General features: G+C 41.9%; 3 protein-coding genes and 3 long non-coding RNA genes across 14 annotated transcripts; 4 read left to right on the forward strand and 2 right to left on the reverse strand.

Moving 5' to 3' along the window:
• Nucleotides 1–1,370: 1,370 nt before the first annotated feature.
• Nucleotides 1,371–2,977, forward strand: LOC117594118. Its single transcript, XR_004575497.1, has 3 exons — nt 1,371–1,442; nt 2,173–2,265; nt 2,745–2,977. It is a non-coding gene; the product is annotated as an uncharacterized LOC117594118 (long non-coding RNA).
• A 2,013-nt stretch (nt 2,978–4,990) lies between these two features.
• On the forward strand, nt 4,991–28,332 carry cspp1b (centrosome and spindle pole associated protein 1b). Of its 7 annotated transcripts, none has more exons than XR_003777793.2 (27): nt 4,991–5,184; nt 5,985–6,108; nt 6,230–6,308; nt 6,419–6,522; nt 8,183–8,589; nt 8,696–8,854; nt 13,624–13,715; nt 13,806–13,902; nt 15,053–15,379; nt 15,576–15,694; nt 19,069–19,192; nt 19,825–19,936; nt 21,452–21,599; nt 21,776–21,907; nt 23,298–23,404; nt 23,595–23,744; nt 23,879–24,022; nt 24,209–24,325; nt 24,437–24,503; nt 24,596–24,719; nt 24,861–25,000; nt 25,567–25,710; nt 26,048–26,065; nt 26,149–26,219; nt 26,441–26,544; nt 27,195–27,315; nt 27,599–27,710. XR_003777793.2 is itself a non-coding variant. In XM_029116738.2 (27 exons), the coding sequence occupies exons 2-27, from the start codon at nt 6,007–6,009 to the stop codon at nt 27,781–27,783; spliced, it is 3,510 nt and encodes a 1,169-aa protein (XP_028972571.2). In that variant the 5' UTR covers nt 4,992–5,184; nt 5,985–6,006; the 3' UTR covers nt 27,784–28,332. The 7 variants fall into 7 exon arrangements, 5 of the variants coding, with proteins under 5 accessions (XP_028972575.2, XP_034146855.1, XP_028972576.2 ...); XR_004575470.1 differs by having other exon boundaries at nt 26,161–26,219; XM_029116738.2 differs by having other exon boundaries at nt 4,992–5,184; nt 26,022–26,065; nt 26,159–26,219; nt 27,599–28,332.
• A 156-nt stretch (nt 28,333–28,488) lies between these two features.
• On the reverse strand, nt 28,489–61,252 carry LOC105018391 (brefeldin A-inhibited guanine nucleotide-exchange protein 1). Its single transcript, XM_010883770.5, has 38 exons — nt 60,944–61,252; nt 52,582–52,612; nt 51,361–51,517; nt 50,798–50,944; nt 50,455–50,634; nt 48,786–49,290; nt 45,222–45,338; nt 44,851–45,047; nt 44,490–44,623; nt 41,767–42,001; nt 41,371–41,470; nt 40,880–41,019; nt 40,691–40,799; nt 39,622–39,826; nt 39,323–39,434; nt 38,688–38,893; nt 38,458–38,542; nt 38,207–38,372; nt 37,601–37,752; nt 36,882–37,169; nt 36,019–36,169; nt 35,618–35,708; nt 35,442–35,482; nt 35,079–35,248; nt 34,802–34,953; nt 34,450–34,622; nt 34,154–34,314; nt 33,766–33,896; nt 33,251–33,380; nt 32,998–33,133; nt 32,452–32,590; nt 32,271–32,337; nt 31,957–32,116; nt 31,689–31,828; nt 31,355–31,523; nt 30,563–30,701; nt 30,358–30,475; nt 28,489–30,090 (listed from the first exon to the last, which is right to left on the reverse strand). Exons 1-38 carry the CDS (start codon nt 61,062–61,064, stop codon nt 29,917–29,919), a joined length of 5,829 nt encoding a protein of 1,942 aa, XP_010882072.2. The 5' UTR covers nt 61,065–61,252; the 3' UTR covers nt 28,489–29,916.
• A 616-nt stretch (nt 61,253–61,868) lies between these two features.
• On the reverse strand, nt 61,869–89,331 carry LOC105018377 (solute carrier organic anion transporter family member 5A1). Of its 3 annotated transcripts, XM_029118284.2 has the most exons (10): nt 89,099–89,331; nt 88,572–88,670; nt 78,045–78,177; nt 77,480–77,706; nt 75,968–76,132; nt 73,071–73,269; nt 72,292–72,451; nt 70,464–70,705; nt 66,669–66,733; nt 61,869–65,110 (listed from the first exon to the last, which is right to left on the reverse strand). In XM_029118284.2, the coding sequence occupies exons 1-10, from the start codon at nt 89,103–89,105 to the stop codon at nt 64,638–64,640; spliced, it is 1,770 nt and encodes a 589-aa protein (XP_028974117.1). In that variant the 5' UTR covers nt 89,106–89,331; the 3' UTR covers nt 61,869–64,637. The 3 variants fall into 3 exon arrangements, with proteins under 3 accessions (XP_028974117.1, XP_028974119.1, XP_010882051.1); XM_029118286.2 differs by lacking the exon at nt 88,572–88,670 and having other exon boundaries at nt 89,099–89,329; XM_010883749.4 differs by lacking the exon at nt 89,099–89,331 and having other exon boundaries at nt 87,252–88,663.
• LOC109615632 lies at nt 89,332–110,873 on the forward strand. Its single transcript, XR_002196630.3, has 3 exons — nt 89,332–89,438; nt 104,159–104,251; nt 110,515–110,873. It is a non-coding gene; the product is annotated as an uncharacterized LOC109615632 (long non-coding RNA).
• On the forward strand, nt 97,885–99,673 carry LOC109615631. Its single transcript, XR_002196629.2, has 3 exons — nt 97,885–98,003; nt 98,354–98,427; nt 99,096–99,673. It is a non-coding gene; the product is annotated as an uncharacterized LOC109615631 (long non-coding RNA).
• Nucleotides 110,874–116,291: the final 5,418 nt, after the last annotated feature.

Below are 116,291 nucleotides of genomic sequence, written 5' to 3' on the forward strand. Positions count from 1 at the left end.
TATAAAGAAAAGATGGGCAAAAGAATATAGACACTGGACAAAGGGAGTTTGGGGAAAAAAGGCCAGCATCCCCTCACACTTGAATCTAACTGTTGATTTTCAGCAGTTGATTAAAGGTCAGTGTGGTAGATTACATATTTCTTTTCAGGCTATACATTTTATTGTTTTTTATGTTGTTAAATTAAGCACACTAAAAATGTGTTACAATAATGTCTAATCTTGCTTTACCATTAAAAAAACGATTAAAACAGAGAATAGCTTAATGCTTTCGAAAATATTAATAATGGATAGCCACCAGGATCTCTGTATGTGGTTTTGAACTTGTTTTTGAACAACATATTTAGGTAAGCCAACATTCTTGGATCTCAACACAGTGTTGCTTTTATAGGGAAAGATTGTTATTAGTACATTTTGTGTGTTTGGGTATGTTAATTTATTAGTTCTACATGAGTTGGAGTCAGTCAATCCATGATGTAATTTTCTTTTTCTTTTGAAACCAGACTTAAATAACTTGATATCGTTGTGTTATTTATTCAGAGGTACAGTAAAATGCAGTAGTTGTTAATAGTATTTTTACTCCTAAAACAGGCAAAAATACAGCTAAATAATTTAAGGTGCTTTCTGGTTGTGTTTATTTTGGTTGCTGCTGCATAGAAAACATGGAAAGTACAAAAAAAAATCTGTTTTGTGTTTAATTAACAGGCAATATATTTTTTCATGCTCTGTACTACGAATTGACATAGCTAATATAATTTTAGGTAATGTACTTTTTTGAATAATGTGAAAATCCCCATATAGCGTCAACACTGAAATAAAGTTGTGCTCATATAATCAAGTGTTTTTTTAAATGTGTGGACAGAAAATATATATTTTGTACGTTTTCTTTGGTCATTATGTCGACTGTACAATGTATATTTATTATTTTTAAGATGTCCAATTTCCCCTAATTTGGTTTCTTAAACAAGACATTTTAGGAGCCAACTTTAAACATAATGCTCTGGTCAAAAGTAGTGCACTTAGCAAATATTCTGGATAAATGACAAATTCAAGACTATTATCAATTGGAACGTGTTATTTAGTTGTATTTATTATAAACCTAGATTTCCGGTCCAACCAGGGGGGTATTTCACCAACGCTGCTAATGAAATCCGCGCTTAATTGAAAAAGCCCGGTTTGAATGAACGCCAAATTCCACTTAAGGCCCAAACCGTTCCATTAACACAATCTAGCCGGGTCTTGTCAACGTTAACTCAAACCAAGCTTGAACAAGCTGGCATTGTGCACGCGCACGGAGTACATAAGCAGCCCAGAACAAGCGATCATCGAAATGTCGCAAAAAAGCGGTGATCATCTGAACTTCGGAACAAACACTGCTGATGGGACTTAATGAAAAATGTAAAGGAGTCATCACCAAAGAGGGCAATACTGCCGCAATTGACAAGGTGAGGGAGATAGATTCGCAAAAAATTGCTGACATATTAAATACATAAGTCATACTAGCCTACATTCAGATCACTAGATCAGTAAGACCGGCTATATTAGCAGGCTAGGTGATATCCGATTTATGATCAATAAAAATTATGTTGTAGGCTCACTTATGTGAACTGACATAACTAAAGTGCATTTACTGTTAATTAACCTAAATTCTCGTCAATTACATCTCAACAGGGGCCAACTGAATAGCCAAAAACGAATGTGGCAACAGCTTCGATATTAGATATCAGGCAAGATCATCTGACAGCATAGAGGGTGACCAAAGATGTGGCATACTTTGCTTGGCAGAGCCTTAATTTTAAATTGCTCAGCATGACTAAGAGTTGATACAGTGGTGTAGTTCAAAATGTAAATTCTAGTTCCGAATTATTTCAACAATGCTCACATTCCAGAATAATATTTTTAACTTTGGGTCTGACATTGTGTGAGGTTTCAAATCTGGTTTTGCATAGGCCTTCTGCAACTACACTATGACGTAATTGGTTAGGAAAGGAAATGCCAGATGTTTTATGATTGATCTGTGCTGATAAGGTAAAGTGGAACATTATCTCTGTACAGTACAGTTACTACTTTGAGTGAGGCAGACACTGAAATTGACATTTCTGTGAACAACTGCCAGGGTAACAGGATTTAAATTTCAAGTGTTGACATCCAAACTTATTTGATCTATTTTCACAGATGTGCACCTTTCATCCAAATCCAATTACTACTATTCTTCCTGACAGTTTGTGGACAGATGCCCCCAGTAGATGCCTGTATGTTTAGGCTATGGTAAGATTTCCGATTGACATAGTCTGCCTCCACAGGTCCAGATGGGGACTAGCATGCACAAGGGTACAGTCTATTGTGCCTATAACATTGGGGAAGCCTGAAAACAAGGATTACATTAATACAGAGGCTTGTCAACCTGTAAGCTACTTTACATTTATTTTAACGGCCACAAAGCTGCAACTGAATAAAATGCCTCCTTGATTCTTTGTGTTTCAAGATGACCAGGGAAAGTGATGAAAATATTCAGGTACTGCTTTAGAGCAAGGCATACCCTTATTTCCTGGCATGCAGTTGCCTTCACAATACCTTCTGCATCACCACCACTGTACAAGAATTTCCCACATGCAAAGAAATGCTATACAGACAGACTGCAAACAGTGGTCAAGGCTAGGCTACGTTGAGTGTCCTTCCTTGTGTGGTTCCAGCAGACTGCATAGGTAAACGTTGCTGGGCCTACTGAACCTGTACCTCTCCCACAGATACTCATCAGGGAAGCTCAGTGAAGAACTTCTGTCTCTGAAGACCCTTGGGGCTGGTGGTGTAAACGCTTTGTGGAGAATCTGAGCACATTCATCCACAGGGTTGTTGAGGAATGAACATGCCATATTTGGTTGCAACTGGCTGGTCTTTAGATGCACTGCTTATATAGTCTGAATCTCAAATCGCGTGCTTGTATACTATATAGTATGTGAGAAGATTAGTATGTCTCAAACCATTGTACGGTGAAAATAGTACGCCAAATGTTCCCGGATGATTTGAAGTATGCATCCATGCATGCTTTTTGGGGTAATTTATGCTTATACTACATTATTACTGTATTAGATTGCATTATGAGTACATGTATAATGTGTTATGCATATGGCCTTTAAATAAAGTGTTAACAGAAAATGTATCTAAATCATGTTACAAAACCCCATTTCTAAGGAAATACTGTTAAATGCAGTAGTTAAATATTCTGAATCTCAGCCAAGTTAACATGTATTATCTAGAAACACCTCTTCTCCTCTTCATGCTGGCTCAGAAGCGTCATCTTTTCTCTTTCCAAAGCCTCTATCACTCTCTCCTTCCTTCAGCTCACTCATCCACTCCTCTTCAGCCTGTGTGCCCTTCTGCTTCATCTTGCTCTTTCTCCTCCATCCAGGTTATTAGGGTCTGATTCTTCTACTGGTCTGCAGTGGTCAAAACTGTCTCCAAACTATTTCTGATAGAGTTCCATCTATTCCTCTCTCTGGCCCACTCCTTCTCCACTCTTTCATTGTCAGCTGACAGTCTGTTGATGTCCACTGTCAGCTTCCCTACCTTGTCCATAAACACCATCTGCTATCTTGTCCAGCAACATTTGTCTGTCTGCTGCTGTGTTTTATTTCTGTTTCTCTAACACATCTCTAACCTATCCATTCTCAGTTAAAAGTCTTGTGTTCTTAACTGTCAACTTTCCTATTTTGCCCAACTGCAGTATGTTCTGCATGTTCAACTTTGTAATTTGGATTTCTATCTTTTCTTTGTCTGTCACTAAGCTTTTTCTCTGTTTCTTTAACATATGTCTCTCCCTTTCATTTTCAGTTAACGTCCTTGTGAACTCCACTGTCACCTTCTCTTATTTGGCCAAGTTCACTAAGTTCTGTTGTTTCATCTTAACCATCTTGGCATCTATCTTATGTCTGCTGACACATCTCTTTCTTTCTGTTCCTTGAACACCTCTATCTAGCTTCCATTTGTTGCTTTGTACATTGACTGTATCCTGTGTCTGCTTGCTCAGAACCTCTTCTATTTGCTGATTTTCTATTTCTATCTGTCTTTCTGGCTCTTGTTCCTCCCTCATCTTGATAACTTTGTCCAACAAGTCACTCTCTAGTTTCCATCGTTGGTGGCATACCTTGTTACAAGTCTCAATCTCCTTTTTCATTCCAGCCCCTCCATTTCTTTGTCATTCTTTCTCTCGTTCCTCGATCTCGTTGCTGTTCTTCCTTTCCTCACTTTCAGTCATCTCCCTCTCATTGACCACTGTCTACTCCATGAGAGGATAAATATTTATTTATTCAGTGCATTTTATCTCTTTGACAGTATGACAGTAAGTTAGATGACAAACTTAAGTTAAACTTACTCTCAGGGAAATTGCTATGACCTAGGAATGTTTAATGAGTTAAAGCATTCTAGCTACTAATTTCTAATGAATGTGTGAAATGATTTCTGTCTCACTTTTTGTGTGGATTCAGTCTTTTATCTATTCTATGCAATTTCTGACCAGTTACAGAAAGTTTAAGATGTATAATGTATTGAATGGGTGTTGTGATTTCTTCTCTTTGGTTCTTTAACTTGTTGTAAACGAGCCTAAACATAATGTCATAATGAGTTTGGAATTCTGTATGTATTTTTTATTAAATGAACACCGTGATTGCATGTGTTTGGTTTGCTTGACCTATGGTTTGTACTATGCTATGATGTCAAACGTAAATCGATCTGTAAATCTACCTGGATATTCCATGTTTTGTTTGCTGGAGGCCTGTGCTCAAATCTGTATGAAAATGAATCGATCATACTTTACATTTAATTTAATGTCACCGCATGCTACCTTATGGAAATGGTCTGGTAGAGCAGAAGACCAAGTGAATAATTATTTCAATATACTGGAGAATCAATCAATAAATTGTTCAAATTTTTTTAAAATAATATTTAAGATTGTATACGATATAACCACTACTGGTCGTGAAGACTTCCACACAACTGGAGTTGGGTGGAAGATTGCGTACCGGGTGAGCACTATATACACGGTAGACCGCAGGGAGAGCAAGGTAGCTAATAGCTACATACGACGCTAATTTGCTATGTAGCTATTAGCTAGCTATCTGTTTCCACTACTGCAGCTGGTGCCATGGAGCTTGCTATCTATGATAGCTAGCAAATTTGATTGCACAAATGGTAAGCTTTGTTTTAGTTATTTCAAATTCGAGCTTGCGCCTTGGGCTGTTAGAAAACCAAACTACGTAAAGTGACTGTTAGTTAGCTATAACACATAGCTAACGCTGAGATAACACGTAGCTAACGCGGCTGAAGCAAGGTACTGTAGCGGGTTAGGTAGCTACTACTAATTGCGTTATTGCATGTAAGTCGAAGAAAGTATTTGACTGCTGTTCATGGGATGGCCACTTGTTTGTTGGTTAGATAGCTAGCAATGGTTAATACCAGCTACCTAACGTGATTTTTGTGTTCATTCGTTGCTTGACAACGGCAGTTAAAGAGACAGTTGGTATTTTCTGGCTAGCTATGCTAGTTTATCTAGCAGGAAAGCTAGCTAGCTACGTTTTATAATTGAGTAAATACGATAATCAGAGCCAAAGCAAATGATGTAACAACAGCAGAAAGCGTTTATTTAGCGACAGTAAGGTTCAGGTGTCACTGAACTATGACCCACGTTTCTGTGTATGCAACATTACGTTTGACTCATTGAGGCTGTATTGAGCTTGAAACATACCTGACTACAGACAGGAGAGCGTTAGCTAACGTTAAAGTCGTTAGCTAACGTGACTGTGCTAAGTTATCTACTACATTATAATAATTATTTTAACAATTTCATCGAACATTAATTGAAGTATCTACAGTACAAGTTTTTACTTGCTACATACGGTTGCGGGCAAGTTGTTAACGTTTATCATCAGAATTATAGCTGCGATTCTTATTTTTTTTTTTTTATGTTCACTGTTGCTAACTGTCTTTCGTAGTGATTCTTTACTATGAATAGAGATGGATGATGAACTTGATCATTTCATCCAGCAACATAAGGCCAGAGTGGCAGAGGATAAAACCAGTTTGGAGAAGGATCCACCACCTTACCTGGAAATAAGGGTGACATTTCAGAGCTCCTTTTTACTGTGTGGTGCTAAATTTGGTACAATGAATGTTTGTGTTTGGGGTCAGCTGAGCAAATTATAGCAATTTTCTGACCAGTGAATTTAACTATTAACAGAAAAATGACCACAAGGCTTATGATTCCGTACTCAAGGAAAATATCCCTCCAATCAACTCATCCACAGCTCAAGAGAAAGGTACAGTACAGGTTTGAAGTTATAAATCCAATTTGTAGGCACTTTGTGGTAGCGCTATTGTAGGTCCGGTCAGTTGGAGATCTTTTTATGTGTGCCTTCCTGTCTTTTAGAGGAGGGCTGTTGCCTAAATTTACCTTTGGGGAAAGACTATGAGAGGAAAAAACAAAAGTTACAGCAGGAGCTCCGTCTGGACTACAGACGCTACATGGCTCAGGTAAGGATATCTGCAATGCCGAAAGTATTGCCACGGTTTTATGTGCTTAGTTGGTACTGCTTTGCAACCTGTTAACCATCCGTATCAATTAACTGTTTATTATGTAGTACTTTGCATTATGTCATTGCAAAAATTTAGCACACTTGAATGGTGCTGTCACATAGGTAAGGTCTTTTACAAAATACAGTTTCTGTATTCATTTCTAACAATCTCTGCTATGGGGTGATTTGGTACATTTTGTCCCTTCAATCTAGAAAAAACATCTCTATTCTACTGAATCAGGCCAATTGATTTCCCTTGGTGAGAGGAGAGTGGCTAAGTTAATCTTTAGACAGAGCTGTATGTTTACTCAGTTTGTATAATACCAAAATACAGTAAAGAGGCCACTTACCGTTCATCCCAAACAGTGAAAATCAGATGGCTAGGTGCTACTGTGTTTGTGTTCAGTACAAATTAGTACATCCCCTGAAACAGAAAGGGAATTTCCTTATGCTGAAAATGTTTGTGCACCGCTTGCCTTACAATTACGGGTGCAAATTAATGGAAAATGAATAGAGAGTTACTCTATGGAGGGTCCACTCTTCTATAATGGCTAGACACTTGGTCTGGTTTGGTCTTAAGAATATGGGTGTGTGGTAACACATTACGCAGAAATCAAAAGACCTATCTGAACCCCTCCGATGAAAGATGTTTGATGCCCATGCATCTGGGTCGGGTTACAAAGCTATTTCCCAGCAATTCAACTATGTCTTTACACAGTCTGCCGGATATATGCAAATTGAGAAAATTCCACCATCTACAGACTACTAGGACAGGTGGTCCCTCCTAATTTAAGTGTAGAGGTGACTAAAAGATGCTCATTGAAGTCTCTAAGGACCTTCGGGTAATGTAAAGTGATCTTCCGGCCTTTCTTGCCACGATCCGCGTTGAAGGGCATGAGCCAACCTGATAATTCTTGAGGAGAATGTGAGGGCATCTGTGAAAAAGTGAACTGAACATGGATTTTGCAACCGGACAGTGACCCAAAACGTTAGCAAAGCTACAACTCAAAGGAAGGCATGGAGGGTTATAGAATGGCCTAGTCAAAGCCCAGATCTAAATCTTATCAAAATTATTTGGTGGACTTGAAGCTTGTAAGATATTCCATCGAACATGAGACATTTGAAGCAGTACTCTAAAGATGAGTGAACAAAAAATCATCCCAGTTGATGTTAGAGACTGATTGAGAGTTAAACAAAACGGCTACATGAAATTATTATTGCTAAAGGGGGCAATGCTAGCTATTGAAGCATGGTTTTAACTTATTATGTTTGCACAGTAAAGCAAAATGTTCTTGTGATTTGTCTTTAAATTAATAATTGATTGTTATATGAAGTATACTGATTGTTATATGAAGTTTAATATTTCATTTTCATTTAAGTTTTATCCATCAATAGTGTTGAAGTAACATCACATATCTATATGTCCTAATAAGGGGGGGGGCCCAGGTTGTGCACTTTTTCACATAACTGATTTAAAGTAGACCTTGTTCTTCTTAGAGGTTGTTTCTTAAACTATAACTAATGTAGTGCCCTACTTTTCATTAAGCCTCTGGTTGTACACTATCAAGAGAATAGTGTGAAATTTGGGATATGAACATGATCTTTTCCACCTCATGCAGGAGTATCTACACTCTCTCAGAAATCCCCCAGACATCACAGATGCCCACTGCAGCCCAAGACCTCCAGCGGCTGTGCATTCCGAGCGGGACCCCTTAAGAAGAGACACAGCCATGCCGACCCAGGGTTGGAGGGGGCTGCACAGGGTGGGCCGCCGCTTAGTAGACAGCAGAAGGGTGGAGGATCTGGAGCCTGAGGATGAGCTGCCGCTCCCCAGAGAGAGAGCCAGGCCTGGGAGAGCAGACTTGGACTCTGAGGAGGACCCTACAGAGGAAGAGCGGGAGATGACTGAGGAGAGAAGGCTCAGACAGACGGGGCTGGAGATGGGAGAGGAGAGAAGGCTCAGACAGACGGGGCTGGAGATGGGAGAGGAGAGAAGGTGTCAACGACACAATAAAACTGACTTCAGGTACTTTGAAAACACTTCCTCTGTGATGCTAAAACAGATTTTGAGGGTTTTAAAAAAAATAAAAATAATACCTCTGTGATAATATTCACCTGTCTGTTTTGCCCAGGGACATACCGAGGCACAGGAACAAGAGACCTGAACTGCATGATGACTACATAGACATGGATCGTCACGCAGACAGGAAAGAGGCCAGCGGGTCGATTATTCATGATGTGGATTATCTGGAGGCGCACCTGGGGACATCGTCTTTAACGCCCAAACCAAAGTATGTCCAACTAATATGGTATTGACAAACTATATTGTTAATGTGTAGTGGTAATGTTGATTTAAATGTGATTAGATTTTCACATATCTTTAGATTTTTAGATTCTGATTATTGGTCTGGTTTTGCCTACAGAGATTAAGCTTATTCTATAATTAAGAAATCAAGATCAATTAAAGCTGCAAGCAGCATTTCAGGGGTCCAATTGGGGCACAGGAAGCATCTCACTGCATGCTCTCACTAGAGAAATGTTTTGCTATTTAAAAATGCCCAATGCCGCTAGTAGTCAGGATGTCCAATCGACGAAGAGGAAATCAAAACAAAACAAAAAGATCTTGAAACTAGAAAAGGAACCAGGCAATCTTAGTTCAGCCGATTAGAAGGGATGAATATTGTTGTCGCTGGCAGGTTTCAATCCCTGGTTTTCTATGTGGCAGACTCTTTAATTATTACGCTATTTAAACAGGAGAATCTAGCTTTTACCTCAGCCATTACATTTTTGCTGAAATAAAGTGGACAACAAAACATTTATTAACGGAACTAAAGAGTAGTCTTGCACAAAGACTGTATAGATAATAGCTATACAGCCTACTTATAATGAAAACAATGACTCCAATCATTTCATGGCTGATTCGTCACAATAACAGTATATAAGGCTCATGTAAAACAATTCTTCATGGTATTACAGAGGGGATATATATTGTTGTGTGAAGGCTGAAAAGTACAGAGTGGATATACATTTCTGAAATATACACAGGGGCTACTGGTTGTCCCTACTGCTCTCTATCCTCTCCAAATGTAAATTTTACTCTAGCCATTACAATTTTGCTGAGATAAAGTGGGCAACAAAACGTTTGTTAACGGAACTAAAGTGTGCTGTTGTACAAAGATTACTATAGATGGCTAGCTAATAGCTATACAGACTAGCCTACGAAGTCAATGACTCCAATCACTCCATGCCTGGTTCCTTTCTTTGGAAAACAATAACAGTATAAAAGGGTCATATAATACAGTTATTCTCCCAAATATATGAAAATCATGGTATTACAGATATGTATTGTTGTGTGACGGCTAAAAAGCACATAGTGGATAAACATTTGAGATACAGAATTTGGAATGTCTGAGAAGGAAATCGAACTCTGGTCACAATATTGAAGGACCGGGATGTGCCCACTACACCACAGGGCCTGCTGGCAGTCTGAATAGTCTCAACGGGTTGTGATCTATAATACCCTAAATAGCATACACAGAAAATCCACCAGAAACATTTACAATATAACCATAAACAGTATTGTTTTAGGCATACTATAACACAGCTACTGAAGGTTGCAGCCAGCAAGGTTTTTGTCTATTCTGAACAAATCCTAATATGTAATTCTTGTCTGCAGCGAGCCTGGAATAGCGGTCAGCTGCATGGCAGTCTGTGTCTCTGACCACTACGCTTTTTAACAAGGCATAGCTTATCATTCCCTCACTTACTCAGTAAGAGACATTCGCTCTTCTTGGCCAGCTTTGCTTACGTGGTCTGGCAAAAACCATGTGTGTATATAGTGGAGAATGTGTGAATGTGTTATGTGTAGAGATATGGGACATTGTGCTTGTGGGGGAGGAGTTGGGTTTCTTGGATGAAAATAATTATGTCTGTATGCTGAGTGACAGGAGATTTAATGTGGAGATATGAGTGTGTAAAGAGATGAGAGACAGTGTATTTGGAGGGAGGGAGTGGAGGAGAGGGTAGGAATACAGTCATGGCCAAAAGTGTTGGCACCCCTGACATTTGTCCAGAAAATCAAGTATTTCTCACAGAAAAGTATTGCATTAACACATTTTGCTATACACATGTTTATTCCCTTTGTGTGTATTGGAACAAAAAAAAAAGGGGGGGGGAAGGAAATTGGACATAATTTCACACAAAACCCCAAAAATGGGCTGGACAAAATTCTTGGCACCCTTTCAAAATTGTGGATAAATAAGATTGTTTCAAGCATGTGATGCTCCTTTAAACTCACCTGGGGCAAGTAACAGGTGTGGGCAATATAAAAATCACACCTGAAAGCAGATAAAAAGGAGAGAAGTTGACTTAGTCTGTGCATTGGGTGTCTGTGTGTACCACACTAAGCATGGACAACAGAAAGACGGTTCTCTTCTCCTCTGAGGACTTGAGAACCAAAATTGTGGAAAAACATCAAGAATCTCAAGGTTACAAGTCCATCTCCAGAGATCTAGATGTTCCTTTGTCCACAGTGCGCAGCATTATCAAGAAGTTTGCAACCCATGGCACTGTTGCTCCCTGGACGTGGACGGAATATAAAAACTGAGGAAAGGTTGCAACGCAGGATAGTCCGGATGGTGGATAAGCAGCCCCAAACAAGTTCCAAAGAAATTCAAGCTGTCCTGCAGGCTCAGGGTGCATCAGTGTCAGCACGAACTGTTGACATTTGAATGAAATGAAACGATATGATATCTGAGGATTGCCAAAGGATTTTGGGTCGCAATGTAGGGCCCAGTGTCAAAAAGCTGGGTTAGCGTCCGAGATCGTGGGTCTTCCAGCAGGACAATGACCCCAAACATACTTCAAAAAGCACAGAAATGGATGGCAACAAAGCGCTGGAGAGTTCTGAAGTGGCCAGCAATGAGTCCAGATCTAAATCCCATTGAACACCTATGGAGAGATCTTGAAATTGCTGTTGGGAAAAGGCGCCCTTCCATTATGAGAGACTTGGAGCAGTCTGCAAAGGAAGATTGGTCCAAAATTCCAGGTGAGAGGTGTAAGAAGCTTTTTGATGGTTATAGGAAGAGATTGATTTCAGTAATTTTTTCCAAAGGGTGTGCAAACAAATATTAAGTTAAGGGTGCCAAGAATTTCGTTCAGCCCATTTTTGGGGTTTTGTGTGCAATCATATCCAATGAGCTTTTTTTCCTTCTTTTTTTGGTTTTGTTCCAATACACACAAAGGGAATAAACATGTGTATAGCAAAACATGTGTTAATGCAATGTTTTTCTGTGAGAAATACTTGATTTTCTGAAAAAATTTCAGGGGTGCCAACACTTTTGGCCATGTATGTGTGTGGAGCAAATAATGTATCTTGGTGAGGTGTGGGGGGAGGAGAGTGTGGATTGTGTATGTGAAGAGAGAATATAATGTGTGTGTGTGTGTGTGTGTGTGTTCGTTCGTGTGGAGGGAGAAGTGCATGTATAGCCACCCTGCATTAGCCACACAGCTGAGTGACTAAAATCCTCTTCTTCTAACGTCACATGCACATGCAGTGGGCAAAATATGTCACCCTGGTTGAATTCCTAATACCATTGACTTTGAATGGGAAAGGGTTTAGCTTGTTAAGCTGAAGAATGTTTTTGGTGAATTTCTTAAAATCAGTGAGGTTTGTAGCACCACTATGAGAGCTAGCTGTTCATACCTTTCAGGTTTCATTCCTGGCCTTGGTGTTTATCTGTAAAGCAAGTAGCATTTTTCTTGGATAATCCTTTTAGGATTTATAGCCTTATATATGATTTGCCACAACTATGTCAAATTCAGTTGCGGATTGCGGCCATATCGTTTGAGTTATCAACTTTTTTACACTTTTAGAGATAATGCTCCACAGATCCTTCACAGCAAACAGCCTGCCAATCCATTCAACGGTCTCAGAGATGTCATTTAAGATGTCAAAATAACGCAAAACACTGGTGAGGTTTATAGCGCCCCCATAAGGTCATTCTATACTTGACTTCTGCTGTCCATTTGTGGCAGAGATGTTAATGGGCATGATTTGTTTGGCTGCTGTTGGATATTCCCATGTGGATTTATGGCCTTATATAGTCATAGACCCGCAAGCATCAATTTCAGTCGCTGATTTCAGCCATATTGTTTGAGATATCAACTTTCCTTATATTACTTGAAAAGATAATGGTTCAAAGGTCCATCACACCCAATAGCATGCAAATCCGTTCAGCAGTCTCAGAGGAGATGTTGTTAACGAGTTTTTCACAGAAGTCAAAATGGAGGCCATATTGTTTGAGATATCAACTTTTCTTATTTAACTTTTGAAGACAATGGTCCAGTGGTCCTTTACACCAATTGTCAACCAAATCAGTTCAGCGGTCTCGGAGGAGATGTTGTTAACGTGTTTTTCACCAAATTCAAAATGAAGGAAAATCCAAGGGGCAAATTTGAAAGACCCCAGAGGCTTTTTTGGTCAGCTCGAGAAGGGGTATATCTGGAACTTGTTTGTGTGTCTACGACATTTGGTTCATGAGATCTGAGCTTCACTTTTAAATTTTCGACTGAGTGCTACAGCGCCACCATGAGGAGTATGGGTACCATGTCTACAATCAGGCAAAGTTTGGACCATTTTGATCCAGAGGGGACTGAGCTATGGACCTCTAAAAATGGCCCTGGAGAATAATAATAATAAAACGTACAAACATAAGAGGGTTCCAGCCCCCTAATTACCGTTTTAGTCCTAGACTAGGCTTGATCTGTGTCTGCTAAACTGCCCTGTAGTGTACATATCTGTGAAAAAAGTATTAAATATAATCTGGAATCATGTTTTTTTTCATCGTCAGTGTAATTGGATGGAAAGTTATGTCAATATCAACTACTGAAATTCTCATACAATAAAATAATATCAAGTTCCCAAGCAAGAAATTTATCTGTTTAGAGTTGTACTCATAAAATGTAGCAGTCACACAATTCACTGAAGAATCAAACATGAAACAGTTCTAAGTTTCAGCCAGTGCAGTACGTGAGGGCTGATTGACATCTTGCCCAATAGGCTGCAAATACCTGCAGAAATCCACCCCAGTGGAAGATTCTGGTCCTCCACCAATAAGGACAAGCCTGAATTTGCTACAGGACTCATGATTGGTAAGACCAATTCCTTACAGAAATTCAATTGTAGTTAATTATTTAATTTCATGATATTTCTCTAAACTAATGATGTGACATGACTGACAGGGGCGTCAGATGCTGAGGCTGCCTCGCAGAGAAGGAAGGAGAGATACAGACAGGAGTTGCTGGAGCAAATAGCTGAACAGCAGAGGAATAGGAAGAGGTGGGTGTTCATGTCTGATTCTAATCTCTGTGTTGAAAGAACTGTTAAAGATGCAGTGTGGGACTTTGGCAGTAAACGGTTATATTGTTTTTGAACTCTCATTTTGGGCTGGGTGTGTAATGTGATATATATATATATACATATACATATACATATACATACATACATACACATATATATACATATATATATATATATATATATATATATATACATACACATACATACATACATACACATATATATACATATATATATATATACATACACATATACATACACATATATACATATATACATATACATACATACATACACATATATATGTGTGTGTGTGTGTATGTATATTTGTGTATGTATGTGTGTATGTATATTTGTGTGTGTGTGTATATATGTATGTGTATGTATGTATGTGTATATATGTATATGTATATACATGTATATGTGTGTGTGTGTGTGTGTGTGTGTGTGTGTGTGTATATATATATGTGTATGTGTATATATATATATATATATATATATATATATATATATATATATATATATATATATACACATATACACATATACACATATACACATATACACATATACACATATACACATACATACATATACACATATACACATATACACATATACACATACATACATACATACATACACATATATGTGTGTGTGTGTATGTATATATTTGTGTATATATATGTATATATGTGTGTGTGTGTGTGTGTGTGTGTGTGTGTGTGTGTGTCCATCATCTATAAGTAGAATCACTGTCATATCTCAGTTAGTCATGAATTTCCCTGTTTGAAAGCGAGTGGTTTTGATGACCACTCAAAATTAGCACATACATAATAAACACTTTACAGACCCTTTTTGGCTCGACAGCGCCATTCTTAAACCAGTGGCCAAATATCACAGACTGCATCTTTGAACTCTTTCATCTTAGTTATAGTCTGCATGCACACATTTTAGCATTATGGGAGTCTCAGATTTGTATATAAGATGTCACTGCTGCTTACTTGTTGGGAGAACCTAAGTGATTTATTTGCTGGTATTTTACCAGGTTATTTAATGAAAACTGATCTAATCAAGTTGTTCTTGATTAGGCCAGATTTGCCATACAAACTGTCTTTTCTCATATTAGGGAGAAGGATTTGGAGCTTGGAGTTGCTGCAACGGGCGTGACCGACCCGGAGAAACGGGCCAATCGGATCAGACCGCTAGGGGGATTACCTGGTGGGGACCACGCAAGAAAGGGAGACGGCTCCTACCGACCAGGCCAAGCTGTGGACCTATCAGGGGATGCGTTGCAGGGGAGATCCAGCCAGGGGAACCAAGAGAGGCTTCCGCCTGAGAAACCCCGCATGGCCTTCCAGTCCCCACTGTTGGAGTACAGCCACGCCCTGGGCCTCGGCAGCGGAGGCATCTCCCCTTACAGCCAGGCCAATTCCAGGAGCTCGCACATCCCCAGGTAGCTATAGGCAGTAATCCTGGTCTACATGGCCAAAACCTACCCGGTCTTCTACCTCCTATCTCCAAAGTTGTCCACTAGCTACATAGAAACCAGGGTGCTGTTATAGGATACACGCCTGTCCTATTCAGATCTGATACTCAATTCAGTTTGTTGTTTCGTCTGACCTGCTGAACCTATTGAACGTGGGTTTCAGGTTTCCAGGTGTTGTCCCCCATCCACCATCCACACTGGCAGATGTGTACCGAACTCCCTATGAGGATGCTTATGTTTACTATGGTGTGCGGAATCCCCTGGACCCTGGCCTGGCCTACTGTAAGAACAACATACCAGTCTGTTTTCTGTAGTAGACAACGGGTACAGTAACACACAAATAGGCTTCTTATCACAATACACTTAAAAAGAGGTAATGGATGTTTTAAGTTGGAATTTAAGCATTGTCCCAATGTTTGTACTAGCATACTAGTACTTACTGTACATAGCCACTCAATCACTTTTTGCTACAGGGCACTCAAAGTATTCAGACTTGGGTTTAATGGGAGAACCAGGATACCAAGGTAACCTGGATTTCTCCCCACTAAACTCACTCACTTTTCCCGGTACAGAAACTGTTGAGAAATCAGTAAATTCTAATAGATTATTTATATGAACAGCGTGATGTAAAATGGAATTGAGTATATGGAAATGCTTTATCTAAATGTCTTCCCATTGCTATCTCTGCTCCTCTATCTGCTTGATCGGTTATAAATGCTGAAAGCTGTGAGCTGTATCAAGGACAATATTTACTTGTACCAAGTCTCCCTAAATTCGGAGCACTCACATTATTTGTACTGAAACTACATGTGAATAAAAATACACTAATACGGTAACAAAACTGTATTTATTGTCCTTTTGAGTGACCTGTATTCCTAGTAAAAAAATGTAATCAGTGTTTCAAAACTTTTATAAACATGTATACCACAGAAGCATAATGCAAAACATTAAATGTGTAGCAAGCAGACCAATGCTCCCCAAAAAGCAAGGCGAGTGCAGAAGGGTGTTCTTGGTTATTTTTTATTATTTTTCTAAACTGATAGCTCAGGTTTGTGTTACCAGAAGGCTCATGTTTCGTATACTTTATGCTGTTACATTAATAAAAACATAAGACCTTGAGCGATGATCAGTGCCTTGAATAGAAGTATTGATTTTTAGACTACAGAATATTGACAGATGTAAGAATGAAAAGTATTGATAAAGACCCACTGGTGAGTCCTGGGTGCAGTTGAAAACATGCAATGCTACTTATGGTGTTGAACCTCCATTAGATATTATTAAGGCCTGACCAAATGCTTCCCTCTCAGAATATCACCACTTTAAATGGTTATCATAAGGTATAGACATCTACAACTTTGTAAGAGAAAAGGACAAAGCTGCATCTTTCAAAGATAGGCTGAAAATAATATCATTTTTCCAACCAGATCCAAGATCAGTTGTATTTTTTCTGGTATAATGCTTTTTAATGCACTGAATGGAAATATCAGGAAGATTCATGCAAAAATTCAGACCCCTGCATTTATTCCGCAGCCTTATTCTAAAATGGATTAGGTTGGATTTTTCCTCACATATTTTAAAAAAGAACGTTCACCTTCCAACAGGACAACTACCCTAAGCACATAATAAAGACAACGTAGGAGTGGCTTAGGGACAAGTCTGTGAATGACTGAGTGCTCCAGCCAGAGCCTGGACTTGAACTCGATTGAACATCTCTGGAGATTCCTGAAAATTCCTGTGCTTCGATGTTCCCCATCCAACCTCACAGAGCTTTAGAAGATCTGCATAGATTAATCCCAAATCCAGCTTGTAGTGTCATACCGAAGAACGCTCAAGGTTGCAATTGCTGCCAAAGGAGCTTCAACAAGTAACTGAGTAAAAGAATCTGAACACTTGTGATATGTCTGTATTTTTTTAAACATTAGCAAAAATTATGGGTCATTATGGGAAATTGTGTGTAGGTAGATAAGGAAAGTAATCAATTTAAACCATTTTACAATAACGCTGTAACAAAACAATATGTGGAAAAGGCAAAGGGGTCTGAATACAGAATCCAAATGCTCTGTAAGTTGTGTGTAAATTTGGATGTACAGTGGATATAAAGTCTACACACCCCTGTGAAAATGCCAGGTTTTTGTGATGTAAAAGAATGAGACAAAGATAAATCATGTCAGAACTTTTAATGTGACCTATAATGTGAACAATTCAATTGAAAAATAACTGAAATCTTCGAGGGGGAAAAATAAAAACCTTACAATAACCTGGTTGCATAAGTGTGCACACCCTCTTATAACTGGGGATGTGGCTGTGTTCAGAATTAACCAATCACATTCAAACTCATGTTAAATAGAAGTCATTACACACCTGTCATCATTTAAAGTGACTGATTAATCACAAACTTCAGCTGTTCTAGTAGGATTTTCCTGACATTTTCTTAGTTGCATCTCAGAGCAAAAGCCATGGTCATCAGAGGGATCTCATTGTTGAAAGATATAAGTCAGGAGAAGGGTACAAAAGAATTTCCAAAGCATTAGATATACCATGGAACACAGTGAAGACGGTCATCATCAAGTGGATAAAATATGGCACCACAGAGACATTACCAAGAATTGGAAAATTTATGAAAAGACGAGAAGAAAACTGGTCAGGGAGGCTTCCAAGAGCCCTACAGCAACATTAAAGGAACTGCAGAAATTTCTGTCAAGTACTGGCTGTGTGCTACATGTGACAGCAATCTCCTGTATTTTTCATATGGATGGGCTATGGGATAGGGTGGCAAGACAGAAGCCTTTTCTTACAAAGAAAAACATCCAAGCATCCCCCAAAAGTGTGTGGGGAAATGTGTTATGGTCTGATGAAACCAAGGTTGACATTTTTGGCCATAATTCCGAAAGGTATGTTTGGTGCAAAAACAACACTGCACCTCACCCAGAGAACACCATACCCACAGTGAAGCATGGTGGTGGCAGCATCATGCTTTGGGGCTGTTTTTCTTCAGCTGGAACCAGGGCCTTAGTCAGGGTGGGGGGAATTATGAACAGTTCCAAATACCAGGCAATTTTGGCACAAAACCTTCAGGCATCCGTTAGAAAGCTGAAGATGAAGTTCCCCTTTCAGCACAACAGCGACCCAAAGCACGCATTCAAATCCACAAAAGCATGACTTCACCAGAAGAAAATTTACGTTTTGGAATGGCCCAGCCAGAGCCCAGACCTGAATCCAATTGAACATATGTGGGGTGATCTGAAGAGGGCTGTGCACAGGAGATGTCCTCGCAATCTGACAGATTTGGAGCGCTTTTACAAAGAAGAGTGGGCAAATATTGCCACGTCAAGAAGTGCCATGCTAATAGACTCCTACCCAAAAAGAATGAGTGCTGTAATAAAATCAAAAGGTGCTTCAACAAAGTATTAGTTTAAGGGTGTGCACAGTCTTTTTTTAACATTTTCCCCCCTCAAAGATTTCACTTTGTTTTTCTTTTGAATTGTTCACGTTATAGGTCACATTAAAGGTGGAAAATTTCTGACATGATTTATCTTTGTCTCATTATTTTACATCACAAGAACCTGGCATTTTAGCTGGGGTGTGTAGACTTATTATATCCACTGTAGGTGTCCAGGATGTGTTCTCCAGCCAGGTGTTCTGTGTTGGTTTGTTAGATGGTCAGACCCCGCTGATAGGAGGGATACAGCCCATGTCCTACCGGAGCCTACCCACGGCAGGGCTGCATCCCAGTCAGAGTGGTCCTCACAGCCAGCACAGTGGGACCAGCCCTCCAGAACTGTAAGTAACTAATCCAGTTTCTTCATTTTAAAACCCACTCTTAATTCAAACAAACTTGGTCCATGCCATAATGTCACATAGGGCCAGAGCCTATGTCCTGTTTTGGTAGCATGATGCGGCTTGATGTATTGAAACACGAACCGTCTTGCCTCTTCAGAAATAATGAGTAGGATCCTGTGTCTTCGAGTATGGAGAACCTTCTACAAGCAGATTTTCTATCCTATTGCTTCCCTGTGTTAGGTTGTCTGAGAAGCTCATGCTCACTGGGTATCTGAACAGACAGTGTTGGTCCCTTCCTACTGAATCACGGCCAGTGCTTCAGTGTGCACTGGTCTGACCTGGACAGCAGAATCCTTACTCCTCCACTCATACGCCCTCTTTCTCTCTAGCCCACCATTTAGTACAATTCAATAACCCTCTCCCACTACACTGTTGATTAAAGAAATGAAAAACTGGTCAGTGCGATGGCAATTTCTGTTGTTTTCAAAGTCCTATCCAGTGGAACTATCGCCGGACCTGCCCTTGATTTAAACCATAGGGCATGTGCATAGTATTGGTAATTTAAATTTCATTGCACTGGTAAACACAAAGGAATACACAAGTGAATTAATATTACATTTGTCTTTCAACAGACCTGCCAGTAGTGCGGTTACCATAAGGTCAGGGATTGGAGTATTTCCTGCAGAGCAGGTCAAGCCATCTAAAGAGAGTGCGGTGAGGTACAAGGAGGCACTACGACAACAGGTACATTTTTAATGGGGTTTTTGAAAGGCCATAGTGTCCCTCTGCTCCAAATCTGCACATACATTAAGACATTTAGGAGACACTCATTTCCAGGGAGACTTAAAGTAGTTAATGCACATATTTTCATACTTTCTTTGTACTGGGCCCATTGTGTGCTATATTTGGCAGAGAGGCACCAAGAATTGGGAAAGCCAACTTTTTTTTTGCCAGGCAACATGGATCAATGGTAGCTTTATGTACAGTGCTGCTATATGAACACTTCAGGTATGGTCATTATTTAAATAAACTCCAAATCCTTATCTAAACCCAAATTCTTAATTAAGACATTTCAGAAAGGAAAGACACAAACAAAAACGTATTACATTTTTATTTAACAAAAACTCAGATTTCATGTGTGCAAAAATATGGGACTCCTTGTGACTCCTCCATTTAGTGGCAATAACCGAGTAAACATCTCCTATAGCCACTAAGCAGTCTCTGACATGTTTATTGAGGGATTGTTGCCCACTCCTCCTTACAGAATTCAGCCAACTGAGTGGGGTTTAGGGTTCCCTTGATGATTTTCCGTCGACCATGTCGAGAGGAGGAAAAGCAGCCCCAGATCTTGAGATTCCCACCACTATAGTTGGCTGTTGGGATAAGGCTTTTTTGATGGTAGGCAGTGTTAGGTTTGCGAACAAACATAGCTGATTTGGTTGTGACCAAAAGGGTACATTTTGGACTCCTCTCTCTAGGGAATGGACTTGTCCAGATGGGCACTGGCAAAGTTAAGACTGGTAGTTTGGTTATTTCTTGACTGCGGAGTGTTCTTCCTTACAACCCTCCGATGAATGCCATTTAAATTCAGTGTTGTTGGTGGTGTTGAAGCATGCACAGTAACCTGACATGCAGCAAGTGAGGTTTGAAAATCTCCAGTTTAATTATTTGGGTTGGCATTTACCTGATTTATAATTTTTCCTGTGGCTTTTGCAGATATTTTGGAAAGGCATTCAGTTTTAGTTAATGGAATAGAAAAATAATATTTGTACATGTATACCATTACACTTGCATTTCTCCTTTTGTTGCCTGTGAGAACAAATGGCATATTTTATTTGACTATAACAAATCATGTTCGACAGACATGAATTTCAAGTATGAAATGTTTGGATTGGTATGTCTGTACTAATAGATTGCTAAACAACATTTTATAAATAAATAAGTCTAATCTGTTTTTGTCAGGTGAAATGGAGTAAAGTGCATTCTTATCACTAATCTGCAAATGTGCACCATTTTAATGCCAATTCTCATAACTGGTCAAGATGTAGAACATCCTGGTTATGAACAAGCACATTGACAACTTTTGTTTTTATTGGTAGCCTATAAAAGCTTTAGGTAGCCTATTAAAATATGTATTACATTAATTCAATTTCACATTCATTAGTGTGTCGAAAATGTCTTAACTGTCTGCCCTTTTAAGAGCCACTTGCGTCTGCAGGGAATAATAATTGGTATTTCTATACCAAAACCCACCTGCAGATCCATGATCAACAAGAGCGGCGGAGGCTGGAGAGAGAGGAGAGAGACCGCTATGAGGCCAGGCTGGAGGCGGACATGAAAAACCATGACCCCTGGGGGAGGGGGGGAGGGGGGGCGCCCCTCCGGGACAGTGGAGGCAACCTTATCAGTACGACCACACACACTCCCCGACTTCCACGTCTGCTGTTGTTTCTGTTGACAGAACATGGCGAGAGATCTGCTGAGCTAACAACTTGTGTAATACCTACGTGAGAAAACCACAGTGTGGCGAAGGTGACATTTTCCTTTACAAGTATTTCTCTTTCATTTGTGTTTCACCGTTAGCTGATCTACACCAGATGCACAAACACAACGCAGAAGCCTACATCAACCCTGAGACCTGGCAAAAGAGGGCGACATCCACCATGGACGTACTCAGGGAGGACACTAGACCTCCCTCCACCCACAGAGTCTCAGGTAGACAACACACTCTGGGAGGACACTAGACCTCCCTCCACCCACAGAATCTCAGGTAGAAAACACACTCTGGGAGGACACTAGACCTCCCTCCACCCACAGAGTCTCAGGTAGACAACACGCTCTGGGAGGACACTAGACCTCCCTCCACCCACAGAGTCTCAGGTAGACAACACACTCTGGGAGGACACTAGACCTCCCTCCACCCACAGAGTCTCAGGTAGACAACACACTCTGGGAGGACACTAGACCTCCCTCCACCCACAGTCTCAGGTAGACAACACACTCTGGGAGGACACTAGACCTCCCTCCACCCACAGAGTCTCAGGTAGACAACACACTCTGTGAGGACACTAGACCTCCCTCCACCCACAGTCTCAGGTAGACAACACACTCTGGGAGGACACTAGACCTCCCTCCACCCACAGAGTCTCAGGTAGACAACACACTCTGGGAGGACACTAGACCTCCCTCCACCCACAGTCTCAGGTAGACAACACACTCTGGGAGGACACTAGACCTCCCTCCACCCACAGAGTCTCAGGTAGACAACACACTCTGTGAGGACACTAGACCTCCCTCCACCCACAGTCTCAGGTAGACAACACACTCTGGGAGGACACTAGACCTCCCTCCACCCACAGTCTCAGGTAGACAACACACTCTGGGAGGACACTAGACCTCCCTCCACCCACAGTCTCAGGTAGACAACACACTCTGGGAGGACACTAGACCTCCCTCCACCCACAGTCTCAGGTAGACAACACACTCTGGGAGGACACTAGACCTCCCTCCACCCACAGAGTCTCAGGTAGACAACACGCTCTGGGAGGACACTAGACCTCCCTCCACCCACAGAGTCTCAGGTAGAAAACACACTCTGGGAGGACACTAGACCTCCCTCCACCCACAGTCTCAGGTAGACAACACACTCTGGGAGGACACTAGACCTCCCTCCACCCACAGAGTCTCAGTTAGACAACACACTCTGGGAGGACACTAGACCTCCCTCCACCCACAGAGTCTCAGGTAGACAACACACTCGGGTTAAAAAAGAATGCAGTAAAGTATTCCTTGTTTCATGCACTACTGGGAAACTGGTAAAAATTTGTGAGCGCTAGAGGATAGGTTGCTATTTAAGACACATTCACACATTATAATCTGGTTCACTCAAGCCGTACCAACAAACCTTCTCTTGTCAATGCATATGTCAAATTGGACCAAATCTTTGGGTACTATCATAATTGCAGCCAAAAACACATGGATCAATAACCACCTTAGAATCCCAGAGGGACTGTAAGGCACAAGAGGAACAAAAGGGTAAGGTCTTAGCACCTTCCCCAGCCCACCCCTGTTCCAACTCAGTGTCCGCTAACGTCTTCTTCTGCAGGTTTTGTCCAGGCACCTTCGTTTGCCAGAGGCAGTGTTTTTGGAAACCTACCCACACCGCAGCAGGTCAATGAACAGGACAAATACAAGGCCTACCTCAAACAACAGGTATTTGATTTACTTGGGTGTGGTGTGAATGATCTACAATAGCCATTTTATATCAGCTGAAATTTTAATTCCCCTAATCTTGATCAAACATCACATGGGAACCCGATTGAATGCACTAATGCGCATCAATCGATTTAGTTGCTGGAGTTGGACTCTCTGATGACCCTGGAGGTCCGTTCTGCTGTCTTAGATTGAAGAGAAGCGGAGAAAGGAGGCAGAGGAAAAAGAGCGTCAGCGTCTGGAGGAGGAGAGGGAGGAGAGGAGGCTGGCTGAGCAGAGGGAAAGCATCCAGAGGGAGTATGAAGATGAACAGGAGAGGAAGAAACGCAAGGAGATGGAGGTCAGCAGAAACTAATTTTAGCGTTTGGTTACTCCGTACTAGGCATGTCATAAAGCGGCCAGCACTGATGTCAGCTGATGCCTGACAAGTCATCCATTTAATTATATCTATGTGTAACATGTTTCTCTCTCCAGCAAAAAGCCAAGAATGAGGAGCTGATCCGTCTGGCTGAGGAGCGAAAGAAAGAGGTGGAGAGCAAGAAGAAAGAGGCAGAGGAGAAAGAGAACGCCGCCCTACGGAAACAGTATGAGGAAGAGAGACAGGCACGCCTAGAGCAGGTGATCAAACTAGAAAATGCACCGTTTGACTCGCTCAAAATGATGGGCCAGTTCACCGTAAACAAACCAGTCCTGAACTTCAGAGCATGCTCAGTGGCAAATCTCGATCTAAAGGACTGTTCATCTGCGTCCGGTGAAACTAAGAGATTCTGATAATTGCTGACGTTTTAGTGGTTGCACCTGCAGGTACCAAGGGAGCCATCTCCCCCCATCCCAACCCTCCAGAAGAGGCGCCCTGCTCCCCAATACACCCCCAGACCTCCGTCCACGGACAGCCATCGTTCCACAGCCGCCCCCCTGACGGTGAGATGAGACCTCCAGAGCCCTCAGCATTGTGTCCTCTTTAAGTCTCTTCTCAGAGCTCCTGTTTGTCTTGTCAAGTGAGTGTCTTTTGTCTTTCCACTTCCCCCACAGGAGCGTTCTCTGTCAGGCCTCCAGTCCCCTCCAGTCCCTGCCCGCAGGAACCAACTGAGAGCTGCCGGTAACACAGCCCCACTCATAACACAGTACACAATAGAAACCCTGTTTGGTGTCAACTTGAACCGTGACGCGATGCTTGTGTTTGCTCGCCAGAGGACAGACGGGGTGTGATCAGTGAACTGTCGGCTCTGCGCAGGCAGCTGCGTATGGAGCAAAAACGTCTGGAGGGCCAGCTTCTGCAGTCTGAGTGGGAGCTGGACTCACCCGGCAGTGAGAGGTAAGGCTGCGGTGGCCCATGCCATTTCCGAAAACCGCTTGTTCAAAGGGCTACGGCGTTAGCTGCCTCCTCCGTAGGCCGTGTGGTTGTCATGGCGCTGTGTGCCCAGGCTGACCCATGCCGCTGTGTGCTGGTATCCAGGGACAGGGAGCGGCCCCAGGTGGATGTGTTCGACCTGGCCAGACTGCGGCTGCAGGCCCCCGTCAGGAGACCCTCCTCCAGGACCGCGGAGCCCAACCACCCACACAGGATGCATGACTCGCTACATTTCAGACAAAGAGGTAAAGGAACGAGACTGTTGTCTGAATGCTGTCCCAAAATTGCCCCCTATTCCCTATTGAATACCCTACTGTTGACTACAGCAAATAGTGTCTGATTTAGTGCGCTACATAGAGGCGAGGCTACATTCGACTAACAAAAGGGCTGGATTGTTATATGTATGTCATTTTAACAGCACACACCAAGCTGTGAACAGTTGGGGGTTAAGAAGCAAGCATTCATAAATAATAGTGAGAATGGTGAATAAAATCTGAGTCAAGACACAACAACAAGGCTGTGTTTCGAATCTTTCATTTATCTTGAGTCCAAAAGTTACACAACACACAGGGACTCTTTATGAAAAAAGATGCAACAAGACGACCTCAGGGATTACAATATCATACAGATTCCTGCTCTGTTACTGAAGGACTCTGTAGCATGAATAAAGTAGCATGAACTAAAGTCGCCTGGCAGCCCAAAAGTTTACTGAGCAAATATTTCAACCAGGGCTAAGCCCCATCTCACTGGTTTGCCAGGGTAATTAGTGTAGTCGTTGAGATTTGAAATTTGATTTGTGCTTGTGCTGCAGACATGGACTCCAGAGAGGATGGGTACTATGAGTCCCCTAGGGAACGGGACAGGGATGGCCAAGGTGTGGACATCCACCCACATGCTGCTAACAGGGAGCAGCAACAACACACAGTTAACAGCCTGATGAGAACACCAGCCCACGGTCAGGAACACATACTGGCAATGTCTGCTCACTGTCCACAGACTGAATATAAACTCACCTGTCCACAGACTGAATATAAACCCACCTGTCTACAGACTGAATATAAACCCACCTGTCCACAGACTGAATATAAACCCACCTGTCCGCAGACCTGAATATAAACCCACCTGTCTACAGACCGAATATTAAGCCACCTGTCTCCAGAACGAATATAAACCCACCTGACTACAGACTATTTCAACTACTTACTACCAATCTCTTAGTTATGCATCATTTGAAAGGCTTGAAAATAATGTCTTTATATTTAACAGATCATTTTGACCTGTCATCACTCCAGCAACAGAACCATTATTTGGTGAGTTTCTAAATTAGGGAGTGCACTGAACCATCGAGTGGTTGATTTGCCGTCTACGTGTTTGTCTGTGACATAACTCCCAGTTGTCCCCAGAGGAATGCAGAAGGAGATCCAATTAGAAGCTCCCTGTTGGACTCAGAGAGTGCCTTCATTGGTAAGCCCCTTGTGATTCACCAGTGTGCCTTGAGAATCCAACACTACATCTGCTCCCAAAAAGCAGCCTGCTTCCTACATAGTGCACTAGTTTTGTCCAGAGGGCCCTTGCAAAGTGGCATGCTATATAGATAATAGGGTGCCATATGGGATGAACAAAAGGTGTTGTACGAGGAGTGCCTCAATTAAACCATTAACTGTTTATCTGTGGTTTGCCCCAAGATCCCACAGGTGAAGTCTTCCCAGTTCCCCCCACACCTGAGAATAAGCCCCAGCTGTCAGCCAGGGAACGGAGGAGACTTGCCAGGAGGACAGACCTGCAAAATGTAAGACCCCTCTGCATCAGCACACAGTTCTCTGATGTCTTAGACTGTGAGTGATGGTCTACTGTAGGATCCTCCTTGTCCATGTGATTTTAAAGCTGACCACCTAGCAGCATTCCTACTCCAATGCTCGGTAAAGAGGGTTCCAGAACATACTTGCCGGGGTAGGCTGGTCAACAATTAAAAAATATTATTTAACTGTTTTGACAGACCGGTGGCCCATTGAATTGTTTTAAATGTGTGTTTACATTTTTTTCCTCATAATAAAAATTAAGCGTTTGGTCAGTGGGCAATGGGTTTTCCAACCGACTTTCCAACTAAGATGATACCTTACAGAAATGTCATTATTTTTAATACTAAATTATAGTTTGGCTTCTGTTTTTTATTCTGTGATTTTCCTGAATGATCAAATGCAGATTTTATAAATGTAGTGTATTTTGATACAAATATCCAAATAAATATTTACTTAGTTTTACTTTTCCCCCTAGTCTCCCCTTCTCCATGTATATATTAAATCAATCAACTTTGGCTGAATTTCTGTCCCAGTCTGCATGTGAATATATATGGCCTCACTTGTTAAGGGACGATGCCAGTAGTAATCCCCTATTTAGACGTTATATTCCTGTACCATAATTATACTGTGACTTGTTTAGGAGCGTGGGAGCCCCAGAGAACCCATTTGCCGGTCAGAGGCCAGTCTGAACGTCGAGCAGCACGAGCGAAATCAAAACCACCTCAGGACCAGAAAGCTGAACCGCCACAGCCTCAGAACTGGTGAGTGATGACCTAGACCCCAGAACCATGTTGATGCCAACCAGACAGGTTGATGTCATGAGGGCCTCAATGCCCCAGAATGGGAAAAATAGTCAGCCATCTTACCTGGAAGATCCATTTGTCATTTAGCAGATGCTCCAATGAAGCGCAGTGACAGATTATTCATAAGGTCAGGGATTCAAAACCAGCAACCTTTCGCTCACTGGCCTAATGCTGTAACCATGAGGCTTTCTGTGTAGTGTGACGGGTTAGAGGAAACTTCACGGCTTCTTTCTTCCGGCAGACCTGTCTGGAGATGAAGACGAGCCTGCGCAGATGTCCCCGAGCGCCACAGAGCCATGGATAAGACCAGGCACCTCGGAAAAGATGAAACGCTTAATGCCCGGTCAGACCCTTCGCAAGGAGAGGCTGGCCAGCAGAGAGACTGTGGTCCAGGACTGGGAAGGCCCCTCTACCTATCATGGCTAACCCAACACCTACCCCCCGCCCACCCCCCTGGGCAGTGTCGGTTAAAGCACTTTGGTCCCCTAAACACTCAGGCCACCGTAGGGGAGTGGGTTTGGACGTGAAAGTCAAACACCCCACCCCCACGCTTCTTTTTATTTGTACACAGCTGATTCAATTTCAATATTACTTTGTTGGAAAGAGGGAGTTGCCATCCCCTTTACCAAATGGGACGATTTTCATTAGAAACTAATTCTGGGTGGCAAATTAGAAAGCAGCATTAGTGGTAGCCCACAATACACAAGCAAGGACCACAAAGGTAGTTAACACATCTAGGACGTGAGGCAGAACAGACTGCTCATCTTCATGCACAGCCTGTCATAAATGAAGAGTTGAATTAGGTGTTTAAGAATGGCTACATGCCATCTATGATATTTAATTTTAATTCAGTCCATTGTATAATAATGTAAATGTTATCAAATAGCATGTTTGAAATATTTTCATATGTTGCATACGGGGTGGAAGTGTTTGGCCTCTTTTTCAACTTAACTGAATAAATTATATTTTAAATAAGGTTGTTTTTGATATTGTTTGTTACCTTGCTGATGGTTTAATTTGCATTGTGCAGGATATTTTTTGACATAATCCTAAAACAATTAGCCTGAAATCCCTAAAAGTAATTCCTTAAGGAATAGAGAACTGCACAGTGACAGAACTGAAAACTGTCCATTAAGCTTACTTCTATTGCATGTCATTGCAAAGATTTTATTGACTGAGCGTTCCAGATGATTACCGCGTACAGAGTTGTACAGCACTGAATTGCCATAAAAAAACATTCACTTACATCTCATTTCCCAATGTAACAGAGGGCTCAATTCAATCAAACCCGCATTGCAGTATTTACCAAGTAACACATTTTTCCCCATGGTCAAATTAATTCACAGACTGGTCTTGAGTACTGTAAAAAGAACTACTCCCATGGTAACTCTCCCATTTTCTGCTGTTACATTTCATAATTATAAGTGTGTGGGCACGGAATGAATATTGTCAAAAAAGACGCTGCGTAAACATTGCTATAGCAGGTTTGAATGAATCCCAGCTCCAAGAAACACTTTAACCCAAACATTATTAGTACAGCATTAGTACACCACAGTATGTGTATCTTGAATTTCATAACATCAACTTCTAACCCAAGCAGACATGTTTTCTGTGCAAAAATGACAGTACATCTAACATGAGGTGACGTTTCAGGTGAAATGATTTAGCAAATTCAAATTTGTTTTTAATTTAAATAAAATACTACAGTATATACATATAAAATGGAATAGTGTTTACTTGTTTTAATACATTAGTTTCATATGTCAACAGACAAATTAGAGCCATGGAAAGTAGTGAGAAAATCCCAGTGCGCTGCCAGGAGTGCAATGCTGATAGTGCTGTTAGATTTCAAATGAAAACAAACAGGTTTTAGTACCTTAAAATACTACAACGCTACTTTTGATTTGTCTAGTTGTATTTGAGGGCTGCTGATGCTTTTGATACCTAGTGGCTGTGCAAAAGAAAATCACTGCTAATGTTAATCGTCCTTCCCACTAAACTTTTCATATCTCAGTTTCATAAAAGATACATCAAAAGCTCACCTCAAACCCTCGATGATATTAGTTAGCCCTCCGGTCAGTTGGGGAAAAACATTACCGGAATAATTGCATTATTATATTCATCATCAGTATGAGCTTATGGAATTTTCTACACGTTGTAAAACAAAGCTTTCCAGCAGCCATTCATTCAGTGCTTTTGTGGGCCACACTTCACTGCTGTCAATAGTTTACCTCACAGACGAGGGCTAGACTGTGTACAGCCTGGGGGATTCTTGGAAGAGCTTCCGGGTCCACCACCTCCAATTTCCTGCAGTCCCTTTTAAGGATTGCCTTGTGGCCCTCAAAGGGTCAGAGTTCACAGTAAGAGGGTTTAAGACATTACACCTCTTCACCTGTCCCAAATGGCACCCTATGCCCGACATGGTGCACTTTGACCAGAGCCCTAAAGGTAAAGCACTAAGTAGGGAATAGGGGTGCCATTTGGGATGCAGTCCTCCAATCCCACCCCATACAGGGACTGTAAGAGGAGCTTTTTTCCTGTGCTGGTCCCCAAGTTATGTCACTGGCTCCCAGCAGGCCCTAGCTCCTCTCTGGGACTGGTCAGCAGCGAGATGTCGAAGGCGTTGCCGATTCGGAGGAGGAACTTACGGAGCGCCACTCGCAGTTCTGGGATCAGGTCAAACTGCATGATGTCACATAAGAGCGGGTAGTACCTGGACGCATGGGCCTTGAACTGGAGATTAGAGGGGTACAGCAGGCACCAGATTAGCTCATTCTCATACAACAAATGTTGGTGCAGTTGAGGGTTGTACATGGGGTTGAGGGTGAAGTGCTTGTGTTTGGCCTGTATCACATACAAACGGGTAACCTGGAGGGGTCTGTGGTGTGATTTGGAAATGGGGTTTTTCAATTTAAATTCAGTTTATTTCAGTTCATACTACAGCCAGGGAATAACTTCACCTCAGTGGCTGTGGCTCTACTTGGGACCAACCGGACTCACCCGGTCATCGCTGATCTTCACCACCTTTGTGAGGAAGAGTAGGAGCAGATTGGTCCAGGCTTCTCTGTGGCTCTCTGATGTCAGCGTGAGGAAGTAGGCCAGGGCCTCGCCACACACACTGTCAGAGACATAAAGGAAGATTGAGAGTCTAAAAGGCCTCTCAACGTTGATAAATAGCACCATTTTACTCTGGCCAAGTTCTTACTTAAGCAGTCGTCTCTGTGCCTCCTCCCAGGCTGCCTTGCGGCTGTTGTCGGTGTACATGCGGAACAGGATTCGGAGGCCACAAGCCAGGCTGTTTGTCTCCTGCTTTAACAGGTTGGGTTTGGACTTCCCTTTGAAACCTTCGGAAACAAACGTGTCGTGAGACAACTATTAGTAGTGATGGCCATTCGAGACTTCATTACCATTCTTCCAGCAGCGGGATATTATGCTAGCAGTGCTAACTCAGATTTAATTTTTCAAAATAAAAGCCATAATTGAAATATATAAGGCAATATAGTTAGCGATCTAGTCTGTACATTTTATGTTTAATGTCTGTTCCAATGTTGTTTGTGTCTGGTCTTTTTTTACAGGCTATATTGTTAATTATTTTGCTGTATACATTTCAATGATGGCTTTTATTCTGATAAAGAAAATCTGAGTGCTGCCAGCATTATATCCTGCTGCTAAAATAACGCTAATGAAGCCTCATTTGGCCATCACTAACCAGGTGTGGGGCCCTCTAGAGGATGGTTACAGAATCAGGACATAAGGATAATACAACACTTAGAGGGCTGGTAGCCACATATAACATGGGTGCATTGATTACTTGTTTATTGGACAGGTTCTGAATTGCTCTCTGAGGCTTGTCAGTGAAAATGAGAAAAAAAGTAAAAATGTACTACATATTCTCCTATAACAACTATCAACTAGTGACGTTTTACAATCTGACATATGATTTAGTGACCCCATTCTGGGACCTGTCCTGAGGTACACAAAGGGTCAAGGTACCCACCTGCTTTCCAAAGGATTGTTCTCTGCTCGTTGTTGGAGTTGAAGGCCTTGGCGAAGTGGTGGGACTCTAAAAGACAGTCCAGCAGCTTGAAGAGCTGCTCTGAGGTCAGATAGCGGTACATTCCCTGATCTTGGGCCTCCAGGTGTACACTGGCATCCACCGTGTCTCTCTTGACAGGTTGACAAACACAACAAACTCCGTTATAACCAATTTGTAGTGTAACATTGATCCGCAACTGCTTTCAGTTGTAATACCGTTAAAAACATCTCTTAAAAATAACATTTGCTTTGTTTCGGTTTAAAACCATACACCTCAGGACAAGCTCTGTTGTTACCTGTGCGGCGGCCATGTTTTCCGCATCCTCCTTCCGACTGGTGGCCGGGAAGAAGACAATGTTGTCGATGGTCTGGATGAGCTCCAGCTGAACCACGCACTTAATGCGCAGCGCTGAGAATAACCTCTGCTCCTGCACCTCTGCAAACACAGCGACAGACGCAGGACAGGCAGAGTGAGACAGGAGAACAATGTGTGACGGGTGGAGGGACACTCCAGAGGAGGAGTGGGTGACTTTCCATCTGGATTCAATCTGTAGGGAAACTCACTGGCCGGGGTCCTTGCTCTGAGGCTGTCCTCATGTGTGTCTGACGGTCCGTTGTATGTCCTCTGCCTCTGGTTCTCCAGGGAGATCCAGTCCACACTGCATACCGACTGCTGGTCCTCTGTGTGAGTCTGGATGTCCACTGACTTCTGGGATATAGAGTCCTGAGAATACAACCGAGGTCAAACGTATATATAAATGTAATTTTATGTGCTCCACATGTTGGTCCCAATCTGATGAGAGCACAGTAAATCTGTCAAGTAGAAGAAAAAAGAAAAAGAAAAGAGTTGTGCTAAAACAGATGAGCAGTAAACCTACCAGGTTTGAGGGGTCATACTGAGGAATGGCCTCCCCTTCTGCTCCTGCTGGTTTCCATGTCAACAACCTGAGGAGAGGAGATTCAAAACAGAACCGTCAATCAGCTGTGAACAGCTGTTGATAGGTCACAGAACAAACCCTGATGTAATGAAACACATTCTCTGATAACAAAAGGTCTCACGCATGAGGGATGGTGGTTTTGAAGATGTCCAGCATACAGTTGCAGGTTTTGTCCCATGTCTCCGGGCTGAACTTCTCTCCGTTCAGAATGACCACATTCTCCAGACAGTTGGTTCCTGAGCGCGCCAACTGCTCATTGTCTGGGGGAGACCGAGCCGGTCAGAGGGAGGCTCTTTGTTTTCATTTAAATCAGCATAGACATTCAATGGCATTCCTTTTACATTGAAAACATAGCATTTTCAAGGCTTATGGACAAAAAAAACCCGGAATGTTCCTAGTATATAAATATTTTTTTACATTTTATTTGACCTACAAGGCCACATTATATTTTGAGGCACCACAAGACAGATTATGAAAGACTAAAATGCGGGATTATTTAGGTACAATTACATTTTTCCTACAGTTATGGGTTTATAAGCAATGTGTTGACTTCTGTACTGTGAAATGTCTACGTTCTGATCTCCTCCTATTATAGTGAACAGGACGGGGAAAGAGAGAGAAGGAAGACCTAAACTGGTGCTTAAGTGGAGATGGGAGTTCCTGTCACCTTGCTGCACACACCAGTACAGTTGGGACAGGATATCGTCCAGGAGAATATCGCTGAGGGACTCAAAGTACTGAGTGAAGACATCGCAGATGGCGTAAAGTGCATGGTTGCAGGTGGTGGTCATCCATTCAGCTTTCTAAGATTGGAGGGGAACATAAAGCCTGTTAGTTCAAAGCAGTTGTGACTAGATTCCCTAAAGAGTGCCAGCCCCCAACCGTTAGATGGCGCGAAGTTCCCGATAAATGCATGTCACCTCGGTCTGCTGCTCGGGCAGTTTCATATTGTCAAAGATCCTGAAGATGATCCTGAAGAGGTCCTGCCACCAGTGTTTCTTGTAGGTGTGACCGTATGTCTTCATGATCTCGAACATCACGGTCAATCCCCTAGAGCAATGGAAAGGAAACGGGGGGGATCATTAGTATAGGATCCAGCCCAAAAAGAAATTCTTTTTTTTATGTTATTTCTTGCTATATATAGGCAACAAAAGTCTGGATGATCACATCACATGTTAATGCCTCAAGTCAGGTTGAAAATGGATGTAAAAAATGATGCTGCTGCTAGTTCATTGTACATACTTGGACTTCATTCACTAGCCTTTTTTCAGGATAGGGAAGAGAGGTTCTGGTAGTCAAATCAACACTTCTCTTAACATCAGTAGTTGTTTATAGATACATTATTTTTAAGGAACAAGCACTGAAGCCAAGGGTACAAGGGTCCAGGAACCACCCTGTAGGAGGGTGTAAGGGGTAGAGTGAATAGGGCCCTTACCTAGTCCTGACATCCAGTTTACACCTGTTGATGACACAGGACAGCTCAAACAGGATGGGGAACCACCCCCGCACCCAAACCCGGTCCTCCGGGGCTACATTCATGTCGTCGCTGGTGTAGTCCTTGAAAGCCTAGCAAGATAGGGAGGGAAGGGTTATTGGATAGTCAGAATCCTGCCATTCAGCAAGTTGGATTGTCCTAAATAAATTCTACCTTCATCTGTATTTTCAGTGTAGGTTAACAGCCGGTCTCCATTCCATTATTAATGATATATCCTTGCCACTGTTGTGTTAGTTTGTTTGAATATTTAAATATTTATGCCCACCTACAGCAGCGAGAAACCAAAACCATCCAGGCCTTGTAAAGCCTTGTAGTGCTCACTGCTCACCTGTGGCCTCTCAGATACATATTTGGCACAGTGGCGTATGAGGCGGATGGACTCCATGCTGGTGTCCGGGAAGGAAGCGTTGCAGGCAAACTCAGACAGACACTTAACAGCATCCTGGAAGGAGTCGATTGTGGCCGGGAAGTGCTTCTCAAATACATTCGCTGAAAGAAAAAAACAAACAAATGAGAATACATCTGTTTGCCGTCTTTGAACATCTCTATGCATGGTGATCGTTTGCAACTCTTATTGTTGGCCTCACCAACGAGCTAATGTTAGTCAGACAATCCAACACTTACTGACTATGTAGCCGGTGGTCTGGAAGGCCAGCTCCACGATGCTCTCATCCTGGTCCGAGGCGGCCAGGTGGAACACTGAGAAGATGTTCTTCCACCCCGACCGGATGTTCCCAGCCTGGGAGTTGACCATCTGAGCTATACACCTAACCACCATGTCTCGAATGGTAGGAGACCTGTGGGCAAAATTCTAGGTCTGAATTGCTGAATCGTTTAAAGGTTGAATCTTTGAAATTATTTTGGATTATTTCATGATATGAGGTTTCCACAAAGGATCCATTTACAGCAGTTGTTACAAGCATTGATTATCATTTCACAAACTTGAGTGCAGGTTGGGTAAAGAAACAAAGTTGACCTGTTCTTTTTCATGATATGTTCAAAAGGCCTTAAGAAATCCTTCTGGAATCGGAAGTTGGCTAGCTCTCCTTTTTCTAAGAATTTCATAGACAGCTGCCTCAGGGAATCCACAGCAAATATAGCCACATCCTCATTGGAGTTACATCCAACCTGCACAGAAAAACATGAATCTCAACCACGTGAATCAAAAACATGCATCTTTACTACTGCATCTCAAATCAGCATAACAACATTAAAAGTACACCATAATTACAGATTTTAAAAAACAATTGAACCTTGTTAAAATGGTCCCCAATGACTTCCCAAATTCTGGACCATTGAAGCCTGATGCGGCCCATGTTGTAGTAGGAAATCTCCACAATCTTCTGAAGGCTAAACATGCGTGGATGTGTTGGGGAGCCAAGCTCGTCCATTGATACAGCGCACAGCCATCGGACAAAATCCACTGCAAACCGAAAACAAATGGATGTTAATGAATATTCCAGCAATAATTGAATATATCATACACCCTGTATAAGTTTTGGGTAAAATAAAGAAAGTAATTCAAACTCGCAAACCTCCCTTTATTCAAACCAATGTATTTACTTTCACCATTATTATGCTAAATTTGGGAGTGAGAAATGTAAATCAACACTGACCTATTGCATTGCCATCGAGTCTGGTAGAACCAGTAAATATCCTGAAAGAAATCCAGCATACTCTTACTTCTTTCATATGTAACAGTGACTTCATTGAGATTTATCCGTAATAAAAGAGGAAAAAGGAAACAACATATTGAATTCATGTCACCATAGGAACCATTCCCTCAGCCTACCTGTCAACAGCAACCACTACACTCTGGGAGCTCGTCTCTCCAATGGACTCCTGGATACAGGCTATTTGTTTACGGTCCACATTACCGCCAACTGTCAGACACACCAGAGGAAACACATTTTAACAAAACCACGACAGTTTTTACCTTAGATCAGTCCTATTACATGTGATGAATATACTATTAAAGCAATGAACATTAACAAAGAACATTTCTTCACAAGATTAAACAGTGATATATATGACAAACAGCCCAGAGGGTATCTAATCCAGAAGCCAGATGGGTCCCACACTGTGGCTGTGTTCTCTATAGTGTACTATTCCTGACAGGGCCTGCGGAGTAGAAAAGGGAACAGTTTGCTGTTCAGGAGGCACTGGCGCTGCTGTGGAAGAGAAAGGACTGACCCAGTCCGAGGTACTCTGAGCTGTCCGAGGCCTGTTCTCTCAGGCTGGCAAGAAGGCCACCTCTGGCCGGGACCGTCCCTGAGATGTAGCGAGCCTTCACCCCAGTCCCGATCAGCTGGGCCAGTTCCAACTGACTGATACACTTCAGGATCTGATGAGGACACGACAAAAGGGGGTAATACCAGGTGCTGCGATTCAAAATGATTCAGACAGCTGACTAAATCAAAAAAGATAAACCCTCCTTTGCGATGCCTAGGAGATATGTGAGGGTTACTGATATTACATTTTTCTTTAGCCTAGTAAGTTCTTGAGAATTAATGTCTTTACTGACAATGACCAAGCAGGTCAAACATTAACAAATAGTGATAATACCCAGGGGGGGTAAATCTTGACGTTACAGATCAGTGTAAATATAAATTTTCAAGTTGATATTCTGCTAACCCACACCTAAACATTGTTGACACAACACAAAACGCCTAACTTGCTACTTATGTCATGCAATAAAATGCTAATTAATAACTTAAAAATCATACAATGTGATTTTCTGGACTTTTGTTTTAGACTCCGTCACTCACAGTTGAAGAGTACCTATGATAAAAATTATAGACTTCTACATGCTTTGTAAGTGGGAAAACCTGCAAAATTGGCAGTGTATCAAATACTTGTTATCCCCACTGTGAGTGTGTTCAGACTATTTGTAATTACTGGTATATGCCCACACAATTCTAACACAGAAACATGACTCATACTTAAAACATCTCATATTGTAAGTCATATCTCATAGGAATCTAAGATATCTGAATATTGGGGTTGATCAAAAGGAGATCCACTAGATCCAGTGACAGACAGAGAGTCAGGCCAACCTCATGCCAGGAGTTGCCCAGGTAGTTCCCATCAGTATGGGCCACCGTGATGAGAGTCTTGATGGTGTTGATGTTCTTCTGCTTCATCTCCGAGATCCCAGAGCTGGCTGTGAGCAGGGTGAACCGGGCCAGGGCCTGAACATACGCGTCCCGCTCCAGCTGGATGGTGAAGATGCAGGCGATCCGGATGGCACAGCGAATCCCCTCCAGACACAGGGAGGCAACTTCGGTGTCGTCGCAGTCCTGAAGACCCACGCTGAACGCGGCCAAGAATGGGGTCCAGGCCAACTAGGGGGGAAACCAAGTCAGTATGCAGGAAAATATTTCATGAGGTTGTCCAGACTAAGAAGGTTGTTGCAAGAAAAAATGTGTCTTCAAAAAGTATTTTTCACACCTTCACACTTTTTACATTTGTTGTGTAACAGACTAAATTTATATTTCTTTTTTGTGTGCGATCCTTCTACACACAATACCCCATAAAGACAAAGCAAAAAACTATTTTTAGAAATGTACTGAAAACCCCCCTAAAATGTCACATTTACATACGAATTTCCGATCCATTATTTAGTACTTTGTAGAAGCTTGTTCAGCAAGCTCTTTTGGGTAGTACGTCTACCAGCTTTACCCACCTGGATCTAGATTTGAGTAGTTCCTCCCATTTCATAATGTAAAACTTTATATTGGAATGTTACTCTGGATTAATGAACAGATGTTGTCACCTTGAACATGGGTCTGACATGATCCAGATGCGTGGCGCTGGTGAAGGGAGCCTGGACGTGGCTGACTGCTTCCATCAGGGCCTTGGCCGTCTTGGCCATCTGCTCCATCTCTACGTTATACAGCAGACGTCTCTGCTTCTCACTGGCCACACCTGGGGAGGAAGAATCGGTCGATAGCCCTCACAAACACATATACTAGCAATGAACCAAATGAAGTTGATTCAACATAAAACAGGCAACAAGCTGTGAACACATAACCAAATGTTTTTGTGTGAAAAGTATGTCGAGCACACTCGGCTGACTACCTTAATGCAGTGTTTCCCAATCCTGGTCCAAACAAATCTTTAATTTGAACCAAATGTGTAAGTGCTAGGGCAAAAACAAAAACACGCACCACTTGGGGTCCGCAGGACCAGGATTGGGAAACACTGCCTTAATGTTGACACAACTGGATTTTTGGTATTAAATCAACATCTTGTGTTTCTTTTACAGTCTCAACAGTTAACCAAACAATACGCTATTCTGATTGCTACTGACTAGTGACAGACTAGCTTTGAGTCCTCTTGACTTGTCATTTTGGCACAGTAAAAACACAAAAAAACTCACTTTGCTTGTTCGATTTCAGGGTTAATTTTTTTGTTTCATTCATGGCTATCTTCTTCCCAGCGATTTCATCATAAATGGCTGACAGGTACTCCTCGGGTAAATCTTTGCTGTCGTTAATTCCTCGATTCATTTTGATATATTGCTCTTTAGTCATCTTATTCTTCACCTGGGCAACGACAAAAAATCATTATAAACGAACACATTGTGAAATTAAACTGAGGCCAAAGAAGCAGTGTGGCCAAGTGACTCACTTGTGGGCTGTGAAGGTCTGTTGTCAGCATAATGATTGAATAAGCCAGAACGTAGGCCGTATCTGCACTGGCGAACTCGGTTTGCCTGAAGGATTGAAAAGTTCAAGGTGAGACTATTTGCTGTGTAATAACCTTACAACAACTACACAATCTATTAACCCACACCTTGCAATCTGTCTACCGAGATGGAAGCCCAAGAAAAAAAGAGCGAGACAGAGAGAGAGACTAACCCTTGATTACATTCCAAATATCTGGCCGCAAATTTCTCCATGAGCCGATCAATTTTCTGGGCCTCCCCGGGCAGTCGGAAGCCCTCCAGGAAGAGACGCAGAGCCGAGACAAAGTCCTTGCCTTGGAAATCCATCTGGTCCACATAAGCGTACATCACCTCTTTATTAAGGCGCTCGTTATCTCCGATGAACTCGCCCACCTGAGTCTAACATGCAAAAAAGACATTCATAAAAACTGATATTTTCCTTTTGTTTTTTTTATTCCAAAAGTGTGTGCACTGACTTTCCTAACACATGTATTGTTTTTCAAGGCTTATCTAGACAGATGGAATCAAAGGAAGACAGATGAAGAGGAGAAATTGCGGTGAAGTGTAGAGCCGGGTATTGAATCCTGGTTTCCGGCAGGGAGCCTCATATGTGCACAGAGTGTTACCACAGGGGATTTTAAAACACAAACAAAGAAAATGCGAATTAAGACGCATGTTCCACATATGTACTGTACATACAGCACAGAGAAACATCATGTTAAGAGAACTCCTTTAGGGGCAGCTGCCCAGACATTTAATCCAGGACCAAGGTCAATTTGTCTGGGAAACTGGCCACCTAAGGAATGGCATGTTTTCTAATTTACTTACAGAATCAAGCCTCTCTTCCTGGTGCAGAAACTGAGCCAGATCCTCCGGTGTGGTACCCAGCATGCCTTGCTCCTGTAGGTACTGGATGCCCCTCTTCGGCTTCTTGTTGAACCTACACAGAAGAACCAAGGGGCAACTGAAACGTGCATAATGCACAAGTTCTAGAGCGTAAATTTCACACTTGAGATTGTGGGAGCATCAAGGGTGATCTGCAGATCAGTCGGTCTGCTCAAACTGGTCCACCACAACCATCTAGAGCTTCTCCGGCTAACCTCCCGGTCGTTGACCAAAGCACTTACAGGTCGATGCCTTGCTCGATGATCTCCTTCTGCTGCTTGAGCACCTCAAACTGCTCGGCGTTGTCCGTCCCTGACATCAGGGTGCTGTAGGAGCCGATGCCGGACGAGGCCGTTGAGTCCAGGGAGTTCAGGCTGCCGTAGCGGTTGATGGTCTCTGGGGTCTTGGTGCTCTCGCTGGGATCCTGCTCCACAGGTTTCTCCTGGCCTACAGGGCATCCCAGAATATGAACAAGAACCCTTCAAAAACACAACCTGGGTCATCCGGGGCTCAATGATGTGGCAGGTCATTGCTGTTAGACCAAACGCCAAACTGATAAAGACCAACTGCAAGCTCTGCTAATAACTAATTGCAAATGTTGTGATTTACCTGCTCTTCCTTAAAAGATTAAAACACTGACAGCAAAATAAGTCAGTCTGTGACGGTTTGCATTTATGTACTGATAAACCAAAACATAGTTCCGTGTGCGCTGGGGACATGTCTCGGATGTGTAGTTGAAGGTGTGGCTCGGCGGAGGGCCGTCGTGTCTCAGTAGGTTTGTTTGTCAGTAAGAAAGCCCTGGGCTGTTGTACAAGCTCTGGTTATGACCATGGCTTGGTCTCAGGGGGGAAATGCATTTGCTCTTAGCCTCGTGGAAAACCAGGCTTTCACTCTACAGGAAGCCACTGTAAATGACAAATCATGAAACTAATGTAATACATTTCTTTGGCAGAACTCAAATAGGGTTCATTCAATCAGAATCAGAATATGGGTTATTGGCTAAGAGAAATGTCCACACAACCAGCGTTTGACATGGAATGTTGCAGTTGGTAGACAACAGAGTAGATCAAGTCTCTTTACCCTTAATGAAAATGCAGCAATGTAAAGGCTGAAATCAAGACCAATCATGTAAGACCTTTTCTCATCCTTAGTAATATGCAGGTCGGACATATTCTGTCAAGATTTTAGCCTTTACATGAACAAAACTGTCATTTTCAATAAGGATGTATACTTTTTATATCCACTGTATGCAGACTGCGTACACAAAATTGACAATGTACATACTTAGTGCAAGATGATATACGGTCATACCTAGGCTGGTCTGAGAGTTGGGGTTCACATACTGATCATTGCTCCATTCCACCATACACTTCAGGATTGACACTAGGCACTCCAGACCCTTTTTCCGTAAGCTGAGCTCCTAAAAAACCAAAAACAATATGGTCATACAGCAGGACGAAGGTCTGGCGATGGTAAGTGTCCGACCGAACGATGTCTTACCTGAGCAGGTGTGGTGCCAAGCTCATGTCCCACTCTGCCCTGGGCTATCTTCGACAGGTAATTGACCAGCCTCTCAAATATGTTAGCAGCATTCAGGTCACAGTCATAATTGACATAGATGTCCACCACACTCTGGGCGTCTGCGAAGACACGGGGGAAACAGAGGTGGGTATTGGTCTATTGAAAGGCTCAAGCGTGAGGCAGCATGTAGCTGACGAAGACAGAATGACCAAAGAAATGGATTACAGCTGCTGCCTAACTCTCCAAACTGAAGGAGGGACATTTTCCAATGTTTGGTGGATAATGAAACTTAAATACATTATCTTAATACTAAACAACTTCTGTAATCCCTTAACAAGTAAAAATAAAAACGTAGTCATTAGCCAATGCTATTCTTCAGAGTATAGTGAAAATGACAATTAACCATTTAACTGCAGCACTGAAAGCCCACTGCTCTACCGACCGAGCCACATGGTCAACAAACTACCAACCTGCACAGATTCTAGTAAGGCTCTGGATGACCATCCATTTATGATCAAAGGAACTGGTCGACGTCTCCAGGATATAGAGGAAAATCTCCTTGAAAAACACCTGAGGGGAAAAGAAAAAATAAGTTACACTCTCAGTGGTACATTGTTTCCGATAGTAAACATCCTGTATGCTTTTGTGAAGGGTTAGTTCTTACACAGCACAGGCAATCAAACACAGAGCAATGTAAAAACAAAATAATGTTCTGTTATATGCATTGTGTATTCATTCATGGGTTTGTTCCAAAAGTCACCCTATTCCCTGTTTAGTGTAACAGCTTAATCCAGATGCATCACAAGGAAAATAAGGTGTCATCTTGGGCAGGGTGGTCATTCTGAAGGAAGCAAGCCAAACAGTACCTCAATTTGCATCTTGAGGTGGGTCTTGAAGTGGGAGAGGAGGGTGAGGAAGATGGAGAGCGAGAGCTCAAACACCTCAGGGACGGAGGAAACGCCGTTCTTGGACAGCGCCACACACAGGTACTGCTTGATGGCGTTGATGAACATCTCGTTAGTTTTGAAGATAGGCCCGGCGTTCTGGAGGATGGACAGCAGAAGCTGGAGGGAGAGCACCTTGGAACGCAGCTCGTGGGACCTACAGTGACAGATGGACAGTTATTTATTGTGGCTGGTAACTACCAGAATACCAGCCATTTAGGGACTGAGGATGAAAATACAGCGCAAGCTAAAGCAGGATGGCACAATTCATCAGACTGTTGATGATATTATAAATACTGTACAAAATATATGATATTATATTTACATGTTTTATTAGTGAATTTATGCTTTTTTATGTTTAGGTTGCAAAAGACGCAATCAAATAGTTTGTTCGATCGGTTCAATATTTATGGATGGTACCCAGTCATCAGTTTTATCACTATGCAGAATTGATTGTTAATCTTATCTTTATATTACACATGCGCAATAGTTTGATCGATTTATAGGCTTAAAAAGGCACAAACAACAACATGAGCAAATATTTACTTGTAGAAATGTGTCATTGGTGAATATGCTTACTGTCTTGGAAACCTGATCTTTGCTAGGTAGACAAGCCCTTCAATGTATATATCAGCTTGTAACCAGCATTACAGTGAGAAGAGATGAGATTGAGTGAGAAGAGCTCAAGTCTAAAATCGAGTACCGAGCCTGTAACATCATGAACAACAGACTATCAAATACTGCAATAAATAATTGAATTACTCTCTCCCCTTGACGACCAGGTATGTGATCATCAGGGCTTGACATTAGCACCCGCCAAATACGGGTAGAATTTGGCTGTGGTGTGTAACGCAATCACTCTTACTAGCCACTTTGGCGGTTGGCATTCTAAACTATATCTTTCAAAGCTCAAAGGCAACAGCCTTCCCAAATTCTCACACCGCCTCTGTGTGTTGGCATGGTAAAACATGATTTTGAGCTCATATACAAAATTCCAGCAAAACACTGCAGCTAAATTGACGATAGGAGGAAACTTTTTACATATTGAGTGTTGCCACACGGGGTATGTTTCCTACAAATTGGGGTATTTTTCATGGGCTTGGGCTGGTTTGCAGCAGAATACAGTTTATGGTAAATGAAATCTGGCAACCTTGCATGAAGGACCACACGGGTCCAGACATCGGGAGATGAGTAATGTCGGGAAAACAGGTGGATCCTAGTTGTTTTCTTTTACACCCAAGCATGTCAAAATATTCCATTAAAACTTAATAACCACAAACTACATCTAATCCAAAACTTGAGAAAACTTGACAAGGCTGTAATAAATACAGCTCTGTTTCATTTTTTTATGCAAGTCTATATTAACAACTTAGCATAACAAAAATAAAGTCAATAATATTGACTGCGATTAATTATAAAGCTGATTTTTAAATAACATGTTAATAGTTCTAGGTTATGTTAAGAATAAATATATTGCTTGCATATTTTGGTTGATATTAGGGAGGACATTGTAGTGTGCATTAGCTGCTCAAGTGGACATGGACAACAGGTCAGATTAATAGTATTTTTTGAAAAATAATAGTATTTTTCAAAAGTGTAGCCACATTATATAAAGTATTTCACAGAGGGGTGTTTGGTAGAGTGGGGTACCACCTTTGCCTAATAGTGACTGAACCAGTGAACAAGACAGGCTACGATGTAGCACATCACAGTAAAATTTTATCAAATAAAACGTAATTCCTCAACAGCAAAATGGTGGCTAGTGAAAATGCTGAGTGGCTAGTAACTCTGGAAAACCACTAGCCACAGTGGCTGGTGAGCAAAATAGTAATTGTCAAGCGCTGGTGATCATTATTTCAACCACTGATTTCTAAAAACAGTGTAAAGTTAATCTTCAGTCTCACTAGCAATTGCTCAATTCTTACAACAAGCCCAATAGTAAGTAGACACTAGTAAGCCTGTTACTGGCTAATAAAAGCCATATAGTTCATTGATGCTATTTGTGGTGGAAGTAAACTTAAGAAACGTTATTCAGTTTAGCAAAATTATTAATGGTGTCTAGCTAAATATTCAAACTTGGTGTGATGTTAATGCAAGACAAAATGATCTAAGGACGAGACACAATTTTCTGACGAGGTAGTATGTCCCAATCGGTCCTAATACTGGCATATTAACTTACAACACACAAAACAGTACGTACTTCACAATCATCCGTGAAGTACGTACTTGTAATACATAGTATGGGATTTGAGATTCAGCCAATGCTTTTGATTTCCTTGTAATTCACACCATAGTGGTTAGCTATTCAATTGTTTTTATATGGACGACCATCTACTGTACAGTAATCTTTGTACAAGAGTACACTTTAGTTCCGTTAATAAACGTTCTGTTGCCAGGGACAACAACGTTCATCCCATCTAATTGCGGCCTGGCTGAACTAGGCTTGTCTGATTCCTTTTCTGGTTATACAGAACTTTAGAACTAATAAATAAACAACATGTCATTTCTAATAGTAAATGTTTGCTTATGTTGTTATTTGTGTACTGTGGTATGTTTTGTCCATTACTTAAAAGAACCGTGGTGTTGCGTCATCCATTATTTCCAAGGTAATGTACAGAACGGAGGTGTTAGACAGGAGAGCTTACTTAGGATCAGGTGGGCCATCTGACAGTGGCTTCATGGACAGCTTGCAGAGGGAGCGGAACACTAAAAAGGCATCCTTCTGGAGGATATGGGAGAACTTAGCAACAGGGGAGGAGCCACTTGTTGCTCCGGATTCCTACAAAAAAAATTTAACACAAAAAGTAATACAGATTCAACGTTCATGAATCAATTAAAAACCCATGCCACTTTATGACCTGGAATCAATCGGTTGTACTACAAAGACAGTAGCTGGGACTATTAAGGCAAACTACTCCCTATATAATGGCAACCTACTCCCTATACCCACTGCATTTGGAGGTGAAGAGATGTTGTTCAGTGTAGTAGAGCAGTATGGGTAGTCACCTGAGTGTCGTTGGAAGAGAGTGAGAGCCGGTCGTCGGTCAGGGAGGGCGTGAAGCCCGTGGATATGGGCGTCCCAGGGATGCCGTTGGCATGGACGTTCTCGGTGTCGCTGCCCAGCCCACCCTCCTCTTCCAGCACCACTGGGACCGGCGTATCATCTATGCTCTCTGTAGTGCTGCACACACTCTCCCTGCATTCTGCACAGACACAAGCACACTTCAGCGAAAACAGAGCTAGACTCTTTTTTTAGAGGGGTTACAAAAACTATCCTTGGCTTCTATTGCGATACAACATAAGGTCCAACAATGACTCTAATCTGTTACAGGCAGGAAGAAATGTAAGTAGAAGAGGTGAAGAAAATGGCCCATTACCTCCAACCACTGTGTTGACAACTTCCTGCAGTATGGTTTGGACAACCTCCTGAGTTTCCTCCTCATAGTCAACTGAAACTTCCTCACCAGGCCCTTCAGCATCATGCTGGGACAAACCTAGAGAGTTGGGAATATGCTTACTTTCTGTAGTCAGATTAGCATGGATTGAGGTCCAGCGCAATTATTTTAAAAGCATCATTTACAGGAAAATGTCCTGGGGATTGAAAGGAAATAACAGTTTAATTGATCCCACTGCCACTGTTACCACGCTACAGCTACAAAACACATTAAACTGCCATGGTCTCAGAAGACCAGTTCATTACGAATACCAATAAAGGACCTCTGCTTTAGTTTTAACTGTCTGGGATCAGAAATCTAGATTAGACGCCATATTGAGACAATGCACCATACCAGGGCCATAAGTACAGGACCATAAACGGAATAGGGTGACATGTGGGAGGTTGCCCTTGACTTCGGCTGAAAGCTTTATTACCACATTCCCTCAACAGAACAGCTGACCTCAGACACATGGATTCACACACAAGGATGCTAGGCTAGTGATAGAGAAGGTATGTGGGAAGCATGGCTATTCAAATACACTGACTAAGCTTGACGGATTTCCTGAGAGACGTACACATAAAAACATTAGAGAGCAAGAGAAAAAGAGGGGAAGAATGAGAAAAGGCGAGAGGGACAGAGGGAGTCTGGACACCTTAATAAAGCACTGCAATTTTAAAAACAAATATTGAAATACCTATTAAAAAGTGCTTTAAATAGTCGTGTGTCAACTAATGCAGAATTCCATCCATTTCTCCAACATGCTCAGAGGAAAACTACACACAATATATCAAGGGCAGATCTGGCATATCCATTAATAATAATAATAATAAAAAGATTACATCAATTCAATATTTTTGCCCTTAAGTTTTGTAAACTTCTCAAAAACATTCTCACCCTCACCATATGATTATCAAACTATGCAATGCCAACATTTCTGCTACAAATCCCATCATCCAAATGTTCTATAAAACCCGCTAAAGCCTTGGGGTCAGAACATCCAATCGATCACAATAACTCACAGCATAGTCAAAACAAGACTACATTACGCATTGGGAAACACCAACAACAGAAAAGCAAACTGCTGCAGTACCTGACCCTAAACTGACAGTATGGCGCAGCAACTATCTTTAAAACACGCATTTTTGAGAGAAACGCCCACACATACACAGTGCCTTTGTGCCATCAATCTACACACCATAACGCAAAATGATAAAGTGAAGACATGGTTTTCCAACTTCATGCCAATTTATTGAAAAATCGCTTTGGCAGCGATCACAGCTTTGAGTCTTCTTGGGTATGCATCTACCAGCAACGAACACCCAGATTTGGACAGTTTGTTGTATCAGTCTTTGCAGATCCTCTTAACTCTATCAGAATGGATAGGGAGAATATTTCTCGTCATGCTTTCTGAGTCCTTCAGACAGCATGTCATACGCCTTTGATTTAGGTGTGGTTTCAGTCTATCTATTCCACCATGAAGACCAGATTGATGGAATGCTACAGAGACCGTTGTCTTTCTGGTATATACTCCAAATGTCTGTTGAGATATTTTAAAGGTCTGACACGCAGTGTTGACGTGTGGGACCTAACAAAGACAGGCCTTTCTAAATCACATCAAATCAATTGAATCTGCCACAGGTGGACACCAATCAAGTTTTAATGACATCAAACAAATGATGATCAAAGGACAGGAAACAAACAGGAAAGATGCAAGCATAATGATAATGCCGGATAATGCTGGCTTTGCAGTCAAGGGCACTGTATGCTGCTTTGTTTAGAGCTGTAGATTTGCTAGTACCTTCTTTCCCACAAATGACCATACTGCTGGACAGCAGTTGAGAACGGACAAGGCCAGGACCTAAATAAATAAAGCTGATTTGAAACACAAGATTTTTAGAAAAGACACATCTCTGCAAACATTTGAATCACAGGCTCAGTGAGCACTAGGGCTGTCAAAGAATATTCTAAATTCGAATATATTCGAATAGTTTTTAAAAAACGAATTTCGAAGGTGAAAATTAATATTAGAATAAAAAAGAAAAAATGTGGAAAAAGCATTCGCGGTAGCAGAGGTTGTCTGGCTGTCTGCTTTGCGAGTGGGCGACGGTACAGATCCATATGTCCGACACAACTGAAGCGTGGTGTCGCGACGTCATACAGCCATGGTTGATGCTCCACGACCCTGACCAGCAGCTGATTGGATGAACGCGTGATGTGGGTCTGGCTACTTGAGAATTTCAAAAGTGGCATGGCGGCTCGTTGAGAATACGATCTCGTATTTTACAAAAATAGTTCACTGAAACGTGTTTCTGAAAACATTTTAAGCGAGAAATAGGCCATGCAGTTGCTGAATCTGTCTTCATTACAGCTCAACAAAGGTTAGTTTGAAAGATATTTGTCTACTTCTACTGGATACTCTACAACTGTGAAACTTCAATTAATGTTAATATTTGTTTCAATCACTGAATGAAGCCTGCTATATTTGGGACAATAGTCGCAACCTTATATTGCTTGCACAAAACTCTTGATCAGCATTCAAAATGTGTTTATTGTTGTTCATTTTAAACCAATATTGCGCAGAGAGCGTGAGGGCGAGAGATAGAAAGTGCTTGAGCGAGCAGGTGTGAGGTCTGCGGTCTTGGTCATCATTTGATTTACTTGTTTTTGTGTAGGTAATACGTTGTCAAATATGTTTAAACTTAACTACTTGTATAGGTAGTCTATTTATGTCTCTTTGTATTAATTTGTCCTGTTATTGAAGTAATGCGCGTCATTGACAAAAAGCGCATGTGCAACCAGATGTTTGAATAGTTATTTTTTAGTCATTTTTGAGGAATTTTTGAGGAATCCCTAGTGAGCACAGCCTTGCCCACGAGAAGGGCAGGCACGGGAAAACGTGTCCCGGTGGAGGAACAGCTGTGCCGTCAGTGCACCAAAGCAGAACCTGAGATGGAGCTGCATTTCAGGATTTCTTATTATATAAACCCTGTATAAAACAATTAGTGATTTTTTTTTTTTACGTTTCAAAGACTGGTTTCAAAGCTGCGTACTAGCATCCCTTTGTTAAGACAACGGTTTCTCCACAATTTATAGATAATGCATGTAGGATCTCTTTTCTGGTCACATTTCTAAGCTGACATTTTAAGAAGACAGCATTCTTTACAGTTCTCTATTCAATTTGCTAAGTTTTCTTTGATGAATGAAATCTTTGAAGTATTTGTCGAGAAAGTTTTGTCAGTTATTTCATTATTGTACTACTGATTGTCCTGTTGACAATACAGAGACATATTTGACCAAGAATGTTACATTGTAAATTAACATTTATTTCCAAAGAAAACTATTATTAAAGTAATGTTATACAGTAAATTTAAAGGTATCCATCAAAGAACTCTATTATTAGTACTTTGTTATTCCCAAAGTATGCCACGGAAATATGGTAATGTTCCTCTCAGGTCAACAAACCGGTATGAATTGAATTGAGAGAGGAGAAAGACAGAGACGTACCTTTGGCAGCAGCTGCAGTAGCTTGGTCTGCTTCAGTCTGATCGTTCTCAGCGCTGCAGAACACTGAGCCGTTCTCTGCCTCCGGGTCCTCGAGGGCGTTCGGCTCACGCACCCGGGTGGCCTCCCTCCGAGGTAGGTGTGAGGGGGTGCACTGCTCATGTTCAGGTGAGGCGCAGGGCTCCAGGTGAGGGGAAGTAGGGGTCTGTGGCGAGGAGGCGTGCTGCCTGCAAAGAGGAGAGGCAGGGGGTTTCTGATGAGGCGAGGCAGGGGTCTCCTGGTTCTGATGAGGCGAGGCGGGTGTCTCCTGGTCCTGATGAGGCGAGGCGGGGGTCTCCTGGTCCTGATGAGGCGAGGCGGGGGTCTCCTGGTCCTGATGAGGCGAGGCGGGGGTCTCCTGGTTCTGGTGAGGGGACACCGGAGGCTCCTGACTTGACTGGCTGACCGGCGACTGCTGCAGGTGCTGCTGTCTCAGACGCTCCTTCTCCATCTGTCTGGCCTCCTGGAGCTGGAGACACAAGGACACAAACCAATGTTTTTTTCTGTTGATGGTACAAAACAACACCATAGGCCAAACAACTTTTGGACCATGCAAAGTCAAGCCAAGCACATGTCCACTACAACACGGGGCATCATGACATTTTCTATTATGGTATTTCTTGGGTATTCTGACAATAAAAGAAAATGCATCACTATGAACCTGTTTCTTGAACTCATACATGAGAATCAATGCAGCATTCTTGATTACAGACTTAATTTTTGTGCTTTAGTTGACATGATGATACCCATTTGTTTGAACTTAGCTGGCTGCAAGTCAAAGGCCAAGGCATTCAGGGCAGGACAATGCAAACAACACCATTGCAACTTTTTTGAGGGGAAGGCTACACGGCACCTCATCTCCATAGTGCCAGTGATCTTGCACAGGACTGGTTTATCGTCAGATGGGCAGCCAAGCTTATAGGCAGACCAGCAAGTTTTCACTGGACAGAAAACCCTGCATGGCAAAGCTAGCAGAGTGACAAGTCATGCAAAGATGCACACGCAAAACCAGAGTAGAGTCCCAATATCATCAGCCAATATCACATCACCGAGCAGAGTCACACAGCGCACTTCCCTGCTACAACCTTTACCTGACGCGCTTGCTTTCTGGACGACCCAGACCAACTTATCCTGCGATTTGAATGCTAGATATCGTTGAAGGGTTAAAATGAACTTTAAAAATTCAAATCATTAGGATACATCTTATTTTCCAACTGATGTCATAGAAATAGAAGTACTAGACAGGCGGGCACTGCAATTTGACTGGAACTCTCATAGAAACATTCACTTTGTCTGCCAGTCCAATCACCATGGCACAAACTTGAATGAGGATTTCTGTTCTAGTAATTCTGTATATATGCATGTCCCACATATGACTCACAGAGAATGAATGAAGGATAAAGCTAAGAGATAGACAGTGCCTCGTCATATTCTCGATGCCGTTGTCCATTTTATATTTACTCCCCCCTACAACCCTATTAGAGTGCCCCTTGACAATATCGATTATTACTATTTCAGTCATATTAATATTTAAACTCACCGATGTAATTAAAGCACCCGTTTGGCCATATGCACATCGGGACATCATGCCGATAAAGCCATTGGAATGAAACTGAATTGAGCAACGGCTTACCACTTGATTCTCCATGCGGGCGAAGATGACATTGAGCATCTGAGTGAGGGTGGCCTTGGCCGTGGTCTGGTTGATGAGGTTCTTGCTGGCCAGGTAGATGTTGTAGCATGTCCTGACGGCCTGCAGAACCGTGCCCTCGTGGATCTCAATGTGCTGGGAGGTCACCGCTGTCAGCAAGGCCTACCAGGGGGGGCAGCACCCAGAGGAAAATTACTACACTCAAATTGGCTGACCACGGACCCATCACGGCATCGGCGACTTGGAAGGGGACACCCGTTCTGCTCGTTTTATTTCTACGGCGCCAGGAGAAGAGGGGACACAGGGGCGATGGGACAATATATACCTTAATAATCTGCAGCTGAACCCCTTCGTCCGTCTGGGGGCCTTGAAAGCAGCCACAGATGGTCTCAATGATTCGATCGATCAGCCTTTTCCCAGGTGTAGTGTTGTCTGGAGCGTTCCCGGTGAGGTGGCCATAAGCGATGAGTTTCTGGATTGAAGAAAGTGACGTTGAACATGCAATTCAGTGTGTGAGACAACATTTACAATTAAGTCTGTTGAGTTGACCATGTCATTTGCATTTGTTTACTGAAGCCATATCTGTGTGGGGGTGTGTGTGTGTGTGTGGGTTAAGTCTTACTGAACTCATGGGGACCGAATGTCCCAATGAGTGTAGTAAAACCAGAAGAAATTGGACTCATTGGGACCTTTTGCCGGTCCCCATGAGGCAAAAGTCAGGGTTTAGGGTCATACTTTATTGAGGTTAAGGTTATATTAGGGTTAGGTTAAGATTAGGGTTAGTTTTAGGGTTAGGATTAAGGGTTAGGCAAGGGAGCATGCAATTTCTATTTTCTGGTCCCCATGAGGGTAGCTGTACAAACTTGTGTGTGTGTGGAACATACTAACCTGTAAACAATCTAAAGATGTGATAACGATGCGGGGACATTTGGACTGGCAGGCTAATTCGAAAGGCAGGAAATACTTGTCCGCTTCTATGACGGTACCTTTGGACTTGATGGGCGGTAGGGCACAGCAGTCGGACTGGTCATCCCCAGAGGGGGAACTGAGGAAGAAACAAAAGTATCGCAAACCAAATGGTGATCGCTTCAGCTAGATGAAACGAACATTGCGTCATGTTTGTTAGACCATCTGACAGGAGACGTTTGTCCCTGGGAGAGATGTGGCCTCAGCGAGGCCAACGTTCCCCGGTGGAAGTAGCTAGTGCAGGGACACTCCTGAGGTCACGGTAGATATCAGGTGGTTTGTGATTAATTCAGCTAGGCAGCTGGATGTGGATGTACGTTCAGGCTACAGAGAAAGGTTAGTAGCAAGACAGGGCCACATTCTAGTTCTCGACCCATCTCTGAAGAGTGCCCTTTGTACAGATCTTCCAAATTGACAACAGTGGAAACTCCCTAAAGGAAATGCTTCCATCAATCTGGTGCTTTAAATCCATCAGGGGAACTGTACCCTTGACAAGAATGTTGAATTAGCAAATTGGGGTGTCGACCATCGCTGCAAAGATCAGCCTGTTTGTCAACACACTTCAATTAGCCTGGCTACGGAGCAGATTAGCAAGGTCATTTTTTAAATCAACTATGATTGCATATTATGTCAGCCTCCTGTGGCATTCATTTCCCCACAGTGCCTTTTGTTTTACTCCATATATTCAGAGGAGTGGGTTGTTTTTAACCCTCAGGAATAATTCACCACTCAGACTTTTGAGCTGGAGTGATGGTGTCTCAAATGGCAATCAATTTCCTGTATGGACAATCTCATAGTCAGAAAATGACATGTAGATAGCAATTTTCACTTTTAAATATATGCCAAACAAAAACCATTGATTGCAAAATTAAACAAACACACAGCTCTATACACAATGACTATTTTCAACTGTCCAAAAATTAATTTTACAAAAATATTTACTTGAAGAAAATTGCAGAATAATTTGTCAAATCTACCTCAGTTTGTGACTAAACTATATTTTCCTAAAAATCTGCCACTGATATCTACTCTGAATAAACATTAAAAGATGTGCAGAAATTATTAGTGACCCATCGGGCTTGCCAACCAAACAGGTGACTGACTCTGATGGTTTCACACGTACACACAACACTATGAACCTACCTCAGCTTCTTTGTTTCTTCTTTAATTTCCTCTGAAAACAGAAAGAGAGGAATAGTGAATAAATGGGCCATGTAATACTGGCCCTGTTTTACCTATAAAGACACTACTGCCACATGGACAGAATTCAAGGTCAATACATGTTATATGGTAGCAATAGAGAGCTACATTAAATCAAGGCATGGGCACTTTGGCAAATTAGCCCCACGTCCTCTGCAGATCAGGAATATTCCTGCCCTTGACCTTTGCAAAAGATCCTGCAAAATAGAATGCTCCATAAAGATATTGACGACCACAGGCCATTAATTTACAACCCTGTTTCCAAAAAAGTTGGGATGCTTTTGTGCAAATCATTTATCCCTATATTTAATTGAAAATAGCTAATAGATCACATTTCAAAAAGGTTGGGACAGGGACATGTTTACCAATGTATTGCATCACCTTTTCTTTTAACAAAATACATTTTGGGAACTGAGGAGACCAACTGCTGTAGTTTTGAAAATGAAATGCATTCCCATATTTGCTTAATATTGGATTTCAGCTGCTCAACAGTTCTGGGCCTCCTTTGTCATTTCTTCATTTCATAATGAACCAAATATTTTCAATGTGTGACAGGTCTAGACTGCAGGCAAGCCAGTTTAGCATCCAGACTCTTTTACTATGGAGTCATGCTTTTGTAGTTTTGCATTGTCTTGTTGAAATAAGCAAGACCGTCCTTGAAAAATCCTTGTCTGGATGGCAGGATATGTTGCACCGAAACCTGTGTATATTGTTCAGGATTAATGGTGCCTTTACAGATGTGCAAGTCACCCATGCCATGTGCACTAATGCACCCCCATATCATCACGGATGTTGGCTTTTGAACTGTGCGCTGAAATCAAGCTGGGTGGTCCCTTTCCTTTTTAGCCTGGTGAATGCGGCGTCCATGATTTCCAAAAATATTTTTTTAATGTTGATGTGTCAGACAAGAAAACAGGTCTGAAGATCATGGCCATCTAATATTGGCCTTGTCCCTTGTGCGTACAGTGATTTTTCCGGATTCTCTGAATCTATTCATGATATTACAGTGAGGGAAAAAAATGTATCCCCTGCTTATTTTGTATGTTTGGCCACTGACAAAGAAATTATCAGTCTATAATTTTATTGGTAGGTTTATTTGTACAGTGAGAGACAGAATAACAACAAAAAAACGCATGTCAAAAATGTTATAAATTGATTTGCATTTCAATGAGTGAAATAAGTATTTGATCCCCTCTCAATCAGAAAGATTTCTGGCTCCCAGGTGTCTTTTATACAGTTATTGAGCTGAGATTAGGAGCACACTCTTAAAGGGAGTACTCCTAATCTCAGTTTGTAACCTGTATAAAAGACACCTGTCCACAGAAGCAATCAATCAGATTCCAAACTCTCCACCATGGCCAAGCCCAAAGAGCTGTCCAAGGATGTCAGGGACAAGATTGTAGACCTACACAAGGTTGGAATGGGCTACAAGACCATCGCCAAGCAGCTTGGTGAGAAGGTGACAACACTTGGTGCGATTATTCGCAAATGGAAGAAACACAAAAGAACTGTCAATATCCCTCGGTTTGGAGCTCCATGCAAGATCTCCACTCGTGGAGTTGCAATGATCATGAGAACGGTGAGGAATCAGCCCAGAACTACACGGGAGGATCTTGTCAATGATCTCAAGGCAGCTGGGACCATAGTCACCCAGAAACAATTGGTAACACACTACGCCGTGAAGGACTGAAATCCTGCAGCGCCCGCAATGTCCCCCTGCTCAAGAAAGCACATGTACAGGCCCTTCTGAAGTTTGCCAATGAACATCTGAATGATTCAGAGGAGAACTGGGTGAAAGTGTTGTGGTCAGATGAGACCAAAACAGAGTTATTTGGCATCAACTCAACTCACCGTGTTTGGAAGAGGAGGAGGAATGCTGCCTATGACCCCAAGAACACCATCCCCACCGTCAAACATAGAGGTGGAAACATTATGCTTTGGGGGTGTTTTTCTGCTAAGAGGACAAGACACCTTGACCGCATCAAAGGGACTGTGGACGGGCCATGTACCGTCAAAGCTTGGGTGAGAACCTCCTTCCCTCAGCCAGGGCATTGAAAATGGGTTGGGATGGGTAATCCAGCATGACAATTACCCAAAACACATGGCAAAGGCAACAAAGGAGTGGCTCAAGAAAAAGCATTATAATAATAAAAGCAAAATCTAACTAATAAATACAAATGAACTTAACATGAATAACAATACAATATCAATACAGAACCTTTGTATTTTAGAAACTTTTGTTTTTGTCTTTTATTAGCAACAGTGCCAAAGGAAAACAGTGTTGATCATCATGGCTAGATAAATGCCGATTAAATTTAACTTTTCAACTGAAAGAAATACTGTTTCTTTCTAAACAGAGTACCTAGTAAAATAAATGAATGTCTTTCTCACTACTGAAGAATAATATAGTGAATCTAAATTCTATTCAAATGTAATAACTTGACTTTAAGCATGTATACATTGCTCACTCAAACTTGAAGGTTATTGGCCAAGAATACCAGTCTATTCACCATTACAGGCTCGAGACATGACCGTTGGCAATGTTGCCACCGAAAAGCCTCTCTGAAGGGGAACTTATAGCAGGAATGGATAGATACTTGCAGGCAAGCTTGGCGAGATGTGGAAAGCTTACTCTGTGTTTTCCACCATGCAAGTGGATCTTCCTCTTTGTCTATGGAAGGTGTTAGCAGGTAGTTGTTTAATTCTGCTTACACAGCATCCTTGTGGGTCAGGAATCACCATTTGCTGCAGCTCTGCTCTGTTTAAAGAAACATCCCAAGGACTTCTTGGCTTTCTTTGCCTGGGATGTATCAGCAACTTCAGGCTCCACTTCAGTGCTGATGCTTGATGTCTCCTCCTGGCATTCCATCCTTTCTGATGCCAATCGGGCCTTGACTTGGGGCTTGTTGTCTTCACTGATGAAGTCCATCTTGAACCGGGGGTCCAAACAAGAAGCCGCATCTAGCAGCTTCTGAGTAGCTTAATCTCTATATTTCTTGTTGATGTAGTGCAACATCTCAGTTTAAGGTTTTGGTCAAGTCTGTGTCTCCCTCTTGTATTAGCAGCACTGAAGTGTTGAAGAGGTGAAGAACTGGTTTCACATATGAGACACTAACATAGTCTTCTCCTGAGAGTGCATCTGTGAAGTTCAGCAGTGGGCCCACTGACTTACTGACAGATTCCAGGACATCCATATTTTGCAAGGTTAGAATTAGATGCCGTGTCTTCTTGTCCTATGACATGACCTGAGTTACAGCCTTCTGCTCTAGTATCCAGCTGATCATCTTCGGTCTGGAACCCCATCTTGTGTGGCATTCTGATATAAGGGAATGTGAATGTAGATTGAGTTCCTTCTGGGCACTTTTAAAAGGACTTCTGGCCTTCCAGCTGTTAGAGAAGTGACCCACCAGCTTTTTGCAGACACCTGCAGCACGGTCAATGCGTCCATACTTTTTCACTGCATTGTCTAAGGGAAAAAACAAAGACAAAATAAAGTACTTATTATTATCCACATTTTATACATTTACTTTAATAAATTGATCATAAAACTGTTTTGCAAATGATTACACAATTAGTTATTTACAGAAACAATTAGAGTTTCAGCATGCTTTCTTTGTTATATAAAGACCTATAATAAAACACATTCATTCTCATATAACTTACATCTCATGAGTTTAGCACTAACTATTTTACTTAATGATAACCCACAATATAGGGGCATTTAATTCTTGTTTGTTATTGTAAAATAGAATTCGCAATTGGGCATAACTTACCAACTGCAAGATGCAGTCTATGGCCAAAGCACTGCAATCTGGTCCAATTGTTCAGGGCGGCAGTCTTCACCATGTATGCAGCATTATCTGTTGTTATACAGACTAGACGACTCTCTTCTAGGCCCCAATCACCTAAAGATTCTCTCATCCCTGTTGGGATTTTCTTACTTGTATGATCCTCTGGAAAAAAGCATTTAGCAAACAGCGACTTTTCAGGTGGAAGTCCTCATTAATAAAGTGTACGGTCAGACTTATGTAGGGCTCCGTTGTCCGGCTGGACCACAATTCTGTTGTATAATATTACACTTGTGTTTCAACTTGTGCCTTGCATTTCTCGAAATAAGTAATGGCAATTTCAGAAAAATAGTTGCCTGATGACATTAGATACCACTGATCATGTTTTTAAAACCCTCTTTAACCGTGTTAATTGGTACCATGTCTTTGGCGACGTGAAATGTTATTGAATCTGTGATTTCTCTGCTGTTTGGAACCGTTCTCGTATGGTGTAATACTGGCAAAGGCATCCGAAATAGATGCGTGTGGTGCCGCCTTAAATGATCGAACAAATCGGTCGTGTTGCGGCAACAATTGCAAGGCACTCTTGACAAAGTACGTGTTTTTGGTCAGCACCATCCTGTCTGTAGCCGAAATATTTCAATATATTTGACGATGCATTTCTTTTTGCAACGAAATTCTCAATTTCGGTCTTTTTTGCCTGTTCCTCGCTCCTCATTTCGTCAAGCGCAAGCAGAGCCGGCATGTCAACCACGTGCAGCAACGAACTAGGTGTTTAAAATAATAATAAACTGTCTATCCAATAACCCATAAATCTGAGTAAATTACGTTATATCAGACATTTAAAAACATATATATTGTAGACTGATATATGTTTACCTTACTAAATCGCACGTTCAGCAATGTGACTATTGCGGATGCGTACATCGCAATGTCGATGCTGAAACGATGTATCGTGCAGCCCTAGACAAAATCCCTCTTGAGATGTGTGCACAAACCAGGTAGCCAACTACAAGAAACGTCTGACCTCTGTGATTGCCAACAAGGGTTTTGCCACCAAGTACTAAGTCATGTTTTGCAGAGGGGTCGAATACTTATTTCACTCATTAAAATGCAAATCATTTTATAAGATTTTTTACATTCGTTTTTCTGGATTTTGTTGTTGTTATTCTGTCACTCACTGTTCAAATAAACCTACCGTTAAAGATATAGACTGATCATTTATTTGTCAGTAGGCAAACTCTGCAGTTTTACGTTATGAAATGTTATTCTTAAACTGTTGCAGGATTTGCCTGCACATTCTTTCACAGTGGTGAACCCCACTGTCATTTTTTGTATTACACAACTTTTCCAGTCTCTTGTTGCCCCTGTCCCATCTTTTTTTAAACTTGTTGTTGGCATCAAATTCAGTGGTCATATATTTTTCAAGGGACAGCATTTTTCAGTTTCAACATTTGATGTTGTCTTTCTGTTATTTTCAACTGAATATAGGGTTTACATTTTTTACATTGTCACCAACTAGAATGAAGCATAAGGCTGGGTAGTATATGGCCAATAAACCCTAGCTAAGTGATGTTCTTAGGCAACACGCAATGCAACGGGGCGGGAAAAGGTCTTCACCATCTATAAAGAATCACTTACTATTTTAAACCAACACATACAGCCTTGCAAAGGTATTCAGACCCCCATCCAATTCAGTCATATTACTGAATTTGTCAATGCCTATGCCTCAAGAAAAACATCCCTACAGTGAAGTATGGAGGTGGCAGCCTCATGTTGTCAGAATGCTTCTTATCAGCAGCAACTGGGTATTTGGTTAAAATAAAAAAGTGGAATGAGTGGAGTAAAAAATGCAGAGAAATACTGCAAGAGGACCTACTTGAGTCCTCTAAAAAACTGAAGCTTGGGAGGAAAGCTTCCCAGCTGACCAATGTCCTGAATTGAATTCTATTGAAAATCTGTGGCGCCATTTGAAAACTGCTGTCCACAAGTGTCTTCTAACCAAACTTAGCACTCTGACACTGTCTGCAAAGCAGGTAAATGCCAAAAGACAAAGTATTTACTGTGGCCAAAGGTGGCTCTAACAAACAATATTTTTTAAACCTAACAAATATTTCCCAACATCAAACCAATGCCACCACACAAAAAGTGACTACTGATTGTCAAACAACAATAACATGTCAAACAAAACAAAAGGTTAATGTAACATCTGTAATTTAGTAAAATGGCAAGGCGCACACACTTGCACACACGCCCCCGCACATTAAACAGTAGTATAGGGATCACAATTTACACAACAAAAGAACAAAAGCAGAGGCACTACCATCTCAACAGTGTGCCAGACAATCAATACAGAATGAATCCGACTAAACACCCCTAGAGAAAGATTTAACAAGACAAAAAAGCAACCTCACTGTTTTACTACTAAAACCTGCACCGAATGTTACCACATAAATAACCTGGAACACCAGGTAAAGAGGCAGCAGGTGGAAAATATGTCTGTTGTGGCTAATGAAACAATCAGGAGTGGTCCATGGTCAAGCACAAGTCAGTGAACTTGAGGTTGGGATCAAGGTCAACATCCCCTGGGTTTCATCTGGATGGTAGCCAGCAGACCCACGCACTGGAACATGCTTTGACACTGCAGAAACTCTGGGTTATCGGTGTTCATGTGGTGGGTGGTAGTGTACAAAGACCCTTTGTTTAAGTTTGATAAAGCTCTTACTAATCCGTCAGAAAGGGCCAAATCTACATTTCCTTTGGACGAGTGCACTATGTACATGCATTTGTATATTAAGTAAAATTTGAAAATTGTTCAGCAGTCCAAATACTTTTACAGAGCACTGTAAATGCAAATCTAGTATAAATACAACACTTCGAAATTAAGAAGTCACTACCAAACGAGGAGAGGGCAGGAGACAGTTGAAACTCTATAAGCGGACTATGTTTACTCCCTATTACAGGTGTTTCGCACAACATATTCTGGACCACGTCCTAAAACCCACCAGACTGGCTGATTAGCCCAGGCGATCGGGAAATGTCATGTGCAACTAATACACTCATTAGGAATAAAACAGTCATAGCTCTTAACAATTGACATTGCTGTCTGGAATGACCGCTATGGTTTTCATAGCACAGCTGAAAACATGGCCTGTGTATATTGCACGGCCTAATTTTGTCTAATTTATTTGATTAGCAAATAAACAATCAAATACATTTTCTGATTTCCTCAGTATTTAGGTTACTCTTAGAACAGAAACATGAGAACTAAAAAATAAAGAGACAAAAAGCATCTGGCTGACTGAGTGATGTAAATCTGTTCTAGATGCTTACCAAGCTTTGAAGCTAGCACAACCATAGAAATATAATTTCTAGAACGGGTCCGTTCATTACAGACCCACTGTAATGCTGTTTTAGGTCTATTTTTCTAAGGCTGCACAAAAGAGCCAGTTGACATATAATACTCCAGCATTTTCAATATTGTTCTTAACAAAACCACATGCCACTACATATGGTCTTAGCACAACCACTGACTACCTTGAAGGAATAATGAATAAGAGTTTTCTGTGGAGTGTGAAAAGTTGTACCATTTATTGGACCTGATCAGAGATCAGGCAACAGTTTAGACAAGTCAGTGATTTTCTCTCATCCAGTTGATATTGTGATGTAGAGGAGTACCCCACTATTTTGTCAGAACCTGCTGGTGCTGTTCCAAACAGCATCATATTCCCTTTCTGGGGCAATATCGTTTTTACTAGGGTTCATATATAGGGAATAGGGTGGGACACATCCTCGGTCTAGTTATATTTAATGTTGTTCCATTATTCCTGAACAGTCCCATCCACATGATCTCCATAAGCCACGTCAGTCCCCACGTTATTTTTCAACAGGGTGGGACCATATTTTCACTGAAAACATAACTGCAGGTAAAGTGTTTTGAGTATTCGGCCAGTAACCGAATGGTCGCTTGTTAAAAACCACAGTCTAACCATTAAAAAAGAAACATTTCAAAGACCCTTTGTGAAATTGCTTACAAATTCTAGATTAATTGGTTAATGTAAACACTGGAAAATGTATGAATCGGTTTTCGCTGATCAACACAACAAATCATTTAGCGTGTTCGTATCGAAACTAAACAACGGCTGCAGAATGGAACAGGGCAACGACGGGATACTGTTGGCTCATAATGGAGTGGACCTGCCCTCACACCCTCTTCTAGGCTACACCCTAGATGACAACAATATCTACATCATAACAAACTCACAATGATTAACCTTGATTTCGAGGTTTCCTGCCCAGAATCAAATGTAGATTCTGCAGCGATGTTTCTAAGGCTAATTTATAAACATAGCACATTTTGATGCTAGAATGAATTGCAACAATGTAGCTATCCACACTTAATATATTGAGCATTGGAGTCCGTGCCATGCCGGAGCCGATGGGTGCAGCAGCACGATGTTTAGTCTATCATATCATCATGACAACCCAAACTGAAACGTTGTCACAAAAAAACTTACCTAGTGCCACCTCACAGGCTTTGCGCAACTGGGAATGGTGAGCTTTTTTCACCTCCTTATCGACTAAAATCTTCTCCAGTGCTCGGGTTAAAAACATGTTTTTCGTTTTACTCTCAAACATGATGTAATGGAATCGTTGTCAGACCTGCTGTCCCGTGGACAGAATACTGTTCCCGTTGTGTTCTTTTTGAGTAAAACTGAATACTGGAACATTAAGAAAGAAACATCAATTATCCTATATACCAGAAAGGAACTCCCACCGATTTCTATTAGCAACCTGTCAGCGCCATGTTGGAAGGAAGCAACGTCATTCCGTCGCTTACGTCTGAAATTCTTGTTACCAGAACTGCAGGGGTGGGAGCAGCAACTTCTGCACCATTGAACCATGGTCCAGTTTGATCAGCATTCCAGCAAAATGCTTCGATGTACATTTCCGGAAAAAAATATGTATACTATATAATAAAACATGTACACAATTTCCAAATAACCTTTTAAAAACTATTTCCGAAATAAAACCATGACAGATTTGCTATTGAAGTTAAAGTTCCTAATAAAGTATAGGAACAAGTAAATATATTGGGTATCTTTAGCAGTTAAAAAACGTTACATTAATAGTATTTTAATAATAAACCATACTTTGCCACCTTGTGGTTTCTTGAGAACATCTACTTTCTGAGAACCACAGAGCTACAGCGTGTCTGCTTCCCAGTTACCACCAAATAGTGCCCCCTACATTTGACCAGAGCCAGCGGGTTAAAAAGTGTGCATTACTGAGGTATTAGGGTACTACTGACGCAAACCTGGATCATCAGTCATGTGTTTAGCTACCAACAAGGCTCTTTACCATCCTCTCCAAGTAAAGCTGAACATGTGACTCCCAAGATTTTTGTTGCATCAGACAAAAATTGCAATTCAGCACTTTTTATTTTACACCATTTTTATTGACAGAGGTCAAGTATCCAAGGCATTTCCAAACAGTGTGTTCACAAATAATCTACAGTACATTTCCTTCTTATGATGTTGACCATACAGCTGAGGCATTAGCTGGTCATTTAACACTGTCATTTGATTTGAAATAAATACAATACGGATAAAAAAAGGGAAAAAACATCTACAATCTACCTGAAATAGTGCATATGGTAGCATCAAAGTCCCTGTCTGATGCCACATACAATGACTGACGACAGCACTAAACAGAAGGTAAAGAGAGAGAATTCCTCACTCATGTTTCCAAGAGAACATAGGTTTTGAGGATCAAAAGACTACCAGAAATCTGCAGTGAACATTCTGGTACTGTAGAATGAACAAACAATTCTAAAGCCAAACTCTTCACAATCCAAAGTCAGCCTTATCATTTAGTTTCATTACTTGTAGTTAAGTCAAGAGATGTTCAGAATGAGCAACATTTATTTTATTATTTGTAACACCAAATAAAAATGGCATTAAGGTTAAATAACTAGTTATGTAGTGATCAATTTCAACTGCAATTAATTAGTAGGAAAAGTAGGCACGGAGAAACATGACACTGTAGCCTTTTGTTAACATTAGATTCAAGAAGACTAAAGAGAATACTTGAGGCAAAATGCTAGCTAGAAGCTAGTAGCTGGAACTGTGATTCATTTGCCCCGGAATGCTCATGTATTTGACTTTTCTTTGACATGAAATGGAATGTTTGACTAAAAGTTGTGATTTCTATGCTTTAATAAGTGTTTCTTTCACGGAGTACGGACAATTATTACATGCAGCATTTGTCTGTCACTACAATTGGTAGATACATTGCAATGTTATTCTAGATGACCATGTCAGTTTAATAATTAAAAAATAAATCACTTCAATCATTCAGTTTATAAAGAGCTATGGTACCATTCACATCTAACCCCAACATAATATTCCAAAAGCCATACAAACCACCGCTGTGATTTATACCTTTAAGTTTTAACCAACAGCCAGAATCTTGTAATTGCTGTTCTATCTGTTCAAATCCACATAGGTACATAGAAAAGCATACTTTCCCCACCAACATAAGTGCTAAAATACACAGAAAAGTAAGATTCTTCCACCATTCCATTGTTGTTTCGTTTGAGATTACACCAGAGCTTCATTTACGCCTTCCAACAACAATACGAACTTATTGCATGTTACATTCATGAACTCCTTGAATGTTTCAACAACCTTGTTGCCCAGCCAGCTCTTCATATTTATCACACGTCTCCCAAAAGGAGTGCTGACTTCAGTACACAACACCTCCCCACCCCATCCATGTAATCCTACAGAAGTAATAAAACATATCCTAAATCAGCATTCCTACTCTGAAGAGTTAAGGACCCCACCGTGTGAGCTAGAGCACTGGTTAAGCAATTAGTCCGCTGATGTGAGTTCCTAACTGAAGGGGAAATGTACCGTGATATAACTTCACCAAGAGGAAAAAAAGAGAAGACTCAGCAGCCATGATTGACATCACGTTGACAGTGGATCAGTAGTACATGCTGTATGTTAAACTAAGTGAGGAGTTAGACTTTATAATAATTACGAGAGAATACCGGTAATTGCTATTTGGCTCGGTTATGAAGTACATGAGAAAAGCGCCCCTGCTGGTAAATCTATTAAATTGACACAGCCATACCTTTTACCCATGGTCGGTGAGATACAGACTAAACTAAACTGCAAGACACGGACACTTAGTTTTCACCAACCAAGGTTAGGTGAAAACCTGTTATATAAAGGTTCCTAAACTACTATCTACCTAACTAAGTAATGCAAGAGTGGTTGGTTTGTGTGGATTGGCTGATCATGTGAAGCGCATGTGGAGCTGGCCAAGTCCACTCTGGTTAGTTCAAATGATATATGTACCAAATGGGCCCCAATCCACACTGTATATAATCCGCTACTTTGAAGTTACCACCCAGTGTTTGTAGATTTCTGTGAAACATGATCTGTAATTTCTACATTTGATCCATAATTCCTATGAATAGTTTCCCTTCGAACATGTTTGCATTAAGCACAGTGTGGATGTATACCAGTTATATAACATTTCTGTTTGTTCATATGAAGGCCATTATGTTAGCCAGCTCATTGTCCTGTAGGCTTTTGACTGGCCCGTTATTTATTTTTTTGAAATGGTCAGTTTGAAACAGAATTCTAAGTGGATTTCAATTTTAATATAATAGACCAATACTAAATCTTTTGGGTGTGAGTAAATCGAGTATTAACTTTTAAAAGTAAGGTTCTCACTGGGAATTTTTTTAAGGGAATAGGGGGAAAATTCTCTATAAATTGCAATAAACAGACCATGCATAGAACAGGATTCGGTTTTTGCTTGCCAACCAATACGCTTACCGCAGTCACCCCATCCTGCCGAGGCCCTAACACTAAAACTGAGAAACCAAGTGTTATTTCATATCATTTTCACCTAAGCACCGTGTCACCTGTACCTGCATTACAGTCTTTCACTCCCATGATTGCAAAAATAACTAAAATGAAGAGCACACAACCCTACTAGGTGAAGGGGAGAATAGCTAAGCTGAGGTATCCATTCCAGTGTTTTCCATATACCTGCTGCCCGCCCGGGGATGTCCAGTTCCGATCGGTGGGTGCGCGCGTTTGTGCGTGAGCGGTTACTTTACAGGAGAGAGAACCGGAAGTGAGAAAGGCACGCACCGGAGAGACGGAGGCTGGCGGGACGGGCTGGGCCCCCTCAGACGCGGGCCGACACCTGCTCCAGAGAGCGAGCGGGAGGGCGAGGGGCCGGCGGGGTCACAGACTTGAGGCTCTTCAGGCTGTTACCCGGGCAGCTCTGACTGCTCAGGCCACGGTTGAGGACGGGGATGATGAGAGGCTCGTTGCGCGGTATGTTCACGGGACAGGAGCGTGTGCGGGCGTGCCCCTTGTGGCCCCCAGCGTGGCAGATGAGGTCGCTGACCGTATCCATGGGCGAGAGGTGACGCAGCCAGCGCTCCAGGCGCTCCTCCTTGTACTTGATGGAGTACCAGGTGAGGAAGATGAAGACGAAGCCCACGAACTTTAGGCTGGCGGCCAGGCCGAAATACACAAAGCGGAAGGACGTGACGTCGTACTCCCAGCAGGAGCCGTGGATGCCGCAGTCCTGCTGCCACAGCATGCAGGTGGTGTCAATCACCGCCCCGAAGTAGATGGGCGTAGGAATGTAAGCTGGAAAGATAAGAAACATAATTATAACCTGGAACAAAGGTGGTGTCTGTTGAAAAAGCACACTGTCAGGTAGCCAGGAGAGGAGGGTATACAGTACTATGCTAAAGTCTTAGGCACCTGAAAGTCACACTAAATCCATTTATTTAGGTAGTAACTTTTTATTTGTAAAGACACACACACACACACACACACACACACACACACATATACACATACACTCACCTAAAGGATTATTAGGAACACCATACTAATACTGTGTTTGACCCCTTTCGCGTTCAGAACTGCCTTAATTCTACATGGCATTGATTCAACAAGGTGCAGATTATGGAGATTTGTGGGATGCACATCCAGGGCACGAAGCTCCCGTTCCACCACATCCCAAAGATGCTCTATTGGGTTGAGATCTGGTGACTGTGGGGGCCATTTCAGTACAGTGAACTCATTGTCATGTTCAAGAAACCAATTTCAAATGATTCAAGCTTTGTGACATGGTGCATTATCCTGCTGGAAGTAGCCATCAGAGGATGGGTACATGGTGGTCATAAAGGGATGGACATGGTCAGAAACAATGCTCAGGTAGGCCGTGGCATTTAAATGATGCCCAATTGGCACTAAGGGGCCTAAAGTGTGCCAAGAAAACATCCCCCAAACCATTACACCACCACCACCAGCCTGCACAGTGGTAACAAGGCATGATGGATCCACGTTCTCATTCTGTTTACGCCAAATTCTGACTCTACCATCTGAATGTCTCAACAGAAATCAAGACTCATCAGACCAGGCAACATTCTTCAAGTCTTCAACTGTCAAATTTTGGTGAGCTCGTGCAAATTGTAGCCTCTTTTTCCTATTTGTAGTGGAGATGAGTGGTACCCGGTGGGGTCTTCTGCTGTTGTAGCCCACCCGCCTCAAGGTTGTGCGTGTTGTGGCTTCACAAATGCTTTGCCGCATACCTCGGTTTTTAAAAAGTGGTTATTTCAGTCAAAGTTGCTCTTCTATCAGCTTGAATCAGTCGGCCCATTCTCCTCTGACCTCTAACATCAACAAGGCATTTTCTCCCACAGGACTGCCGCATACTGGATTTTTTTCCCTTTTCACACCATTCTTTGTAAACCCTAGAAATGGTTGTGCGTGAAAATCCCAGTAACTGAGCAGATTGTGAAATACTCAGACCGGCCCGTCTGGCACCAACAACCATGCCACGCTCAAAATTGCTTAAATCACCTTTCTTTCTCATTCTGACATTCAGTTTGGAGTTCAGGAGATTGTCTTGACCAGGACCACACCCCTAAATGCATTGAAGCAACTGCCATGTGATTGGTTGATTAGATAATTGCATTAATGAGAAATTGAACAGGTCTTCCTAATAATCCTTTAGGTGAGTGTATATACATACATACATACATACATCCCTATACAGAGTGCTACTTTTGACCTGAGCCCAGTAGCACTACAAATGGTTGTGCAGCATTCAGGACATAAACTGTCACAAACTGAAAAGATCCCCTCCCTATTGAACTCTCTGCATTTCCCAGGGCAGCCAAGCTGCCTTACTCACCAAGGGTCCTGAGGAGAACAAACTGCATTCCCAGAGCAAAGGGTCTCTCCTGTTCGTCTACAGACCTACAAGAGTCAAGGATGTAGAGAACATGGCGAAGACAAAGACAAAGAATTATGCTAACAATTACAAAAGTGCTTGTTTTTCTTTAAATCCTAGTTTGCAAGCCTGCACAAAAAGAACACAAGGGCAGAAGTTCTACAATTAACATATAAATTAAACATATTAACATACAACCTCGTTTCTAAAAAAGTTGGGGCGCTTGTGTGTAAAATGTAAAGAAAAACAGAATGCGATGATGTTCAAATCATTTAAACCCTATATTCAATAGAAAATAGTACAAAGACAACATATCCATCCATCCTCTTCCGCTTATCCGGGGCCGGGTCACGGACGGGACTGGAAACACCTTCCCGGGAAGGCGTTCCGGAGGCATCCGAAACAGATGCCCAAGCCACCTCAGCTGACCCCTCTCGATGTGGAGGAGCAGCGGCTCTACTCTGAGCTCCTCCCAGGTGACCGAGCTTCTCACCATATCTCTAAGGGATCGCCCAGCCACCCTGCGGAGAAAGCTCATTTCGGCCACCTGTATCCGGGATCTTGTCCCTTCGGTCATGACCCAAAGCTCATGACCATGACCATAGACAACATATCAAATGTTGAAACTGAAATATTTTATTGTTTCTTGAAAAATACATGCCCACTTAGAATTTGATGCCAGCAACACATTTAAAAAAAAGTTGGGACAGGGGCAAATAAAGACTAGAAAAGTTGTGTAATGCTAAAGAAAATATCCTGGTGGAACATCTAACAACTAATTAGGTTAATTGGCAACTGGTCAGTAACATGATTGGGTATAAAAAGAGCAACCAAAGGAGTCTTTCAGAAGTAATGATGGGGAGGGGTCCACCTCTCTGTGAAAGAGCACAGGCAAATACAGGTGCATCTATAAAAAAAAAAATATTGTGGAAAAGTTCATTTTATTTCATACTTCAAATCAAAAAGTGACACCTTCATATTCTAGATTCATTAAACATGAAGCCTTTTTTGCTTCAATCTTGATGACTTTCCCACAATATTCTTTTTTTTTTCTTCTGAAACTGCATCTTCAATTGTGGCTGCTGCCCCCTAGACTGCAACGATGCCCAATAGGCTCCTATGATGCTCCCTAGGCTCCTATGACGCCCCCTAGGCTCCTATGACGCCCCCTAGGCTTCTATGACGCCCCCTAGGCTTCTATGACGCCCCCTAGGCTCCTATGACGCCCCCTAGGCTCCTATGACGCCCCCTAGGCTTCAATGACGCCCCCTAGGCTTCAATGACGCCCCCTAGGCTTCAATGACGCCCCCTAGGCTTCAATGACGCCCCCTAGGCTTCAATGACGCCCCCTAGGCTTCAATGACGCCCCCTAGGCTTCAATGACGCCCCCTAGGCTTCAATGACGCCCCCTAGGCTTCAATGACGCCCTCTAGGCTTCAATGACGCCCTCTAGGCTTCAATGACGCCCTCTAGGCTTCAATGACGCCCTCTAGGCTTTTATGATGCCCCTAGGCTCCTATGATGCTCCCTAGGCTTCTATGATGCTCCCTAGGCTTCTATGATGCTCCCTAGGCTTCTATGATGCTCCCTAGGCTTCTATGATGCTCCCTAGGCTTCTACAATGACAAAGCTAGGCCTTCTCATCCAACATCAGCGCCTGACCTCACAAATGCTGTTTTGGCTGAATTTGAAGAGCCACTCCAAAATATTGTGGAAAGCCTTCCCAGAAGAGTGGCAGCTTTTATAGCTGCAAATGGGGGGGTGGAACTCCATATCAATGCCCATGGTTCTGGAATGGGATGTCCAACAATCTCATATAGGTGTGATGGTCGAGTGTCCACATTCTTTTGGTCATATAGTGTACCTTTTTACAGTCAAAGGCAGTAACTCAACCAGGAAACACTATACTATAAACATAAACTTTGTCTTTGTCAGTAGAGTGATCAGTAAGCTATAACTAGTAGTTTCCTGGTTTATTACCATTTCCTGGTCTAAAAGTGTTTCGTGGGCAAGTCACATGATGGCACAGGGTCAAAATCTTGCGGTTTCCATGCTTTCCAGTCCAACCATGGCGAACCCGCACATTTGTTTTCATTAATCTAAATGGATAAGCTTGTTGCAATGCTTTAGTGGTGTATTGGTCCTACTAAAATAGTTTTGACAGGTGATGCCTGAGCAGGACTTATAGGCTATAGTCTCTTACAAATACTTGGTAATTGGCAGTTAATTAGGAAATAATTTAAAAAAATTTATTCATGTACAATCAGGGTTCACCCGAGGGCCTAAGATTTTCTGACAAGGTTCTGCTGGTGAAGGCCTAAAATCAGGTACGGGGAAGGTCTAGAAAGTCCGATAGGAAATTCTGAATAATACAGTTACTGGAAGGAATGGTGTAGGAATAAAGCTTTGGATTGTTCCTGAATAACAAAACAGCTGATAATTCTGGGAAAAACTACAGATCCAGTAGTTTTTCCTGATCTGGTCATTTAACCTGGTAAAACTCTGTAACAGGTCTGCACGATTTTTGGATAAAATAATGAATAACAATTGCTTTGACAAATATTGCAATTACAGTGATGATTTGTGATTTTCAAACATGGTTGTAAACAACGTAATGTGCTATTAAACTGAATAAAGGTGAGTTAAGGCTCAGTGTTTTCTATTTTACACTTATTACCAATTTGAAGGTGCAGGTTGTGTTGAACTATTCATTAACAGCTCGTTTAACGCAATGACGTTTGCTGTGTTTGCTCTGTTTGTGCCGTTGCCATAGCTGGTTAGGCAAAATATACTCAACCCTTGAGGTTTATTTTCTCCCATATTAAGTTTGTTTGTAGGGAATGACATTGAAGCCGACTTTTTTTTTATAATCAGTGTTAACTCAAACTAACATTGAAAAACCATCAAGTATTTAAACAAAATTAGTCCAGGTATTTAAGTAATCTTCAAAAATATCCACAGCACCCAGGAGGAAAAACTATTATGGACATACAGTGCATGCCCGATACCTCACGTGAAGTGCATATCATTCACCTTTTTTGGAGCTGAAAATCACGTAAGTTGGCGATTTGGATATTGCCCTTTTCGAATTGTCAATATCGCAATTGCGATTATATTTCGATTAATTGTTCGGCCCTACTGTGTAATGTGTTAGTTATGACCTGACTCATCTGTTGTAAGAAGATAAAATATGGGCTATGATTGGACCCGAGGTTTTCTAATCAAACCCGCATAAAAAAAACCTGGCCTTGGAGAAGATGAAAACCCTGTCAAACAGCAGCAACCTTGTATTTGTTCATAAGAGTTATTTTGTAAAGATAGGAAACCCGCCCCGTTAGTCTCCACACAGACACAACAACATGACTGATTAAAGCTGAACTAGCTTTATGGAGGTTTGCATCATGAGGTCCTGTCCTACAAAATTGTATGCCTATTAGAAAATGTACATTAATTTGTAATTACAGATTTAAAAAGTTGCATTCAAACACTCAAATGGGCTATAAATAAATGTTAGTGTTTACTCATGCAAGAGCGACATGTAGCATAGCAGACTAGACTGTATAAAGCTGCTGTCATTACAGCCATTGCAGAGATAAAATGCTACACGCTTAATAGGTGCAGAAACCTGCGTAAATAAAACACATGTACATAAAATAAATGTTTGTGTAGGAGCCTTATTTAAAAAAAAAATATCACTTGCTTAAAATACATAATACCACCACTGACTCTGTTTTCTGTTTTTCCCAGAGTCCGTACCTGAGTGTGACGATGATGGCGGACGGCTGTGCGCAGGCAGTGATGAGAGTGACTATGAAGAGGAAGACGAGGAAGGGGATGAGTGTGCTGCAGGTGCGGTCACACTTCCCTGACACGGCATAGCCGTTCTCGTTCAGATAGGTCTTGACGATGACCAGCTGCAGCTGGTTGCCTGGGCCGTTAGAGGACGGCGTGATGACCTGCCTGCTCTGGACACAGGCACAGTCCGAGTAGTTCCGGATCTGAGGGAACACGACGGATCAGTTTCAGCATGGAACCAACAATTGGCGTGAACATGTGCTGGTGAGGGGCAGCCCTTTGAACCAATGCAAGCGATTTGTTTGGTACACTGTAAATTGACTTATTCAATGGCTGTACAGTGATCAGTAAGCTATAACTAGTAGTTTCCTGGTCTAATAGTGTTTCCTGGTCAAGTCACATTATGGCCCAGGGTGAGACTGGCCAAAGATTTCATGGTGCTTCCCATGATTCCCGGTCGAACCATGGTGCACCCGATTGCTCATACAGAATGACATGTCTTGATATAACCTGTAAAAAATACTTTCTAAATCTAAATCTATGAACTTGCTGGGGGGCTCTACTGGTGTATTGGCCCAGATATCAGTGGCAAACTGCTCAAATTATTTAATGTCAACAAACCCCCGATTCAAGCTCTAGCCATATGTCATGGATGTGATTCAGAGCTGAACTCTTCACTTGCCTTTAAAACAACCCGCAATCTATTCTGAGCCATTCCAGGTTTGATGTGTTTATGGTTGTTTTCTTGCTGAAAGACTACCAATCTTCAATGGAGGCCAAGTGTTTGGACACTGGGTTGGACATTGGCCTCTAAAACGCATATTTCATGTTGTCTTGCACACGTAGCAGATCTAGCATAGCAAGCCTTATAAAATCGCACAATATTTTATTGTTGGGAGGATATTATTTTCACTGAACACTTAATCTGTCCAAATTTGGTTTTATTGATCAACAGAAAATGTCCCTCCAGCATTTCAGCTTGTGCAGGTGTGATTCTGAGATGGTCCTAGGTTTCTTCTGTTGTGGGGTTTCTTTCTATGAACAAATGAAATGTTAGAAGGAATGACCACGCTGTCTACAATCAACTGTGATGAAGGTATGATACTGCTGTGTTTTGCTGCCTGTGGTACTGAGTCCAGGTCTGAATCACATTCAAATTTCACATTTTAGTAGTGTAGCAAAAATTCCTATCCAATAAAAATTATTCAAGAATTTGAGCAGTTTGCTGCAGAAAAAGTGGATAAACCTCTACTAGAAAAGGGCAGCAAGATCACCAATGGCTACAAAACACATTTATTAGCAGTTATCTTGGGCAAAAGAAAACATTTTCTATTTGTCTTTATTTTCATTGTAAATCTTAAATCCATTACTGGGTGTTCAAAACACCAGTTCACCACCTGTGACCCCCAAAATGCCAAATCTACATTTCTAGATCCCTCTTAATGAATTCAGACAGTTTTGCGGAACTGTCAGTGGGTATTTCGTTTATAAGGCCTAGGCCTCCTCAGGGAACCCCAGACATTTCACAATTTCCTCATTGCCCTCAACAGGCACACATGATTCACTAATCAAGGGCTTGATGATTTGCTGACAAATCTAATCAGGTGTGCTTGCATCGGACTAGATCAAACACATGGGGGACCCTGAGGAGAAGTTTTAATACCTCTGTGCTTCAGTGTCTCGGGTTGGACAAACAACTTGAAGCAAACAGAACGCGATCTGTGGTTGTCTTTAGACTGCCGATGGAGAAATGACCAGAACGTCATCCTGTGGTGAAGGAGACACTCACCCCGGTGCTGTCGTTGCCCACGCTGCGGCAGCCGGCCAGGCAGGGGTTGAAGTAGGTGATGCCGTCCGAGCCACAGACGGGAGCGTACTCGTGGATCTTACAGCCACAGTTGACATTACACCCGCCTGTCAGGTTACGATGGGTCATTGTCAGGGTGGGCCTGGGTAAAGAGGAGGAGAAGGGTTGAACAGAGCTAAAAACCCTCAGGCTATTTCCCTCTATCGCAACGTAATCCCTCTTAACACTGATTAAACATAATGTTAGGTCCTACCACGCTGCTATTCAACGGGCACATATAAACTGATATTAGTTGCGTCCAAACCCATTACCCAGAACAGGGGCATTACAACTATAAACGATGGAACAGTAGCTGTATCCACAATGGCACCCTATTTCGTATATAGTACCTTACTTTTGACCAAAGCCCTATGGACAACGTGCAAAAGCTATGTGCTACAATGGGAAAAGGGCGCTGATTGGAATCCAGCCAAACACTGTTGATGTGTGCTGAGGTGACATTTACTATTCAACATGGCAGACACTCCCCATTAACATGGAAAAAAGCACACTTCTACAATTCACTCAACTAACTCTATCACATAGGGGTATTGGAGACTTATTTGCACGAGCATACTGAACTAAATGTTTTTTGGGGATGAGAGAAACATGGAAAGATGTTGCTTAGAACAGAGAGACAGAGGGCAGAGACAGAGATAGAAATAAAGCCAGAAAGGTGGGAGGGAGGTAAAGAGGACAGAAAGAGGACAGGGTCTTGTTACCCGGTGGTGTAGGGTATGTTAATGCCTCCCAGGTTGATGCTCTCACAGCCCACGATGAAGAGTGTAGAGAAACACAGCAGAGACACGCCACTGCAGATCATGGCCAGCTTGGCCGACTCCCGGGCTCCCAGCTTCAGCTTCTTGATGATGTAGCCCCCCAGAACGATCCCCACCCCAGCGCTGGGCACGATGATAACGCCTGGGACATAAAGAGGAATATTAGATGGGGAACTTAAGTGGTAGCGATGTGAGGGGAAATCTATACACTTCAATTTCAGCAATTAGACACAAGGGGGATAATGGAGGAAATACAGTGGGGCAAAAAAGGATTAGGTCAGCCACCAATTGTGCAAGTTCTTCCACTTAAAAAGATGAGAGGCCTGTAATTTTCATCATAGGTACACTTCAACTATGAAAGGGAAAAAAATCCAGAAAATCACATTGTAGGATTTTTTATGAATTTATTGGTAAATTATGGTGGGAAAAAAGTATTTGGTCAATAACAAAAGTTCATCTCAATACTTTGTTATATACCCTTTGTTGGCAATGACAGAGGTCAAACGTTTTCTGTAAGTCTTCACAAGGTTTTCACACACTGTTGCTGGTATTGTGGCCCATTCCTCCATGCAGATCTCCTCTAGAGCAGTGATGTTTTGGGGCTGTTGCTGGACAACACAAACTTTCAACTCCCACCAACGATTTTCTATGGGGTTGAGATCTGGTGACTGGCTAGGCCACTCCAAGACCTTGAAATGCTTCTTACGAAGCCACTCCTTCGTTGCCCGGGCGGTGTGTTTGGGATCATTGTCATGCTGAAAGACCCAGCCACGTTTCATCTTCAATGCCCTTGCTGATGGAAGGAGGTTTTCACTCAAAATCTCACGATACATGGCCCCATTCATTCTTTCCTTTACACGGCTCAGTCGTCCTGGTTCCTTTGCATAAAAACAGCCCCAAAGCATGATGTTTCCACCCCCCTGCGCTTCACAGTAGGTATGGTGTTGTTTGGATGCAACTCAGCATTCTTTCTCCTCCAAACACGACGAGTTGAGTTTTTACCAAAAAACTGACCATATGACACATTCTCCCAATCCTCTTCTGGACCATTCAAATGCTCTCTAGCATACCTCAGACGGGCCTGGACATGTACTGGCTTAAGCAGGGGGACACGTCTGGCACTGCAGGATTTGAGTCCCTGGCGGCGTAGTGTGTTACTGATGGTAGCCTTTGTTACTTTGGTCCCAGCTCTCTGCAGGTCATTCACTAGGTCCCCCCGTGTGGTTCTGGGATTTTTGCTCACCGTTCTTGTGATCATTTTGACCCCACAGGGTGAGATCTTGCGTGGAGCCCAGGAACGAGGGAGATTATCAGTGGTCTTGTATGTCTTCCATTTTCTTATAATTGCTCCCACAGTTGATTTCCTCACACCAAGCTGCTTACCTATTGCAGATTCAGTCTTCCCAGCCTGACACCAGAAACAATTTTGTTTCTGGTGGCCTTTGACAGCTCTTTGGTCTTGGCCATAGTGAAGTTTGGAGTGTGACTGTTTGAGGTTGTGGACAGGTGTCTTTTATACTGATTAAGTTCAAACAGGTGCCTTTAATACAGGTAACGAGTGGAGGACAGAGGAGCCTCTTAAAGAAGAAGTTACAGGTCTGTGAGAGCCATAAATCTTGCTTGTTTGTAGGTGACCAAATACTTATTTTACCGAGGAATTTACCAATTAATTCATAATAAATCCTACAATGTGATTTTCTGGATATTTTTTTCTCATTTGGTCTCTCATAGTTGAAGTGTAATTATGATGAAAATTACAGGCCTCTCTCATCTTTTTAAGTGGGAGAACTTGCACAATTGGTGGCTGACTAAATACTTTTTTGCCCCACTGTACCATCACTAAGAGATGCCTGGACACATGGCTAAGCTGTGGTAAATTGCCAATATACCAGAAAGCCCGGACATGCCATATTGCTTTACCAACACAATTACAGCCGTAACAAGTGATGCGATACCCGTGCTATACAGCTTCTCTGAATCTTGAGTATTGACAGCCGTGGTATTTGTAAGCAATTAGTCAAAAGCGGGTGTGGTAACTTCCACACAGTTTAGCATTGAGGCTAGGAGTAAATATTCCAACGGAGCCCAGAGGTCCGTCAGAGGCTGGCGCAAATTGTCTGGGGTGGATGTTGGACGGGGCGGCATTGCTTAGTTGAACTATAGCGACTCCTTGTAGCAAATCAGATGTCTGCGAGCACAGTTGTAGTGTTTGTTCAACAGAAAATGAGCTCTCCTCGAGAAGCGTACAGTAGGTTCCAGCGAATACTTCCTGGTTTGGCAAGCAGTGTGATAAGGGCCGGAGCGGCTTGGCATGATGTACGTCGGAGGACACATGTCCCGATCTTCGACTCTTTTGAACCCGATGGAAGTTACTGCGATGAAGGAAAGGCCATTATCGTGAATTGGTCATCACGAAGAAAAGAAGAAAATAAATAGGTGAAAAATATTACATGCTGCAATTCTACATCAGAATTTTGTTCACATTCACAGCATCCAAAAAAGACCGCATTTTAGAAGAGCGGTAGGGGGTAATGTTCAGTGGTAAGTGTGGAAGCCCAGCCACAATCCATGAATAATACAAAACACTGCTCTTTAAATAAAAGGGGCACTTGGGACATGGTCAAGTACAGAGTATTAAGCTCGCTACGGCCACACTAACATTTAATCTTGTGTAATCTTAAAGCTACAGACCACTGTCAAGGAAGGGTCCCTTAGTATGGGGCTTTTGAGGAATGTGACGGCTCTAACTGACCTCTTTGGTTAAACTGCTGTAAGGTTATTCAGTTTCAGAGTAGAGGTGAACATTTCCATTTAATAGTTACTGGTGTGCATTTATTAACCTGTGTAGATGCTGGCGCTGGACGCCGGGATGCCGAACTGCGACTCGATGAACTTGGGGATGAAGGTGATGAAGGCGGTGACGATGGCACTCTCTGCCGTGTAGGACAGGCTCACAAACAGGAAGGTGACATTACTCAGGATCCTCACGGCAGCCTTAGGCAGCTCTACGCAGAGAGAGGGAGAAAGGGAGATAAATATAGATGGAAACAACATAACACGTTAGCAAAATCAGCATCACAGGCCAGGGTTGAGCGATGTCTGGAGTGACACATTGTCCCATCAACCTGTCCAGATGGGTTTGTACATTTATTTATTTTTTATAATTGTTTTTCTGGGGCCGGGGGTTATTGGGGTTTTATTAAAAGTGCTGCTTGCGGGGGTTTATGCTCACCGCACAATTCAATCAAAGACACTAATTAACACCTCGACAATATTAGACTTATTTGGGTAGAAGTGAAACGTTTCATTTCATCAAATCGAGGACTGACAAGGAAATGTAGCCTAGGCGTTGGGAGTTCATAGGCCAACAAGTCCCATTTAAAACCATAAGCCACACAGAGTGTCTGATGCGCTGTGTCCATGATGAGCTGAAATTAGAGAGCAGGGGGGAAAAACACATTCATTCTAGAATCTACACAGTTCTGTTGCATTACATTCATTGGGTCTAACTACCACATACAACATGTGTTGACCCCGTAGGAAAGTCAGATAGTGAATAGACCATGTTAAATAGATTATTCACATTGTGTTGCCATCACCTTCGACCATGGCTGCTAATCACTGTCGATAGTATCATTAGAGAAACATTGATAAAGACAAGCAGAAACACACAGACCAGTAATATCACAACACTATGGTGACAGGCAGGCCAAACGGGATTACGTCAAATATAATATTCCTATCAACATTACCTTTATATGAACTACATTTCGAAACCCTTTAAAACCTTTCCACAGCTAAATATATTGTAGCTGTACAATATATTTAGCTGTGTGGGGCATCATCAAGCCACATGCTTTGCATGAACAGCCACAACAACCACCAGCATTCATGTTGGTAGCTTTTTAGTCATTTTAGTCTTTTTAATTTTTATTAGTCCACAATAACTAAGGACAACAGGTCTACTGTTGTTGGCAACGCTTTAGGATGGTGCACGTGACGGAAGCAAGAGATGGTCTAAACATGCAGGATTTCATCTTAAAAACAAAGCTGACTAAATTGTAACATATAAACAAGACTTTTAGTCATTTCAGTATTTCCTTTGAAATAATTCATATTTAGGCAACCTCCTTCCTCCCATCATGTACTGAATCAAAAAGCGCTGTCCAACTCAATTCTGGAGTTTTAGTATGCTAATAAAAACATTCTGCAAAATGAAATTAATAGTGCTACTAACATTCTAAAATAAGCATCCCAAAGTGCCCCCTGCTAGCTACGTAGTGTACTTGTTCCAAGACAGTGCACTGCACAGCGAGTAGGGCTCCATTAGGGATGTCTCTCTGTGCCAATACCTTTAATGTCCTTGCCAAAGCCCATGGACGATGTCACCGTCTTGCTCTTGCCACTGGTCTTCTCCTTGGTTATGTCGTCGTCGCTGGACACATTGTCCAGGCTGATCATTTTCCTCCTCTTCTTCTTCTTCTTCCTGTTGTTTCGGGGAGGCAGCTTCTTGGGGAAGGCGAACATGGGGAAGATGACCAGAAGCATTGCCACGGCACAGAGCAGGAAGCCACTCCACCTGAGAGAGCAGGCGGACAGACTTAGCTTATGTACGAATTTAGAAATGGTGCAGAAAGTAAACAGCAAGTCGATTTCAGCAACACCTAAGAGCATTGAACGGCAACGCGCAACTTCATCTCTGTTCAGGGCCCGTGGCTACCCTGCATCCGCAGCCCACATACTGTGTGACTGTCAGAGTGAAGTTCCATGCTGAACAATGTCATCTCCCTGAACAATGCGACAGCAAAGCGCACTCTAATCTCTTCCTAATGGTTGACAGGCCAAAAGGTACATTTATGACGTCCGTATTAAATCAATGTCATACTTTAGTGTTCTGTGAAAAGTCCAGGACGTTACCAGTTGCCAATGAAGCGGGGGTCGCTCTGGTCGATGTTGACAACCGTCTTGGGGTCGACGTAGAAGCCGATGAGAACCCCTCCAAGCAGGTAGCCTGCTGCAGGCCCCAAGGCTCCCATCACATACATGACGGCTAAATAAGGAACAGAGGCCGATGGGAGGCATCAGAACAATACAATCATGTGAATGAATAACAAATGAGTACAAAAACATTGACAATGCCTGCATCCCAAATGGCACACTATTCTCTACACAGTGCACCACTTTCAACGACAGCAGTGAACTATAAGGAATACGGTGTCAGTTGGGAAGTGGCCCTAATTTTTACCGCTTGCTAAGTGAGATGAGGTATCAAAAACCAACTGTGTGTCGAGAAAACACAGGCTAGTTCAAGTTCAAAGGTACTGTTATGCTCTGTTCCGGGACGCCATCAGGAAATCTGCATGTCTCTAACAGGACAAACCCAGTGGGGACAATCTCCAGACGAGAAGGCCACATCCGTCCAAGGTGACCGTCGCCCATAGAGGTGTGAAGTCTGATTAAACTGGATTTATTTTAATACACTGATTGTCATTGCATAGATGAAACTGACTTTAAGGAATGAGAAGTCCAACCTATTTTTGGCACTGAGCGAACACAATACAGGAATGCTGTAGAAATGTCTGCCGTTTCTTAGGATTATCAAATGTGGAGACCAAATGCTTGCTCCAGTTAATATGTTGACGCAGTCTTTGTTTCACAGAATTTTCCACCAAGGTGAAGTGATGTAAATTTACGCTACAGGGGAGTTTAAGAGATCGCCTGTCTGCTTGGATAAATAGGAGGTCATTTCTGTTTAAGGAGATCTTTAAACGATTCTACAGCTGTTCGCCACAGCTGTATATTGTCAGTCCGGTAATCTGTGCCGCTGCCCTCCTGTGGACATGTACTGCTACAGTGTGGGTTCAAATGTGGCTCGTTTCTCATTAAGTGAACTCTCTATCTTTCCCCAATATCAAATAAAGCCCCAAAATATCATTTTTTCATATAAATTAGCAATAGAGAAAAGACAAGCACTAATAACGTAAAGGCACCTGAGTGACACTGACTACCTCCCCAGACCTCCGTATTGTCAGCTGTTCAGCAAGACAACTTATTACAAAACAGATTTCTACATTAAAGATTGACCACAAATACGCCAATGTTGCTTTTCAATCATGGAAATAACTACCCCTGCAGTCTACCTGGATAAGGCAATACCGCTCAGTATGACATCATCCCATGCACCAATGGGTCTTTCCCCTGACTCACGGGCAACTAAATACGCTGAGGCCCAGATTGTGTGGACACGGGTCCCTGTCCAGAGCGTAATCCCTTCTTCTCTTTGAGCAGGATAACTATTTTGGCTTGTTTGCACCAGTTATGCAATAGGGGAGAGTGCAGACACAGCAGCAGAAGACTATGTAGAGTACAGACAGCAGAGCCCACAGGGAGGGGATGGCTTTCAGACAACATGCACATAATAGCAGACAATACTGGGCGGGACTCAACACAGTATCCAGATTGGTTTGCATTCCAAATGAGGGCCGCAAATAGGTGATAAACACAGTCATCTTGCACGCTACTTCCGTAAAAGGAGCCTTGGTCAAAAGTAGTGCTCGGTGTGTATTTTAGTACCATTCGGGAAGCACTTAAAAAGCGAGAAATGTAAGTGCAGTAATCCGAAATTGTCTAGTGACTTAAATGGGAAATATTTGTAAAGGTCTTTTCCTCATAAAAAATAATCTTAAATGTGTGCTTTCTTTTCCAGATATTTTCTGGGCAGTGTTTATTTGCTCATTAAAACACATAAAATAGGAATAAACACAAAACAGCACATACTGTTCAAATACACAAAAAAATAAAAAAAGGTATTGTGGACTATAACTTTTGCACAGTACTTTACAAAATAATCTATTATTATTTCCACAGTCTAGGAGTAAGTCTAGGCCTGCTGAAGATGTCTTAAGGCCTGCTTGAAAAGCCACACAACGGTGGTGAGGTTTCAGATCTGAGACAAAGTGTGAAAAACTAAAGAATCTGAAAACCGATGAATAGTTCTCCCTGTTTCCAAGCCCACATCAAGAAAGGGGGGTAAAAAAACTAAATATGCCTATGAATGACCTACTGTGAGAGGAAATGCTGCAGAGTCCTCAAGCATGCAGATGGTCAGGCCAGCCCATCCAGAGACAAGACTAGGACGGTACTAGGACTGTAAACACAGTCCGTTCCCATTGATCTGCTGGGCCAGGGGACAATGAAGATCAGTCGATAGCTGATTCGCATCACACACCGGTGTTCTGCAGCTGCTCGCGCCTCAATAAAGCCCAATAGCACACCCCGTTGTTAGAAATCGGCCGTTACGTATAGTGGTCAAATAATGTAGAATCTGTATCAAATCGAGGGAGAAGTTTGCTCAAGTTTATTGGAAAATTGCAGCACAGATGTCATTCGGTGAATGTTCCATTATTTTCTCACTGTAATGTTAGTTGCCAGCTAGCCTATACATTAAGGGGGTTTCTACCTAGCCAAGTTCCGATTTCCAAGCCAAATGGTCAATGTAAACATTCCTGTGGTTATCAGAGCGCAACCTACAGAGAGAATCTAAACAGAGATGTTTCTGTTGTTCTCATTATGTAGGCACATTCACTTCCAATGAAACGTACATTCATATTGTAATTGTTAATGCACAGATTCCACACCGTTTACCACCTAATGTCCCTGGCCCTCAGTTAACTCAGTTTACAAATTTGTAATCACGGCGTAGCCCCATTCAAAAATCAACACATTCTGGGTATATACAGTAGCAGTCGAAAGTCTGGACACACATACTCATTCAAGGATTTTTCATTAGGTTTACAATTTTCCACATTGTAAAAATAATAGTGAAGACATCAAAACTATGAAATGGCACATGAAATCATGTAGCAACCAAAAACTGTGTTAAATAGTTCAAAATACATGTTGTATTGTAGACTCTTGAAACTAGCAACCCTTTGACTTGATGATAGCTTGAAACACTCCGCATTCTCTCAACCAGCTTCATGAGGTTGTCACCTGAAAAGCATTTAAATTAACAGGTATGTTAAAAGTTAATTGTTGGAATTAATTTCCTTCTTAGTTAGTTAGGGTGGGTATACAGTAGTCTATATTATGACAAAAACTGCTCAAATAAGTAAAGAGAAACGACTGTTCATTACTTAAAGACTTGAAGGCAAGTCAGGCTGAAAAAAAAAATATTTTCTTCAAATGCAGTCGCTAAAACCATCAAGTGCTATGATGTAACTGGCTCTCATGAGGACCGTCACAGGAAAGGAAGACCCAGAGTTCCCTTTGATGCAGAGGATAAGTTCATTTGAGTTACCAGACTCAGAAATGTGTAATTACCTGCACCTCAGATTGCAACCCAAATAAATGCTTCACAGAGTTCAAGTCACTTTCACATCTTCACATCAACTGTTCAGAGGAGACTACGTGAATAATGCCTTTATGGTTGAATTGCTGCAAAACAACGACTGAAAGACACCAATAATAACAAAATACTTGCTTGGGCTCAGACACATGAGAAATGGTCATTAGACCAATAAATATCTGTCCTTTGGTTTGATCAGTCCAAATTGCAGATTTTTGGTTCCAACTGCCATGTCTTTGTGAGACTCAGAGTGGGTGAACGGAAGATCTCTGCATGTGTGGTTCCCACCGGGAAGCATGGAGGAGGAGGTGTGATGCTGCTTTTCTGGTAACACTGTCTGGAATGTATTTAGAAATCAAGGCACACTCAACCGGCATGGTTACGACACAGTATTGTAATACTGTGCGATACGCCATCCCATGTGGTTTGTGATTAGTGGACAGGACAGCGGACAACAGGAAAATTACCCAAAACACCTCCAGGCTGTGTAATGGTTATTTGACCAAGAAGGAAAGAGAAGGTGCTGCATCAGATGACCTGGCTTTGAAATGGTTTATAATCAGTTAGACCGCAGAGTGAAGGAAAAGCAGCCAAGTGGTTAGCATATTGGGAGTTATTGAGGCGTGAATAAGGGGTGAATAATTAAAAGAATCTAAAATATAAACGTAACTTGATTAATTTAAAACTTTTTTGGTTACTAGATTATTCCCTGTGTTATTTCATAGATTTGATGTCTTCACTATTATTCTACAATGTGGAAATAAAGAAATACCCATCAATGAGTAGGTCTGTCCAAACGTTTTACCGGTACTGGATATTCGTAGGAAGGTGTTCAAAGCCTCAACACTCCCTGATTACATGTGCTAAGGTGGATGAAAGTACATGGTTACGGTAAATGTCCTCCCGTAAGGAGGTTGTTGTGGGGTGTTCCAGGAATGTGATGCGAGCGTACGCCTGGCACACAGGCAGCACCCGGACAGGCACAATGACATGACTGAATCTCCATGGCAACCTGCTGACACAGCACTGTCTTCTTACAACTTTCCAACTGACCTGCCATCTTTCCCACGGACAGAGTGCATAGCACTACGCCCTATCTGATACAGATCTGGCTGCAAACCACAGGTGTGGTTTGACCTCACGGCCTGACAGGAGGGGCTACCCTTTAACAAATCCTCAAAATACATAATTAATAATGAATGAATGAAAATGTAAAAGCCTGTCTACCTATATTGGTGGGAATTCACAGAATCATGCATGATTAAAAAATATATATCTGGGGGGGGGGGGGGTAATAGTGCAGTCCATACATATTTTGACATTTATACAAGTTTTGTTGTTTTGACGCTGTATTCCAGCACTTCGAATATGGAATTAAACCATGACTTAATTGCAGACTTTCAGCTTTAATTTGAGGGCATTTACAACCATAAACTGTGAATCATGTAGGAATTACAGACCTTTTAACAAAGAACCCCCATTTTAGGGAATTAAAGTAATTGGACAAATTAACATAATGTTAAATAAAGTCATCATATTTATTACTTGGTTGAAAATCCTTTTCATTCGATGACTGCCTGAATTCTGCTAGCCATGGACATAACCAGATGCTGGGCAACTTTCCTGGCAATTTTCTGCTAGGTCTGTATTGTAGCCATCTTCAGTGCTCAAAACAATGACAATGAGGTTAAAGTACAGATTGTCAGCTTTAATTTGAAGCAGCAGTATTGTCCATAGACCCCCCCATTTAAGGGTAACAAATGTATTTGTACATTTGGCTTCACAGCCGTCTCTTTTGAAGTGCGCAGCATGCTTCTTAGTTTCGGTTGCTAATATAATTAAAACAAGTGAAAACCAACATGCTTCCCACTCATTCTAAAAACTAAAACAAGTTGGAAAGCGTCAATATTGCTTAGGGACTGTAGGGGGCGATGAGCTGGTAGTAGCCACAGTATTATCAAGTGGTACAAACTTGCGTCATTAATGTCACAGCCTGAAGCTGACAAATCTCGATAAGGAAACTACAGATACTGAACTTTGAGCTTGAAAAATTATTTAAAAATAAATTAATCTGAATTATCTAAAGTACCTGCTCAACCAAGTACTAAATATGATGACTTAATTTAAGAATATGTTCATTGTTCAATTACTTTTGGTTCCCCTAAAATGGGGGAGACTGTAATATGATTCACCATTTGTTAATGTCATCATCATCTTCTACCGCTTATCCGGGGCCGGGTCGCGGGGGCAGCAGTCTAAGCAGAGATGCCCAGACTTCCCTCTCCCTAGACACTTCATCCAGCTCTTCCGGGGGGACACCGAGGCATTCCCAGGCCAGCCGGGAGACATAGTCCCTCCAGCGTGTCCTAGGTCTTCCCCGGGGTCTCCTCCCGGTGGGACGGGACCGGAACACCTTCCCAGGAAGGCGTTCCGGAGGCATCCGAAAAAGATGCCCAAGCCATCTCAGCTGACCCCTCTACTCTGAGCTCCTCCCAGGTGACCTCCCAGGTGATCTCTAAGGGATCGCCCAGCCACCCTGCGGAGAAAGCTCATTTCGGCCGCCTGTATCTGGGATCTTCTCCTTTCGGTTATGACCCAAAGCTCATGACCATAGGTGAGAGTAGGAACGTAGATTGACCGGTAAATCGAGAGCTTCGCCTTGCGGCTCAGCTCTTTCTTCACTACGACAGATCAATACATCGACCGCATTACTGCAGAAACTGCACCGATCCGTCTGTCAATCTCCCGTTCCATCCTTCCCTCACTCGCGAACAAGACCCCTAGATACTTAAACTCCTCCACTTGAGGCAGGCACTCTCCACCAACCTGAAGTGGGCAAGCCACCCTTTTCCGACAGAGGACCATGGCCTCGGATTTGGAGGTACTGATTCTCATTCCCACCACTTCACACTCGGCTGCAAACCGTCCCAGTGCATGCTGAAGGTCCTGGTTTGAAGGGGCCAAAACGACAACATCATCCGCAAAGAGCAGAGACAAAATCATGTGGTCCCCAAACCTGACACCCTCCGGCCCCTGGCTGCGCCTAGAAATTCTGTCCATAAAAATTACGAACAGAACCGGCGACAAAGGGCAGCCCTGCCGGAGTCCAACATGCACTGGGAACAAGTCTGACTTACTGCCGGCAATGCGGACCAAGCTCCTGCTTCGGTCGTACAGGGACCTGACAGCCCTTAGCAAAGGACCCAGGACCCCATATTCCCAAAGAACTCTCCACAGGATGCCGCGAGGGACACAGTCGAATGCCTTCTCCAAATCCACAAAATACATGTGGATTGGTTGGGCAAACTCCCATGAACCCTCCGGCACCCCGTAGAGGGTATAGAGCTGGTCCAGTGTTCTACGGCCCGGACGAAAACCACACTGTTCTTCCTGAATCCGAGGTTCTACTATCGGCCGTATTCTCCTCTCCAGTACCCTGGCATAGACTTTCCCGGGGAGGCTGAGAAGTGTGATCCCCCCTATAGTTGGAACACACCCTCCGGTCCCCCTTCGTAAAAAGAGGGAACACCACCCCGGTCTGCCATCCCAGAGGCACTGTCCCATCATAGAGGCACTGTCATTTGTTAATGTAAGAACCTTAAAATTAAATCTGAGAGTCTGCACTTTCACCTCAAAGTCATTGTTTCTTTGCAAATTCCATGTACTGGAGTACAGGGCAAAAACAAAAGTTGCGTCACAGTCCAAATGCTTATGAACTGCACAGTATAAGGGAAATAAAAGTGCCCTCTTACAGGCCGAATACTGTATTTCTTTTCCATGCTTCTATTAACGGTGCTGAGAATCAATCTCCTATTTAGTGTAACCAAACATTAATCTTTCAGCCTCCGGGTCCCGCACACTCAGTGAATGTGGTCTGTTTCAACATGTGCATCTTTGGATAAAAAATACAAATATATAGCCTAGATGAAGATTGTGTTTCTGATTGTCAGGCCCAAAGTATGTCATATTTTGTTGGTCAATCATGTGCATTAATAAATACATTACATTACAGCAGTTGTAGCAAAACATGTCCATGTCTGGAAGCTCATACTGTGTACACTCACCTAAAGGATTATTAGGAACATCATACTAATACTGTGTTTGACCCCCTTTCGCCTTCAGAAATGCCTTAATTCTATGTGGCATTGATTCAACAAGGTGCTGAAAGCATTCTTTAGAAATGTTGGCCCAAATTGATAGGATAGCATCTTGCAGTTGATGGAGATTTGTGGGATGCACATCCAGGGCACGAAGCTCCCGTTCCACCACATCCCAAAGATGCTCTATTGGGTTGAGATCTGGTGACTGTGGGGGCCATTTCAGTACAGTGAACTCATTGTCATGTTCAAGAAACCAATTTCAAATGATTCGAGCTTTGTGACATGGTGCCTTATCCTGCTGGAAGTAGCCATCAGAGGATGGGTACATGGTGGTCATAAAGGGATGGACATGGTCAGAAACAATGCTCAGGTAGGCCGTGGCATTTAAACGATGCCCAATTGGCACTAAGGGGCCTAAAGTGTGCCAAGAAAACATCCCCCAAACCATTACACCACCACCACCAGCCTGCACAGTGGTAACAAGGCATGATGGATCCATGTTCTCATTCTGTTTACGCCAAATTCTGACTCTACCATTTGAATGTCTCAACAGAAATCGAGACTCATCAGACCAGGCAACATTCTTCCAGTCTTCAACTGTCCAATTTTGGTGAGCTTGTGCAAATTGTAGCCTCTTTTTCCTATTTGTAGTGGAGATGAGTGGTACCCGGTGGGGTCTTCTGCTGTTGTAGCCCATCCGCCTCAAGGTTGTGCGTGTTGTGGCCTCACAAATGCTTTGCTGCAGTCAAAGTTGCTCTTCTATCAGCTTGAATCGGCCCATTCTCCTTTGACCTCTAGCATCAACAAGGCATTTTCGCCCACAGGACTGCCGCATAGTGGATGTTTTTACCTTTTCACACCATTCTTTGTAAACCCTAGAAATGGTTGTGCGTGAAAATCTCAGTAACTGAGCAGACTGTGAAATACTCAGATTGGCCCGTCTGGCACCAACAACCATGCCACGCTCAAAATTGCTTAAATCACCTTTCTTTCCCATTCTGACATTCAGTTTGGATTTCAGGAGATTGTCTTGACCAGGACCACACCCCTAAATGTATTGAAGCAAATGCCATGTGATTGGTTGATTAGATAATTGGATTAATGAGAAATTGAACAGGTGTTCCTAATAATCCTTTAGGTGAGTGTATAATCATAAACTAATTTACAGTAGCCACTAATTTGAAATATACATATTCTTTAAACAAACAACTAAGGCCTTTTCTATTTGCAAAGGCAATAAATCATTCTTTTTGGAACTTTGTGAACAAGCAATAAATCTGTCTTTCTATCACACTGACTGTGGTAGCTCCTTTATAAGACCGAAAGGAAGGTCCGGATGGGCCATGTCACCTCACAACCTCGCCTTCGTTGTTCCCTGCCTATATAACACTAGCATTAAGTCACTATTGGTCACGGTACGATTAAAGCCTCTCTTTCACATTGTGGACAGTCCTCCCATAAGAATGATATTAGAGACCGTTCAAGTGCATGGACTGAATGAATGACCTTAGTCTAAGTTTAAGAGGCTAAATATATAAAGGGAAAAGAAGGCCATAAGGCCCTCTGTAAAGGACAAGGCAGATGGAAAAAGGGGTTGGCAAAGGACAGCACAATATATCATTCTTAAGTAGTATAATAAACTATTAGATTTCCACACACACATGCAAACATTCTTACCTAAGTAAAGAGAGGCATTCTCCTTCTTGACATTGTCATCCAGGTAAGTGGGTCCCAGGGTGTAGATGGGCGTCGACCCCATGCCCACCAGGATCTGAGCAATGATGAACAGGGCCACGTATAGGTTGTGTTCGTTACCCTCCTGGTCCCTGGGACAGGATGACACATCCAAAAAGTCTCTGCCGCTGCCATTGTTGATCATACACAAGCCTTCGTTGCCCCTGGAAGAGTTCACCTCTAGGATTTGGTACGGAGGGGAGATGAAGTGGGGCAACGAGAAGAGGGCCGCTCCGACGGCTATGAACACAGCCCCCACGGCTAACCAGCGGGGCCTCTGCCCTCGGCCTCCAAAGTAACTGATGAAGACCACCACCAGGAGGCTGCCTATGTCAAAGCAGCTGACCAGCAGGCCGGACTCAGAGCTCCGGAGGCTGTACCTCTTCTCGATGGTGGTGATAACACTGCTGAGGTAGCCAGACACCATCAGCGACTGGATGAATGTCAGATAGCACATGCAGAATAAAAAACAGCGGGAGTCTTCGAGAATCGCACCAATGTATTTCCTGGTGGGTAGACTCATCAGAGGCAGCCTTGAGGCGAGGAAACCTTGCCTTGTCTGGTTTTTACTCCTGGGTTTGCTAACCTGCATCTCTGTATTAAACGAACTACTCATCCCCACCACACTAGACCTGGACGGGGAATAGTTAACATTAGTCCTGGTTGGGGATTCGGGTTGAGGTTGGTTGAGGTTGACCCTCTGTGAGAGTTTGATGAATTCCGTGCTCTGGTCCTGCGTTACTGACACCTGCTGCTGCAAAGACTTGGCGGTACTTTGCTGGACAGGGTCATTCAGAGAGGGTAAACTTTGTGATTTGACATTTGTGTATGCAGGGTCCCCATTCTCATACTGACTCAATAACTCTTTATTTTCTTTAACAGGTTCTTCTGACAGTTCCATCTTTGTTGCCCTGTGGTCACCGGAAGCCATCGTGTGTTGTCGTTAAGATGGTTAAATGAACAAGTGTATTTAAAAGTCCAGTCACCGTAGTAGTTGACACAGCTTAATGCAATTTCTACATTTTTTTTCAGTAGAAAAACGTCATACTGACAGCTAGGCCCAATGAAAGAAAATATGGGCTTATGGCTTCTGCATTGGCTTATCTGTGTTGTTTTAAGCAGCACTGCCTCTCAATCTCATCAACACTTGTGTTCTGTTAGCATCCGATTCTGAGCTCGAGGCCGCTGTCGTCTGCTCTCTCACCTTCAGCTAGCTAGCTAGCTAGCTAGCTAACGCTAGCTAAATTCGCTGCAGATTCTTACCATCTCTACTTGACAGGCTTTGGAGGATGGTGGTGTTTTGAATCAAGCAGGAAGAAAATGGACTGGGGGAGATGGCATGGCGGAGTTGACATGGTCCTTCTGAAATCCCATTCAATGAACAAGAATAAATGTCACACTATGGCTTTTGTGTTTTTACCTCCCCCACTCTGACCTAGCTGTCAGTGTCATCACTGGCATATCTGTAACATTATTATTAACATAAGCTAGCTAGATATCCATGAAAACAACTGTAACAAGTAATTGATATTATTTAAAAAATTGACAATTACGTTTTGCAAAAACAAAATGCATAAAAAAGTGACTGGCTAGCAACAAACTTTACTATATTATTTATCATCCTAGACCTTTATACAACCTCTAGGGAGAGGCATTGATTTGGGAAAAATAAGCATCCCGTAGGTTAGCCTAATTACGCTGCTAGTAGCCCTGATTATAACAGCTATGCTGGCAGGCTGGTACTGTAGGTCGCGTTGAAACCTTAGCTGTAACAAATTACGCATACAAACCTGACATCAATCGATAATACTAGTAGGGCCTTGAATCTTCATTTAAAGGTCCCGTTTAAATCCCATTTCACGGCTGTTGTTATATGGTACCAGACAAAGACATCGTCATCTCGTAATCTACTGTCTGCAGCTGTACATTCTGACCCTCTCACTCACACTGAAAAGAACCGCAGTTGTTTACCACCAGCCGGGTGGTAGGCTTCTGCAACGTCCGAGTCCGCTCACTGGTTCGATTTTACTGTGGCGGAAGTGTCGTGTGGCATTGAGAAGAGATGCTCCAGCATCTACAGAGTGCTTGGGGTGAATTTGACCATAAAAACAGGAGTTCAGATCAGTCAGGGTAAGTTGTATTATGAATAGTGTCACTTTAAAATTGCGATTTTCTTGGAGATGCTACTATGTCTCTTGAATTGGTTCATGCGTGTGATAGCGGTAACGGCAGCTTTCTCTGCGTCATCGCTTTTTTCATTCCTCCATACGCATAAGAATCGAGTAGAACCTAGCCACAATAGCAGATTACTAGCTTCTCCTACTTTCGCCATCAAAATAAAAGTCTACGATTTAAAATAATGAACATGGATTTGAAACTGTGCACATTTCGACTAGATAACGGGAAGCAATGTATGAGCGCTGTTAAATAGACCTCTTTTTCAGGGAACAAAATGGCAATTCTAATGTGGATGAATTAAACATCACAATTGCATAGACTAAAATAGTATGAATAATCCCAACTGGAAAAGTGGATCTTTCAGTTCTCATACCAAGCATTTCTTTCATAGGATTTTTTTTAGATACACTTCAAATAAGGTCTGTGTTTTGTGTAGGCTTACACCACATTGCCATCTTCACAATTGTATAAATATCTACAGAACAAGTTCGTTTTTATCAATATTGGCCAAATATATGCAAATATATTTTTGTAGACCGAATTGAAGCAAATATTTTGACAAACATCACCTTGTCCTGACAAGATTTACACAGATGTCATAATGCCTAGCCAGAGTAAGGCTGAAAAAACACATGCCTTTTTGAAGCGATTCTAAAATTCCTTATGGAATAAATGAATAGTGAAATGCGGAAATAACCATTATCGCATTTTGCCGATAGACTTTATGGGGATTATATTCTACTGACAGTGTTCTAATACACATAGTGAACACATTACATATTGGACTGTACAGCCTCAGCTCAAGATTTTGTGAACATTAAAGTGGGTACTCCTTAACACTCAGAGTACAATCCTGCCTCCAACCCCATTCTGAATTCATGAATCTTGTTGCATTAGAAGCTGTATTTGTTGTCAGAATCGTGTAGGAATGCAGAGAAAAGAAAGCATCTTACAATAATGTGAATCACATAGTACATTACGAACACAATTCTAACACTTCAGCTTGCATCAGAAATAGTACAAGTTGCACCATTGCACCGCAGTGTCTGGAACAAAGTGTATTTGTTCAGTAGAGACAAAATTGGCATCACAAAATCTTCACTCTTTATGGGTTGTAATTGCCAGTGAGCAATTGATGGCGGTCCGCCAGCGTTTTGCTGTTGGCGGGCCGCAGGAAGCTAAAATGTCATACAGCCAGCGGGCCACCAGCTTTTGCCGCTTTTCTCCTGATCTCAATTTGCATAAGCTAGTTGATAGACGAGTTTCAGGAAAAGGCCTCTGTGTAACATATCTGCCATCAGCTGTGAAGCTATGGCTGCAGGAGTAGACATGAAGCAAAAAGCCAGGGCAGCATGACCTACAGCTTCAGAAAAAATAAAGAGACCAATGCACCTTTTTCTTTCCTTTCCAAAAAAGTTGAAAAGGAAGGTTTTGAGTGAGACCACTGCAAATTGGGGCCCCTAGGCAGAGACTGGTTGCGGACCCAACATTGTGTATTTTTTACCTTACTGTCTTAATCACAGACATACCAGCAACATTTTAAACATACCTTCTTTCTTTCTTTCTTGTTGAATGGAACTGCCACTTCCAAAGACACTTGCATTGCTGTCCCTTTCAGTCGAGTAAATCAATTAGTTTAAGAATAATTATCTGAAAGGTACATACCGCCTTATAAGCTACAACTACAGTGAAGCACAAAGCCTTTAGCCATTTTGTTCAAGTATACAGTTTTTTAATCATGATCAAGTGCATTCATATACCTTCCTTTTCCACTATTCTGTACCTTCCCTTCTCTGTCAGTTGGGAGGGCCACATGGAACAGACATTATTTTCTGTGTCACTACACTCTCAGAGCATTCTTGGGGAGCCAACATCGCTAATTTGTGATCAGTAGCAGTGTTGCTATAACCATCATAATCAATATTTGCGTCATTATAATCAACATGTGTGAGAACGAGATGATGGAATTGAATAAATGTCACCTCAGTCTGGTTGCCATTTGTGATGGTCCTGGTCAGGGATAGCACTTTCTTAAGTGACCCGCGGGCCAACCGCCGTTATACTGAAGGCGGCCCTTCCGCGGCCCGTCGGAGGCAAACACTATTTTCGAGCGATCTGCCGCTTGTATATATATATATTTAATATTTATGGCATGCAGTTTATCAAGAATAATGATTGATCAAACCAGACAAATTTCCATTTGGCGTTTTAATTCCACATTTCCACATTTTCAAATAATTACCAGTAAACATTATAACAAGTAATGAGGATATTTGGTACCAAAGAATGTGCAGGATACCAAATAAATTGAGGTATAACATCACATTTTCAAGCCATTTCTAACAATCGGATAAGTGGTAATAATTTAGAGTAAAGCTCTGGAGTAGAATAGACCATTATAATGGATTGCTGACCTGGGGCACAAGATTTATACTGTGCTGCAATAAGATCTGTGTCTCTTGTATCTGTGATAAACAAAACGTGACATACACTCACCTAAAGGATTATTAGGAACATCATACTAATACTGTGTTTGACCCCCTTTCGCCTTCAGAACTGCCTTAATTCTACGAGGCATTGATTCAACAAGGTGCTGAAAGCATTCTTTAGAAATGTTGGCCCATATTGATAGGATAGCATCTTGCAGTTGATGGAGATTTGTGGGATGCACATCCAGGGCACGAAGCTCCTGTTCCACCACATCCCAAAGATGCTCTATTGGGTTGAGATCTGGTGACTGTGGGGGCCATTTCAGTACAGTGAACTCATTGTCATGTTCAAGAAACCAATTTGAGATGATTCGAGCTTTGTGACATGATGCATTATCCTGCTGGAAGTAGCCATCAGAGGATGGGTACATGGTGGTCATAAAGGGATGGACATGGTCAGAAACAATGCTCAGGTAGGCCGTGGCATTTAAACAATGCCCAATTGGCACTAAGGGGCCTAAAGTGTGCCAAGAAAACATCCCCCACACCATTACACCACCACCATCAGCCTGCACAGTGGTAACAAGGCATGATGGATCCATGTTCTCATTCTGTTTACGCCAAATTCTGACTCTACCATCTGAATGTCTCAACAGAAATTGAGACTCATCAGACCAGGCAACATTCTTCAAGTCTTCAACTGTCCAATTTTGGTGAGCTTGTGCAAATTGTAGCCTCTTTTTCCTATTTGTAGTGGAGATGAGTGGTACCCGGTGGGGTCTTCTGCTGTTGTAGCCCATCCGCCTCAAGGTTGTGCGTGTTGTGGCCTCACAAATGCTTTGCCGCATACCTCGGTTTTTAAAAAGTGGTTATTTCAGTCAAAGTTGCTCTTCTATCAGCTTGAATCAGTCGGCCCATTCTCCTCTGACCTCTAGCATCAACAAGGCATTTTCGCCCACAGGACTGCCGCATACTGGATGTTTTTCCCTTTTACACCATTCTTTGTAAACCCTAGAAATGGTTGTGCGTGAAAATCTCAGTAACTGAGCAGACTGTGAAATACTCAGATCGGCCCGTCTGGCACCAACAACCATGCCACGCTCAAAATTGCTTAAATCACCTTTCTTTCACATTCTGACATTCATTTTGGATTTCAGGAGATTGTCTTGACCAGGACCACAACCCTAAATGCATTGAAGCAACTGCCATGTGATTGGTTGATTAGATAATTGCATTAATGAGAAATTGAACAGGTGTTCCTAATAATCCTTTAGGTGAGTGTATATACAGTACAAGCCAAAGGTTTGGAGACACCTTCTCATTCAATGTGTTTCTTTTATTTTCATGACTATTTACATCAGAGGTGTCAAACCGGTTCCACAGAGGGCCGAGTTTCTGCAGGTTTTTGCTCTCTCCTTGTACTTGATTGGTTAATTAGGTCACTGATTGGTTAGTTTCTACCCTCACCTGGTTGTGTAGGTATGAACTAGGAACCAATTTATAGGAAAAACCAAAAACATGCAGACACTCGGCCCTTTGTGGAACCGGTTTGACACCTGTGATTTACATTGTAGATTCTCACTGAAGGCATCAAAACTATGAATGAACACGTGGAATTAGGTACTTAACAAAAAAGTGTGAAATAACTGAAAACATGTCTTATATTCTAGTTTCTTCAAAGTAGCCACCCTTTGCTCTGATTACTGCTTTGCACACTCTTGGCATTCTCTTGATGAGCTTCAAGAGGTAGTCACCTGAAATGGTTTTCCAACAGTCTTGAAGGAGTTCCCAGAGATGTTTAGCACTTGTTGGCCCTTTTGCCTTCACTCTGCGGTCCAGCTCACCCCAAACCATCTCGATTGGGTTCAGGTCCGGTGACTGTGGAGGCCAGGTCATCTGGCGCAGCACTCCATCACTCTCCTTCTTGGTCAAATAGCCCTTACACAGCCTGGAGGTGTGTTTGGGGTCATTGTCCTGTTGAAAAATAAATGATGGTCCAACTAAACGCAAACCGGATGGGATGGCATGTCGCTACAGGATGCTGTGGTAGCCATGCTGATTCAGTATGTCTTCAATTTTGAATAAATCCCCAACAGTGTCACCAGCAAAGCACCCCCACACCATCACACCTCCTCCTCCATGCTTCACAGTGGGAACCAGGCATGTAGAATCCATCCATTCACCTTTTCTGTGTCGCACAAAGACACGACGGTTGGAACCAAAGATCTCAAATTTGGACTTATCAGACCAAAGCACAGATTTCCACTGGTCTAATGCCATTCCTTGTGTTTCTTGGCCCAAACAAATCTCTTCTGCTTGTTGCCTCTCCTTTGCAGTGGTTTCCTAGCAGCTACTTGACCATGAAGGCCTGATTCACGCAGTCTCCTCTTAACAGTTGTTCTAGAGATGTGTTTGCTGCTATAACTCTGTGTGGCATTCAGCTTGTCTCTAATCTGAGCTGCTGTTAACCTGCGATTTCTGAGGCTGGTGACTCAGATGAACTTATCCTCAGCAGCAGAGGTGACTCTTGGTCTTCTTTTCCTGGGGCGGTCCTCATGTGAGCTCTAGTTGTAGCGCTTGATGGTTTTTGCGACTGTACTTGGGGACACATTAAAAGTTTTCGCAATTTTCCAGACTGACTGACCTTCATTTGTAAAAGTAATGATGGCCACTTGTTTCTCTTTACTTAGCTGATTGGTTCTTGCCATAATAGGAATTCTAACAGTTGTCCAATAGGGCAGTCCGCTGTGTATCAACCTGACTTCTGCACAACACAAATGATGGTTGAAATTCCACTAATTTACTCTGACAAGGCACACCTGTGAAGTGAAAACCATTTCAGGTGACTACCTCATGAAGCTCATTGAGAGAACACCAAGGGTGTGCAGCGCTATCAAAAAAGCAAAGGGTGGCTACTTTGAGGAATCAAAAATATAAGACATGTTTTCAGTTATTTCACACTTTTTACAGTACATAATTCCATATGTGTTCATTCATAGTTTTGATGCCTTCAGTGAGAATCTACAATGTTAATAATCATGAAAATAAAGGAAACGCATTGAATGAGAAGGTGTGTCCAAACTTTTGGCCTGTACTGTATATACAAAAATACTGAGGTAAAAACAGTAGTAGAAGAGACCATTATAACCGCAATGCTGACCTGTGGCACAAGGATTTACAGTCATTGCCAAAAGTGTTGGCACCCCTGAAATTATTCCAGAAAATCAAGTATTTCTCACAGAAAAGTATTGCATTAACACATGTTTTGATTTACACATGTTTATTCCCCTTGTGTGTATTGGAACAAAACAAAAAAAAGAAGGAAAAAAAGCTAATTGGACATAATTCTTGGCACCCTTAACTTAATATTTGTTTGCACACCCTTTGGAAAAAATTACTGAAATCAATCGCTTCCTATAACCATCAATAAGCTTCTTACACCTCTCACCCGGAATTTTCAACCACTCTTCCTTTGCAAACTGCTCCAGGTCTCTCATATTGGAAGGGCGTCTTTTCCCAACAGCAATTTTAAGATCTCTCCACAGGTGTTCAATGGGATTTAGATCTGGACTCATTGCTGGCCACTTCAGAACTCTCCAGCGCTTTGTTGCCATCCATTTCTGTGTGCTTTTTGAAGTATGTTTGGGGTCATTGTCCTGCTGGAAGCAAACCCAGCTTTTTGACACTGGGCCCTACATTGCGACCAGAAATCCTTTGGTAATCCTCAGATTTCATGATGCCTTGCACACAGTCAAGGCACCCAGTGCCAGAGGCAGCAAAATAACCCCAAAACATCTTTGATCCTCCACTATATTTGACTGTAGGTACTGTGTTCCTGTCTTTGTAGGCCTCATTCCGTTTTCGGTAAACAGTAGAATGATGTGCATTACCAAATAGCTCAATCTTGGTCTCATCTGTCCACAAGACGTTTTCCCAGAAGGATTTTGGCTTACTCAAGTACATTTTGGCAAACTGTAGTCTTGCTTTTTTATGTCTCTGTGTCAGCAATGGGGTCCTCCTGGGTCTCCTGCCATAGCGTTTAAGTTCGTGCTGACACTGATGCACCCTGAGCCAGCAGGACAGCTTGAATTTCTTTGGAACTTGTTTGGGGCTGCTTATCCACCATCCGGACTATCCTGCGTTGTAACCTTTCGTAACTGTTTCTCTTCCGTCCACGTCCAGGGAGATTAGCTACAGTGCCATGGGTTGCAAACTTGATAATGCTGCACACTGTGGACAAAGGAACATCTAGATCTCTGGAGATGTACTTGTAACCTTGAGATTCTTGATGAACCACAATTTTGGTTCTCAAGTCCTCAGACAGTTCTCTTCTCTTTCTGTTGTCCATGCTTAGTGTGGTACACACAGACACACAATGCACAGTCTAAGTCAACTTCTCTCCTTTTTATCTGCTTTCAGGTGTGATTTTTATATTGCCCACACCTGTTACTTGCCCCAGGTGAGTTTAAAGGAGCATCACATGCTTGAAACAATCTTATTTATCCACAATTTTGAAAGGGTGCCAAGAATTTTGTCCAGCCCATTTTGGGGGTTTTGTGTGCAATTATGTCCAATTAGCTTTTTTTTCCTTCTTTTTTTTTATTTGTTCCAATACACACAAAGGGAATAAACATGTGTATAGCAAAACGTGTTAATGCAATACTTTTCTGTGAGAAATACTTGATTTTCTGGAATAATTTCAGGGGTGCCAACACTTTTGTCCATGACTGTACAAGCTATATTTAACAATTGAATAACAGTTAAGCACTGTGACGGAATGAAAAAAGCTAATGTTAAAAACAGAGTAAGTAGAATATTTGGTACCAGGTAATGTGCCATCTCCAAAATGCGCTATCTTGTCTTCCGCAAAATTGTGCGCTTTTTTTCATTGTTTAAGCATATCCGTTAAATGGCCTGTGCTGTAACCGTGCATGTTTTTTATAGTAGTTTAGAATAACTAGGGGCAGTGGCGTCGTTAGCCCTGTACGTGATCTTTTATGGATCTCAAATGGACCAAAAAATTAAAATAGCCCCTGATCTATGAATCTGTCATTCTGGTCGCGCTTTATGGCAATGTAGATGTCGCGTATTATGAACCTAGCGACGCCTCTGATTAGGGGCCTAAACTACATTCTAGAGTCGTGGAGCTTCTGAAATTAGTCGTCGCCTCTCACACGAAGTCGGCCGCGTTGGATATCATTGCGAAACATAAAAAATTCTTTAAAACAGTCCTAACCACCAAGCCTCATAACTTCAAAGCATCTGATCGCATATCTCAATTGAAATAGTTATGGCAAAACATAGCCATTTTGAATGATATGATATGTTATGATGATATAATTTCGAATATTGTCGGGATTTTTTCACACGGATCTGAGAAACATGGTAACCGAGCTTGATGAGACAGTCAACTACGTCCAAGTCGGATAACGCATCGGATCTCGCATAATCGGGTTTTCGTATGTATCCGTGAATACCTCCACCTCCTCCTCAGTTTTGACATAACACATAGGCCAAGCTTTCATGTATCTCATTTAAGCATCCATAACTACAACTTTTGCCAATTCTGGTGGCGTTCCTGTAGTAAGAACCATAGTGTAGTAAGAACCTCTGACTCATCAAGTATGAATCGTTAGGATATGATAGCACTGTTTTTTCATTGCAGCGTATTTAAGATGTGCATGCTCCTTAACTACAGAAACCAAACATGCACGGTTAATTCGCTACCTTTTTTTATTGCTGTTCATTGCGTTCATTTGCTTGTGATATTAGTTTCTGTAGACTGAATAATTTGGTAATTGTTGAAAAAAATAACACTAGAAAATGCTGGGTTGTTGAGATGACCCTGGTTTGCCGGCATTGGGTTGCTTTTCAGTATGGCAGGATTTAAAACCAGTTCTGGGTTATAAACACAGCAAGCCAAACGTCACCGCTCACATGCAGTGGCGCAATTAATTTCCCAAATGCTGGGTATTTTCTTAACTCAGTGTTGGGTCAATAATCCCGCCGCACCTCGTGGGGATTTGAGGTGACTTATTTTTCAATGGACTGAACAGGCAGAGGGACAAGACGTCGTCACCAAAAACAGGTATTTAGTTCTATCCTAAATATTTATTCAAATGTTATTCAAATGTTAGTTCTATGTGGATCCAGGAAATTGTTTATTCAACTCAGTTAGCGACCCTAGTTAGCGGTGTTAGCCCAGATTGGCAAAATCTAAGCTACAAACCGCTAATGACTAGTTAGAGTGCTGTGTTGTAAAGTTCACCATCTGTTTTTCTTCATAACCTTAACTAGCTACACTACAGTAGCTATTAGACTAGTTATCAATATTATTCCCAGTGAACTAACGCTAGTTAGGCCAGGTTATAGCTCCACCATCTCATCTAGACAATCCAGGATTATTGTTCAGTTCTCTAACCTTGTGTTTTCTCTCAGAGATTCAATGGATATTTTGGTGGAGGAAACACTCAAAGATTGGAATATGGAGTCTCGCATCACTAAATTTGAAGGTAAGATTATTATTGTCATCCTTTGTCTTTATGGGTGTAATATGCCAAACTAAACTCCAAGATGTAGCTAATTCACATCAATTGAGTTGAACTGAGATGACAGTGGGTGAACAGGGGTGCACCACCACCTCAAATTGCATCCATCTTCTATTAAATGTAATGGTTGTAGTTTCGATTGAAATGTCTAGTACTGGCTGCAGTGTTTTACTGTACACCAAGTGTAATTTGCAGATTGTAACAAATTATTAACTACAGCAGTATTATTAACTTTTCAGCCTGGGACACAAATTAGAAGAAAGAAACATTTGGGACCTCATAAAAACATGACTACTATGTGTAAAAATAAGTACATTTCATTGCCTTTATACCTAACAAATGTGCATTTTCTGCTCATCTCCTTCCTACTCAGAGATTCAGAGAAACCCATGATGTATTGCTTCAACTTGTCTATGAGCAAAGCACATTTCTCACACTAGCATATTAATGAAAAACATATCAGTTATAATTGGAATTTATCAGAGACTTTTGTACAAAAATTGTCATTCCCGACCTAGCTAGTAGGACATTCTATGGAAAGTAGTTTTCAGAACACTTTGTGTAATAGGAACTGTCTCATATATTCTGGGTTGTAGATGACTTCACTAAAATATTGTGTATTTGTCTTTCAGATATGAAATGTGACTTGCCCTGATAGTGCTGCCTCTACTTCAACTGGGATTTTCCCACACAACAATCTCTAGGGATTACACAGAATGGTCAGAAAAAGAGAAAATATCCAGTGAGTGGAAGATCTCTGTGTAGAAATGTCTTGTTGATGGCAGAGGTCATAGGAGAATGGCCAGACTGGTTTGAGCTGATAGAAAGGCAACAGTAACTCAAATAACCACTTGTTACAACCAAGGTATGCAGAAGAGCATCTCTGAAGGCACAACATACCGAGCCTTGAAGCAGATGGGCAACAGCAGCAGAAGACCACAAGAAAAAGAAAGTCGTATACAATGTACTTCTGTTCAATTGCTAGCTTTTAGTTGGAAATTCCTACTTTTATTTCTGATTGCTTAGGAATTGCTATTATTCAAGCTGTGAAATGGCAAGAGATAATGTTGTTGTGCGTCTGTGTCTGTGTGTGTGTGTCTGTGTGTGGTCATGTTCCAATGTTAGTAACTATTGAAGCCTCAGGTTGACCTTGCATACAATTATCCATACATTTATTTAGAAATTACTCATTGTTTTTTTAAGGGATAGGGAAGGGATGTGGATGTTTTACATTTAGTTGTGATTGTGTGTAAGAATTACATCAATAAATGTTTATTAATTTACTGACAATTTGACATCATTGATTGACCATATAGGTAATATTGACAATAGTCTTTTAACCTTTAAAATGCATTTTGTTAAATAGAATTTAGGATTTAAAACCACATTAACCCAGCAAGAAACAAAGAAATAACCCAAAGCTGGGTGGAAATATCTATGAATAACAATAACCCAACCAAAGAGTAGAAAACCCTAACCTGCTGGGTCAAAATAACCACATGTATGGTTAAACAAAGTAACCCAACATTTTGGGTAATTTAGCTAACACAGCAGCACTGGGTCAAAAGAACCCAGTCCTGGATATGTACTATAGAGACCCAGCTCTGGGTAGCAGAAACGACCCAAATTGGGTCAATTTTGATCCAGCATTTTTTAGAGTGGAGAAAGGTTATCAATCAAATTGATTTATAAAGCCCTTTTTACAACAGCAGTTGTCACAAAGTGCTTTACAAAGACACCCGGCCTTAAACCCCAAGGAGCAAACAACAGTAGTGTTGAATTTCAGTGACTAGGAAAAACTCCCTAAGAAGGTCGAATTTTAGGAAGAAACCTAGAGAGGACCCAGGCTCAGAGGGGTGACCAGTCCTCTTCTGGCTGTGCCGGGTGAGATATTAAGAGTCCAATTGGAATAATAAATACATTTCTCTGGGCTAAATCCAGAGTCTATTTGATTTTAGACTAGGTCAGAAGTATGACCAGGTGGACAAGGACAGGGACAGCAACCGGCCCCCCAAACCAGGTAATCCGCAGGTGTGGACCAGGACCTCAACTCCTCCTAAAATGTAAAACTGGAGGAGACTGAAAAAAAAAGTTAGTAGTGCATTCCTCATATCCCCCAGCACAATAATATAGCAGAGTAACACCTTGGAACTGAGACAGGTTAATTTGGTAACATTCAGCTGCTATTTATGTAAATCATTAAACAGTGCTATTATACTAAACAACAAGGTCCCACCATGATTGATGGAATTAAGAGCTTGGACATGAAGAATCCTTAAATGATTTGGTGATTCAAATGATCAGAATATTTTCAAAGAACTGTACCAAATTATTCAGTTCACTTTAGTGATTCGGAATGCCCATCACTACAGTACGGAAGAGGATTAGTGTCAAGCAATAATAATAAAAAATAAAACCATCTCGAGATTAAAGTCGTTACATTTTGAGAAAAAGTCGAAATACAATCTTGAGAATAAACTCATTAAATATCGAGAATAAAGTGTAATAATCCGTTTTATGGTGTCCTGGGACCCACGAAACATCGATGAATCGCGCGTAGGTGAAGCCAGCGATAACCTTGCATTTGTCCACTGGTTGTCAATTCATGTTGGACAAAACCGAGTACATCGCGCCAATTGGACTGATTTTTTTCTTCTAAAAAGACCTAGCCGCTTGCAAATTCTCTTTAAAGTTTCTATGCTAATTATAATTCTGTCATAATAAGCTAAAGTTGATAGTATTTATTTGTTACTGAAAGAAAGTCTATAATATAGCTTGACTAATTGATCCAACTCTGCCATGTCCTCTATATCAGTAGGCTATGCAATGCACACTGATCGAATGCATTATTCTCTACATTTAATTTCGACTTTTATTCTCGATATTTAATGAGTTTATTCTCAAGATTGTATTTCGACTTTTTTCTCGAAATATAACGAGTTTTTTCTCGAAACACAACGACTTTATTCTCGATATTTAATGAGTTTATTCTCAAGATTGTATTTCGATTTTTTTCTCGAAATATAACGAATTTATTCTCGATATTTAATGAGTTTATTCTCAAGATTGTATTTCGACTTTTTTTTCTCGAAATTTAACGAGAAAAAAATTATAATGACTTCAATGTCGAGATGGTTTTATTTTTTTATTATTGCTTGGCACTAATCCTCTTCCGTACTACAGGCTCAGGCTGATCTGAATAAAAGCTACCCAACATCTTTCGGGCTACTTTGGTGAGAATGATATGGGACAGACCATTTGAGTAACAGAGGGGGGTTCGGTCTAAAACAAATAATGTATTAGAAGCCATGATTTAATTTAATGATTTTGAGCAACACAATCAGATATTAAGACAACAAATAATTACAAAAAAACTATGTATTACTATATATTTTTTAATTGTATTTCAGTTTGAATTTTCATGGGGCCCATAGGTGGCTGCCTACCTTGCCTAATGGTACCGACAACCTCTGCTTTGTTTTGGCGTAGGCACAGTATTGTCCACAAAGGGACAAAGATGAGAGTCACCAACCACCAGGACAAACTAATGAAAGTGTCTAATGAAAGTGAAGTTTCTAAAGTTAAAGTAAATGTTTTGTCTTTGTACACTCTCTGGTTCGGAAACCAGGTCTTGTGGCACTTTGGGAAGGGATTGTAGGGTGAATACAGCCTACTGCAGATTCTATGATGAGTTCCATACCTGTACATAAAGTCTGGCATGACTAAAAGATAAGAGAATGAAGGGTTATTTGGAATTAATGACAGTTTAATTTTGTGTATTTTCTAGGAACTTGTTGGTTGTATTAAATAAAATATATTTCATCCATTCATCTTCTTCCACTTATCCGGGGCCGGGTCGCGGCAAGCAGTCTAAGCAGCGATGCCCAGACTTCCCTCTCCCTAGACACTTCCTCCAGCTCTTCCGGGGGGACACCAAGGCGTTCCCAGGTCAGCCAGGAGACATAGTCCCTCCAGCGTGTCCTAGGTCTTCCCCGGGCTCTCCTCCCGGTGGGACAGGCCCGGAACACCTTCCCAGGAAGGCAGATTTCAGTTTTTCCTTAATAGGCTTTTGTTTTTCACTTTCCTCCGGAAAATAATTTCCCTCAATAAATACTTATTAAAACAATATTTCTCTAGCACTTTGGTATTTTAGTGTAATATGAATATCAAACGGCACATACAAATATCAAACTGCACATACAACATTCAACATCACGTGTGATTCTTTAAACATCAAAACAACAAAATATAAAAATTACTAGAAAAATGTAAACAAAAGAAAGAATACATAAATACCAGGTTTATGTCTCATAATCTTAAATCCTTTGGATTTTTGCTACAGTTTATGTGTAAAGATCCAAACTATAAAAAAATAATTCGGGTAAACTTGCACATTTGGAGAAAAAAAAAACTGTCTATTAGCACTTTATCAAATGCAAAAAAAAATATTATATAGCATTTTCACCTGTTGAAAAAAATAATTTGTCTTCTGTTTTTAGCTATAATTAAAAAACCTATATAAGGAAAATATATGTTCTGCCAAAAGAATAGTAAGATCTGCTGTACAGTAAAAATAGTTTTGTTGAATACTCATAGTATTCAGATATTTAAAAGTATTTGGCTGTCTTCACCACTTTTGGGAAGTTCCTAATTAAGACTTAAATTACCAGGTAAAAGAAGTTTGTAACTAATCAGTGTCCTAAATTGATTATTTTTCACTTTCCTTTTTATTGTATTATCCACTGGTTCATTATGAACTCCCTGTACCTGGTAATGTAGGTCTTAATTACAAACAAGGACTTTTACTTTGTACTTTTTACACCTGTGATAATATTTAAAGTCCCATAATAAGAGCTAAGCCCCTAATATTTGTGTGAACTCTTCATAGTTGGAGTCTGTGTCTGTTGCTGATTATATAGTATACTGTCAAAGCATTTATGCAGTTTAATGTGTCCATAATGGAATACTTTTTCTTTTCACTCTAATGCATTCCAATAGTGCTTTGCATTTTGTAGTTGACATGTATACTGTTTCAAATGTTTTTTTAATCTAATTTCATTACCTTGAATGTTGAATCTTTATTTTGAAGGCAAAACTAGGAAGAGCTGGGAATCCATTGTTGCTAATTCTTATTGTGGCTGGCACCACAGTCCTATTTGTGGTAATTATTTCTGTGGCATTTTATTTAAATAGTATTTTTATCATTTACAGTTGGGAGAACAAGTTTTTGATACACTGCCGATTTTGTAGGTTTTCCTACTTACAAAGTATGTAGAAGTCTGTAATTTTTATCATAGGTACTCTTCAACTGTGAGTGACGGAATCTAAAACAAATAAACATGCCGTTTTCCAGTTTTTGAGCTGGCCCAAGAAATGTCATCAGTTTAGCACTGAGAACGTTATTAGTCGAGTGACATTTTAAAATTCCATAAAAATAAAAAAAATACATGACATCATTTGTGAATAGGATCTAGCTGATTTTGTTAGGCTCTGGTAACCTACTTGGAAATGTTGAAACTGGGAAATGTTATTTTTTTGGGAGAAATACATGCCCATTTTGAATGTGATGCTAGTAACACATTTCAGAAAAGTGAGTGTCTTCTGGGTATGTTTGCTGGGCGTAGATGGTGGTGATTAACATAAGTCTAACTATAGGTATCGCTCCTATATCTCTCTCCCCTTTCTCTCCCCATAGTCATGATGACAATCCCGGACAGAAGGATTAAGAAGAGGAGGAGATGTAGAAGGAGAAGACCGATGAGGAGGGAGAAAAAGAGAAGAGGGACAGGTACTTCTGAAGAGGAACATCTAAATTGTGTTTCTGTCCTTGTGGGGGACACTAATATTTCCTACAAAACCTAAGCCTATATCTAGCTATAATCTTAAACCTTATCCTCATTAATTTTACATCAAGTGGTTCGTTTGAGCCGGATCCTGCCGGAACAAGATCCAGCACCTCTCAGATTTCCCTCAGGTTGTCCAGGCACCTACTTTTCACAGATCCGGTCTGCTGCGCATGACTTGTCTTTTTCCATCTCTGTGTTCACTTTGCACTGTAAACATTCTACTAAAAGCTTTCAGAGTTCAGACAGTTGTTCCTGCAGCCTCTTATAGCCTCAGCACCGCCTGACAAGTTTGTGAAAGTTTTAGCTTTTTGTTTTCTGCTGTTTGTGCTGCCAATGTGTTGTAGCCTATTGGCATCGAGTTGCCAACCGGATTCATGTCTGTCGTGTGCCCAAAAGTTTTCCGGGATTTTTCAAATTAAGCACTGCTCAAACCCTAACCTAAACCTCAATAACTTTTAAGCTGATAATTAACAGGGCCACATATACGATTTTGACTCTACTACTAGCATAAATACAAGCTAAAATGACCAATAGACATTTGCAGTTAATGTTTTAAGTTTATATTTCAAGTATTATTGTTCTACAATAAAATACAATAGAGCCGCTCCGTCTATTCGTTTGCATTGACTTGTAATCCCCTTATACTCGCTTTAGACACTCCCAGTCATATTCTTCTCACGCTAAACCACCCTGGACTAACTAAGACTATTTCATTCTGAAACGGTAAGGGAAGAAGTGGAGGAGGCAAGTCATGTTATTGTTTAAATTTAGTCCTGAAAGCATTAAAGGCAGGATTCTACACGGTGCCCCCTTAATGTGTAGTGGCATTTGTAAGCTTTGATACTATTTGCCACTTGAATGCATGAATGAAAGAATGGAAAGTGTTCTTGATGTGCTAATATCTTATTCTGCAGTCATAAACTACATTTGGATGATGTTCCCATTTAATGAAAACATATATTGACAGATGCAAGGCTGTTATATTACAGTGGTGATGATGAAGGTGGTGATGATGGTGATGAGTAATCCTGTCTGTTGATAGCTGTAAAAAGACTATGCATTTCCGATTGCAATGCAGCTTTGCGATTGTGATACGAACCTACATTCATGAATTTGGACAATGTTAATAACACTAATGACAGACTGGGACAGAGCTGAATAATGGATGGTTTGACTGGATGACTCTGTGCCTTCTGGAACATCTCTTCATAAGTGAACTTTGAGTAAAATATGAATTTTTGACAAACTATCCCTTTAAAGCCAGTCTGAAGAAGAAATTTTGTTTCCTGTGAAGGCACTGCAGAGGAACAAACTCGACTTAATAGCGTTCACACAAAACTACATCACACAGGGAGAGAGTGAAGGGGTTGGGTAGATGGATTGAAAATAAACCTGGGAGAAAAAAAACATCAGACAGTCCAAACAACCTCATTAACATTTTCAAAACCTTTACCTGGAAAGAAGAATGAGGTTGATACTAAACTGGGCAAAGGGAAGAGCCAATCAGGATGTGGATTTAATCTTAGTGCTTCCTTTCTGGGAGATGAATTTGGTTAAAAACATCAATGCAGTCTTCTGAAATACTTCCACCCAAAACTTATAGAAATTATAGACACACTTTACACCGATCAGCCATAACATTATGACCACCTGCCTAATATTGTGTAGGTCCCCCTTTTGCCGCCAAAACAGGCCTGACCCATAGAAGCATGGACTCCACTAGACCTCTGAAGGTGTGCTGTGGTGTCTGGCACCAAGATGTTAATAGAAGATCCTTTAAGTCCTGTAAGTTGCTAGGTGGGGCCTCCATGGATCAGACTTGTTTGTCCAACACATACCACAGATGCTTGATTGGATTGAGATTTGGGGAACTTGGAGGCCAAGTCAACACCTTGAACTCCTTGTTGTGTTCCTCAAACCATTCCTGAACCATTTTTGCTTTGTGGCAGGGTGCATTATCCTGCTGAAAGAGGCCAATTCCATCAGGCAATACCGTTGTCATGAACGAGTGCACATGGTCTGCAACAATGCTTAGGTAGGTGGTACGTGTCAAAGTAACATCCACATGAATGGCAGGACCCAAGGGTTCCTAGCAGAACATTGCTCAAAGCATCATACTGCCTCCGGCGGCTTGCCTTCTTCCCATGGTGCATCCTGGTGCCATGTGTTCTCCAGGTAAGCAATGCACATACACCTGGCCATCCACGTGATGTAAAAGGAAATGATGCTTTGATGCTCACGTGCCCATTGTAGGCGCTTTCGGCAGATCAGGGTCAGTATGGGCACCCTGACTGGTCTGTGGCTACGCAGCCTCATACGCAACAAACTGCGATAAAACTGTTCTCGCACCTTTCTGTCAGTACCAGCATTAACTTTTTCAGTAATTTGAGCTCCAGTAGCTTGTCTGTTGGATCGGATCACATGGGCCAGCCTTTGCTCCCCACGTGCATCAGTGAGCCAATGACCTTGTCGCTGATTCACCGCTTTTCCTTCCGTGGACCACTTTTGATAGGTACTGCAGATCGACAACACCCCCACAAGGGCTGCAGTTTTGGAGGTGCTCTGACCCAGCCGTCTAGCCATCACAATTTAACCCTTGTCAAAGTGGCTCAGATCCTTACAGTTGCCCATTTTTCCTGCTTCTAACATTTAAACTTTGAGGACAGAATGTTCACTTGCTGCCTAATATATCCCACCCACTGACAGGTGCCATGATAACGAGACTATCAGTGTTATTCACTTCACCTGTCAGTGGTCATAATGTTACAGCTGATTGGTATAATATCCTGATTTTGATCAGAACATGAAGTTGATTGATTTAACTGAGAAATCATCAGTTGACATGTTGATGACAAATCTAATTAATGGAAACCTACTCCCTGAAGCACTTCTCTGGATAACCTCCCGACCAGCGGTAGCCAGTCAGATCCCTTGTGAGTACATCAGCAAGGTTCCATATCATGTGTCCATACCAGGGTTATTCAGTACCTGATGAGTGAATGATAGTGGAGGTATCACAACTCTGACTGAGATATATGTTCACCTCAAACGGATTCAGACAAAACTGAAAACCAAGAAGTATGATGGGGAAAGAAAACATGTGGACATCATAAAAGAAAACAAAGATGTCCTTCTCAAACTGGTGCAACTCAAATTCCATCAGCAGGTAAAAGGCAATCTCATATTTTATAGGAAAGACCTGGATGAGTGTGGCATTGATGTCAGTGAAGATTCACTGCACTCTGTGTTTTAGAAAATCCTTAAAGAAGAATGTGGGTTGTATCGAAATAATATGTACTGCTTTGTTCACCTAAGCATCCAGGAGTTCCTCGCTGCTCTATACGTGTTCCACTGCTGTGTGATCAAGAACATTAAATGTCCTGGAATCTTTCATTGAAAATGTTTCTTCAGGGCTGCCCTTTCATGAGATGCTAAAGATGATAGTGGATAAAGCCTAGGAGAGTGAGAATGGACACCTGGATCTGTTCCTCCGCTTCTTGGTTGGCATCACACTGGAGACCAACCAGAGCCTTTTACAAGGCCTACTGCTACAGACAGAGATCAGCTCAGAGGACTGTTGAGGAAATAAATAGCTCAGGGAGCCAAATGTAGAGCAAGTCTCATCTGACAGGTACATCAATCTATAGTACTCATCTGCTTGACTTCGATGAAAGAGAATTCAGTACATGATGACATCCCATGTTTGGGAAGTTAGGAAACCAAACAGAACAACTGTCAGGAACAGACTTCTCAGCATTGGCCAACACACTGCTTATGTCAACGGGTGTGCTGGATGAGATTGACCTGAGGACATACAACTTGTCACCTGGGAGTACAAATCTGGTCCCAGCTGTAATTAAATGTAGAAACGCAACATGCATAATATCACAATGCCAAATTCACATAGACCACATGTACTATATGTTTCTACTTCTAGAGTAAAATACTTGAAATGACAAAAAAAGGCAAGGCACGGCAACACCCTCAAAAAGGCGCAGCTGACAAAGGGGAAACCTAAATAGACATCATAATTGCTAACTGAAAACAGGTGTGTGTGAAGGGTGTGCTGCTACCATCTGATCCAGCCGGCAATTAGATCACAAGCGAGGTAGAGAGCCAGAGAGAGAGAGAGCATGCCACGCCCTGCGGAGCAGCCATTAGAGTCCCCCTCCCCCCTTCAGCTATCAGGGAGGGATCACAGATGACCACTACCAGACCCAGCTCTGTTCCTCTGGACTGTATCCCACTCAGTCCACCAGGTACTGGACCCAGCCCCGCAGTAGCTGGGAGTCCAGAATTGCCTTGACCTTGTACGTCGGACCCCTAGCTCCACTGGAGGCGGAGTTGCCACTGCAGGACCAGATCCCCTCAGCGGACCTGAGGAGAGAGACATGGAAAGAGGGAGATGTTCGTGTATGGCGGAGTCAGGGCAGCAAACCACATTTCCTCAACCAATCCTTCACGGCTTGGATGTCGCTTGAACCCCCTACCCAGGGGCACAATGAAGGCTGGAAACTGAGGACCACCTGGAAGGGGGTGAGATCTGTGGAGGAATGGCGCAGGGAGTTCTGAGCATAGTCCGCCCAGCGGAGAAAACAGGCCCACTCACCTGGTCTGGAACCTCCCTAGTTCTTGGTTGGTGCGCTCCGCATGCCCGTCGCTCTGTGGGTGGTACCCGGACATGAGGCTGACCGTAACCCCCAGCCTGGACATGATGGCTTTCCATACTCAAGAAGTGAACTCCATACAAGTCCATACAGCCGGAAAACCTGCTAGAACCTCAGCGAACTGGAGGGCAGAGGGGAGGCCGGACAGTGGAATGAAGTGGACCATCTTGCGAAAACCACTCCACCACCAAAGCGAGTGGCATGGCAATGGTGCTGAATCCTGATGAACCAGCGGTAGAAGTTGGCAAACCCAATTAAGCTCTGCAGTTCTTTGATGGTCTTCGGTACTGTCCAGGACCTCACCGCCTCCACCTTCAGCTCCTCCATCCTGGACGCTCTTCGGAAGCAATCTGGTACCCCAGGAAGGAGATGGTGGACTGGTGGAAGGAGTACTTCTTGACCTTGACATATAGCTGGTGGTCGAGCAGATGTTGTTGAACAGCATGGATGTGGGCCACATGCTCCGGGTATGTCGGGGAGTACACCAGGATGTCGTCGATCTACACCACCGCAAACGTCCCCAACATATCCCGGAACACCTCGTTGAGAAAGGACTGGAACACTGCTGGTGCTCATAGTGGCCCGACGCCGTGCTGAAGGCTGTCTTCCACTCGTCTCCCTCCCAGATCTGCACCAGGTTGTAGGCACTCCAGAGGTCGAGTTTGGTGAAGAAGCACGCCCCCCTAGGCTGCTTGATTGCCGATGGGACAAGGGGCATCGAGTACCTATGTTTGATAGTGATATATGAGTGATATTGTCTTTGTCTCTACAGACTGGGAAACTTTACAATCTCTTAAAAGAATTGTGAATTACTGGCCTCTGCCCTCTAATCAGCAGACTCACCTCTGAGAGAACAGGACCTGTGGAATTATAAGCTGTCTGATAAATCCTGCTGAACTCTGCTGAACTCTTTGACTTCCCATCACTAACTATGCCCACCCTCTGCACTACTGGACTAGTCTGATAAGATATTTCAGTTCACGTGTCATTGCTGCTATTGCTGTATTTCATTTGCACATGCCGACTTGTACCTTAAACTTGCACCTTACAGAGGGTCCCTCCCAAGACTAGAACACACGTATAGACAACTCGGTAAGGACAAACTGCCACATGAGAGTATGTTCAGATGTATTAAAAAAAAAAATAGGGCCCTCCTGAGCCCTTCAGGGCATGTTTTTCCCTTTCCCTTTGTGTCTCTCCCTGCCTCTGGTTCCTTATGTGTGCATTTTGTTCGTTTTCTATGTTTGTCTGTCATTACATCTCCCCGAGTACCAGTCTTCTTGTTCCCGGCACTCCCTGAAGGCACCCCTGCACCAGAGCACCCGTAATCACCACTGATCCTGAGAACCTGCACCAGTCTACACACCTGGGGGGCTGATTGCCACTCTCCCTATAAATAGGAGAGGTCTACTTTCAGTCCCTGCCGCATTATTGTACAGCCATGTACTTATTACAGTGTTCTCTACCTAATTAAGCAAGCTATCTGAATTTCCCGAGTACCATGTTTTGTTATCTTCTGCTCACAGTGTTTTTTTCAGTTCGTTTCCAGACCCTTGTTCTGAGACCTGTCCTGCACCTTCCTCCCAACTACCTGGATCACCTATCTGTTATCGACCGTTATCGACCTTCGCCTGGACTGACTCCCCGCTCTGTTGACCGACCCTGCCTGACCCTCTGACCATTCTTGCCTCCCGGACTTCGTACCACTGCTACCCACTATCCACACTCCAACAATACACTCATACCAGTCTACGTTTTTCTTACGTATCTCCACTGTCATCTCAAACTACTACAATAAACATCATCATTGTCCTTTTTTACCCCTGTTGTCTATATCTGCTTTTGGATCCTTACCTCTGTCCTGAGTCCCAGGAGTCGTGACAGTACTAAAGGTCCATTCGTGTCTGCACGACAATACAGTATATTAACAGCAACTCCCATATGGAAAATAAATGTATTTTTAATATTTTTAATTACTTAAAAATCATACAATGTGATTTTCTGGATTTATTTTTTGGATTCTGTCACTCACTGTTGAAGAGTACTATGATAAAAAGAGTACCTATGTAGACCATCCCTGCACAACATTTCCACTTAAGCCAAATTAGCCCATATGGAAAATAAATATATTTTTGCAATGCAAAATGTATGTAAAATGTATGATGAAAACAGTGGGGAGAACAAGTATTTTATACACTGCCGATTTTGCAGGTTTTCCCACTTACAAAGCATGTAGAAGTCTGTAATTTTTATCATAGTGAGTGACGGAATCTAAAACAAAAATCCAGAAAATCACATTGTATGATTTAAAAAAATATTAATTGCATTTTATTGCATGACATACGTATTTGATCACCTAACAACCAGTAAGAATTCCGGCTCTCACAGACCTGTTAGTTTTTCTTTAAGAAGCTCTCCTGTTCTCCACTCATTACCTGTATTAACTGCACCTGTTTGAACTCGTTACCTGTATAAAAGACACCTGTCCACACACTCAATCAAACAGACGCCGACCTCTCCACAATGGCCAAGACCAGAGAGCTGTGTAAGGACATCAGAGATAAAATTGTAGACCTGCACAAGGCTGGGATGGGCTACAGGACAATAGGCAACCAGCTTGGTGAGAAGGCAACAACTGTTGGCGCAATTATTAGAAAATGATGCTGCTGCAAGCCATTATTGGATGCCTTCTCACCTGGGGAGTCAGTGTGGTGTTGTAGCAATTATTATATGCTTCATAATCCTTAAATAAATGTTAGTTATGAAAGACAAAACATTACATGATTTTCAGTAGCATTGCGGAACCTCTTTTGCAGATGGTGTACACGTTCAACAAAGGTGGTAAAGTAATAGATATTAACTGCTTTTTGGTAGTTAGCCATTAGTTATTAACCAAGGTGTTAACCAATGTATATAACTGCAGAAGATATAGATTGTGCTTATTGCAGTGTTTTAGTCCAATGTATTCCTTCCCCAATGTGCACAAAAAATCTATTTGTTTTGCCTATTGGAACATTTATTTTTAAAGTAAATTAAAATCCCCCTCACCTGTCATGTGACCCTACTTTTCCTCCAAGCCAGCAGTAATATTAGGCAGGTTCCAGACCACACGCTATGGAAACAGGGAAACGGCAATTAGCAAATGATCAACATTTGCTTGAAATTACAGTGCACACCAAACAAATGTAAAATGATTTCTCGAACAAGCTGAAATGTTCTGCGGATTCAGCTGATGTGGATGTTGACAGAAAAAATACTTTCCAGCACATCACTCCAAAAGAACAGATAATAGTACATGAAAATAAAAAGTATAATTAAAACTTTCCACAACCTCAGTCATATTATTTAAATGACTCATATGTCCAGACCAGAAATGATCAACCATCACAATCACTTAACAGAAATAAAAATAAATCAACAAGAACATAATTTAAAATGGTTGGTTTGGATATTCTGTGTTTCAATGGAGACCCAGGTGTTCCTCCAGGACACGAGGGTTACTCTACTTGACACAGGGTCACAGAACCAGCCACCCCAAACCCTGGGTAGAGGGGCTCAGTGAATGCAGTGTGGAAGAATGTGTACAAGTGGGTCATTTTGTCAGAATAGACCTCGTAGAAGGACAGCGTACTGGCCAACCAGTCCAGGAACTATCTGGAGGGTAGAGCAAAGGAGGGCAGGTGTGATTCTGTGGAGGACATACAGAGTGGTGACCGTCTATATCAAGTCGTCTAGTCCTGAAGGGGCTGACATTGAGGGGTTTTTCACTCGTCAAATGTGCTGCAGTGGATTTAAAGTACATAAAAACAAATAATATTTTCTCAAACTGTTCTAACTTGAGTTTCCCCAGTGTAGCTACTGTAGGGATCCTCCAGTACAGCAGAGAGCAGCTTCACTCCAGAGTCTCCTCTGTGATGGAAGCTCAGGTCCATTGGGGTCTCATGTATCAATCTTGCGTATGTTTCGAACAAAATTCTGGCATATGTGGAAATCTTACGATTTGCGTGCAATCAAAATTATTGGGATTTATCAAGCTGGCGTACACAACACATACGCATGCTTCCGTTGATAAATCAGACCCATACTATACTTCTGTGTACGTGAATGAGCTACGGTCTCCGCCCAAAGACGCCTACAATAACCCATATAAGGTATCCAAATTAAGTAGTGTCATGCTGGCAACATTAGAGATTCTGTAGCAACAATAAGACTTCCGGTTTTCGGATTTTACCTTATAAGTCAGAGGTAAAACGTTATTTCAATAATATTAAATTAATCTATTTTGCCACTTTGCTTAATGTATATTGTAAAAATGTATTGTAGGAAATATTCAGGAGAGTGGATAGAGTAATTATATGCAAAAAAATCAAGGGGCACTGTGTATTTGCAATTGTTGCTGGCATTTTACTCCGGTCACCTACACTATTGGCCACAATGTAACTCAATGGATATGAAATACTTATTTCATTGTACTGAAAAAACTGATCTACACGCCACAGTGAATGTATTGTAGGAAATGTTCAGGAGACTCTATAGAGTGACTATATGCAAAAAAATCAAGGAGCAATGTAAAATGCCAGCAACAATTGCAAATACACAGTACCCCTTGATTGTTTAATATATAATCATTCTATAGACTCTCCTGAACATTTCCTACAATACATTCACTGTGGCGTGTAGAATATTTTTCTGTATGAGTCAATATGTATTTCATATCCATTGAGTTACATTGTCGCCAATAGCGTGGTTGACCAGAGTAAAATGCCAGCAACTATTGCAAATACACCGTGCCCCTTGGTTGTTTAGCATATAACCACTGTATAGAGTCTCCTGAACATTTCCTACAATACATTCACTGCAGCATATAGATTATTTTTATTTTTTGTATAGGGCAATACATATTTCATATACAGTCATTTGCATTGTGGGCAATGGCATGGGTGGAGTAAAATGCCAGCAACAATTGCAAATACACAATGCCCCTTAATATTTGGCATATAGTCACTCTATAGATTCACCTGAACATTTCCTACAATACATTCACTGCAGCGTATAGAATATATTTTTTCTGTATGAGTCAATATGTATTTCATATCCATTGAGTGACATTTTGGGAAAAGAGGGTGTGGAAAATATTGTGTTGCTAGATGTAACAAACCATTCCCCATGATTAGACAGGTTTGTCTTATTCTACACACCCTCCTGAACATTTCCTACATTGTTTTCTGTGGAATATTCAATAGTTTGAGCTATGAGGCAATATGTTTTCCATATTCAGTCATTGGGATTGTCTGAATTCTGCCCTTGGAACGTTTTTTAATACCCACTTTTTATTGAAATTACTCTAAAATATGATCATATATGAATTGTTGTCAATGTTTTGAGAGGTACATTTTCTTAAACAATTAATAAACTCAATTTATGTCAGTTTTGAAGTCATACTTTGGTCTCTTATTTTGAAAATGTTGCGCACAAGACGCTGATTACAAATTAGCCCTATTTACTAGGCTGTCATTTCAGTCGATACACGAAGCAAGTTGGAGACCGGTCAGAAAAAAACGTAAAAGAAAAATGTCCCATAATGTGAACTTCAAATAATATTTTCTGATATACAATCTAAAAACTTGTCATTTTTCGAAACGTATCAAGTAGCCCGATAAGAAGTCATAAATATTCCCACATTGCAAGACGTGGCTGTTAATAAAATAGTGTTCAGAGATCAGTCAAGGTGTACGCGAGAAAGCAATTTGCTGTACTCCTAACCAGTGTCCAGACTACAGGAGGTGGGCAAAGCGTGACAGATATTTTTCCCATTGACTAGTAAATCGCTGGCATCATTGGGAATATATAGTCCTAGATGGGGACAACGACATGTCGTGTGGGATGGTTGCTGTAAATTATAATTTGCCACTAGGCTAATCATAACATTTAAACTTCACAGTCAAGAAACATATAAATACAGACATATAATCAAAGGGAATTGGTCAGTAGGTGAGGACTGTACCGGGTCGTGCGGCGGTACAGCCGAGACTGTACACAAACACAAGATCTGTTAATAGAAATAGTCGCCTACAGAATGTGGCCAAGAAAGTATATAACATTTCAGACATTTTATAGAAGATAAATCACTCTTGGAAAGACCTTGTGTTAAAATGATTGTTACATTTTAGAGGAATGCATTTTTTGTTTGGTGCTGCATAGCAAAGCCTATAACTTGTATTTTGAGTAGGCCTATTGGCGGTTTTATTCGATTTGTGGTGAATGAGCGAACCTATTTTATGTTCTATTCATTTTCATTCAGTGAGAATTTTAAATAAAACTAATTTCTGAAATGTATTGTCAGTTTTGTCGAATTACAAATTGTAAGCCAACATGTGATAACGCTGTAGCTCATTCAAAAACAATCACCTTAGGTCGTAAAAGTGAGCATCTTTAAATGAATGCCGACTGAAAGGGCTACGTTTTAAAACGTATTGCTTCTAATAGTTTTTGGATCAGCTACAGGCTGTAGCTAGGGTTTTGACCAGGTGTGTCCAAACAGTTCCATGGAGGGCCCAGTGTTCAGTCTTTCGCCTATTCTTCCGGGGGGACACCGAGGCGTTCCCAGGCCAGCCGGGAGACATAGTCCCTCCAGCGTGTCCTAGGTCTTCCCCGGGGTCTCCTCCCGGTGGGACGGGACCGGAACACCTTCCCAGGAAGGCGTTCCGGAGGCATCCGAAACAGATGCCCAAGCCACCTCAGCTGACCCCTCTCGATGTGGAGGAGCAGCGGCTCTACTCTGAGCTCCTCCCGGGTGACCGAGCTTCTCACCCTATCTCTAAGGGATCGCCCAGCCACCCTGCGGAGAAAGCTCATTTCGGCCGCCTGTATCCGGGATCTTGTCCTTTCGGTCATGACCCAAAGCTCAAGACCATAGGTGAGAGTAGGAACGTAGATTGACTGGTAAATCGAGAGCTTCGCCTTGCTGCTCAGCTCTTTCTTCACCACGACAGACCGATACATCGACTGCATTACTGCTGAAGCTGCACCGATCCGTCTGTCAATCTCCCGTTCCATCCTTCCCTCACTCGTGAACAAGACCCCTAGATACTTAAACTCCTCCACTTGAGGCAGGCACACTCCACCAACCTGAAGTGGGCAAGCCACCCTTTTCCGACTGAGGATAGAAACTAACCAATTAGTAACCTAATTAGTCAATCAAGTACAAGGTGAGGGCGAAAACCAGCAGACACTCGGCCCTCCGTGGAACAGTTAGGACACCCCTGGTTTTGACGCTTGCTACACCTGTAGCACACAAGCCTATGATGATGCAGTT

This window comes from Esox lucius, chromosome 3, assembly GCF_011004845.1.
Source record: "Esox lucius isolate fEsoLuc1 chromosome 3, fEsoLuc1.pri, whole genome shotgun sequence".
Classification (NCBI taxonomy): domain Eukaryota; kingdom Metazoa; phylum Chordata; class Actinopteri; order Esociformes; family Esocidae; genus Esox; species Esox lucius.

Bases quoted from the DNA above. Each gene is read 5' to 3' on its own strand.
- cspp1b (XM_029116738.2), top strand. From the start codon at position 6,007: ATGGATGATGAACTTGATCATTTCATCCAGCAACATAAGGCCAGAGTG. The intron at 23,405-23,594 runs GTATTTGATTTA...CTGCTGTCTTAG, and splicing joins AGGCCTACCTCAAACAACAG to ATTGAAGAGAAGCGGAGAAA. The intron at 24,720-24,860 runs GTAAGGCTGCGG...GCTGGTATCCAG, and splicing joins GACTCACCCGGCAGTGAGAG to GGACAGGGAGCGGCCCCAGG.
- LOC105018391 (XM_010883770.5), bottom strand. From the start codon at position 61,064: ATGTTTGAGAGTAAAACGAAAAACATGTTTTTAACCCGAGCACTGGAG. The intron at 42,002-44,489 runs GTAAGCTCTCCT...CTGTCACTGTAG, and splicing joins GATGGCCCACCTGATCCTAA to GTCCCACGAGCTGCGTTCCA. The intron at 32,117-32,270 runs GTAGGTTTACTG...TTGTATTCTCAG, and splicing joins AGTATGACCCCTCAAACCTG to GACTCTATATCCCAGAAGTC.
- LOC105018377 (XM_010883749.4), bottom strand. From the start codon at position 88,239: ATGGCTTCCGGTGACCACAGGGCAACAAAGATGGAACTGTCAGAAGAA. The intron at 73,270-75,967 runs GTTAATAAATGC...TTTATGTCCCAG, and splicing joins CAGCGCCAGCATCTACACAG to GCGTTATCATCGTGCCCAGC. The intron at 70,706-72,291 runs GTGAGTGTCTCC...GTGTTCCCTCAG, and splicing joins TGGGCAACGACAGCACCGGG to ATCCGGAACTACTCGGACTG.